Source organism: Helianthus annuus, chromosome 1 (assembly GCF_002127325.2).
Source record: "Helianthus annuus cultivar XRQ/B chromosome 1, HanXRQr2.0-SUNRISE, whole genome shotgun sequence".
In the NCBI taxonomy this organism is placed as follows: domain Eukaryota; kingdom Viridiplantae; phylum Streptophyta; class Magnoliopsida; order Asterales; family Asteraceae; genus Helianthus; species Helianthus annuus.
This window is the reverse complement of record NC_035433.2, coordinates 5,052,581-5,196,759: the sequence shown is the minus strand read 5'-3', so window position 1 is coordinate 5,196,759 and position 144,179 is coordinate 5,052,581. Positions and strand designations below refer to the sequence as shown.

Sequence of the window (144,179 nt, the reverse complement as noted above, 5' to 3'; positions counted from 1 at the left end):
TTGTTTTGTTTAACATGTGTTATTAGGTTTAAATTTGCTTAATTATTGGCATCTTTTTGTTTAGAAACCTCGAAAAACAAAATTTTTAATATTTTATTTTTTTTATTTTTTAAGACTTATAGAGAGGACATGTCGTCTCTATAGCTAAAAACAATATTTGACATTTTTCAAAGAAAATTTTATAGAGACGACATGTTGTCTCTATAAGAGAAAATTTTAAATTATTTTATTTAAAAGTATATCCTATAGAAACGAAAAGTCGTTTCTATATATGAAAATGATTAAATTGTTTTATTTAAAAGGAAATACTATAGTGACCACAAGTCGTTTCTATTGGTGAAAAAGGTGAAATTATTTTATCTGCACTAAATTCTATAGAGAAAACAAGTCTTCGCTATAAGTACGAAAAGTTGATTTTTTTATCATAAATATAATCCTATAGAGACGATATATTGTTTCTAAAAGTTTTTTTAAGGCGATAATCCTTTAGAGAGGACATGTCGTTTCTAAAAGTTCAAAAAACTTTTTTTTATTTTTTCGTAAAAAAGGCTATAGCAACGACTTGTCGTTTCTAAAGGTTCAAAAAGTTTTTTTTATTTTATTTTATTTTTTTTTTGTAAAAAAGGCTATAGCAACGACTTGTCGTTTCTATTAGGAAAAACTATTTTAATAAATGTTTTTTTTTTGTTTTAGTAAATATTAGTTTTATTTTTCATTTAAATTTTAACACGAACTTTTAGAGATGACATGTCGTCTCTACAAGTTGTTTAATAGGGACGATTTTTGTAGTCCATAGGGACAAGGATATAGAAACAAATTTAATAGACACGACATGTTGTTTTTATAGGGTAAAACGACTTATAAAGATAACATGTTGTCCTATAGGCCTGAATTATGTCCTCTCTAAAATTTGTTTTTGTTGTAGTGAGTTAGAAGTTGAAAAGTGCACGTATGGATTCTTTTTTATTACCGAATATTGACTATTATGCTCTATGATCAAATACAACTGTTCAAAGATTTCTTATGGTTCCTAACCATATTTTATGCTCAAGAGATCAATATTTTTCTTTTTTATTTCTCACATTCTACCTTAACACTAGCTTGCTTTTCTTAAAAACATCACCTAGACGGATGAATGTTGCACCATCATGACGAACACCCTACAACGGTGGTGTGCCAACGACAAGGAGATGGTTTTGTCGGCCCACACGGCCACATACGGATGAAGAGGAATTAAATAAAAAATATCTAACTTATAATGAACGATTCCAATAATGTCACATGTCACCCTCTAATTCACTCTCATAATTTTTTACTTATATTTATTGGGTAAATTACATTTTTCGTCATTTATGTTTGTACCGAATTGCAATGGATACCCTTTAGATTCAGTAATTAAAATCACAATTCTTTATTTGAAAAACTCAGTACACCTGATTCTTCTCCCTTATAAATCTCCTTTCTCTCACCACACTTTTCGTCCTTTATAATAAAGGACTAAAAGTACGGTGAAAGAAAGAAGAATTATAAGGGGGAAGAATCAGGTGTACTGAGTTATTATTATTATTATTATTATTATTATTATTATTATTATTATTATTATTATTATTATTATTATTATTATTATTATTATTATTATTTATTTTAAAGTCTTTTGATTTTAATTTTATATTATATATATGTGTGTGTACACGCGCATGCATTATATATGTATCTTCTTCTAACTTTAATGTTAATATCATATACTGTTTGGTTTGTGTGCAAGGAATAGTAAAGTTCAAATTCTTTATAAAATTACCAAAAAATAGGAATGATGGATTTTAATAATCCAAACTATTAGCGGTTGGTCGGCAACGGTCTCAACTTTAAAAATAACCAGTGGTGGTCCCACCTTTTCACATATTGTAAACTAATGGACTTTTATTAAAGAAAACTTTAATTTCTTTTTATCTCCTTATCCTTTTCGGTTTAGTAAAGGTCCATTGGTTTAGAATATAAGAAAATTGATATTTAATAAACCAACCTTTGCCCAGTTGGTAAATAATAATCCAACCTACAGAATTGGTATATAATAATCCTACCTATCAATATGTTGGTACTCAATGAACCTCCGTTAGTTTTTTTTAACTGAAGTTAGTTTTTAAGTTTTATTTATTACACAAACAGTCCCTGTAGTTATAAGTAACTAGTTTTAAGTTTTATTTATTACATAAACAGTCCCTGTAGTTATTAAAAAAATCATAAAAATCATAAAAATTCTAAAAAAAATCTTATAAAATCAAAAAAATTCTAAAAAATCAAAAAAAATTCTAAAAAATCAAAAAAATTCTAAAAAATCAAAAAAAATCATAAAAATTCTAAAAAATCAAAAAATCGATTTATAAAATTAACGTGTTTCGCTTTACGGAAATTTTATGAAAAACGGGCAGAGTTTCCTCTGTTTTTGGACGACCCCGACAACACAAGTTGTCGATATAATATTCAAAACTCAACAATCAATGAAGCATTAAATATCTATACGATTTATATACGATTTATACAAAACTAAAATGAAACTTAAAGCCACCATCACAAACAGATCTGCCGCGATTCAAAGCCACCATCACAAACAGATCTGCCGCCAATTGCCGACTACGTGACCAAACTGACCCCGCCACCACCATTTCTCCCTCTTCTAATCGGCAACCACCACCATCCAGTCGCCACTTGCCTGACATCACCACCATCTCGCCATCTCTCTCCCATTCAAAGCCACCATCACTAATACCACCAAGCCGCCGCCACCACCATCACCCGCCTAAAAACCTGCAAATCGAACCATGGAATCGATTGAAAAACGATTCAATATGTGAGATCCCTTAGAGCAGTTTCGTGCAGATCTGATTATCTGATTTCAGATCTGATTTTTGAAAGAGATGTTGGGTTAGAAGAGGGTGTTGGCAGGCAGCGATGTGGGTGGTGGTGAGGGTTGGGGATGGTCGGCTGGTGGTGAGGGTTGGGGATGGTTACCAATTTTGTGTAAATAATGATCATATGTATTTATATATATTATTTATATTGAATATCAATAAAAAATAGATTTAAGGAATTAATTATGGATTTTTTTGATTTTTTAGAATTTTTATGATTTTTTTGATTTTTTAGAATTTTTTTGATTTTTTAGAATTTTTTTGATTTTTTATAATTTTTTTATTTTATAAGATTTTTTGATTTTTTTAGAATTTTTATGATTTTTTATGATTTTTTTATAACTACAGGGACTGTTTGTGTAATAAATAAAACTTAAAACTAGTAACTTATAACTACAGACTGTTTGTGTAATAAATAAAATTTAAAAACTAACTTCAGTTAAAAAAAACTAACGGAGGTTGATTGAGTATCAACATATTGATAGGTAGGATTATTATATACCAATTCTGTAGGTTGGATTATTATTTACCAACTGGGCAAAGGTTGGTTTATTAAATACCAATTTTCCTAGAATATATGAAAAGGTGGGACCAACACTAGTTATTTTTTAAGTTGGGACCGTTGCCGGCCAACGACTAATAGTTAGGATTATTAAAATCCATTATTCCAAAAAAAAAAATTGTGATATTTTACGAATTTATTTCTTTGATTTTTTTTTCTTTTGATTGCTATACTGAGTATTGGTATATGTAACCTCTAATCCATTATATATAAAGTTTTAGAAAAAATGCGGATAATTAGCTCCTAATTTTTTTAAGCATGTCTGGGTTGACTGACAACCCAGACGATCCAACATAATGGACTATTACACATGGTTTACAGTTTAGAATAATAGAGTTTTAAACTCGAAAGCTTTATCATGCATGATCATGCTCTATTCTTCACATGAACGTCTCGATGAAGATAGCGGTTTAATGGCGTTCGGTTCTTCGCATGATTGGTCATCCGTCCGACGATTTCTTTAGATTTTACCTATCATAAACACCCACAAAATGGTTAGTGTTATGTTAATAAGTGGGAAAATCGACAAGAAAACAAGTTCAGTTCGTCCGAGCAAAATGCCTGGCTTGCTAAGCATTGTGTTTGTCTCTTTAGTTATGTCTGACTCACTAGGCATAATGTCTGACTATTTAGTTATGCCTGACTAACTAGGCATAATTCTTGGCTCACTATATATGCCGGGCTCATTAGGCATAACGCCTACTACGCATAATTCTTGGCTCACTAGATATAATGTTTTATCAATAGTCCAAAAACCTCATTACATCATAATTCATATATATTGCCTTCAATACGATTTCCAGAAACCTGTCACACCCCGATTTCCACGTGTCACCGGTGGGCCCGGTGTGGGGTACAGTGACGTAGTTGGCATCGTCATAGACAATCAACACAATATAATAATGCACAGCGGAAGCAGAATAGATACATTTCAACTTTTAATTAAAATGACATAATAACATCATAAGTAGTTGAAACGGATCCACAGGCAGATCAATTAAAAATAAGATAAAATTGTTCAACAGTTATTTGCCATCCGAGCTTGCGAGACTATAGTGGACGCTCTTAGGAAACAGCCAGCCTAGTTCGTATAGTACCTGCACTTAACCTTTTGGGAAAAATACGTCAGTTTACACTGGTAAATACAAATCGACTGACTCATTTTGAAAATGATTGAAAATTGATTTAAATGCACAAGGCATAAATATTTTTATTAACTTGGGATAATTATGCAATATAAACTTGTGAACGATTTACATGCACTCGTATCTTTGGTGGCCCGGGATCTGTTGTCCGGGCTAAAGATTAAATGACACACCACATTAAAGAGTTATACACGCCGAGTGTACGCCTACACCCCGTGCTCTGGTCGTGGCCATCTCGTAAGATAATGCCAAGGATATCCGGGACACGGTCAATAACCCCCCAAAGCCTAAAGTAAGACAAGACTGTTTAAACGAGTCGCACAAGCTATTCAAGACTGTACACCCATAAGGTGCAGGACTTGTGCGCCCGATCAAGCGGTATTTTAAATACCGTACCCCAAGCCCGTATAGGGAAAATAAGTCAAAATGTATTTACCTGAGCAAGTATGAATCACAAACAGTAAGTGTAGGTAGCTTTTACTGGGCCTCCTAATCTGGAACAAAGGTTTATAATAACCTATTAGATTTTTAACGGGTCTTTTATTTAAGCCTAAGCTTTGACCGGTTAGTTTTAAGGACGATACAGTACAAGCGCACGATTAAGCGAAAGACCGGATAGAATGTGATTTAGACCCGACAAGTTTGAATACTTGTATAATATGGTATACTAAATACATTCTGGATTTTGAGACAAAAATGATAACGTTTGACCCGTTTCGGTCAATTTACGCAAACTAGTTACGTAAACCGAACCGAACGCTAGAAGGGCGTTACGGGTTGCCAAAAGAGTCAAATGCAAGTTCCCTGAGATAATATGCTTAAATTATGATATAATATCAGTAAGTTATGTTCTATAATGCCCGGAATAAGTTTAAACTCAATTTATGCCTTAGAAGGGCATTTTGGTCATTTAAAAGATTATAAAAGAGTCAAATTAGAAATTTGAGTTTCGGGTCTGGTTTATACAGTAAATATACTTAATTTAACATGTTATAACAGTAGGGTATGACCCATATACCAAACTTAACATTTAAAATCAAACTATGCACCGTAGGGGTATTTTAGTAATTTCACAAGGGCTAAAAACGCCAAAACTGGAAATCTGAGTTCATATACTTATACTTACTGTTATTATATGAAAATATGCTAATTACATCAGTAGGTATAAGTCTTATAGGTTTAAAATGGATATAACGCTTACTATGCGTTAAAAACGCTAAAAATGCGATTTAAAGGCGTTTCCGGGTTTTCAAAGGAAAGCTGAGATTTTTTATATTTCCAGAATACTTAAAATAATTTATTTAACATACGAAATTAGTAGAAAAAGGTTTCGGGTCAAAAGAATGCATAAAACTCATTTTATGGCCTAAACGGTCAAAACCGACATAAACCGAAATAACTAAGCGATCTAAGATATGACCAGCCAAAAATTAAATAAAAATCATCAAAAATCCCAAAATATTATATAACATCAGTGGGTAAAAAGTTTTGTATCAAAACGTGGCCAGAAATGGGTTATATGCGAAAAGGGCCGTTTATGTAACTTAAGAACATAGTTTTACGCTAATGGCCATAACTCAAAATCTGGACCACCAACTGATCCGAAATTTTCGGTGCAAGTTTATATATTAGGAATAAAGATTTCTACTCTTTCACTTTTCCAAAAATCACGTTTTATATCAAAAAGGGCAAAAAATAGTCAACTTTTGAGCATAATCGGAAACATGCAAATGAATCGGCTAAGTATAGACTCAAGCAACAAAAATTCCAGAGAGTTTTACCAAAATAAAAGTGGTCAAAAATACTCTCAAATACAGATCTCAAACATGCATGTACGAATCCGAATCGATAGTCTACGAAATAGTCGTTTTACAAGACTTTCGGTTCCGATTCGTATTTATACTAAAGATTGTCGAGTTGATCGTGGTAAAACACATTCTTATATTCATTATAAAGCTATCTATGATGATCAAACAGATTGCATGTCATTTACATTACCATTTAAGCTATTTTTCACAAAAACAACTTCTGTTGACTTTTTAGAAACAAGTTTGACTCGACAATTAGCATGCATGTAGTGGGAATCAGAGAGTACCCTTTTGAGGGTTTGTTTCCCACATAAATACCAACATATATCTGGTTTCAATTTGAGAAATGACTGAGTGAAACTCGTTTAATCAGAAAGTCAAAGTATATGAACAATCAGTTTGACTTTTCCTAATAATCGATGCAAGAACGAATTAGAGACTGAATTAGAAGCTTACCAAGGTCCTATTGATGCTTAGTTAACACTAGAAGTCGGCCTTGATGTTCAGATTTGCTCCAGAAGTTGCTTGTGAAGTTCTTGAAAGTTGAGAGCTTCTTGGTTACTATGAAAATGCCCAAGAATTGGTCTTTTGATCTGATTTAAAGCTGGATTCAGAGGTTACTGTTGTCCTAGCCATGCAAGCAATTTTATTGGAGCAATTGGTGGTGAAAACAGCTGGTTAGCACTCAAATTCGGACCCAAATCGCTGCTGTTCGCGAGAACCGGAGCTGGGCGCTGGGTCGCGGCCCGCGTAGGGCCTCAGGCGGGCGCCTGGGGTCTGCAGTTCCAAAGTTTGCCCATTTGTTGCAGTTTTGGTCCCTGTACTTTGGTTGCGATGATTTGGCCATGAATCTTGACTCGTAAACCCTCGAATCTGGTTTTTAAGAATCTTGGGACATTTACCATCATGATAATGTCCTCGGATAACTTTGCGCTCAACCGAAAAGCCATGAAATTCGACGTTGACGCTTTTAGTCCTTCAAGTACGGTTTTGGCCATAACTTTCTCATACGTTATCGAAACTTCACGAAATTTTAACCACATATTCTAGTGAGTATATTTTAGCATTCAAAAGCTTCGGGTCTGCCAAAAGTTCACTCAGAGGTATAAATTCAACATGTTGACACTTTTGGCCCCTATAGTTTGTAATTCCTCACTTTTGTGCAATTTCCGCGTCGTATGATCCATGAACCATCCGTTTAAGGTTATGAACATTATGTAGGGTTATCATAGAGTCTATTTATCCATTGTTGACACTTTGGACCCTTACGTTCCATAGTTTTCACTGTTTGTCACTTTTAGTCCCTCTAAAGTTTGTTTTCACATACCGGAACCTTATGACACGTGTCAAGACATTATTGGACGAAATTTTTCGAGGTGTTACATCCTCACCCCCTTAAAAGAAATCTCGACCCCGAGATTTACTGAAACAAATGAGGGTATTTCTCTTGCATTGTGGATTCCACTTCCCACGTGTATTCGGGACCTCTACGGGCATCCCATTTGACCTTAACAATAGGCACGTGCTTCCTTCGAAGCTTCTTCACCTGTCGATCCTCAATCGACAAAGGTTTTTCCACAAACTTCAGACTCTCGTCTATGTGTATATCTGTATGCGGTATAACCAGTGATTCGTCAGCGAAACACTTCTTCAAATTACAGATGTGGAACACGTTGTGAATAGCGCTAAGTTCTTCAGGCAAGTTTAACTTGTAAGCAACTGCCCCGACACGTTCGATTATCTCGAAAGGTCCTATATATCTCGGGCTCAGCTTGCCTTTCTTTCCAAATCGCATCACACCCTTCCAGGGCGATACTTTAAGCAATACTTTATCACCTACATCGAAGTGAAAGTCTTTGCGCTTAGGATCCGCATAACTTTTCTGCCTATCCCTGGCAGCTTTCAAACGATCGCGGATCTGAACGATCTTGTCTGTCGTCTCAAAGACGATATCTGGTCCTGACAGTTGGACTTCTCCAACTTCTGCCCAACAAATGGGCGATCTACACTTTCTACCGTATAGGGCCTCAAAAGGCGCAGCCTTTATGCTGGAATGGTAGCTATTGTTGTAGGAAAATTCAATCAGTGGTAGGTTCTTATCCCAACTACCACCCAAGTCGATCGCACATGCACGAAGCATGTCTTCCAAAGTTTGAATAGTACGCTCACTCTGACCATCGGTCTGAGGATGATAAGCCGTACTAAAATTCAAACGAGTGCCCAACGATTGTTGGAAACTCTTCCAAAAATGCGACGTATATCTAGTATCTCTATCGGAGATAATAGATATAGGTATACCATGTAGCGCTACAATCTTATCGACGTATAATTGAGCTAGCATATCTGAGCTATACGTCTCCTTGATGGGTAGAAAATGAGCTGACTTAGTCAGTCTATCTACTATGACCCATATGGTATCATTTCCCTTTTTCGTCTTCGCAACTTGGTGATAAAATCCATTGTCACCATTTCCCATTTCCACTTGGGAATTTCAGGTTGTTGAAGCAAACCTGACGGCTTCTGATGCTCAGCCTTGACTTGCGCACAAGTCAAACATTTAGCTACATGCTCAGCTACTGACTTTTTCAAACCAATCCACCAGTAGTTTGCTTTCAAATCCTGGTACATCTTATCAGCTCCAGGATGAACGGAATATTTAGAGCTGTGGGCTTCCTGGAGGATAACATCCCGAAGTCCTCCATAAACTGGAACCCATATCCGTCCGTTTAGTCGTAGCATTCCATCTTTGTCGTAGGACAACTGCTCCTCAGTTACTCCTAACTTTTCTGCAGGATAGTTAGCTTCCAACACAGCTTCCTTCTGTGCAGCTAACACCCTTTCGTTCGAATTATTTCTTATTTCAATGCGCTTGGCATTGCTTCTGATTGGTTTCACCCTTTCCTTTCTGCTTAAGGCGTCGGCAACTACATTTGCCTTGCCTGGATGGTATCTTATCTCACAGTCATAGTCATTGAGAGTTTCCATCCATCGCCTTTGACGCATGTTCAATTCTTTCTGATTGAACAAGTGCTGAAGACTCTTGTGATCCGAATAAATTATACACTTGGTTCCATACAAGTAATGTCTCCATAGCTTCAAAGCAAATACAACCGCACCCAATTCTAAATCGTGGGTGGTGTAGTTCTTCTCGTGTACCTTTAGCTGGCGAGAAGCGTAGGCAATGACTTTGCCTTTCTGCATGAGTACGCAACCTATGCCAGTATGTGATGCGTCACAATACACCACAAATTCCTCTATTCCATCAGGCAATGTCAACACTGGCGCATTGCTCAGCTTCTTCTTCAGAATATCGAAGGATTCCTGCTGCTTAGGGCCCCAATCAAACTTAATCTTCTTACGAGTCAACGAAGTTAGGGGCGCAGCAATCCTCGAAAAGTTCTCGATAAATCGCCTATAGTATCCTGCCAATCCGAGGAAACTGCGAATCTCTGTAGGAGTCTTCGGCTCCTGCCAGTTCATGACTGCTTCTACTTTAGCGGGATCTACTTGGATACCACGCTCGCTTACTACATGTCCAAGGAATTGGACTTCTCGAAGCCAAAATTCACACTTCGAAAATTTGGCATAAAGCTTCTCTTGATGCAGAAGCTTGAGAATACAACGAAGGTGTTTCTCATGGTCAGCTTGGCTCTTCGAGTAGATAAGGATGTCATCAATAAAGACGATGACGAACTTATCTAAATAAGGTTTGCAGACGCGATTCATGAGATCCATGAATGCGGCTGGTGCGTTGGTGAGCCCAAACGGCATCACTAGGAACTCGTAATGTCCATAACGAGTCCTAAACGCGGTCTTGTGTACGTCTTCATCTTTGACCTTTAACTGATGGTAACCTGACCTCAGGTCAATCTTGGAGAAATAGCTTGCTCCTTGCAACTGATCGAACAGATCGTCGATCCTGGGTAACGGATACCGATTCTTGATAGTGACCTTATTAAGCTCACGATAATCGATGCACAGACGCATCGAACCATCCTTCTTTTTAACGAATAAGATTGGCGCTCCCCAAGGAGACGAGCTAGGTCTAATAAAACCTTTAGCTAACAAATCATCCAACTGCGTCCTCAACTCCTTCATCTCCGTTGGTGCCAATCTATATGGTGCTCTTGCTACAGGCGCAGCGCCTGGAATGATGTCTATCCGAAACTCCACTTGCCTATCTGGTGGCAAACCGGGTAGTTCTTCAGGGAATACCTCAGGATATTCCGAAATAACAGGGATATCCTCAATCTTCGGCTTCGGCTCATCAATGGTAACTTGTGCCATGTAAATGACACATCCCTTCTGCATGCATCTGGATGCCTTGAGCATGGACACTTGCTCAGGCAATCCATGCTGAGTATCTCCTTGGATAGTAAGTGACTCACCAGACGGAGTCTTCACTATTACTTGCTTTCTATTGCACAGAATCTGGGCTTGGTTACTCGATAACCAATCCATGCCTATCACTATATCAAATCCAGCTAGCTTAAAGGGAAGCAAGGATAACGGGAAAGAATGATTCCTAATGGATATAACACATCCATCTAGAACAGTCGAGGCGGTTTCTATGGTTCCATCGGCTAATTCCACCTCATATTTCACACTTAAGGTTTTAACAGGGAGGTTCAACAATTTACAAAACTTATCATCTACAAACGACTTATCAGCTCCTGAATCAAACAAGACTCTAGCAAAAACATCATTTACAAGAAACGTACCTGTAATGACGTTGTCGTCTAGAACTGCCTCCTTGGCGTCCATTCTGAAGACTCTCGCATTAGTCTTCTTCCCATCATCAGCTTTCTTCGCATTCTTTGGGCAGTTTGGCTGAATGTGCCCTTTCTCGTTGCAACCAAAACAAGTTGCATCCTTCATTTTCTTGCAATCCACAGCTTTATGATCTGTGGACTTGCAGATTCCACAACGTTTCTCGGAAGACTGTGATTTTGCTTCCAAACGACACTTCCCAAAGTGGTGTCTCTTGCAGTTCTTGCATCTGGGTTTTTCACCCGACTGATCTCCTTTCTTGAACCCCGACCCTTTCTTATGGTCGTTGTTCCCTCTGTGTCGTTTCTCAGATCTACGTGAGGTGTCATCCTCACGTTTCCTCTTGTTCTCCTCTGAGCTCTTCATAGCTCTCAGTCTGACTACATCTTGAGTGAGGGAGAGGGATAGATCAGCTACGGATCTAAATGTCGTAGGCCTTGAAGCCTTGACGCTTGCCTTTATCTCCGGTGCCAGACCCCCAATAAATCGAGCAATCCTTCGCGGCTCCGGGGTCACCAGATAAGGCACTAACCGAGATAAAGTGTTGAACGTAGTAAGATACGCTTGACAATCGAGGTTCTTCATAACCAGAGATACAAAATCCGATTCAATTCTTTCAACCTCATGCTGCGGACAGAAATTCTCCTTGATCAGTGCTACAAACTGATCCCAGGTCATGCTATACAGAGCGGCCTTACCGGCAGCTTGTAGAAGTGACTTCCACCATGCTAACGCATCTCCCTTGAACGACTGGGACACGTACTTCACGACGTCCCTATCAGCACACCCGCTGATATCAACCACAGTATCCATCTCATCAATCCACGTCATGCAATCCACGGCTCCTTTTTCCCAAGTAAAATCCCTGGGTTTGCAAGATACGAAATACTTGTACGTACAGGACTTGCTGTGCGTATCCTGCTTCAGCTTGATCTCTTGCTTAGGAATACTGATGTGGTTGGAGGAGTGATTATCATCCTCATCTTTCTTCGGCTCACTCTTTTTAGAAGGTGGCTTACTATGAGCCTCAGAATGAGTCTTGGGTTTTACGTGCGTTACTGTTCGGGTCCTACTCCGAGTACCGCTAGATTCCCTGAATTGCCTATCCATAGCTTTGGTAACAGCGTTATCTATCAGTGCTTGCAATTCTTCACCAGTGACGTGAATCCTGGTATTATCTGGGTACTCCCCAGAATGACTGTTGGTTTCCTCCGATTTGGCCATTGTAGCTTTAAGCTACAATAAAGGACAAGGTCTATTTAGAAACCTAGCAGCATTATCGTCCTAGACGATTTATTAACCATGGTATTAATAACCATAATAGTTAATTTAATTAATTTCATTCAAGGCTTTTATTAGCAACTATATTATGGAATGAAATATATATATATTGGCACAATAGGCCTAGTCACTTCGGACAACTTACTAAATTATAAATTTAGATTTTTATAGGATTATAAATTGTATAATTAAACAAATAATCCTTTCCTAGGCAGGGAGTCATAAACCACAACTGCCACTATATGACATAGTCATAACCCGTAGGTATCAAGTCATAAACAGACTTGTGTACAGATATAATCTGTAGATAATTTATTAAAAAGGGTGGCTTGTGTGATTTTACAGATCACACTTGGCCGGGAGGTTAACATGTTTTCAGATGTTAACAGAGATTTGAATCTTTTCAACCAGGTTTTACCATATTGGCTAGGCCTGTAAATAAGGCATTCAAGCTAGGTTCTACCTTACTAAGATTCTTATTAAAATGGCAAATCAAATAAAAATTGATATTTTCCATTTATTTTAATATTATATTCATGCACATAAATACAATGAGAAATTCAAATTAACCATTTCAAATTTTAAATAAAGTAACTAGTACATCTTTGCCCTAAACGGGACTTTAATTCAAATAACATGAATAACATGCCCGCGCAGGGGCTAAACAAATAACAACAACAACAACAAATAAAATAAAACAAACCCACGCAGGGGTTAACAGAACAACATACCCACGCAGGGGTAGAATAAGGGAAATATACCCACGCAGGGGTAGAATACAGGAATAGATGTCCACGCAGGGACATGAGTAAAAGAGCTAACAACAAAGGATTCAACGATCCTTCTTACTCTTACCCTTGAGCAAATCAAACATCTTCTTGAACATGCCATCGTTGCGTCGGCGATCAGCTCGCATCTCATGTTGCAAATCACGTCGTACATTGTTTATTCCTTGCAGGATTTCCTGAACCTGCGGCGGCGACATCATAGGTGCCGGCGGTGGTGGCTGGTACTATTGTGGCTGCGATGGCTGCTGGTAGCCCTGCGGTGGGAAACCAAAAGCTGATGGTCCCGTAGCCCAGGGACCTCCAAATGTACTCTCCTGGTTGAGAGGGTTGTAGCCTAAGGCTAACCAATAGGGATCTCCCGTATAATCATAACCGGGAGGGAAAGTCGGCTCAAACGGGTAGAACTGCGCTGCGCTGGCGTAAGCCGGAATCGGCTCTCCGAAGTTCTACGGCGGCAGAGGCGGAATCGGCGCAGAAGTGACCTCCGAAACGGGATGCGGAGACTCCCCCATCTCGGACTCCTCATGAAGAGGTGAGTAGCGGCTGCTACCAATGTGCGGAGGGGTACCAATGCGAATCCCTCCTCGCGTAGACATACGCGCATTCCTCCGTGGCCTCTGAGGCGGAGGAGGCAAAACTGGTGGTGGCGGTGGCGACGGAGTGATCACGTCGCGCCAGAGGGCCTCAGATAGGTCCTGCTGCAAGGGCGGCTGCTGAAGCTGCTGCTGCTGAGAGTGGTGCTGCGAGTGCACCGGCGAACCATGGCGAGACTGGAGCATCGGAGAGTTGTGGTGGCTGGGGGTGTAATACCAATCGTGCTGCCTGAACTTCTCCTCAAAGCTATCAACACCATTGTAGGGTGATCCCCTAAATGGTGACCCATCCGATATCTCGATGGGATGGTTGGGCGTACCTGGCGGTGGCAGTGAAGGGTCAGTGTCCTCGTCAACTTCCATCTCGTGACCACCAGAGAAGTGGTCTTCCGGTCCTAGTGGGTTATGACCCACCGGCTCATCCAAGAAAGCGTCAGGGTTGTATAGGCCCTGATAAGCTGGTGCTGGGTAGTGGTGAGGTGACTGATGAAGAGGTATATAAGATCCATGGGAACCATGGGGCCCATTTTCCGAGTGGGGCCTAAATGATTGGGGTAGTGATGGCGAAGTGCTCGCAGATACCGAGTGCCTGGCTGGCTCGGCGAATGATCTCCAAAGATCGTTGGCTGCGGTGTTGTGCGAAGCTGATGGAGCTCGCCTGTGTGAGGGTCCTGCCTCATGATCGTGCGATGTGGCGAATCCTCCTCGTCCTCGCATACGTGGCGGCATGATGAACCTGTCAAAATTAAACAAGTTGCACAACAAAATATATAAGACAAAGCTAAAAAAAATAAAGATAAAATAAACGAAATGTCGAACATTTCCTAAGTTCTTTGTCTAGACTCGAAAATCGAGGATTGTGCAATTGTGTAACTGAGATTAAACACAAAAGACTAGTGTTTAATTCACTCAGCGTTGGCTCTGATACCAACCTGTCACACCCCGATTTCCACGTGTCACCGGTGGGCCCGGTGTGGGGTACAGTGACGTAGTTGGCATCGTCATAGACAATCAACACAATATAATAATGCACAGCGGAAGCAGAATAGATACATTTCAACTTTTAATTAAAATGACATAATAACATCATAAGTAGTTGAAACGGATCCACAGGCAGATCAATTAAAAATAAGATAAACTTGTTCAACAGTTATTTGTCGTCCGAGCTTGCGAGACTATAGTGGACGCTCTTAGGAAACAGCCAGCCTAGTTCGTATAGTACCTGCACTTAACCTTTTGGGAAAAATACGTCAGTTTACACTGGTAAATACAAATCGACTGACTCATTTTGAAAATGATTGAAAATTGATTTAAATGCACAAGGCATAAATATTTTTATTAACTTGGGATAATTATGCAATATAAACTTGTGAACGATTTACATGCACTCGTATCTTTGGTGGCCCGGGATCTGCTGTCTGGGCTAAAGATTAAATGACACACCACATTAAAGAGTTATACACGCCGAGTGTACGCCTACACCCCGTGCTCTGGTCGTGGCCATCTCGTAAGATAATGCCAAGGATATCCGGGACACGGTCAATAACCCCCCAAAGCCTAAAGTAAGACAAGACTGTTTAAACGAGTCGCACAAGCTATTCAAGACTGTACACCCATAAGGTGCAGGACTTGTGCGCCCGATCAAGCGGTATTTTAAATACCGTACCCCAAGCCCGTATAGGGAAAATAAGTCAAAATGTATTTACCTGAGCAAGTATGAATCACAAACAGTAAGTGTAGGTAGCTTTTACTGGGCCTCCTAATCTGGAACAAAGGTTTATAATAACATATTAGATTTTTAACGGGTCTTTTATTTAAGCCTAAGCTTTGACCGGTTAGTTTTAAGGACGATACGGTACAAGCGCACGATTAAGCGAAAGACCGGATAGAATGTGATTTAGACCCGAAAAGTTTGAATACTTGTATAATATGGGTATACTAAATACATTCTGGATTTTGAGACAAAAATGATAACGTTTGACCCGTTTCGGTCAATTTACGCAAACTAGTTACGTAAACCGAACCGAACGCTAGAAGGGCGTTACGGGTAGCCAAAAGAGTCAAATGCAAGTTCCCTGAGATAATATGCTTAAATTATGATATAATATCAGTAAGTTATGTTCTATAATGCCCGGAATAAGTTTAAACTCAATTTATGCCTTAGAAGGGCATTTTGGTCATTTAAAAGATTATAAAAGAGTCAAATTAGAAATCTGAGTTTCGGGTCTGGTTTATACAGTAAATATACTTAATTTAACATGTTATAACAGTAGGGTATGACCCATATACCAAATGTAACATTTAAAATCAAACTATGCACCGTAGGGGTATTTTAGTAATTTCACAAGGGCTAAAACGCCAAAACTGGAAATCTGAGTTCATATACTTATACTTACTGTTATTATATGAAAATATGCTAATTACATCAGTAGGTATAAGTCTTATAGGTTTAAAATGGATATAACGCTTACTATGCGTTAAAAACGCTAAAAATGCGATTTAAAGGCGTTTCCGGGTTTTCAAAGGAAAGCTGAGATTTTTTATATTTCCAGAATACTTAAAATAATTTATTTAACATACGAAATCAGTAGAAAAAGGTTTCGGGTCAAAAGAATGCATAAAACTCATTTTATGGCCTAAACGGTCAAAACCGACATAAACCGAAATAACTAAGCGATCTAAGATACGACCAGCCAAAAATTAAATAAAAATCATCAAAAATCCCAAAATATTTTATAACATCAGTGGGTAAAAAGTTTTGTATCAAAACGTGGCCAGAAATGGGTTATATGCGGAAAGGGCCGTTTATGTAACTTAAGAACATAGTTTTACGCTAATGGCCATAACTCAAAATCTGGACCACCAACTGATCCGAAATTTTCGGTGCAAGTTTATATATTAGGAATAAAGATTTCTACTCTTTCACTTTTCCAAAAATCACGTTTTATATCACAAAGGGCAAAATAGTCAACTTTTGAGCATAATCGGAAACATGCAAATGAATCGGCTAAGTATAGACTCAAGCAACAAAAATTCCAGAGAGTTTTACCAAAATAAAAGTGGTCAAAAATACTCTCAAATACAGATCTCAAACATGCATGTACGAATCCGAATCGATAGTCTACGAAATAGTCGTTTTACAAGACTTTCGGTTCCGATTCGTATTTATACTAAAGATTGTCGAGTTGATCGTGGTAAAACACATTCTTATATTCATTATAAAGCTATCTATGATGATCAAACAGATTGCATGTCATTTACATTACCATTTAAGCTATTTTTCACAAAAACAACTTCTGTTGACTTTTTAGAAACAAGTTTGACTCGACAATTAGCATGCATGTAGTGGGAATCAGAGAGTACCCTTTTGAGGGTTTGTTTCCCACATAAATACCAACATATATCTGGTTTCAATTTGAGAAATGACTGAGTGAAACTCGTTTAATCAGAAAGTCAAAGTATATGAACAATCAGTTTGACTTTTCCTAATAATCGATGCAAGAACGAATTAGAGACTGAATTAGAAGCTTACCAAGGTCCTATTGATGCTTAGTTAACACTAGAAGTCGGCCTTGATGTTCAGATTTGCTCCAGAAGTTGCTTGTGAAGTTCTTGAAAGTTGAGAGCTTCTTGGTTACTATGAAAATGCCCAAGAATTGGTCTTTTGATCTGATTTAAAGCTGGATTCAGAGGTTACTGTTGTCCTAGCCATGCAAGCAATTTTATTGGAGCAATTGGAGGTGAAAAACAGCTGGTTAGCACTCAAATTCGGACCCAAATCACTGCTGTTCGCGAGAACCAGAGCTGGGCGCTGGGTCGCGGCCCGCGTAGGGCCTCAGGCGGGCGCCTGGGGTCTGCAGTTCCAAAGTTTGCCCATTTGTTGCAGTTTTGGTCCCTGTACTTTGGTTGCGATGATTTGGCCATGAATCTTGACTCGTAAACCCTCGAATCTGGTTTTTAAGAATCTTGGGACATTTACCATCATGGTAATGTCCTCGGATAACTTTGCGCTCAACCGAAAAGCCATGAAATTCGACGTTGACGCTTTTAGTCCTTCAAGTACGGTTTTGGCCATAACTTTCTCATACGTTATCGAAACTTCACGAAATTTTAACCACATATTCTAGTGAGTATATTTTAGCATTCAAAAGCTTCGGTCTGCCAAAAGTTCACTCAGAGGTATAAATTCAACATGTTGACACTTTTGGCCCCTATAGTTTGTAATTCCTCACTTTTGTGCAATTTCCGCGTCGTATGATCCATGAACCATCCGTTTAAGGTTATGAACATTATGTAGGGTTATCATAGAGTCTATTTATCCATTGTTGACACTTTGGACCCTTACGTTCCACAGTTTTCACTGTTTGTCACTTTTAGTCCCTCTAAAGTTTGTTTTCACATACCGGAACCTTATGACACATGTCAAGACATTATTGGACGAAATTTTTCGAGGTGTTACACCAATTAAGACCCGAACTTGATTAGGCTGCAATAAAGCATTCGTTGGGCGTTGAAGCTCGTTTTGGGTCAATGCGACCCGTTATGTGACTTGAGCATGCTAACTCTAGTCTTCAATAATCTTTTTTTATCAATTACGTTACCTGACCCCTAAGAAGGCATTATGCATTCGAGTTCATGCTTCCTATTTTCTTATATTGCCAAAATAATCAATTCTATCAAAGAACTCATTTTTAAATCTACCTTGGAGGTAGTTTGCCTGATTCATCACCATAAACATTTTAGTCAGTTTAGTCATATTTTCACATAACGGACATGTCCTTGGCTCGATTGGTTGTTTTACCCAAAATGCTAAATGCACTTCACTTGGGTTAATCTAATACCCAAATTTGACCAATCCCTCTATCGTCAGGCCATAAGCCCCTACCGAAAGCATGACGTTTTATACATACCAGGCACGAGTCAAAACCATGACCCGTTGTCAATACCTAACAATTCTAATTACCATGAATGACATTTCATGTCCATACATCATGCTTACCTGTAAGTATGAAACTTAACAAACAAGCATCAAATATCATATTCAAATGGTGATAACTTCACCATTCGACCCGTTTGACCCGCTTGTCCATTTGATCTGTTCTTGGCTTACCCTTTTTGTATTTCAACTGATCTTTATATTGTTTATCACCATGATGTGATTCAACACGAATTTTAACCCATTTAACCCGTTATGACTTATGCCATTGGGACTCCTTTTCAAATTTCTTTGTCTAATCGCTAACATGTGATTTACTTGCCATTTACTTATTTGACTCGTTATGGTTTACACCATAGGATCTCTTTTTGTATAATTCGTTGGTTTACTACCAAAAACTCAATTTTTCTCGTTTGACCCGTTTTGGTTCGCGTCAGCAATTGTTTTCACCAAAAACTCATTTTTACTTGTTTGGTCCGTTTTGGTTCGCGTCAGCAACTGTTTACACCAAAAACTCAATTTTACTTGTTTGGCCGGTTTTGGTTTACACCTTAGGGTCTAAATTCTAAAATTCTTTATTTGATCACCAAAGTGTGATCTAACATAATCTTACCCATTTTGACCCATTTGTTCTACACCATGGGTCTCGACTTTAACAAGTCATTGTTTATTTCCAACTACTTCACATTTCTTATATAGTGATTCTATTATAAGATGTGTAAGTTTTAATTACATTACTCCCAATCATGCATTCTCGCATCTTTGACCTGCTTAACTCATTTCTTTCCAAGCTCTCACCTAGCTTGTCAAGAGTCAAACTATCACATAACATCCGTAGGATGGTTAGATTAGCCATCCTATATCATGACCATCACTCCTTATGGACTTTTATACCATCTTTCTTATTCGATCTTATTATAAATCAAACTACCATTTGACATATATAAATGCACTAACAAGTTCATGGAACTCATTTAGGCATTTTATCATATACTTGGTGGGCATCATCTTTTTAGGCTATCATATTAAACTATTTTATCAATACTTGCTAAAAACCATTCATAGGATTCTTTACCAAAGCTTTTCATGTAATGTTAGCATCTAGATTTCACTTAGACATTTTACCAAACACCTTATGTGCATAATTTTTAAGGTTTTCTTATTAGCTCAATTTGTCATTATTCTACTATCACATTACAAGTTAACCATTTCATACCTCAAGTAACAATCAATTAACATGTAATTTCAGTTATTATAAGCAAATACACAATTTGACCATTATAATCATGGGTTCAAATCTTATTTCAAAACCCACTTCTAATCACTTATGAACACTTAACAAAATTCTTAATTTATTCAAGTAGTTCATACATACAAGTTAGTATGACGTTTATAAACACCAATACAACATCAATCTACATTATCTGGCTACAATTTCCACTAGACCTTCTATTTCATGGATTCTCTAAACTAGAAAATCCATCGTAAGTGAAATTGTAACATGACTTAGGCTTAGTAGATGTTAGATGGACTAAATTCTTTAACATGGAACTTGATTTCACCTTCGATTCTTGTTGAATTTGTACACTTGATCAAAAAGAGAACCCTTGTTCTCTTTCTCTCATCTCCTACCACACAAACACACACCCTAAGTGTGTGTTTTAGTTTTATTTAAACTTTTAATCTTTTAACTTTTCATTTGTCCAACTTTAGCCCTTTAGGTTTAGGTTAGTGTTTTGGTTTGTTCATAACTCACTTATTCTTCACTAATAAACAACGATATTAACTAAGTTAATATTTCCTAGTTATACATTTCATGTCAATTATCAATTAAACATATTAATTTTAATTCAATTTACCAAGTCTGGGAATGTTACTACCCGACTTAGATTAAGTCCCAATAACCCGAGCCTTTTACGAACTTTATTTTCTAAAGACATTTACTCGCCTTTTATTTAACATTAGATTTACTTATTTAAATCCTAATGTTTATGGGTTAACCTTTTACCACTTATGGTATTTTACCCACTCATCCTTAATTAATTTGGTTTAATTACCAAATTTGTTTTTGGGATGTTAGAGTATCATAACGATCCAAACCTATAACAATCGAAACTGAATTCCCGTCGTATCATGCGGGAGATTTCAGTAGTTATTAGTTTGCATACAAGGAAATATATAGAAGTCAAACATAAAAAATTGCGTTGATATATTGAACAAATAAATAATTAAAAAGAAAAACTTATTGGATTATATTATGTTTTTGTTAAATAACAAAAGATAATGCAATATTTTTATATATTGCGTATTTATCCATTGTTATGTATTAATAAATTGGATGTTAATATAATATATTAATAATACTAATAGTAATAGTAATAATAATAATAATAATAATAATAATAATAATAATAATAATAATAATAATAATAATAATAATAATAATAATAATAAGAGTAAATTGCCATTTTAGTCCATGAGGTTTGTCCAAATTTGCCATTTTAGTCCAAATAGTTTTTTTTTTCGCCTCTGGTCCCTGACTTTTCCCTTTTGTTGCCATTTTGATCACATACCCTAACTCCATCCAAAAACCTCATTTTTAACCAGGGGCATTTTGGGGATTTTCATTTTAAATCTTTTCAATTGCCATTTTGATCCAATTCTAAAAATCATAAAAATTCTAAAAAATCCAAAAAATTCTAAAAAATCCAAAAAAATCTAAAAACTCAAAAAAAAATCTAAAAATAAAAAAAATTCTAAAAATCATAAAAATTCTAAAAAATCAAAAAAAATTGTAAAAAACTAAAAAATCATAAAATTTCTAAAAAATCAAAAAAAAAATTCTAAAAAATCATAAAAATTCTAAAAAAATCAAAAAAATGAAAAAAAAAATCTAAAAACTCAAACAAACATATTTTAAAGTTTCAAATTCAAAAAATAACGATATATTCTTCGTCCAGATGAATATATTTTCAAGTTTTATCTATTTTGTTGAGTGAATGAGTGGTCATAATGAGATAGAACCACTAACTAACGAACATACATGTTATGTTTTAGTTTATAAAATTTATATTTCATGATATTTATATTTAGTAAATTATATTCGCTGATACTAAACTAAAGATGAAAATATTATTGTAATAAATAGTTTTGCTATTAAAACATATATAAAAAGGCCAAAATGGTGATAATTAATGTGGAAATGTAAGAATGTTTGTGAAAGATGTGAACTTAAAATGAGATTTGTTTTTTTAAATGGATAAATGGTTCTATCTCATCATGACCACTCATTCACTCAACAAAATAGATAAAACTTGGGAAAATTGGTATTTAATAAACTAACCTTTGGCCAGTTGGTAAATAATAATCCAAACTACAGAATTGGTATATAATAATCCTACCTATCAATATGTTGGTACTCAATGAACCTCCGTTAGTTTTTTCTAACTGAAGTTAGTTTTTAAGTTTTGTTTATTACACAAGCAGTCCCTGTAGTTGTAATTTACTTGTTTTAACTATGAGTTAATAGCCAAAATTGTCCCTGAGGTTAATAGCCACAGCACCGCCACCGCCACCACCACCACCACCGCCATCACCACCACCACCACCGCCACAGCACCGCCACCACCACCATCACCACCACCAACACCACCGCCACTACCACCACCACCGCACCGCCACCACCACCACCACCATCGCCACCACCACCACCGCCACCACCATCGCCACAGCATCGTCACAGCACCGCCACCACCACCACCGCACCGCCACCACCACCATCTCTGTCTTTGATCATCGACGCCTAAGGGGTTTGAATTCAGATGCAGCAACAGAAGATGACTGGCCAAAAACATCACAGATGCAACAGCTCTAGCGACGGTGGTGGTGGTGGTGGCGGTGGTGGTGGTGGTGGCGGTGCTGTGGCTATTAACCTCAGGGACCATTTTGGCTATTAACTCATAGTTAAAACTAGTAAATTACAACTACAGGGACTGTTTGTGTAATAAATAAAACTTAAAAACTAACTTCAGTTAAAAAAAACTAACGGAGGTTCATTGAGAACCAACATATTGATAGGTAGGATTATTATATACCAATTCTGTAGGTTGGATTATTATTTACCAACTGGCCAAAGGTTGGTTTATTAAATACCAATTTTCCTAAAACTTGAAGATATATTTGTCTGGACGAGGAATATATCATCATTTTTTGACGTGTGAAACTTTAAAATAAGTTTTTTTTGAATTTTTAGATTTTTTTTATTTTTTTGATTTTTTATTTTTTTGATTTTTTTTATTTTTTAGATTTTTTATGATTTTTTAGAATTGTTTGATTTTTTAGAATTTTTTTTTATTTTTTTGATTTTTTAGAATTTTTATGATTTTTAGAATTGTTTTTATTTTTATGATTTTTTTATTTTTTATATTTGTTTAGAATTTTTATGATTTTTTTATTTTTTAGAATTTTTTGATTTTTTGAAATTTTTATGATTTTTTAGAATTTTTATGATTTTTTTGATTTTTTAGAATTTTTATGATTTTTCGATTTTTTTTTATTTTTACGAGTTTTTTTTTATTTTTTAGAATTTTTTTTATTTTTTAGATTTTTTTTGGATTTTTTAGAATTTTTTTGATTTTTTAGAATTTGATCAAAATGGCAATTGAAAAGATTTAAAATGAAAATCCCCAAAATGCCCCTGGTTAAAAATGAGGTTTTTGGATGGAGTTAGGGTCTGTGATCAAAATGGCAACAAAAGGGAAAAGTCAGGGACCCAGATGCGAAAAAAAAAACTATTTGAACTAAAATGGCAAATTTGGACAAACCTTAGGGACTAAAATGGCAATTTACTCTAATAATAATATTAAATTAAAGGAGAGTGTGGCACGTGTTATTAACTAACTGAAGTTTATGATTTACTTTTTTTACATTCAACCTGTATAATACATTAATTTTTTACACCTATAAATAAAAAAAAGTAGTCAATTTTTTTATATTTAACCGTATAACATACACGTGTGATAATTCATGGATAATGAATGTGTATGATTATAATATTATCACATTATTTATTGTGTGATAAGGATTATATAAAAGTTTATGATTTACATTGATTCAACATTCAACCCATGTAATACACGGGTTTTTAACACCTATAAATTAAAATAATAGTCGATCTATTTTCTTTATATATATTTAACCTGTGTAATACACGGGTTTGTAGTAGTTAGTAGCAGTAGCAACAGCAGCAGCAGTGTTGTGTGGGATTGTCCAAATCACTCGCTCGATGCTTGCTACAAAAATACTCGAAAATCGCTTGTTCGATTTTTTGCTCGGTTGTAAACGAGCTGATTTGCTCGGCCCGGTTGTAGACGAGCTGATTCGCTCGACTTGGTTGTAAACGGGTTGATCGACTCGGCTCGGTTTGTAAATGAGAAAAGCACAAGCAAAGGTTAGGTCGGCTCGGTTCATCTCGAATTATTTTTTTTATTTTTTTTTATATATACAAACACAAATATAAACATATATTTATTGTTTTCTACATACCACTCTTTTATATTTGACCTACTGTATGAAAATATATAAATATATTTATAAATAGTAGAATCAGCCTAATAAAAAATTTAACACTAAATAAATATAAAAGTAAACGCCTAAGTCGTTAAGCGAAATTTTTTTACTTCTTGCTCTCATTATTCGTCGATCGTCAATCGTCACCCTGTTATCACCCTAAGCCATTCGACAATTGTTTAATGCACTCTACTCATCATCTCATCGGCCTCAACCTGCACCTCATCCTCGGACTGTCGAGCCAATTGTGACCTGACGGTGGAAACATCCTATATTTATGGCTTCCAAATCACTCGTTGCACGCTCGACGCTCGCTCGGAAAAAGTTTGCACTCGGAAAATGCTCGCTCGGTTTTCAGCTCGATCGTAAACGAGTCGATCGGCTCAGTTCGGTTTTTAAATGAGCCAAGCACGAGTAAATGTGTAGAAGATTATGTGTAGTGGTTTAACTAAAATGTGTAGAAGTTCATGCCACATAGGCAATGAGACTTTAGCTAAACTACACCATCGTGAGTGTGTACTGCTTTAACTAACAAAGGAGTGTGAATCGTTATGGCATGTTTGGCTAAAAAATGCACCGCCCGTTAAGGCTTAACGCCAGCAGCCCTTTAATGCCTTTCCCTTGTATGTTGAATTGGTTTCATGGGTGCCATTTGTCGAGGTGTAGTGGGGCACTAATCCGCTACACAAAGTCTAACAAAGAAATGTTTATTTTTGTCCTACGCGTATGTTTTTGTATCCTATAACATTATTTGGATATGAATTGGTAGCATAAAGTTATGAGTTAGGCCCTGTTTGGTGGATCAGAGCCTCTGACCGAATAAGAGGCTCCACTCCTCTGAATGGTTTAGCGACTCCTGGTTAAGAGCTTGAAATCCCCATTCAGATGTCATTTAGATGTCGAACCAAACACCAAAACCTCTGACGGAATCATAGCCAACCTCTGATTGATTCCATTCAGATGCCATTCGGATGCAAACAAACAGGGCCTTAGTGTTATGATCTAGTATGGAATTAGTTTGGTTCTAAAATTGCATTGTCTAAGGTTGAACTACTCCATTGATATTTTTTTTTAAGTTCTACTAAAGTTTTATAGTGTTATACACCTCTAAATTATTATATTATACACTTATTTAGAGTTCAAGTTTAGGGACAATAACTATGTCTTATTGGTGTTTGTGTTAGGTAACGCGCAATTATTTGGTCACAATTATTTTTCTTCTGTTTTTTCATCATGGGTAGAGGCAAGAAAAGAGACGCGGGTCTTTTCAACCCAATGGACCACGGAGAGCGAGAGCGAGGATGGGAGAGAGAAAGAGGTCCCAGCAACACGTAGTCATTGATCGTCATGCTTGACCCCAAAATACTCACGAAACCGTTGCATGTCATATATCTACAACCATACAACAAATCGGGACATGTAAGCCATCACCGCCACTTTGTGCCAGCTATTAGGTTAGCTGGTAGAATTGGTTTCACCATTAACTACCGCCGGCATTACTAACACTGCAAAACCGACGTCATCAGTCTCTTCCATCACCGAGCGGCCCTATAATTGACCTTAGCCGTCGATGTTGTGGTCTCAAATCAAAAGGGAATGAAAAGGAAGGTGACTAAGGATGAGAAAACAAATTTCCGGGAACGTTGATAATCTAATTATTAGACCAAAAAAGTTTATTGTAAAACACACAAGTGTTAAAAGGGAGACAAAATATTCATTGATTCAATATTATAGAAAGAAGCCTCTTACGAAAACCCTTAGCTATTCATGTTATTAATCATGATTTTATGAAGATAGAATGACTAAGAAAAGAGAGCATTAACTTTTTAAAATTTTAATTCTTCAAAGAAACCTCTTAGAGTACTATGAAACCTTCACTTGAGTTTCTAGCTAGTGGTGACCTTAATGAATATTTCATGTGGTTATCAATTAGGAAACAATATCAAGTATGTGTTTACCTAACTCTACAACAATAACTAAAGTCCTATAAATTTTTAGCCCGACATAGGATAAGTACACTTAAATAGTCTAAACCCTTACCAAAATATTAAAACAAACATAAAATATAAATCATTCTCTATTTCATTATACAAAACAAAATGTACATGTCGAAAGCTATAGGTGAATATAGACCATCGTTATCATTTATCATCTGAAATCTTGACATTAGCTACCAGACATGGAGGTCCTATTAACTTAAGATGTAGCTCACATGGACTCGTTTCCAATTACTTATATCAAGAGGTGGTTGCTTCTTAAGCCCGTATAGTGTTGGTCCATCATAGTTTTTGGATGGTTGCTTGTTAAGCCCGTATATTGTTGGTCCATCCTTGTCTTTGGATAGTTGCTCCAACTACACCTGATATAATATAACAATAACAATGATCAGTAACAAAATACGACTAAAAATAAGTGATGGAAGTTGAATATTTACGCTAATCATCTCCACAAAGAACAAAGAACTGGTTTGGTTGAAGACCCATGCCAAATTCAATGGTTCCAATTTGTAAACTTAAGCAATGCAACATATTTATTTTTTTTAGTATAAGCATTCTACATGAAATTAATGTTCTAGTCCATATATTCTTCAAGAATCAAGAAAATACATGAAAGTGAAAATAATAATACATTCAAACATTTGATGTTTGAATCTAGGGTTCTAAGTGCAATAATTATTTTAAAGGTGGTCCAAATATAACCAATTTTATCAAAAAGCCAAATCATCTATAGAACAAAAAGTTTCTGTTGTTATCCAGAAGAAAAATCATACTCCAAATGTTATATGAAAATAAATTAAAACAATTGCATATATAAATATGTGTTATTCTACTTATATAAATACATGAAATCTCTAAATGAGGGTCCCAAAAATTTGGGGGTCCAAACCTAGGGTTTACTTTTTTTATTAAGTAAGCAACCCTGTATTTGAGGATTATGTAGTTATCAAACTAGGAAACCGTAACAAATGTGTATTTACCTGACACAACAACGATGGCGGGCGGGCGTCCTTGAGTTGGCTAAGAGTTGCTAGCATGACATAAGGCAAGCACACTTAGATATTAATGCTATAAAAATGAAATCATAGAAACGGGTGTGGTTGTTAATTTTTTGAATGAACCAAGTGAGGTCGTTAATTTTAAGACTTAAACAAATGTGGTTTTTAATTTTAAAACAATTATGCTTGCAGTCGTTAGACAATCACTATCTTTGTGGCCACAATACTCAGGCTCAAATACCCCGGCCATTCGGTAGTAGTCTCCAGGATTGCCTTACCCTACTACCTACACTTGATATTGGAAAAAAAATTGGGCAAAAAATTAGGGTTCAAGGACTCAATCCCACACTTATTTTGTCATTAGGCCTTCTTTCACTACAAGTTTTCTTTCTATTTCTCTTTTGACATTTTCACTTTTTCTTAACTGAAAATCACATCTTGATATTATAATTGAGTTTTAATCTATATAATATTTTATAAAAAAAATATATATTTAATTTTTTATTTTACGACAAGGCTTGACTATCCCAATTATTATTTTTTTTTTCAATTACTACTTTCTCAAGTACTTTGAATAGCTTTGGATTTTACCTTTCTCAATTAGGAGCCTTGAAACGCTATGAACGATCAACATGCTATAGTCTTTTCCAAAAGGATTACCCAAATCCATCTCTGATATGAGATATGTGAATAACACCAAAGCTACCATTTAAAACCAGCAAAAAAAACATTAAATCCTCAAAACTACACATCAAATAAGGAACAAAAAAATCTATTACAAATTCTTCTTCATTTGTCTAAAGATCTACGCTAGAACATGCTTGTAGAAAATCAAAAACTCTAAAAATGTATTTGGTAACGGATTTGTTCATTGTCCAAACCAATCTGAGTTAGTACGCGTATATATTACGTCAACACCAACAAAATCAAAGCATATATGTCCATAAAATAAAATGGTTAAACCAGAAATTCCCAAAATGTATTTGGTAACGAATTTCTTCGTTTTTCAAACCGATCTGAGTTAGTACGCGTATATGTTACATTAACACCAACAAAATCAAAGCATATATATATATATATATATATATATATATATGTATAGTTAAAAAAAATTCCCAAATTGACACTTTTGAAAACAAGCAATGATTTTAAAAATTGTACGTAAAGAAAGATTGTCAAGCAAATCAATTACATGAAAAACATAAAAGCTCTTACATCGGCACTGAATAAGTGATGCCGTCTTTAGGGTTGGGATGTTGATGGTTGAGAGAAGAAAGGGTGCGGCGGCGGTGATTACATTGGAAATGATTAGGTTCATTTAAATAGAAATTGTGGGGTTACCCGTCCGAATTTTACTATAACCACCCTCGCATTTTAAGAGCTTTCAAAATAATACCCGACTATTATAAAAAAATATCATTTTGATCCATCATCATGCAAATAAAGTTATTCTTTTACTAGTAAATTAGAGTTCTTGGCATTTAGGTATATTATAAATTCACTTTTCGTCCTCCAAATAATGAAATAATAGAGTTGCTCCTTTATGTTCATGTGTTGTGATAGTTTACGTCTTTTCATTTAACAGGCGTTAATTTTGCATGATAGGTCACGTGCATTGCACATTAGGGAAAATTGGATTTATTTACCCTTTTGATGAAAAGAGTAAACTACGTTTTTGGTCCCATGTGGTTAAATCACTTTAACCCCATCGGCTCAAAAAAGGAACATTTTGACATTGCAACCCCCAACGTCATTTTTCTAACCTTTTTTACCCCTGACACTAACTCCATCCATGTTATTCGTTAAAATCCAATTGTGTGCACATCACGTGAGGAGCATTTTAGTTAAATCATGTATATATAATTGAATTGAAGGGCCGTGATGTAACGTCTCGCTTTTCGCAACTTTCCATTTTTAGTAAGATTGTATCGTAATTCTATTTTCGGAAACTCTTTCCTTTGTAATCGTATCTCATCTTGAATCGTTGTAAATCCGAGACTTAGATCGTAATGAAATTGATTTTTATGTGGAATATACATTACTTATACATGTTTATACATCGATTCATACACACGTTTATTAACATAGTTCGTATCATAAATTAACTCGTAAACAATTCTCGTGTGATCATAATTCTTAAAGCATTTCATTCATACAAGATACTTGGTTATTCAATCGCGAAAATTCTAACCATTCGACGCTTCATTATAAATTTCACCCTTGTTATCTACTTTGAGACATTAAACTTTTATAAACTTGTTCTTTATACCAAGTAAACACTAGCATATGATGTCCATACTTTAATAATACCATACCACACCTTAATATATGTTAATTATATAATAAATGGCATCAAATAAACAAATATATATCAATTAACTAACAAAAATAAAATAAAATAAAAAGTGGACAGCCCCCCTTGGTCTGGGTTTAGTGGCTTGTTTTAAGGTTAATGACCCACTAATCTTGTCCAAAGCCCAGCCCATTGAAACCCTAATCCCTTCCCTATATAATGAACACTTCCCCATCCTTTATCCCACTTTTACAAACCTTCTAAACACTCTAAAATCACTCTTTAATCACTCTAAAAATTCTCAACTTTGAGCAGAAAGTTTAAGTCATTCAAAGTGAGTTCTAGCTCACTTCTTCAACTCTTTTCTTCTTGTTTCTTCTTCTAAAACACTTGGGTAACCTCTAGGAAGGTTTCCACAAGTTTTCTTGGGCAAACTAAGGTGAAACCCCACCATTTTTAAGGTCCAAAGTGCACCTATAATTCTGCTCATTTTTATCTTTTTAATTCTTCATGGTTAGAAGAAAACTCATGTTTTAACCATACATTCATGTGTCCTTATGCCATTAATCAAGACTATGATTATGTGTGCTTATCCAAAATCAAACGCGCTTATCCAAAATCAAACGTGGGAACTTGTACCATCAAATTCTCACACACCAATCGGTTGCAAATGGGTCTTCCGAACAAAGCGCAATTCCGATGGTTCTATTGATAAATATAAAGCCTGTCTCGTGGCGAAGGGTTTTCTCCAACAACACGGGAAGGATTACTTTGAGACATTCAGCCCCGTCACTCAACCTATCACCATTCGCACTATTCTCTTGATTGCTCTCTCAAAAAATTGGTCGTTACAACAACTCGATTTCAACAACGCCTTTCTTCGTGGTGCTCTTCATGAGGATGTCTTTATGACACAACCATCGGGCTATGTCGACCCTCAATTTCCTCGTCACATTTGTAAGCTCAAAAAGTCCCTATACGGTTTAAAATAAGCCCCACACGCTTGGTACATTGAGCTTACGAACTTTCTTCTTCGCTTTGGATTTCGCAAGTCCTTAGCTGATGCTTCCTTGTTCATTTACCAAAAACAAAAGTTACTTGCTACTTCATGGTCTATGTAGATGATATTGTTCTCACCGACAACGACACATAGTTTCTTGACCACTTTGTTGAAGCCTTAAGTATCAAAATCTCTATTAAGGACCTTGGAATGCTTCACCACTTCCTAGGCATTGAAGTTATCCCAATGCCCACAGGCCTCTTCCAATCTCAACACCGCTATATCCAATATATTCTTCACTAATTTCAAATGGATGGCGCAAAAGATGTAACAACACCTCTTAGTGCCACTGAACCTCTATCCTCTACTGACTCGTCTCCTCTGGTCGATGTCACACCTTATAGGAAACTTGTTGGATCTCTCCAATATCTAGCCTTCACTCGTCCGGATATTTCTTTCGCCACCAACAAGCTTTCTCAATTCATGCATAATTCATGCCAAACTCACTGGCAAGCTCTCAAAAGGGTCCTTCGATACTTAAAAAGAACACTTCATCATGGTCTCTTTCTAAAGCGAAATTCCTCCCTTACTCTCTCAGCTTTCTCATATTCTGATTGGGGGGTGTAAATGATGTCAGACGGTCAACAACAGCCTACATCTTGTATCTTGGCATCAACATTGTCTCATGGAAATCTACGCGCCAAAAGTCGTTCTCTCGATCTTCTACGAAAGCCGAATACAAAGCATTAGCTAATGTTGCAGCCGAACTTACATGGCTTAGAAGTCTACGTACAGAACTGGGTATCGTTTCTTCTTCTATGCCTACGTTATTTTGTGACAACACAGGTGCAACTTATCTATGTGCAAATTCCGGTCTACCACTCTCGTATGAAACACGTTGCCCTTGACTATCACTTAGTTAGAGAACAAGTCACGGCTGGCCGTTTACGTGTCCTTCACATCAGTTCTCAAGACCAACTTGCTGACATGCTCACCAAACCATTGTCACGCACACCGTTTCTACGTAACCGATCCAAGATTGGTGTATCCGACGGATCCTCCATCTTGCGGGGGCGTATAAGGCATAATGTAATTCAAGGAACATAATATGGAATGTATGATTAGAATATTGTATTCTAACCTACTGGTCTACATACCTAACTTAGGAGCATGTGTCACTCCTCCTGTAAAGATGCACTTTCTCTATTATATTTTGCCTATATATGGCACTTGTATTATGTACTGTATGTATCATCAAATAACATTCATTCAATCTTTATAGAGCGGTGGATGGTGGAATGATGAGCGGTGGCCCGGTGGTTGTGGGCGGCGGAGTAGTGGCAGTGGATGGTGGAATGATGGTGGTTGGGGAAATGACATGTAAAAACATGTTGGGTTTTTGGAGATGAAGATTTGTATTAGAATAAATTATGGTGGACCAAAGTGTCTCTCCCCTTGTATTTTTTTACTTAGCGAGATGTAAGGACAAATTACATTTTACTCTTCCTAGCAAGATTAAACTTCTTATTTAATCATTTGCCTATTTTTTTATATATGACATACCTACTATTTAACATTGGCAAGCCGGGCTCTAGTCAAACTTTTACTCATATAAGCTATTCAAGCGGCTCGAGCCAAGCATCTAACTCGCTTAAAATTGTTCTCAAATTACCTCGAACCGAACCAAACTGAACTCGAGCTCTTAGGTTTTTACTTTCGATGCGAGCTCGATCTCAAAATAGTAGGTTCAAATCGAGCCAAGCTCGAGCTCGAGCTTGAGCTTCATAAAAGGATGACGAACCGAGCTCGAGCCTAGTCGGGCTCGGCTTGACTTATTTAGACTGATTATATGATTGTATTTTGTATTCTTGATTGTATTTTGTATTCTTAAGTCAAACGTATATAAAAAGGGAGGATTTGATCGGTAAAAACTAAAAGTCTAAGGATTTGGCTATTTACATTTTTTATGTATGTTTTATTAAAGTATGCGGACTTAAATCAATTGCAATAAAGTCATGAGTTGAATAACTTACTTTATGAATTCTTAGTTGGTGTAGGGCATATGTTATCACTTTTTCTACTTTAAAATTGCTAACAATCTAAGGATACACTTTAGTTCCCATGGAGTTGATCACATGACCCAAAAACCTCCATGAAACAAAAATTCACATTTGGAAAATTTTGAATATAGCTTATGCCTCATTACATCTCGAACACGTTCTGTAAACGCCGGTTGTGACCATATATGCTTCTCAACTATACCCGAATGCCTTCTATGAAAACAATCATCGAACGATCAACATAGGCCAACTTAGTTGATTCATAAGATTTATAAAAGGTCGCCGGTGCATTCGTTAGTTAATCAAAAAGCCATAAAAAAAAGTTTCATATCAAACGTAAGTAATATATCTCTTGCTTTGGGTAGTTATACCGGATAAAATAAAAAAATTTAAAAACCCGAATTGTATGACATGTTAAACATCCTTTTCTTGAAAAAAGAAAAAGTTATAATTGCTTTCGTGTCTAGTTTATAAAATAAGTTATAAGATACATTTTTCAACAAATTTATTTGTCGGATTTGATACTGTTAGATAACAACCCAGAAATTGACCCAGAGAATTGAACCAACGATTAACGATTGAATCAGAAATTGAATTACAAGAAAGAAAATTACAAAGAAATTGAATCTAAGAAGTACCTACAACTATTACAAACCATCTATTTATACTAAAATCCCCAACTTCAGTTACAACAGACCATTGTAAGAATTTTCACAAACACCCCCTGTTCTTACAAGAATGTAAGAATTTTCACAAACATCTCCTGTTCTTACAAGAATGTAAGAATCAGTCCTTGAAGCCCAACTACTGTCCTCACCTTACCAACTGATTTACAGCCTCTGACATACCCTAACCACTGCTTACTATCCACTACTTATCACAACAACAGTTGTCTTACAGTTGTTCATCATCAGTGATTACCATCAGCTGTTTGATCTATATCAGTGGTTTAACACAAACAGTGTTTATAAGGACTTCATCAGTTGTTTGCCTCTTTAGTATACAAATAGAGGTTTGCCTTATTCATTTAACACTCATCAGTGTTTATAGTTAAACTAAAATGTTACTTCCTTTCAACAGTCTCCACCTAAGTAACAATTTAGTTTAACCTAAACTTAATGAGTTAAAGCAAAAAAATAAACTTTGCACCTGGCAAAGCCTTGGTCATCACATCTGCTGGATTAACATCAGTTCCAACCCACTTGACCAACACTTCCTTTGAAGTCACCACATCTCTGATACAAAACATCTTCACATTGATGTGTTTGGTTCTTTCATGAAATACACTGTTCTTTGACAACTGAACAGCCCCTTGATTATCACAGTTGACCTCCACACCATCCAATCTGATCCCCAGATCAGCAACTAAACCCTTTAACCATAAGGACTCTTTTACCCCTTCAGTTAAAGCAATGAACTCTACCTCAGTTGTGGATAGTGCCACCACATGCTGCAACTGAGACTTCCAGCTCACCACATTCCCCAAAACTGAGAACACATAACCTGTTATTGATCTCCCATTATCTTTGTCTTTAGCAAAATCAGCATCAACATACCCACAGATCATGTTCCCCTTCTTTTCAGCATGGTCTCCAAACTTTAAACCAAGTTTCTTTGTGCCAGCCAAATACCTGAGAATCCACTTCACCGCTGCCCAATGATTTTTACCAGGATTAGCCATATACCTGCTCACCACACTAATAGCATATGCAATATCAGGTCTTGTGCAGACCATGATATACATCAGACTTCCAACAGTGTTTGCATATGGGACCTTGCTCATATATATTTTATCCTCATCTGTTTGAGGACAATCTTTCTTTGACAAAGCGAAATGAGCTGCAAGAGGAGTTGTAACAGGCTTACACTCTCCCATTCCATAATTCTTTAACACTTTCTCAATATAAGAAGATTGAGACAGTGTTAACAATCTTTTAGCCCTATCCCTGTGGATTTCCATACCAAGTATCTTCCTAGCTTCTCCCAAATCCTTCATTTCAAACTCTTTCATCAGCAGTTGTTTGGTTTCGCCTTTGCTTTCACAGGCTATCAACATATCATCAACATACAAGAGTAAATAGACAAATTTACCCCTGTCATACTCCCTGTGATACACACAACTATCATAAGGACTCCTGCTGAAACCACTGCCTACTATGTATTCATCAAATCTTTTGTACCACTGTCTGGGAGACTGCTTTAGTCCATACAAGGACCTCTTCAGTAAACATGCCTTATCTTCTTGGCCTTTTATCTCATACCCTTTGGTTATGCCATATAGATCTGCTCCTCCAAATTACCATGCAAAAATGCAGTTTTCACATCCATTTGTTCCAATTCCAGATCTAATGATGCAACCAAGGACAAGATAACTCTAATTGAGACATGTTTGACTACAGGAGAAAAGATCTCATTGTAATCAACACCTGCCTTTTGAGTAAATCCTTTTGCCACCAATCTCGCTTTATATCTCGGATCTTCTCCTGGTTTAACACCTTCCTTAATCTTGTAGATCCACTTGCAAGACACCAACTTATGGTCTTTAGGCTTGTTTACTAACTCCCATGTACCATTCTTGTACAGAGAATCCATCTCCTCATCCATTGCTTGACACCACTTTTGATTATCTTCTGAATTAACAGCTTCTTCAAAAGTTAGTGGTTCATAAATGCTTTCATTCTCTGCCGCTACAAAGGCAACTGCAGAAATATCTTCTTGATCTCTGTATCTCAGTGGTTTCACAACTCTCCTTTTTGACCTGTCTCTCACCAAAATGTAATCCTCCAAATTTGGTACACTTTGACTTGTCTCATCCTGACTTGAACCAGGACCACTTTGACTTGTTTCACCCTGAGTTGCTCCAGACCTTTCAACATTCACCTTTGGTCTGTTTAACACTGGCTCCACCTCAAACTGAAGATCATCTTTCTTGGATACACTTTTGTTCATTGACTCCATAATATCTTTGTATAAGACATTCTCCCTGCACTGAACATTTTTGCTCACCATCACCTTTGGATTTTGTAACCTCCAAAGCCTGTATCCCTTTACACCTTCAGTATATCCCAGCATTACACACTTTTGAGATCTTGGATCCAACTTATCATCACTCACATGAGAATACACCAAAGACCCAAAAACTTTCAAATCTTCATACTCAGGTTTAGTACCAGACCACATCTCCATAGGTGACTTCATCTAAATTGCTGATGAAGGACATCTATTGATCAAATAAGCTGTAGTGGATACAGCTTCACCCCACAACTTCTTTGGCATTCCTGAAGTTGCTAACATACACCTCACCCTTTCTAACAAAGTTATGTTCATTCTTTCAGCCAAACCATTCTGTTGTGGAGTACCAGGAATGGTTAAATGTCTGGCTATACCATTTTCTTTGCAAAATTGATCAAACTCATGATTACAAAACTCCAGCCCATTATCTGTTCTGAGTTTCTTCACTTTCTTCTCAGTTTGATTCTCCACCAATACTTTCCATTCTTGAAACTTCTTGAAAGTATCACTCTTGTGTTTAAGCACATAAACCCACACTCTTCTTGAATAATCATCTATGATGGACAAGAAGTATCTTCCACCCCCCAAAGTTTCAGTTCTCGCTGGCCCCCACAGATCAGAGTGAACATAATCTAAGACTCCCTTAGAAATATGCTTTCCTTTACTGAACTTTACTCTTTTCTGTTTGCCCAAAACCCAGCTTTCACAAAAACTTATATCACAGTTCTTTAAATCACCAAGAACTTGTTGTTTGGACAACTCAATCAGGCCTTGTTGACTTATATGACCGAGTCTCTTATGCCACTTCAGAGCTTCATCATCACCTTCTTCACTTGCCACAGCAGCCACTCCATCAACAACTTTACAATCCAACATGTAAATGTTGTTCTTGATTCTAGTACCACTGAGCACCACCATAGACCCTTTTATGACCCTGGCCTTTCCTTCTCTAAGACTAACATGATATCCCATTTTCTCTAAAGTACCAAGAGATAATAAACTTCTCTTAAGATCAGGGATGTACCTCACATCTTTGAGATCAAATGTGATGCCAGATTCTGTCTTCATTGTGACTGTACCAATGCCAGAATCTGACAAGGCCTGTCATCTCCAAGCTTTACAGACCCCATGTCCACCATCTTCAATTCTTTGAAGGCTTCCTTCAGAGGTGTCATATGGAATGAACACCCTGAATCCATTACCCACTTTTCTTGATTACATTCACTTGTGACCACAAGAACATCAGCACTGTCATAACCTCCTTCTGACTGATCATCAGAATCTACATGACTACTCTGCCCCTTTGAGTAATTACTACTTTGCCCTCTTGAATAACTGCCTTCACCTTTTCTTTTCTTGAATTCTGGACAGTCTTTCTTGAAGTGTTTCTCTGAATTACAAACAAAACATCTCCTCTTGAATCTTGACTTGGATTTTGACCTGGAATTTCTGCTGCCACTGCTGTAATTCCTTTGATCTGACCTTCCTCTCACAAACAAACCATCTCCACCTTCTTCTTTAGAATCTGACCTCTTCTTCAATTCTTTTGAATTCAAGGCAGACAATACATCTTCCATAGATAGAGAATCTCTACCATACATCAATGTATCCACAAAGTGTCCATATGATGATGGTAAAGAAGTGAGAAATATTATGGCCTGGTCTTCATCATCCAACACCACCTCTATATTTTCAAGATCCAAGATTAACTTGTTGAATTCATCTGTATGATCTTCAAGACTCTTTCCAGATGACATGTGAAATGTATACAACCTCTTCTTCAAATACATTGGCCAAAGATTTAGTCATATACAACGACTCCAACTTTGCCTAAATCCCTGCAGCAGACGTCTCCTTTGATACTTCACAAAGAACTCGATCACCAAGACTTAATATGATTGCACTATGAGCCTTCTCGAGCATATCCTTCTTCTCTTTATCAGTTAAGCCTTCAGGAAGTTTATCTTCTCCTTTCAGCGCATCTACCACACCATTATGAACCAGAAGAGCCCTCATCTTCACACGCCATAGACTGAAATCATTCCTTCCATCAAATTTCTCCAATTCAAACTTCGTTGACACCATCTTTGATCTCTGATTGCGGAATTGAACGTCAATTTCTTTTAATCAAGCCACCAATGGCTCTGATACCAATTGTTAGATAACAACCCAGAAATTGACCCAGAGAATTGAACCAACGATTAACGATTGAATCTTATTGAATCAGAAATTGAATTACAAGAAAGAAAATTACAAAGAAATTGAAATCTAAGAAGTACCTACAACTATTACAAACCATCTATTTATACTAAAATCCCCAACTTCAGTTACAACAGACCGTTGTAAGGATTTTCACAAACACCCCCTGTTCTTACAAGAATGTAAGAATCAGTCCTTGAAGCCCAACTATTGTCCTCACCTTACCAACTGATTTACAGCCTCTAACATACCCTAACCACTGCTTACTATCCACTGCTTATCACAATAACAGTTGTCTTACAGTTGTTCATCATCAGTGATTACCATCAGCTGTTTGATCTATATCAGTGGTTTAACACAAACAGTGTTTATAAGGACTTCATCAGTTGTTTGCCTCTTTAGTATACAAACAGAGGTTTGCCTTATTCATTTAACACTCATCAGTGTTTATAGTTAAACTAAAATGTTACTTCCTTTCAACAGATACATATAAAATAATTTCAGTAGTTTATACTTTTATACATATAACATATATGGGGATAGACACACCCATTACATATAATCTAATAGATAATCTAATGTGTTCAAGTTTAGAACGTAGACGAGAATGAAAAAAAGTCTATATCTTGATTTGAAAGCCATAACACTTTATTGACTTTTCGAAGCAGTCAAATCAAAAATATTGGCCTGTAGCTATTGAGTCGGATATTGAGCTTAAGGATCAAGGAAGTGGTGGATATTCTTGGAGTTGAGTTAGAAAATCAGAGTCGAATATTGAGCTTAAGTAATGGCAGGAATGTCAGGAGGTTATCAGCACAGTGAGATTCTCCAATGCTAAGGATACGTGGATATGGAACGACGACAGTCATGAATTTTTCTCGGTGAACTCAGTTAAAAAGGCGTTAATCAAGGATAGGGGAAATAGCCATCTTCCTAACTTTGAATGGTGCAAATGAATGCCTTTGAAATGTAACATAATGGCTTGGAGAGGTAACTTGGATAGGCTGGCTACTAGAGTTAATCTGAAAAGAAGAAACGTGGATATTCCATCGGTCTTGTGTCCTTTCTGCGAAGAGTATGAGGAAACGGTGGATCATTTATTCACTACTTGTTCGGTGACTATTAGGGTGTGGGCGGACGTCAGTGCGCGGTGTAACATTCCCCCGATATTTGCTTTCGAGTTCAAAGACTTAATGGATATTCATAACTCTATTCAGGCTGGAAAGAAAGCGAAAAAGATTATCTTGGGGCTAGCTATATTCTCGTGTTGGTGTATTTGGAAAGGTAGGAACGAGTTGGTTTTCAACCAGATCAGGAGAAGTCCGCAAGATATTATGTTGGAGATTAAGTCGAGAGGTTTTGGGTGGGTTAAAAATAGATCATCGTGTAAAAATATTAGTTGGAAGGAGTGGTGTAATAGTTTTGTCCCTTTGCCCGTTTAGGTCGGGGGGTTGTGTTGTGTTTGGCGTTTTGCCCGTTTGGGTCGGAGGTTGTTTTTATGAAGTTCATTTTTCAAAAAAAAAAAAGCTATTGAGGAAAACACAACACTCAAAAAAAAAAAGTGAACAAATGGATTTTTTTTATTGAAGTCCAAAGGTAAACAAAACATACAAAATGTTGACTATTATGCTCTATGACTATTATCAAATACAACTGCTCAAAGATTTCTTATGGTTCCTAGCCATATTTTATGCTCAAAAGATCTCACATTCTACCTTAACACTAGCTTGCTTTTGTTAAAAACCTAGACGGTTGAATGTTGTACCATCAATACGAACACCCTTCTACGCGGTGTGCCAACGACAAGGAGATGATGGTTTTGTCCACCCACATGGCCACACGGATTAGGACGAATTAAACAAAAAATATATATTTGTATAAAAAGAGTTTGTAATTAAATAAAAAGAATACAATTGAAAAGTTAAGTGTTATGATATTGGTTGATTTATACATATTTTGTTACTTAAATTTACAAAACATAGAAATTGTTTATAAAGGTTTACCAAGTATATTGCACTTAAATTTACAAAAAAAAAAAAAAAAAAAAAAAAAAAAAAAAAAAAGAATCTGGTGGCCTTGCACTTTGCCTCCATGAGGATAGCACTCCAATCAAGTAAGCATACATGTCTAATAATTTGTATCATGCCAACATTACATTGAGCATGTTTATGTTCACATGTTCACGTCTTTTGCTAAGTTAAGAACGTCTACACGTTCTCACCTTAATGTTTTAGCGATCAGTTTTGACAATATAGCCCAACAACATCGATATCCTACAATCCTTGCTTATAACAAGAAAAAAGACCAAAAATAATCACTTTAGCGTGATTCTTTTACGCCGTCAAGATAGGCAGGTGCAAACACTTAAGTGCTTAGTTAGAGTGACCTTCTTTGTCACCTATTTGTTTATGTAAAACATTCGATACATTCAAACCACGTGTTACAAATTTTATGTTATGTTGTTAAAACCGATTGCTAGATTATTGATTTGAGAACATGTAGATGTTTAACTTATATTTGACCGTCAACAACGTGTTCAACATATAATGTTGTTGATGTTTGCCTAAAAAGATAGTATTAGTTGTATATTGCTTGAAGAATAAACCAACAACAACAAACAATAGCTAGAACAAAAACATCATTAAATTGTAACTAATATGAAGTACATACCCAAGTTGTGGCCACATATCACACATAGCTTCGTTTTGTTGACGATACACAAGATGCATTTAAGTCGGTATTTATGGGAAGAAACCATGGTACAGAGCAAAAGAGGACATAAATTGTTTAGTTATAGCATCTTGCACAGGCTAATTTTCTAATATTATTCGACTTTGCCATTCTGAAAAAAGCAAAAGAGGACATGCGACCAAGAAGTCATGTATCTCGCCGTTATAGATGTTAAATGGTTCGGATATGGCTACAAAAGCGTAACAACATGGGAAATGGCTACCTTTGTGATTGGGCAAGACAGGACAATGTTGTGGAATGTGGACAAAATTCTGTTCATAGTTGTGCACCTAGGTGCTTCGGGGACACAAGACGACGAGCTTAGAAAGGCGCAGGTTTTCAACCATAATTAAGCAATCTAAGCGAATACGCATATAACCTAACCAGCCATAATATTATGATGATTATCTCAGAGCCAGTTATATAGATTTATAGATATGCAGTATATGCCTTCACACAGGTAAAGTCAACATACAAGCAGATAGTGGTCAAGCTATATTCTTTTTTTTTTTTTTTGAACGGCAAATTTGGATCACTGACGGACCACTGGAGTATCATCGTGCCACCAGCGGAACCGCCCGATCATATCCATCTCCACTAGGCATAAGGTCAAGCTATATTCTACAAACAATACTATAACATGTACATACAATATTTGAATACAAGATTAATCAAAGTTTATTATAATATATATATTTGTAAAAGACTACACTATAGAAAATGCTCTAGAAAGAAGAATAAATAAATTAATTAAAAGTCGATGACTATACGAGTTCAATCCAATGTTGCACAATTACAATCAACTAAGTGTTACAAGTGTCAGGGGTTTGGATCCGCTACGCGTGGGATGGAATAGGGGCAGTATAGTCATTTACTTCCCCGAAGCCACCCCATAGTAGCTTTGATTCTATAAAGATATACGTGTTTAAACTTTAGATTGTGGTAAGACTCGTTATCAAATCATTGAGGTTGGTTTTGTTTGTTGTCTCTTTTGAGTTGAACCTTGAGTTTTTTACCTCCTATTTGGTATCCATTCATCGTATTTATCGCGGATTCTGCAGCAGCTGATGTGTTGTAACTGACAAAGCCTGCAAACATGAATCGAATTAAAAGTCGTAAATTTTATGCGCTTAACACTAAACTGAAATGAAGATAATTAGAAAAGTGGAATCCATAGTTACCAAAGCATTTGCTAACACCAGTTGCTTTGTCGACGAAAACTTTAGCACTCAAGACTCTTCCAAATTCCTTAAAGGTGTTTGCAAGTTCCGCATCGTCAAATTCTTGTGGAATATGATAAATAAAGAGATTGGCACCGGGTGGACCTGTATAAGTTACCGAGTATTTAAAAATTAAAACTGCAAGAGTAATAATAAAATAGGGTAAATTCCATATATACCCCCTAAAAACTTAGGGGTTGTTTGTTTACCTCTTAATGAGACTCTTAATGGTTCAGACCTTTTACTGGTTCAGACTGTTTGTTTCGTGAGCAGATGTCTGAATGGTTCAGACATTTGCCTCTGAATGGTTAAGTATTATACAGAGTCTAAATGGTCAAGACCTATAATCTGAAATGGTCAGACATTTGCCTCTGAAGGGTTAAGCATTATACTGCCTCTTAATGGTTCAGACCTCTTACTGGTTCAGCACTTATTGGTTCAGACCTCTTATTAGTTCAGCACTTAACCATTCAGAAGTTGCCAAACAGCCCCTTACATATCATATTTCCCTAAGCAAAACACTTAAAATTTCATATTTAGTAATTTACCCATTTCATCAAATACAAATTATAATACGACCGTTATACTCTTTTTTCTCTTTACAATTAAAACTCTCATAAACTACATCTTTACCTGCGGGGAGGATATTTATGTCATCAAAAAGAAAAAGGAAAATTGGATTTTAATAATTTGGCATATTGGCCGGTAACAGTCCCAACTAAGAATTGTTTTGTGACAGTCCCAACTTTCAACCTATTTTTCATCGGTGATCCCATACTAACTATAAGTTAACCCACTTAGTTATTGCTGACGTGGACTGCTTATGTGGCAAAAAGTCAGTTTTGCTGACGTTGACTGCTTATGTGGCAAAAAAGTCAAAGTTTTGCTTGTGGACTACTTATGTGGCAAATAAGTCAAAGTTTTGATGATATGGACTACTAATGTGGCAAAGTTTTGATGACGTTCAGCAAAAACTAACTGGGTTAACTTTTAGTTAGTATGAGATTACCGAGGGAAAATAGGTTAAAAGTTGGGACTGTCACAAAACATTTTCTTAGTTGGGATTGTTGCCTGCCAATATGTCAAAGTTAGGATTTTTAAAATCCAATTTTTTTGGGTATATATGATATTGTTTAAGGTTTTGAGGGTATATAATGATAGATGCAATTAACCTTAATATATATATATAAGAATATTTGAACTGTAACACACACACACACGCACACGCACACGCACACAAAATGCACAAAGATCTTTAACCTTCAACATGGTCACCACCAGGACTAGCACCACCACCTGAAGACGTTGCGGGGAGATTGTTCAAAACTGATTGTGGTACAGGACTAGGTGGCCCGCTCATCATGCCCCCAGGATAAGCCATTGGATAAGCATGCACTGGATAATTTCTTGGAGTCCCACCTCTCACATGTGGAGTCCCATCAGGGAACGAAGGTTGATTCTGGCCCGGTGAAAGCGGATACTGCATGAGCCCATAATTTCCAGGAGCCTACGTGCAAAAGCAACTTTTACAACAAAAAAAAGATACACCGGAAACTAAGGGGGTGTTGGTTTGATTGTAGGCCTGTAAACGAACCGAGCGAACACGAACAGAGGCATGATTGTGTTTGTTCATTTACCTTTAACCGAACACGAACATATAATCGAACAATTTTTTTTTGTTCATGTTAGTTCGTTAAGAAAATGAGCATGGTCGTGTTCGTTTAACCTAAATGAATTGTTCACGAACAAAAACAAACTTAAACGAGCATTATTTTGAAAACATAAAACAACACAAATGAACATAACTAACCAAACATAAACGAACATAAAGTAGTTGTTTTTATATAAAATTATAAATAAGTGATTAATTACAATAAATTCCATTGGAAAGCGGATTTTCATTACTAGAAAGCCCAATTACTAATTAGTAATATTTATATAAGTAGTTAGAAAGCCACTTTTATGTTTATATATATACATAAATATAACTACTTATGTATTTATTGAATTTAAACGAGCATAAAAGAACAACATAAACAAATGTAAATAAACGAACGTTCATGAACACAGATGAACGAACAAAACGTTTGTTCATGTTCATTCGTTTAAATAAATGAACAAAAAAATGGTTCATGTACGTTCGTTTATTAATAAATCAACATAAACGAACTTCCCACCGAACAAGTTCACGAACAGTTCATGAACGTTCGGTTCGTTTATAGGCCTTGAGGGTATCAGAGTATGGGTTATGTTGGTTTAAAGGTAACTTTTTTATACCCATATAATCAAGAATCCTCCATGTAATCTATACATGTAAATCGTTATCAGGCCTATTCCCATACGATCTGTTATCAAACCCATACCCATAGTAATTCCTAACTACACACAAAACGCCACCTAAAATATGTTTGGCTGTATTTAACCAACAGACCTGATATCCATAGTTATTATATGGTGAAATGTAACCCATCGGCAGAGCTCCAAATAAAGACGGATGTGTCGTCATGTCAGCGTTTGCAAAATTGGAAGCCGCCCATATTGTTGCTTTTTGAGCTTTTCTAGCTAGCCTTTCCCTTTCAGTATCTGCCCATTTGACCACCAAAGGGACAGTGGAACCCTATTTGCAACAACAAATTAACTTGCACAATTAGCATATAGCATACAATTGTTTACAACAAAAGAGAAAATTGGTACACTAATAAACAACAAAACAAATTTTAACACATTTAATAAAAACTAGGGTTGTAGTCACCCGCGCGTTACGCCGGGACGCGATGGGAATTCGCTACGTATCGCACACCATGATAACCGATGAATAAATTCATAAAATCAAACAAAATGATATCTAAATGTGTTAATACTATTTGTGTCGTAGCAAACGAAAAGATAAAAAAAAAGAGTTAATTACTGTTTTCGTCCCTGTGGTTTGTCAAAAATCACTATTTCAGTCCATTAGTTTAAAAATTGCGATTTCAGTCCCTGTGGTTTCACTTTCGTAACCATTTCAGTCCACCTCGTAACCATTTCAGTCCCTGTACTTAACAGAATAATGGATTGAAATGGTTACGAAAGTGAAACCACAGGGACTGAAATGGTTACGAAAGTGAAACCACAGGGACTGAAATCACAATTTTTAAACTAATGGACTGAAATAGTGATTTTTGACAAACCACGGGGACAAAAACAGTAATTAACTCTAAAAAAATAAGGTGAATAACAAAGGTAAACGTAAACGAAAACGATAGGAACTCGGTCGGTTTCGGTGCACTCGTTATAGCAAACGAAAAAATAAGTTAAAAAAATGCGTTCAAAAGGGTATCCGCGCGTGTTCAGTTCGTTAAAAAAATTCGAAAGTTAAAAGCAGTTTTCCGTACCACTGTCGGTTTTGTTTGTCAAAAAAAACTAAACTAAAAAAATAGCTCAAGTTAGCAAAGTCTCCCCCTAAACTCAAAAAAAGGCTCAAGTTAGCAAAGCCTCGAAGGCTCATGTTGGCATCTTCGCACTATTCAACTTCTCTTATTTTATATAGAGATAATTAATTTATCAATTAACTATAAATAACCTCCATCTTGTGCTTCCCATTAAGGCCATCTATAGCTGCAAGTGCTTGCTCTTTAGTCTCATACTTCACAAAAGCACAACCTGCCACCATGGTGAACAAAACATCAAAAAAAAAAAAAAAAAAACCTTTACATGTGAGTTATTATTATTACATCAGCACTTGCTAGATCGAACCACATTGCGTAATAAATATTAGAGTAAAATGCACGGATAGTCCCTGTGGTTTGGTGAAATTTCTCCTTTAGTCCCCAACTTTTCAAAATTACACTCTTAGTCCCTGTGGTTTGATAAGTTGTTACTCGGATGGTCCCCAAAGAGGATGGAGGTTAGTTTTTCTGGTTAAGTGAGTGTGAAATGACAAGGACTATCCGCGTAACAACTGGTCAAACCACAGGGACTATCCGAGTAACAACTTGTCAAACCACAGGGACTAAGAGTGTAATTTTGAAAAGTTGGGGACTAAAGGTGAAATTTCACCAAACCACAGGGACTATCCGTGCATTTTACTGTAAATATTATATACTGCACCTTTGCTTGTCTGTTGAGAACCTCTCAAGATTAGTTGGTCTTTTATTGTTCCATATTGAGAAAACAAATCTGAAACTTCACTCTCGGAAACATTCTTCGGAAGCATGCCGACGAAAAGTTTATGCTCTTGAACAAACCAAAAGGGAACCATAATGCTAATCAGATATATTAAGTAAAACCTTGTATCGGATAATGGTGAAATAAGTAGACATGAAACAGAAAATAGTGATCTGAAATACGATAAAATAGCTAATAGCATGTCACACCTAGTCTTTCCACTTCACCGTCTGCATATTTCACTTGCATCGGACAAGTTGCCTGATACACAACAGAAGACATATATTGTGTAATTCCACCAAAGAAAAACCATTATCAAAAATCACTATATGAGATGCTGAGCAATTTGCACTAAATGTAGATCAACATAAATGTTAGAATGTTTTTTGAATGCCTAAAAGTATCCCTATTAGTTTTACAAAGCACGTGGCGATCCGATCCGTTTGATCCCAAAAGCTAATGCATGATGCGCAATGCGAGAAGCGCGTGCATTAGGTATGCGAGGTGAGTCATTAAAAAATATTTATAAATAACATTTTAACTCGTTAACTTTTAAACACTAAAATATAGGATATTCTCAGCATATCTAGTTAGATTTGTTCAACCGAAAGTCTAATTTGCTCAAATTCCCAAACCCATTGCAATCATGGTCCAAAGTCGGGATGAGCAATCGGTACTAGCCTACTAGGTACCAAACAATACCGGTACCGAACCGTACCGTACTGTACCGTACCGATCGAAATTCCATACCCATTTTTGTGTCTTTCAAGATCGATACCGGTTCGGTACAGTATGGTATTTTACCTTCGAATACCATACTGTACCGAGCACTTTTCGTACCTTTACCAGTACCCATTTTTGGAGATTTTCAAGGTCGGTACTTACTACTTTCGTTACCGGTACGGTTCCGTGCTCGTCCTAGTCCAATTTGTTCAAATACCGGTCAACTACACCAGGCACCACATTAGACCACATCATATAATGTGCGCATTATGCACGCATTTCAAAACCAATTATTTCTTCCCCCATCATCAAAAATCAAGTGAACTTGCTTGTTCTACACTAAGAGGGTGTTTGGAGTTGAGTTTTGAAAATAGATTATGTGTTTTGAATAATCAGAATCAGATAATTAACTGTAACAAAACGTAATGTTGAAAGATAGTGTTTGGATTTGATTATGTTGCCTGATATCACAATAATCAGATAATCAACTATTTGAGTGTTTGGCAAATATATATTTAAAAAAAATAAACAAGTGAAAATCCTTTTTTCTAAACGCAAATAATCAATTTTTGGAAAACTGCGTTTTGTTGCAGTAGGGGGGAGCAGCTTTTGGAAAACTGCGTTTTGTAACTTTCTAAACCCAAATAATCATTTTTTTAATTCTTTTTTACCCAAACACTCAAAACTGATTATTTACGATTTCAAAACTCAATAATCTAAAAAGAGTTAATTACTGTTTTCGTCCCTGTGGTTTGTCAAAAATCACTATTTCAGTCCATTAGTTTAAAAATTGCGATTTCAGTCCCTGTGGTTTCACTTTCATAACCATTTCAATCCATTATCCTGTTAAGTACAGGGACTGAAATGGTTACGAGGTGGACTGAAATGGTTACGAAAGTGAAACCATAGGGACTGAAATTGCAATTTTAAAACTAATGGACTGAAATGGTGATTTTTGACAAACCACAGGGACGAAAACAGTAATTAACTCATCTAAAAATCTCCTTCAAAACTCAACCACAAACACCCTCTAACTATTGGATACTAAAATAAACAAATAATGAAAAAAAAAAAATCAATTTCAACTCAAAACTAAACTCTAGCATAGTTCTTAACGAGGCATCCATGATCCAACAATAACCAAATCTTCACAACACACAACATATAATAACAATTCTAATATTATAAAAACTAACTAAAAATAACAATAAGTTAAAGATCTGTAACAATAATCAGTTAATACTCACCCCAGGCAAAGTTTTCTTATTGTGACACGCATCCACCGCTTTGTCTGCTTCCTCTCTAGACGGACATATAACAAAACAACAACCTGATAACACAACAGCAACCAAATTAGGGCACACACATTCAAAACAAACACGATAACATCATTTTATCTATCAATTGGATATAATAGACAACGAATTGAGTATAGATTATGGAAACGAAGTGACATTGAGTGGATTTGTGATGAATTGGAGAAGAATGTGAGGAAATTGACCTCGAGAGGCTCGTGTAGCTTTGTCTTTGATGATGTTGACTTGTTCTACGAGTGCGAATTCTTTGAACATTGCTGTGAGTTGTTGTTCGGTCATGTGTTTTGGAACTTGACCTACGAAGAGTTTTACGCTCTCGTCGCTGTGGTGGTGGTGTTGTTGGTGTGGTTTTGGAGGTTCCGCCATTAATGCCGTTAGTTTCTCTCTCTAGTTTCTCTCTCTACTCTCTCTCCTCGCTGGTTCAGAGTGATGTCTCTTTGACTCTCTCTCATGTGTGTGTGTATATATATGTGTATAGTTTCTCTCTCTAGAATTGAGTTGGATTGGATTCCTGTTTGAGAAAAAAGAGGGAGGTTGCTAATAAAATATTATCATATATGACCCCTCTTTTTTAGAAAAAAGTGGTAGGAATCAAGTTTAGAACTAGGTCTCTCGACACGTAATTAGTTTGAGACTAAATTGGATCGGGTTTTAATGTAGTGGGTTATTGGGTGGGTGAGTTTTCGTGAAACTGGTGGCTTGATGGTTTGGTTATGCATCTAACTCTGACTGTTATGGAGGAGAGAATGCATTTGTTCGATTGAAGGCATCACAGGATGTTTATCTAGTGATTTAGTTGGTCGTTCAAAAAAAAGTATAATAGTTTTTTTTTTTTTTCAAAACAATTTTTTTAGTAATTTGTAAGCCAACAATTAAACATTCAAAGTAGATGAATGTTTTGTATTTGTGTAGTGTTTTCGGTTTGTCACCCCGTTTGGTGAGTTGGTGTTTTTTCTATCGAAGTTTACTTTAAAGAAACAATTAAACATTCAAACTAGATGTTGATTAGTTCGAATCTTCAGTTAACGGGTTGTTTGATAGCCTTTTAATGATCTATTAAGAGCAAACCTCTCAATCAGTCACCATTAAGCGTATTTGATTCAATGACATGATACCTCTGAATCAATCAAGAAGCCTCTTAACTTTTAAGTTTCAAAATAATGTTTTATGCAAATTTTACTCATTTATCTATTCATTGGTGTTCATAATCCTCAGTCGACCATTCACGCACCACCTCCTCGACCCACCTCCAACCAATCAAGTTGAGCCAAGTTAGTCCTCTTACTGGTTCAAGGTCTCTTACTCAATCAGACCTCTTAATAATGCAGAGGTTGCCAAACAGCAACTAAGTTTTGGTTGGTCTTCATGTGTCTAGTCTATTAGCTAGTAGCGGATTTATTTTAGATATTATTAGCCATGAATTTTGGTTTGATTGGCTGAACAAATCAGTTCGATCTCAAACTTAAATGTCACTTTTTTTATCGGTGACCTCCTGATAGTCTAGTAATATGTCCTTTGTTCTTATTAACGCGGTGTAGGTTAAAATCTTTATAAGTGAAAGGTTAGATGGTATTTAAGTGAAAAAAATATTGTCTAAAAAAATATAAAGTCTTTTATTAAGTATTGAAATTATTATAGATCTAAACATACGGTAATTTTTATGATCGTTAATGGACAAAGAAATAGACGTAGACAATAAATGAATATTTCAAAAAGTTGAATGAAATTGGTGAATGTTTTTGTCTACTGAAATTCCACGTGCTATGCGGCGGGAAATTCGAACGTTATCGATTCGTTTTGTTTTGTAACGGGATGAGCATGATATATGTTTGGTACCGGTAAACGGGAAAAGGTGGTACCGGTATCGAATACACCGGTTCGGTACCGGTACCAATACGGTATAGGTAATTACTGGTGTTTTACCCGTAAATACACGTGCCGTACCGGTACCGAAAAACGGGGAAAACGGGAACCGGTACCGGTACCCGATACCAAATGCCCATTCCTAATCTACGCTACACTGTAGTAAGAAGAAGGTATGTTAAAAAGGTTTTCTTTCCCATGAAGGGATTCGAATTCGAGACACTCACTATATTTGAATGTTCATATAATCAACTGAATTGCGAAAGTTTTTCTTAATAGTTTCGTGCAATAATAACTATAATATATATACATAAAGCGGAAAAGAGCAAAAAAAAAAAAAAAAGAAACAGCAAAGCAAAGAAGAACGATGGCAAAAACGTAAATTTAAATTGAGGTCAAAAGCGTAATTTGGCTGGGAGGAAAAAAACAAAACTAATTGCAAAATTAAAAGGGGTAAAAATCGTAATTTTTAACCGAGGGCAAAATTGTAATTTTGAGTTGTGAGCAAAAGCATAATTTTATTTTGAATTGGGGGTAAAAACGTAATTTTAAACTGATGGCAAAATCGTAATTTTAAAGTGGGGATAAAATTGTAAATTAGTTGGGTCAATGGGGGAGTTCTTGGCAGCTGCCTGGCACTATTCCCCCATCTTGTGTCTGTAGTTATTCACTGGGGCAAAATCGTAATTTGACTGGGAAAGCAAACAAAAATGATGACAAAAATGTAAATTTAAATTGAGGGTGAAATCGTAATTTACCTATGAGAAAGAAAACAAACTAATGGCGAAACTGTAAATTTAAAGGAGGAAATTTATGAGAAAGAAAACAAACTAATGGCGAAACTGTAAATTTAAAGGGGGAAATTGTAATTTTAAACCGAGAGCAAAATTGTAATTTTTCACTGGGGGCAAAAGCATAATTTTAGTTTGAACTAAAGGTAAAACGTAATTTTAAACTAATGACAAAATTATAATTTTAAAACCGGACAAAATCGTAAATTGATTTGAACAAAATTTCACAACAAAGAGCATACTTGTAATTGCAATCTTTAAAATATTATATATTTACACATCAAAGTTACAAAATGTAATAGATATAATATAATTATTGGGTTATGATATCATATATTACTTTACATTTTTTATTATAGCTTTTGATAATTTCTTGGTTATGATATTATTTACATTTTTTATTATAGCTTTAGTATATAAATATATTTTTTATATTTATATTGGATGGATATTGGATTAGATAACTTTGACTTTCATCAATTGGTGGATAGTACTCTAAACTTTTCATTTGTACCACATTACTTTCAACTTATTTTCTTTTGGTACTTTCAACTAATTGAATCTTATCCTAATTAGTGATTTTGAATCGGTACGTAATTATGTAACAGTAGTTGATTGTTTATCATTACATTACATGATTAGGTGATTTTGAATATTCATTACGTGATTATATTATAGTATTTATGTGACAATCCACTAGTTGATCACGTATTAACCATAATTGTATAAAAATAAATAAAACTTATAATACATAATATTTCATGAAATGCCAAATTGTAGTAAAAATAAATAAAACTTATAATACATAATATTTCACGAAATGCCTAATATTTTAGGTCTATTCGTGAATTAAGCATAAATATAATATAATACAAAGGATTAACCAATCAACCTACAATAATTATGTAATGTCGTATATTACATTACAGATTTAATCACGTAATAAAATATAAACAATTAAGTTCTCCTTCAAGAATGTGTAATCACGTAATAATCATAATTGTAATAACATTAATCATAACAAATCATATTGAATGTGCAATCACGTAATGATTTATATTGAATGTGTAATCACGTATCTTGTAAAAAAAATTAAGAAAAGTATAGCAATAGCCTACTCAAATTAAGAGAATTGAATGCTCGTTATCATGTTTATAGCCGTTTGAAAATCCTTGGGGAAATAGGTTAATTATTATCGAGCCGGTGGTCTCACTAGAAGCAACCTCTCTATTTTTACGGGGTAAAGGTAAGGCTGTCAATACTGTTGGATCTTCCTAAAATACATTTGTCTTTAAATGTTTCCTACGTGCCAGATTGCTTCTAAGGGGGTCCGGGGCACCAGCGGTGTAACACCTCGAATTTTTGTGTCCAATGATGTGTTAACACGTGTCATTTGTTTACACGTGGCATTGATATTAAATAAAGGAGCAATAATGACAAACCTTGAAAGTATATAAATTCGAGGGTTATAAATATCAAACAAAGGGTAAATATACTGTATAGTAACCCTAAGTGGTGCTTGTACCTTCAAACGAATAAATCATGGATCGTACGGAAGCGAAACGCGGAAGAAAGTGAGAGATTACAAGCTACAGGGGTTAACTGTGTCAACATGTTTAATTATACCTCTGAGTGACCCTTTAACGCTCCCGAAGCTTTGTAACAGTATTATACGCTCACTAGAATATACTGTATAAATTCCGCGAAGTTCCGTTTTAAAACAAGAAAGTTATGATCAAATTAGTGTGAGAAGGGTTAAAAGCGTCAACAATGAAAGTTAAGGCTTTCAGAATAATTAATAAACTAACCGGGGACTTAACAATGCGGGTAAGTAACATGAGGTCCTTAGTTGTAATTAACCGAGGGCCAAACCGCAAAGTTACCCCTTCAAACCCGAAAGGTCAGGTTAATAATTACGAAAGATTTCGTTATTAATTACCAGATTCTCGTCATCATTACAAAAGATTTTAAAAACCTGAAAAACTAACCTCTCGCGACCCGCGTTAGGTTTTGGAGTAAGTGAAGGCGGGCCGCGAGCCCCCTAAGATACGCGCCTGATTTTTAAACATCAGGCGGCCCGCGTACAAAGTGCATGATTCCTCCATGCGGGCCGCGTGGGACGCCCAGATGCAGAAACTTTGGATTTTTATGCCTTTTGAGCTTGTGAACGATCAAATCTCCAATAAATGAGGCATGGGCTCCCCCTACTCGACCCATAACACTCTAGGCCACCTGCCCATCATCCATGGTCACTTGTAGACCAATGTGTGATGATCTTGGAGCTTGGTTTGTACTATAAATAGGCATACTTGTTCACAACTTAGAACACACCTCAAAACTCAACTACTGATCATTCTTGGAGCTCTCAAGCTTTCCTCTGTGTTCTTAAGTCTTGCCTTAAGCTTCTGTAAGTGGTCTAACCCTTTGTGGTTTCATATTTCTATAGATTTAGCTTAAAAGTCAATCCGTCGTAACCAACGGTTGACTTTGCAATAACTCACAAATAGTTCAGTAGATTGTCGAATCAAAAGTAGTTATGAGATGGTATTTGTGTGGGTAATAAACCTCTGAAAGGGGTCCCCATGATCACCACTCTAACTATGTCAAATATCGAGTCAAACGCTTGCTTAAAAAGTCAACAGAAGGCTATGTTTGCGAATCTTGCATAATCTGTAATGTATATACTATGAAACCTGTTTTGATGATCATAAAACATAATATAAAGTTTATAAACTTGTTTACGCTCGTTTGATTCGGTCATTTGCTATATTGAACCGGTTCGGAGCCGAATGTCGCAAAAGTTTGACTTTTGCTTTGACTTCAGTTCTGACCCGTTTTAGTGAGGTATAGATATGCCTTAGGACTCTCTTAGGACCAGGTTACATGATGGTATAACCCTCTGTGACCGGTTCATTGTTTGTCCGAGTCTTTTACGCATTTCCGTTAATCGCCTAAAAGTTGACCGTAACGCCCTTTTTAAAATAAAACGAGTATTTCGGACGCGTGAACGGACCATAACCTTGCTTACTAAATTATAAGCATGTCCTTAAAGTTTCACGACAATCCGAGGTTTAGAATGAGAGTTATGCTAAAAAGCGCAATTAAAGTAAACTTTTGTAATAAACGGCGCAATTAGCATAACGCCTATCTAAACCAAGATTTCATCACCAAAACTTTTACCCACTGTTGTAAAATAATATTTTTGGAATTTTAAAGATTTTTAATAATTTTTACCCTGCCCATAACCTGCGGTTATGGCTACAGTTCGGTAAATACCGAATATGCCCTTTTCGGCCAAAACTTGAGTTCTACAAGGTCTTTTGACCCGATTCCAGTTGCTACTGATTTTAAATAATAAATAAAGTATTTTAAACTTTATAAACTGTTCGGGAAACTCAGATTTCCTGTAGAACTCGAAAAGCTCTTTAAAAGTCTTTAAAATGACCGGAAAACCCCTACGGGGCATAATATTAACTTAAACTCGTTACGGGCATCACGGAAGGTATCCTACTGATACCACAACCTCTTTAAGGCATATTGACTTAGGAAATAAGCGTAGGACTCTCATGGTTAACCGTTGCGCCTATTGCGCGCACGATTCGGCTTATGAAACTAGTTTTCATAAATTAGCCGATATGGGTCAAGCCATATTATTTTGACCCCGAAATCCAGAGTGTGAACCTTAAACCCATATAAAACAAGTCTCTGAACTTGTTGGGTCAGAATCACACTCCATTCTCGGTTTTCGCCTTTTCGCGCGATTAAACCATGTTTATATTTCGGAACCAACCGGTCTAGGCTACGGCCAATATAAAGACCCGTTAGGATTCTAATAGGTTAATTAAAACCTTCGTTCCAGAATAGGAGCCCCAGTAAAAGCTATCTGTGACGTAATCCATTAAGGAATATACTTGCAAAGGTAAATACTTTAACTTATTTTGTAACACCCCGAAAATATAAAACCTTATGTTAAAATTATAAATTATAAATAAACGGAAATTTACTAACTAGAAACTTCTAACCTAGTTAGTTGATAAACTAGAAATAGCTCATGAAGGGGTTAAAGCCTACTAAACAATGTGTAGAACAAAGTAGAGGGGCCTGAATTGACAAAAACTAAAACTTAAGTCACAATTAGTAACAAAACAAAACAAAACACCCAAAAACTTGGTGTTTGGTCGATCAAGAGAGAAGGGGACGACCAGGGGATATCTTCAAAACCCTAACTTGTCACAAAAAGCTCAAATTGAAAGCCCAAATCAAGTCCAAATCGAAATCTAAACATAGATTAGTGATCCTCATCACAAGAGGATTCCAAGGTATGTAAAAATTCGTGTTAATTCTTCGTTTGAAATTCTCATGATTTTAGAAAATCAGAGAATTTATGTTGCATGTGTGTTATTAGGTTTGATTAGAAGTGATGAGGTGTTTAGAAGTGAAACCTAACTGATTTCATGCTAAACATGACCAAATTAAGGAAAATTCCATGAACACCTTGAAGGTGGGTTGTGGGTTTTACATGATGATGATGAACTCTAGGATTTTGAGTGGTTATTTTAGTGTAAATTGACCTTGGAAGATAGCTCCAGAAAGATATGATGTTTACATGATATATGATAGCTTAATTTAAGTTAAGTTAACTAATTAGCAATCCATATACATGAATACGAATGATATAGAAATTCTGCCCTCATGATGTTTGTTGAAATGCCTCAAAGAAGGCTTGAAAACTGAATTGTTAAGTTTTAAACGCATAAATACGAAGTATGACGAATGTGCGTTATGTGTGTAAAACATGGAGTTCTAAACATAAAGTGCTTGAACTCTTTAGGGAAGGAAGCCGGGGCATCTAGCGGACAAACCGGTGTGGATGCACGTTGAAAGGTTTACTTTAAAGGTATGTAACATGACCCGTTACATTAAGTGAAATTAGATCATTGTAGTTGAATATCAAATTACTAGTTGTTATGAATTAAAGCGATGGTATTGTTATATTGAATACTCGGTTGAATGATGAATTAAACTCGTTGGTAGTTGTCATAAAGGAAGGAATTCCATAGACAAGCCAAACGGGTCAAATAATCAAGTAAAACATGATTTACACTCCGGAATATGATAGATTGTTGAATGTAGTTGGTTATAACATGATGTGCTAGAAATATCAGACTTTTATTACATTGATACTGCAGAATACTGAAATCCGACGGTTGGGATTTTGGACGGAATGCTTAAACCAAACAAAAACATGAATTTCCAGGTGCTACCGTAAATTACGGTGTCCCCGTAATTTACGGTAGAGATTAAGAATTTACGGTAGATTTCTACTGATTTACGGTGGATCCAAGGATTTCCAGCACTCACCGTAACTTACGGTGGCACCGTAAGTTACGGTGGAGCCTGGAAAACTTTTATACTTCTCTTATTTTCAATGTGATGTTAAACCTTGAAATCCTATTATTTATTAACGTCAAAGCTAATGATTTGATGGTTGATCATAGGTATTTAGGTGGGTCTCATGGATGGCGATCAAGTGATTTAATGAAGAACCGAACACTCCATTTTGAAGCTTCCGCTATGTTTTGAACTTGTTAATTAGTTGTTCTGGGGTTGTAAACAAATTCTTAAACGACTTAGTACGTTCTACCTTAGTCATTAGTTGACTAAGGCGTATAATATTTTTGAAACTTATGTTAAGTTATCATCTTTTGGTATAAATTAGCAATTAATTCGAGTATAAATTTAAGGGTGTTACATATTTTCCCTTATACGGGCTTGGGATACGGTATATTAATACCGCTTGATTGAGCATCATATCTTCCATCGCTTAGGTGGTTAATTGAATAATGTGATCGGCTCATTTAAACAGTCTTGTTACTTAAAAGCCTTTGGGGGGTTAATGACCGTTGTCCCGGATATTCTTGGCATCATTTTACGAAATGGCCACGACCTCGACATCCCGGTGTAGGCGTACACCCGGTATATTATGTCGACATTATTATTAAAAGACGTAGCCGTTGGTTTTTACACTACGGTTTTACGCAATGTAGTGTGTCTATTAATCTTTAACTCGGACAGGATCCGGGCTACTGAACACATAAAAGGACATGTAATTCGTTCACAAGATTTTAATAATTTTCCCAAGTTATAAAAGAGTTTGTGCCTCGTGCATTCAAATCAATTTTAATAAACATTTTCAAATGTGTCAGTTGAACGTATTTACCAGTGTAAACTGACTTATTTTCCCCAAAAGATTAAGTGCAGGTACTACACGAAATTTGGCTGGTAATAGCTCCCTAGCATCACGAATAGTCTCGCAAACTTGATGCTATATCTGATTGAACAATACTTTATTTTATTTATGATCCCCTGTGGATACAATTCGACTTCTGTAATACACTTGATATTACATTCAAAAGGTTGAATTATATTTATCTTTATGCTTCCGCTGTGCATTCATATAATTGTGTGGTTTGACTATATTGTTGCCAACTACGTCACGGTAATCCCCCACCGGGCCCATCGGTGATACACGTGGAAATCGGGGTGTGACAAGCGGGGAGGCATTTCGGTGACCCTATTCCCCGAGCGGGAACACCGCCGCCATCCCTGCGGTGACCCAATTCGGTGAGTGGCAGCGGGGAGAAGTCACCGATGAAGGAGATGGGGAGATGGTGGGCCAGCCTGATTTTCAACCAATCAAAACCTTTTCCTTTTTTTTTGAATAAAAAAACAAGGGGAGTTAAGAGGGGAGTGGCGCCATCAAATTGAGGGTGTGAGGGGAGTTTAAGAGGGGAGTTGACGTGGCACACGAGGATTGGTTATGCGTAAGAGAGGGGACTCCCCTCTTAGGGGAGTGCCCCTCTCACCCTAATGTTTCCTACACTTGGTAATAAATTGCTCTGTTGAGCATTCACATCCATTCCACTAAATTGTGTGAGTGGGGTTTTTATAATATGAAGAGTATAAAAAGTGGTTGTGAGTGGAGGAGAGAGAAAATGTTATTGTTCATCTGTATATTTGAAAATACACTGTTCACCCCCTATAATTTTTTAATATATTTTGAAAGTGGTTGTGAGTGAAAGAGAGAGAAAAGATAATGATAAAGGTATAAAAATATATTATTTAATTGAAAAGGAGAGAGAAAATGTAGTGTATTTTAGTGTAATTTAGGTGAAAAAATGATTGAATGGATGTCAATGCTTAAGAGACCCAAAATTATCCTTTTTTTTTTCTGTCTATTGGGTGTGAATACATTGAGAGACCCAAAAGCTCTTATGCATGTTAGCATATGATAAGCTCAGTCAGGTAATGCACAAGCTTATTTTATTTTATTCATGTTAGCATATGATAAGCTCAGTCAGGTAATGCGAAGTTTATTTTACTTTATTTGGTTTATTTGTTTTCTTTATATTGTACTATGGTAGATTACTAAGTTGAAACAGACAAAGGTAATTTACATGCTTGATCTCATATCAAACCAAGGGAAGTCGGCCAGATTGAGATCCAAACGGTTCGGAATCGATGGTTTGCCGGTTTAACGGTTCTTCCTGTTTAAATTTCGGAACAGGTTGTTTTAACTTGTATTAATTATAAGCATGAACCATTTTTATAATTTAAAATTGACAATAAAAAAATCCATTTACACCTCAAAACAAAACCATTCAAGTTGAACCACCAAACCAATAAAGGTTTAGATATTAGACTTTAACATTGATGATTAATAGCTGCCTAGAGAAATACAAAATATTCAAATGAGTAGTGTCATTTTAGGCCATAAGGTTTGACCATTTTTGGGACTTTCCTCTATGAGATGTCATTTTCATCTAAAAAGTTTGAAATCTTGTCATTTTCATCCATAAGGGCCATTTTTTGAGGGACGAAAATCGCAATAAATTGTCAACATTAAGGATGAAAACGTTAAAAAATAAAGGCGAAGGACTACAATGCACACAAAAAGTCATTTTGAATGAAACAGACAAAGATGCCCAAACCTCATGGACGATTTTGACAATTTACTTTACTCAAGTATTAGTTATAAATAGTGCTTGGCTAAAGAAACACCCTAACACACTATTGACATGTCATATGGATCATATGATATCATGTGGGTCTTATGACAAGCAAGATTAACCAAATCAGTCGTATGAGGGTATGAGTTGGTGTTCGCCAACCAGTTTTGCCCCATTTGGCCGACTTCCTCGTGAAGATCAAACAAGTCCCTTATGTGGAATGCAAAGATCAGACTTATCCGGGACCACGAGCTAATATGAGGCCAAACCACCGAAGTAATGTAACACGAAGTAAACAAATGCTTTGCCGTTTCTGTGGTCGACTCACAAAGAACACAAACCTGATTTCCAAATACAATATTCCTCCTACTTAGGGCCTGATCGGAGTGTCGCGCTCCGGTCAAATATAAGATTTATATGCCCAAATACCCTTAACAAGTAGTTAGTGGTAGTAAGGGGTTAAACCACGAAGAGTATGTAGTTTGCGAATGGACTTGATTGATTTTATAGGTGTGTCACTATTATGAAGCTTACTAGATTATTTTTATAGTTTTTTGTTTGTTTTAAAAAGATGTTGAAATGAAATAACAAGTTTGTTGATTGATTTGATTGATTGCAAGGAAACTGTGATTAACGATTATAAAACAAGATAGACAAACAAGGTTAACACCCCGTTCAACAAATGCAAGACCTAGGGTTACTACACGTTGTAATTTGGTTTAATCCAATTAGTTCATTAACGGGTTAGAAATCACAAAGCTTAGATGCCAATCGCTATCAACGTTATAGACAACGGACCACGATGCACTTTGTTGCCTTGGACTTGTAAATCCTATCAAAAGACAAGGCATAAATACGTGTATTCGTTTCATAAAGTCAAATTTAATCGTTCATTCGACAATTCATAAATTCAATACAAACGTAGGACAATTGTCTAAGATTCAAATGCAATTCAATTTGTCACAAACCAAACATCAAACACATAATAAAACCTAAATCTTACAAAAGTCTACACCGGGGTGAAACCTCCGAGAAATTAGTCGCGCATGATCGATAGAACTTGATCACCGGATATTGGAAGCTTGGAAGTGAACATCTTGAATCTTGTAATTAGTTGAAGGATGATGATTAGGGTTTGAATGAGGTGATGGTGATGAATGGATTGATGGATGGATGGATGAACTAGGGTTTTGAAGGAAAGAGATGATGATGAATTGGATGGTGGTATGGAATGAATCGGATGATAGTTCGTGTGTTATGGATGGATTAGATTTCAAGTATATCTGAATTATGGCTCCAAGAACTCAATTCAAACTCTCTAAGAAGTGTAACCCCCGTAATGATGGTGAATCTTCCCTTTTAATTCGTCAAAAACATCAAACAACAAGTAAATTCGCGCATCAGAAACGACGGGCCGTTGCCGACGGCCTGATGCCCCGTCGGCGACGCCCTGCAGAACTCTGAAATCCGTCCGACGATCTAATGCACTGGATACGCATGTTTTATGACGACGAGGTTAACTAGATGGCGTCGCCAACGGCCCAGGAGGGCGTCGGCGACGGTGCCCACATGTCTACTTCTCCGTTTTCCTCAAATCTTGATCCCGGTTGACCCGTTTGATGTTCCGGTGGTCCGTTTTTCGTCCCGGTGGTCCATAAAGCTCCCAAAAAGCACCTTAAACTTCATTAAACCTGCAAAACACAATTTTAATAAAAAGTAGGCTATTCGAAATTAAAACCCATGTAAAAACAGCAAGTTACGCAAATACGAACACTGTTATTCGACCACGTATCAGGGCCGCAAGTGAGGGATCCGATCCAACTTCATGCGCCACACCAAAATATTGCATTTTTGGGATCTACCTACACCTTTTAAAGACTTGTCGACTGTTGTAGTGCATTTCTTTGGATAATAAAGCTTTCGATAACAAATAAGCCATCATGAGTGTCGCCAAGCCATTCCCTTCTATCCCTTTGGTCTAAGATCTGCACCTGGCCGAGCCAACCTAAGCACGGTTCAACTATGCCACATCGATCACTTTTTTTTCCAAAGATTGTTCGGCTCATTTTTACATCTCCACATCGACTTCCAAAGGAGGGCGAAATTTGTGTCTTTAAGGTTACTTAGGCCGAGAACCCCCATCTTTATATCTCCACATCCAATCTACATACTTCCTTAAAACGATCTACAAACTGTTCAATTTAGAATGCTCGTGCTTGGATATTTTCCCCGCCTCAGCCTTCCGCGTCGCTTGCCCTGAAACAAAACCACTGCCCCTGGAACCGGCAAGAGGCGACACCCCCGTGAGATAATCAACATGCCTTCCTTCCTTTCGCGTTCGATACCTTTGGTTGTCTGGCCCTGTGGCGTCCGGTTTCTTGAAGCGGGTTCAAAAGGCAGCACTTGCGCATGCGACAGTGTCTGTAGGCCATAGTTATGTGTTTAGCCGAGTAGGATTTGCAATTCAAAAGGGGGTGGCGGCGCAGCTTGTTGCCCGTCTACCAACCCATGATTTGTAATTTGCTCTAACCTTCCGTTTGAAACTGATTTCTTTGATTTAGAATGTGACACCCCAGGAAAACCAGTGAACGTTATAACTTACCTAGCTTCCTCAGTGAGTGCATACCAAATTTCGGGACGAAATTTCTTTTTAGTTGGGGATAATGTGACAACTCGAACTTTAGACTTACTTTGATGTAACGTTACGTGTCTATATGATACCTCGATTAATGAACGTTATGATGTATGTGCACGATATGTGATAATATGAACTTGAGCGATTAATTGAAAGTATGATTGTTATGCTTTGTGTATGTAATGTATGTATGCATGGTTATGACCGGGTCGCACAACTACACACCCACACTCGACCGCACAAGCCTTTGGGCTACACATTGTTTACGGACTATAGGGCAGCCCATGTTAGGGTTCGGCCCACACACACATCACACGCATAACCCTTAGGGAGTAGTAACCATCTCTTATTTTCTTAACAAAACATAATACACACAACAACCCTATTTGCTCTCTCTCTCGTTTGCTTGGAACCCGACGGCACAAGATCTTCATACGGATCACTCTCTTCTCCTTCTCTAATTCGGTTAGTGTTAATATTATTTCTATTGCTTATGTTGGTTGTTTGTTGTGGCCATGATTGATCATAGGATTGATAAACTGCATGAACTAATTGTTAACTAAACCGGATATATATGATCTCGGCTGTGATGAATTGATGTTGGGTTGAATTAGATTTGATGGTTAGTACCGAATAGATGCTAATCGGCTGATATGCTTCTGTCTTTTGAATCGGATATGATGTTTGATTGTTGTTGATGTTCATAAATCGGCTTCATGTTGTTAAGTCCGCATGTTTATTCAAGATATGTTGTTCATGAGTGTGATTATTAGGGTTCATATGAATTGAGATGAAATTGCCATGTTTGATCGATATTTGGGTTAACTGATTTGTGGGTTTGTGTTAATTGGTAATTGTTAAACATGGAAACCGATTAATTGGGATTGATTGTGTTGAAGTTGGAGACTGTTAAGATTGTAACCGATTGACCTGAATTCCGGAATTTGTTTACTGATCGCACAAGATGCCCACACGTACAAGCAGATCCGTCGCACAACTGATCTGGTCGCACAAGCTTATCTGATCACACAAGGTTAGACGCACAAGATGTCATGCCTGATCGCACAACACCTTGTGGATCGCACAAGCTGGTGTGGATCGCACAAGGTGTTGGGCCACACACATATGTAGATATTGTTAAGGCTGTTGGGCCGGACAGCCCAAATGTTCAGTTGCACAGACCAAAACCACATCGCACAACCCAGTTATCGCACAACATGTCTGAATCGCACAAGGGTCCTCAACCGTACAAGCCCAATCGGATCGCACAAGTATATTATCCATTGGGCTGTGTATGATAATGAACTACTGTTGGGCCTCAAGCCCAAAGACCGATCGCACAACCCAACCGGATCGTACAAGATCAGTTGGATCGCACAAGTTCAACTGGATCGCACAATGTCACTTACGTATATTATTTGGGCCGTATTCTGATGGGTTTGATTATTGGGCCGGGTATGTTTGGGAAACATATGGTGGATCGCACAAGACGATTGGACTTGTGCGAGCCCAACCTTGAATATGATATAACTGTTGAACATGAGGTTGCGTATTTGCCATGATCCGTGTGTGTTTCCTATATGCTATCTTATGTGATAATTGTGTGCAATACTTGAGCCAAAACCTGACTTGTGTGGTAACCCTGTTAGGACGTGGTTGACCACTTTAGTTCAAGAACCTTTATATTGTGTATCTGCCGAGCAAACCAAGGTGAGTTCACACTCTTACCAAGGCACGGGATTCCCGGGGTGTTGGGAATGGGATTGAAAGGATAAGGTTGAATAGATTCATACGGATACCATTACTAGACTACCATACCATCGTCCTCGGTTGTGCAGGACACGTACGTAAAACCTATGTACACTTATGCTACTCGCTATCCTCGGTTGTGAAGGATACTCACGTAAAACCTGCGTGAACGGAAACTCACTACTGCATCGGTTGTGTCAGGCACTTACGTAAAACCTACGTAAACCCCCACGTACCCTATCCTCGGTTGTGAAGGATACTTACGTAAATCCTGCGTAAACTTGTACGTATTACTGTTCTCGGTTGTGAAGAACACTTATGGTTACGCATAGTCTAGTGGATTAATATTTGGGAAGCCCCCACCAATAGAAACCTATATTGGCCCAGTAGAGCCACTTGATACTCATGAACTTACTGTACGCATTTACTTTCTGTGAACTCGCTCAACTAGTTGTTGATTGTTTGTTGCATGCCTTGCAGGACCTTAGGTACTTATGGAGCTTGCACAATGAGGAGCAGGTCGTTGTGGGCAAAGGATCGTGAATGCTATTTGAACACTTATGATATTTCACACATTAATACTTATGTTTGGGTTTTACATAAATGCTTCCGCTACACTTAATTATGTTGGTTTGATAAACACCTTTCGTATTGATGGATAATTATTACTATTTATTACATGTTCAATATGATTGGTGGCTTGATCCTGGTCAGTCACGCTCCCAAGCGGTGATACTCCGCAGGTGGATTTTGGGGGTGTGACATAGAATCTCGATAGACGAATTTAATATTAGAAAGGGTTGTGAAATCGTACATAAACCCCTCGTAATTATTTTTGGTCGGTCCATTAATCAGGCAAAGTTCGTGACTAAATCAAATCACTAACTACGATATACTTGTACTCTACAGGTATAAAGGTGTTTCTTAATGTGTTAATTGTTAAGTGGTTGAGGGTTTCAATCCTATAGTGGACACCTAAAGTTAATTTGCTATCCAACCTAGCTATGAAACTAACTTATATTAACAACTCACAAAATTTAGAACGAAATGAAGAACTTGGGAAAGATAAAAAGTATGGTGGACCAAAATTGAAAATAAAAAAGAGTTGAGACTAAATTGCAAAAGATGAAAAACTTTGGGTTAAAAGTAAAAAAAACAAAGGGTCTAAATTGCAAAATTGAAGTTATTTATTAATTTTAGCTAAAGATAAGGATAAAAATAAATGATATCTATATATTGGTTATTAATTAATATTAATACTAGGTTAGTTCCCCGTGTGTTACACGGGTTGAACAATTTAAACTATATAGTATAGATATTTCCTGTAAATGCAAAACAAAGACACAGGCATTTACATACCATATTATCAGTTAATATAAATGTAATCCATCAACTCGTACATATTAATTAATGTCGTAGAGTTCGATAAGACGACTCTAATGTCGGTTGAATGAGGTCAATCAGAGTCTATTTGATACCCTTTGTACGACTTCTTATTTTTTGAATCTTTGTATTTGATTCTAAACCTATTATTAATATTATTGATAATAATTTTAGTTATATATATAAATAATATATTTTATATATATATCAATAATATATTTAGTCTAACATATTAATATTATTATGAATTTCGAAACTTGTTAGCTAGGATTTAAGATTCTATTGAAGTTTTAGTTTAACAATAGGTTATTGAATTAATAATAAGATTTTGTATTAGATTAGATTAAATATTATTATTATTTGTATTAGATTAGATTATATTAAATATTATTATATAGTATAGATAAGGGGACAAAACATTGCTACGTACACTTTTCCAAATTTTAAAAAAACAAATGAGGGGATATTGATAGTATTGAATACGTACCGTTTTATTTATTTATTTTTACTTGAGTTTTGATTTTAAATTTGTTGCAGTTAATAATTTTAATCAATTAAATGAGAGAATGACAAGTGTCCCAAAACAGGTTTCTTTTATTATATAGTATAGATTAATATTAAAAGAAATTTATTAAACAAATATAAATAAAATTTATGAGATTGAAGGAGAGGATGACATGTGTCATTATTTGGAGTCTTTTAATTGTACGTTAATTAATATTAGATTAGATTAGATTATCTATATCAAAACTTATAGTATCATAATCATGGTTTATGTATTTTAGGGTGGATGTATGTCTAAAAAAATTAGTTAAAGAAAAAGCAGTTAATATTGGCTAGAAATTAGGACACAACCAAAACGAAACACACATCTATCCTATCTAATAAATGAAGAATTTGAGTTGCCACGTGGTACCCTTCACAATCCAGAATTTTGGAGGGAATTTTTTTTACAATTTAGAGATTTATTAAAAATATTAGTTAGTTATAACTAATTAATTAAGTTAACAAAATAACAATTATATCTGCAATTGGCGTTCCTGTTTGACGCTCTCAATCGAAAACCTGAAGGTCAAACTAAATCCCTATAATCATTAATTTTCCATTCCTTTTATATTTATAACATTAGATTTCTTTTGAATATGACGTTCCTTTTCAATTCATTCTAATTGCATATCCAACCCCATTCATCAAACATCTTACTGATCCTGATTTTATATCGTTTTGGTTAGTAATATTCAAATCCACTCTATTTGTTATTGTTTTCTTTCAATCCCGCCTAATTAAGCTATATATAAGTGATCGGTGTTATCATTAAACTCTCTTTCTTTCTTATAATCTATGAGATTTTATAATATGGGTAGCCGTACCCGGCGATGGTAGACTTGTGATTCTCAGCGATTCTTGAAGGTTACCCATTTATCATCTCTTTCTCATAATTTCTGTTTGTATTTGGAATATGGTTGCTACCTTTTATCAATTCTCACGGTTTGATATGCAGTATTCGCAAGGGTTAGTATGTTTTTCACTGGGATCACTAGATTGATAGTTTGATTCATGAATCTTAATCTTTGATAACTGTGAACTACCTTCTATCAAGGTTTAGTTTTTTGTGTTTTTGTTAAGTGACTAACAAAGATACATCTGCCAAACCAGCGTAGGCCTTAGTGAGAGTGTGTTTGTTTAAGGTATTATGTTAATGTGGTTACATGTGTTTAGTAGTTACTTAGTGGACAATATGGTCCATATTTAAAAAAAATGATTGGGAATGTTAGTTTGTTACCAATTGTTCTAAAGATATCGTATGTGCGTTAAGTGTTGGGTGAGTTGTACCATTTATTTATTTTTTTATTATGTTAAGCAATTATCTTACCAAAGAACTTAAAAGCAAAGACTTGTGTTTGGTCTGAAATAACCAATTAATCCTCTAAATCTTGTGTGTTCTACCTTGCAGTCATCTATTTTCCTTACAAATGTTTTTAAACCTTTTTTAAAGCTTGCTCCTTTGACTCTTTTTCAAGACTCTCCTTGTGATCTAAAAAACTCTACAAAATCAACAATCTGAAACTAAACCTATTAAGACCACCTGTTAGTAGAACTCTAAATGCAACCTAGAATCAAAATATTCAATTTTCTACCACTTACGATTAGAATTAATACGTTATTCCAGTTGTTCATGTTGACGTTTTTGCTAAATTATATGAGTTAGGGTGAAAGGAGTGACAGTTTTGAACCTTGATAATGCAATATAGTATCATCTTTAAAAAGGGGGATAGAGTCGTGGATAGTTTATCACGATATCCAGATTTAATTAGGGCCTCTTTGAATTTAAAATTTTATATGTACCACTTATCAAATCCAACAATAGTTTATCACAAGATGTCACTCAAGTATTTCATGGATTTATTAAAGTTAATCAAAATATTCAGTCCGTGTAACACACGGGTATGTACACTAGTAATCTATAAATAATAAATAATAAAAAGGAAACTGAATGAATAGTGAAAGTGATTTATTATTAAATTAGAATTAGAATTAGAATTATTTAAAATTAATTTAAAATTTAAAATTTAAAATTAGAATGGAATGAATAGTAACATTATTAAGAGATAAGCAAATGGTATCGGGTATAGGTGCCGGTCTCAAATTTACCAAACCGGTGTATTTACCGGTTCTGCACAAGTATTCACCGGTTTTCACCCTTAAATACCGGTGCCGTACCAGTACCTACCGGTTCGACACCGGTCTAGCACCATACCTGTATTTATTGATTTTTACCTTCAAATATCATACCGTATTGTACCGAGCATTTTCGGTGCCGGTACCTAATTTTGATGATTTTTCGGATTGGTACTTTCGCTGCCGTTACCGGTACCGAGCTCATCCATATTTTAACGTTTTAGCACCGTAATAACTGAACTGAAAACAACCGAATTTCCAACGTGTAGGACGTGTGGGTCCTATTATTATATATTAGGTTATTTAAAATCTTTTTTTTATGACGGAGTGACTATCCTTACCACGTCATTTTATTTATGTTTTGATATTCGGTATATGTTTGCCGTTGCTGACACGCCTTTTGTAGTTATTGGGTCCCGCCGCAACGCGCGGGTGAAAAATAACTAGTTAGGAAAAGAAACATGAGTTGATATGGTTTATTTATCTTAGGTGCATGTACTTTTAAAATTTAAATTGAAAATAAACGATTAATTAATAATTTGATCTTCTATAAAAAGGATACATAGTTCTCTTTTGTGTCTTCTAATTTACTTTTTCACAATTTCTACATCATCAGTTCATTCGTATTCTAAACAGAAATCACAGGCTCTTTGAATATGTCACAGCACAGAGATGATGGCCTACTGGTTAGGTCATTTGACAAGGCAGATATGTAGAAGGCGAGAATAAGATTACCGCGCAGCTTCTAGCCCACAAACGCAGGGTCCATCTTCTCGGGCGCAGTAGGCTGAGTGGATTCGGTAATCTTATTCTGGCCTTGCCTTTTCCCTACATATACACTCCGCCAAATGATCTGTTCAGTAAGCCTTCGTCTCAATGCTTTGACATAATCAATGGAGCCTTAGAGACCCGAATGCCTCTTTGCGGTCAACAATGATCTACCAAAAAAATTCAGGGGTATCCCAAATATTTTTTTTGGAACACTATGTAGACGGAGTTGAGACGTATTTTTCACTACGAGCAAGGGTTGCAACCCCTGCTTGTACACTACCTCCGCTCATACAACAATCACTAACCCGGACCAGGATCCACACATAACGCCGCTAAGCCATCTACTTCTGACCAGAGTTAGGATCCGGATGATGCTTGTATATGGTTGTGCAATTGTATTGGTTAGATTATGATTTAATCCATTACACTACATTTGAATTTTGAAAGAACCAACATTGAATTTAATCAGAGAAGGATAACACATTTGTTGGATATCAAGAACACAAATCGAAGATTTAATCATGAATATACAAGGACCTGAATGAACACATATTATATTAATTTTGTTGTATTTGAAAATTATAACTAAAAATAACGATAAAAAATAATTACAAGTGTACAAAAATAATTGATTGACTTGTGTCAAAGCGGAGTTCGAGATTGAAAAACTACTCAGAAGCCGAGCTTGCAATTTAGAATAATAGCTCGAAATGCGCCAATATTAATTTATTTAATTTGATACATGATTGTTTGCATCATCTTTATTTCTTTGGCTCATTTGCCATTACACCAAATTTGAGAGTGTATTGTTATTATGAATTTAGGTTTTAGAGCAAAAAATGTTCGCATATCTTTTCCTCCAAGTAAATTTGTTTCACAATCCATAATACATCATGAAATGAAATGAAGAAAAAGAGCAACACTAATATTGTGTTTAATTGAGAAAAAAAATGTTGATGCCATTGTTGTGTGCAAGAGGTGATCACTACCTAGATTAGTGAGATGTTTGAGAGGTGATCATTACTTAGATTAGTGTAAATGGTATTAGTGAGATGTACGGGAGATGATCATTACATAGACCAGTGATATATTCAAGAGGATATCATCGTCAAGATTAAATGGTATTAGTGAGATGTACAAGAGATGATCACTGCATATATTAATCAAGAGGATATCGTCGTCAAGATTAATTAGTGAGACAAAAAGAAGTGACCACTATCTCTAAGTAAGACTTTGTATTAATGATACTTTCCAAGTTGCCCATATAAAAGTAGTATATGTTCTCTCTACGATCTAAGTAATACGATTTAATATTGATCTTTACCTATTTAAAATAGATTTGAAAACCCATATCGAGATTCTTCTTCTTCTCAACAAATGATGTGTAGGAAATAGGTTCACCTTTTGTAAAATATAATTACAAAATATATCGTAACGAGACTCTCGTTATTCTTAGGAAATATCATGGTACAATACTGGTTGCAATAACTAAATAAAAGAATATAAATATAATTATATATACCAATCTTAATTCAAGCGGCATCTCTGGTGGGTCCTTCACGCGCACTTGATAGCATCCTAGACTCGAGTATTCATCATCTTGAGTCTTGAAAAATACTACTTGACTGCAACAAAGAGCACACTAAAACGTTGACGAATTGGTTGAGGCACGTGTTCAACACGCTTCCCTTAAAACAGATTGCGCGCCTCTACTAAAGATGACGCGTCTGTCTCCCAGGGTACAACAGCCGAAGCAGTCTGTACTGCCGGAGATGGCTCACGGGCCCAAGGTTACACCCGGTAATTGTAGTGTTAGAACTTGTGGAAAATTATGATACAAAGGTGATGAAATCGTATAGAGAAAACATATTTCTCTAAGTACCCATCACATGGGTCTCCAAGTATTTCTTCTTTCCAAGAACTCTCCATATATTCATGTATATTTCTTGTATCCCTTCTCTTGTATTTTTCTAGCATTTTTCTCTATCTCAAAATGAGGCACAAAGCCTACTATTTTTTTACAAGAGATGTGGGTTATGAAAAGTTTCTCTTAAATGGTGATTTTATTAGAGACATAAAACTCTAGTAAAGTTTCACTTAATTAGGTATTTAATTAGAGAAATAAAAACTCTAATAAAAGCTAATCAAGTGACATAAAAACTCTGCTCAAGAGTTTGTCACCATGAAGAGTCCCATAAATTATCACTAAATTAATTTCCATTCACATTATTCTAATTTTCCAACAATCCCCCACATGAATGGAGATTAATCAAAACACACAAAAATCCAATGGAACCTCGACAGTTGAGTTTTGCATACGATAGGTAGGTGTTACCCTTTGAACCTTCGCTCATGAAATGCACTTAGCCCACTAGCTCTGAGTAGATCTCGATGTCTTTGAACTCGTCTGCCGTTTGTGTAGACGACAATACACTTCACACAAGACTCTCCCTAGCCGGGTCATCTCCTCATAGTCGTGTCCAATAATGGTCGTGGAACACTTTCCTGGTTCTGCGAGAGCTCTAGGAATTGTGCCCTCAATTCCATTCGAAGCGACCCCACTTCTCTCTAACATAGGTGATTCTCCTTAGATCATTAAAAGCATTGTGGTTACCGTGATCTATCCAAATCATTTACCACATATTATGCTTAGCCTCACACTTGTCACTTTTAGGAATGGACTAGGAAGTTTATTAATCTTTATAATAAACTACCTTATTAAATGCGTAGGGTTATTCCCCCACAGTGACCTCGCTTATTCATACAATTAGGTTTTCCTATTGAACTCAATTCTTGGGATCTCCAGTCTACTGAGTTAGGTTTCCATCATATGAACTTCATTTTTTTAAGGGCTTCAGTCCCATTCCACAACTTGATCTCTAATAAACCCTCAGGTTGTTGGATCCATAACATTAGCAAATAACTTTGCGTATTTGAGATCAGTTGTCATGATGTGTTCTTAACTCATAAGTTAATTTTGCCTATTGTCAACTTCTAAGACTATAACCTCAGTGGCCATCTGAATTTGGTTATAACATATGTCTTCGTAAGATACGTGTATCATTTAAGGCAAACACATCTCCATTATACACTACGACCTTTGTGTCCTCCACTTAGTCGTCTATTTGCAATGTTAGATTGGATTACAAAATCCTTATTGCTAAAAACAAATGCAAGACACCCCCCACATTTAAGTGTTATTGGATAACATTTAGATGTGTTAATGAGAACCATTTCTACATACCCTTATAGGGTTGTTTCTTAAATGGTTCCTCCCCCACATTTCTTGCCATTTGATAAACATTTCCGTAACACCACTTATGGCGACATTTATACACATATGATTGAACAAGACCAACCTTATTGTATCAGTGAATTCAACTCATATTGCATTAGCTTACACAAGCTTCCGAGCTGACCAAAGCAACACATGCCATTGTCATAAGTTTGTCACCAACTTAGAATAATTCTAATTTAACATCTAGAATAAGCTTAGACAATGAGTTCTCCTCATTAGCTTTTTCGAACAAACTTTTAAAAGTTACATGTCATTTCCTTATAATGAATGAAAATTCTCTCTCAACTTTGTCCATACACAAATTCTTTTTGTGTTCATACACATTTGAATGTTTAGAGTTAATTAGTCTCCGTCAAGACCCATAATTAACCAAGTACTAGTCTAGCATGCTTTAGACTACAATACTTTAGCATGTGAACAGAAGATGCATCATTCTGATTCTTCACAGCCCTAAGGATATCATAATATCACTTTGCAACATTCATCCCTTGTTAAGACAAAATAATGAGACTTATTTATAATCCTAAAACATCAATATTTAGGAAGGTCTCACAAATTATTGTATATAGCACAAAGCTAAATTTCATCATTCATTTAAGGAACATAACTTGATTACCTTTGATCTCCAACAATCTACCATTGACTCGTAAGTACTTAAACATAAGTCTTAATCCAAGTCACTTGTTGAACACATTCATCACCAACAAGATGAATGTTTCTTGTCTACAATCACTATTATGTGTGAGATAGAGTTAACTAGATCGACACTCAACAACATGGCATTCATAATTTTGCCATAAGTGATTTGCACACATCTATTGTTATTCATTAGGAGATATGTATATTTAGGATGCTCTCCTAATGAATGTAAAATCTCCATATAGATCTAACAATAATCAAGTGGTAGACGCATCTACTTATAAATCTCGCAAGATTTATTAAAGGTATACAATAACATATAGTACTTTTACTTTCATATGTTAGAATTCACACTTGTGAATTTTTCAATGACTTCTAATGAAGTATGCGACATGAATGTTGTTAGTGTATTTCATCTCAATACACTCACTACGTTCTTTCATTACTCATTCATGATGTGGTTATACATTTGATGTTTCATCTTTGACTTTTAGTCAATGTAACAACTCTCAAGTTGTTTATGTCCAAGTATTTTTCATCTGCTATCCGTTTAAAATCATATTCTTTTAAACAATGTATAACCGACGATATAATTATTTTCCACAAAAATAATTTATACGTCACAACCATTAGTGATTTATTTCTTTGTAAAAAATTGCATGTGTTATCCGAAGATATTGAACACAAAACAATAAAATTAATACATTGGAAACTAAATCATAAGTGGCAATCACTTTTGAAATTTAAACGGAAGCATAGACAATATGTAGACATCAAATAGCAAAGTGCTTTTATCTTCAACACTTTATAATCTGACCGAAATCTTCTCAACAATATTGTCCCATGGCGTGTCTTGAGGTACTCCCTCAATAAGACTCCATGCATTTGTAAGTACAAGTTTTCCATTTCATCTTGAAACTTTAAACTTGGACATTTATGCTTAAAACAACACCAAGTTGTTACAAATACTACATTTAAGTAGTAAACTTGAACAATTAAATTTGTTCACAACAACACCAAATTGTTTTCACCAAATAACATTTTTTTAACACACATGTTAAAAAAAATGTTATAACAAGCACATTATAGAATCGAACGTTTACATAAAACGTTTTCCAAAGATATAGTTTATAAAATAAACTGTTTCTCATCAGTTTTAATGCACACATAGGCAATTAAATGTTTACATAAAACATTTATGTCCATTATGAACAATCTCTAACCTCGTATTCGTGATACAAATTTTCTAACACACATGTTAGAAAACTTTAAGTCATTATATATATAACATGACCAAATTAAAGCATCAAATTTCACAACTAAAACTCTACTCAAGAGTTTCACCATATGAAGAGTTAAGAGTCTCAATAATTATAGACTTAAACTCTAATAAAACTCATCAAATGTTATCATTAAAACTCTACTCAAGAGTTTCACATATATGAAGAGTTAAGAGTCTCAATAATTATATATTTAAACTCTAATAAAACTCATCAAATGTCACCATTAAAACTCTACTCAAGAGTTTCACATATGAAGAGTTAGGAGTCTCAATAATTATATATTTAAACTCTAATAAAACTCATCAAATGTCACCATTAAAACTCTACTCAAGAGTTTCACATATGAAGAGTTAAGAGTCTCAATAATTATATATTTAAACTCTAATAAAACTTATCAAATGTCATCATTAAAACTCTAGTAAAAGTCTCACTTTATTAGAGAAATAAACTCTAATAAAAACTAATAAATTGACTTGAAACTCTCCTTAAGAGTTTATCTTCCATATGAAGAGTCTAGTAAATGATTTTAATTTCATTAAATTCATATAACTACCACACCATCACTTTATGGTGATTTAATTCCTTGAAGCCAATCAACCATTAACTTCAATGAATGACATTTTATTTCTAAATCATACAAAGCATTAAAACAATGCTATAACAAATTGCTTATATAAAATGTCAACATAAAACATTTCAAAGCATTTGTATTTTAACCATTTTCAACAATCATGTTAAAATGAAAGAAATTCTAACGCGCACGTTAGAAATATTAACATTTCCACAAAATGTTAATTCGACTTGCTAAAACACATATATGGTTCAAATAAATAAGTCATTTCTAATACACCGTTAGAAACTAAACAATTAAAAAATTGCTTCAAACTAACGCGTTTCATGAACGTTTCTAACACACATGTTAGAAGACAAATGATTACAAAAATCATTATAAGACTTATTTGTTCATATCAATCCATGGGTGGATGAATAGTCTACTTTAAATAGAGACTTAATTAGAGACATAAAACTCTAATCAACTAACATAAAACTCTTATTTAAAGTAATAAAAAAAACTCTATTTATGAGAGTTTAACGTTTACAAAAAACATATGGTTTACACCAATAATTCCGGTCTAACACACATGTTAGAGAATTTAACGTTTACAAAAAACGTATGGTTTACACTAATAAACCCGATCTAACACAAAAGTTAGAAAAATTAGCGATTCCCAAAATCGTTTAAAAACCTAACGGTTGAACCAAAACCATTCGTTTTGTACCGCGGTATAGGATTTAAGATTGTATCTCAATCTCAAGAAATCCAAACACAACAAGTTGTACCACATACATATTTCCCAAAAGCAAATATTTACAAGATCATAATCTTTAAAATATATATATATTTTTTTATTATTATAAATCCTTTTGTGAACCCAAAAATCCTTATAAATAAGGTTTTAAGATTGTAGCAACAATCTCATGAAATCTGTTTTAAGTTTGTAGGAAATAGGTTCACCTTTTGTAAAATATAATTACAAAATATATCGTAACGAGACTCTCGTTATTCTTAGGAAATATCATGGTACAATACTGGTTGCAATAACTAAATAAAAGAATATAAATATAATTATATATACCAATCTTAATTCAAGCGGCATCTCTGGTGGGTCCTTCACGCGCACTTGATAGCATCCTAGACTCGAGTATTCATCATCTTGAGTCTTGAAAAATACTACTTGACTGCAACAAAGAGCACACTAAAACGTTGACGAATTGGTTGAGGCACGTGTTCAACACGCTTCCCTTAAAACAGATTGCGCGCCTCTACTAAAGATGACGCGTCTGTCTCCCAGGGTACAACAGCCGAAGCAGTCTGTACTGCCGGAGATGGCTCACGGGCCCAAGGTTACACCCGGTAATTGTAGTGTTAGAACTTGTGGAAAATTATGATACAAAGGTGATGAAATCGTATAGAGAAAACATATTTCTCTAAGTACCCATCACATGGGTCTCCAAGTATTTCTTCTTTCCAAGAACTCTCCATATATTCATGTATATTTCTTGTATCCCTTCTCTTGTATTTTTCTAGCATTTTTCTCTATCTCAAAATGAGGCACAAAGCCTACTATTTTTTTACAAGAGATGTGGGTTATGAAAAGTTTCTCTTAAATGGTGATTTTATTAGAGACATAAAACTCTAGTAAAGTTTCACTTAATTAGGTATTTAATTAGAGAAATAAAAACTCTAATAAAAGCTAATCAAGTGACATAAAAACTCTACTCAAGAGTTTGTCACCATGAAGAGTCCCATAAATTATCACTAAATTAATTTCCATTCACATTATTCTAATTTTCCAACATGATGGTGGCCATGGAGTCACGGAAGTGAAATCGAGATGGTTTCACTTGCTATCAAACCAAATCCTCATTCATTGTCGTAGCACAAGCATCAACCAAACCTTTGTCACCCTCTCCCTAAGCCGATTTTTTTGAGATCGATATCCTGACAATACCACCGTTCAAAGTTTGTGTCTGTGTGTGTGGGAGGGGGGGGGTATGTATTTTGTTGCTTTTTAAATTCAGCTAAAAAAGTAATCTACCAAAACATAACATAACGTAACATAATTTTAATCCAATAAAAACGATAAAAAAACATTACAACCAAATGTATAGTTGAGATAAAAAAATGTAACTTCTAACACTAAAAAGGTTAGACCTAGTCGAACTCAGACATATAAATACCAAGGTTGTAAAAAGCGCAAGGCTGGTGAAGTACCTACTATCGTTTAATTGGGATTAATCGGATTGAGATTTTTTTATGTAATTTTCAATTTTATCTATACATACACACATTTATATTTTTTATAGGTAAGTATTTTAAGTAGACAAATTTTAACTTTTTCTCAACTCATTTTCTAAGTATACAAGATTAATTGTTGGAATTCACATGGTTTGGCTGGAAAGTGGCCGGAGTTTACAGGTTTTTTACCAGAGAATCTGGCCAGAATCGTCGATTTTTGGCCGGCTGACTAGCGATTAATCACCGACTAGTTGCGATTTTTATAACACTGATAAATAACACGACCCGACCTGTCTCGAACGTGCTCAACTCGAGTATAATAAAAGAGTAAATTACAAAACTCGTCCTTTATGTTGATATCAGATTGCAAAATGTGTCATTTGTCTTAAAAAAGTACAAAAAACGTATTCGATATTTGCAAACCCTTGCACGTTATGTTATTTAGCCCTAACTCAGATATTTTTCATGGTTAAATCTGACCAAGTAGACCTCACATAAGGGTATTTTGGTCGTTTTACTCTAAATATAATAATTATGTCAAAAAAGTATCACACACACACACACACACAGAGATAACACACTTAGCCACTACCACTCCCTTTACTACCACCATCATTCCCACCTCAACCACCATCCACCGCCACCCTTAGCCACCACCACTCCCACCTCAACCATAAACCGCCTTCGGTGAAGTAACCGCCGGAAAGAACACCGCTTAAAGCAAATCATCAGAAGACGGATATGAGCACGACGACTGCTAGATCTGGATATTAATATAAACTAGTACCAAGCACAACGACTTCTGGATCTGGATTTATGGAACGAATAACAGCAGCGGAGCTGTAGAATGAACGACGACAGTGGCGGATCTGGACTTAGGGTTTCGACGACGACAACTTTTATGGTACCATGGCAGTAGTGGTGCGATGACGGAGGAGCTTTGCGCGGTGGTGATGTGATGGCGGTGCTATAGCCGGTGGTGGCCCCTAATTGTATAGAGGGAGATGGAGTTGACGGAAGGAAATGAGTTTTGAGAGGGAGGGAGAGATGGCTTTTGATTATTTATTTATGTTTTAGGGTAAAATGACCAAAATATCCTTATGTGGGCTCCACTTGGTCAGATTTAACCATGAATATAACATAGTTAGTGCTAAAGGACATAATGTGTAAGGTGATGACGGGCCAGTTGGGAGCCCAACATGACCCGTCTTGGGCTCTAACCGTCTGGGCCCAATCACTAAAGCCCAAAGTCAATACTTCTTTCTGATAAGGGTCTTGTATATACGAGATGAGCGGGAAACTAAAGAGAAGAATCCAAGAATACTGCAAAGCATTAAATGCTTGATAGATGAAGAGAAAAAGGTTGCCGGAAACCTAGTACAATCAAGCTGGCCTCATTAATTGAAGCCTTTGATCCGACCGTTGGGGCTCATACAATCAACATGACACGTGTCTGAGTCCCCCAAAAACGGCAGAATGCCGTTAGATCATCCAGACGCCATTTACCAAGGGAGATAAGCCATTTCCTTTATATAAGGAAGGTAAGCAGCGATCCTTAAGGGCCAATGTAACTCTCACTTAATGCAATATGCTCTCTTTTATTCCGACTAACATACACTCTCATTAAATTCCAACACAATAATTAGTTTATTAGTATCCACACTACAAAGAAATATTCCGGCGATCATATTCGTCGGAATAGACTTCTCATTTTATCTCCGACAAGTTTACTTACTCTCACGCTGGAGTTTGGTCACGGATCCCCCGTCTGGGGCCCTTTGTGACAAGACTAACGGTTTTCTTTATTGTAGAAGATGAATACGTTTTTATACTTTTTGAAGATTACATGCAATCTGATATCATTAAGGACGAGTTTTGTAATTTACTCATAATAAAGTGAAAGATCTCTTTCATCATCGTCCTCTCCCGCGCAAGCTAGGGTTTTAGCGTACCATCTCTGATCTGCACAGATCACCAACAATCCTCGTAAATTTTAGGTATTACTTTCAAATTACACGAATTCTAATCAGTTTCTTTCAAATCTTAATTTCAATTTTCAATTCATCGCAACTTCTAGGTCAAAATAACCCAATTTAGTAGCAACAAACATATATTTAGCGTTAATTAATCTAATCTAATCAAATCGATCACATATAAATGTTTGCTAATCGTGTAATTTCCTTTTTTTGTTTGTTGAAATTGTGTACAGATTATAGTCATACACACGGATATTATACGCCATCATGCCTCGGTGAGATTTTTATTATTATTATTATTATTATTATTAATATTACTATTATTATTATTGTTACTATTATTATATATATATTTTTTAATTTTTGTTTTGAATTTTGTAAGTGATGTTTATGATGAGTGAATTGACCTGAAATCCCCAATTTTTGTTGAATTTGTAGGTATTATTGTGATTACTGCGATACTTACTTGACGCATGATTCTGTAAGTCATTCGTTATCCGCCTTTTATCCTTTTGTTTGGATACTGTTAGTGGTTTTATTGCAATTTGTGAATATACATTTATGTGGTATTTATTATGGAGTACTAATATTCTTTTGACTACTATGGTTTTGCAACTGGGTGGGGTTTTGAATTATATATGTCAAGGATAAGGGTTGAGATCGATGATGAGCGTGTGCGTTTTTTTTTATTCAACCATCCAATCTTGACATTCTCGATTGACATTAAAAATAGTCACAGTTCAATGCATTTCTAGATGTCACAGTTCAGTTTTTAGTTCTTTTTTTATATATATGAAAGAGTAAACTTCCATTTTGCTCCCTGTGGTTTGGTCACTTTAACGATTTTGCCCCAAACTTTTAAAAATAGTCATTTTCCTCCAATAGTTTGCTATGGTTTTTCCATTTTGCTCCCCACCTCTAACTCCATCCAAATTGTCTGTTTTTCCATTTTGCTCCCCAATCATAGGAAACTATTGGAGGAAAATGGCTATTTTTAAAGGTTTGGGGCAAAACCGTTAAAGTGACCAAACCACAGGGAGCAAAACGGAAGTTTACTCTATATGAAATTAATAGTTCAAAAGTTCACTCTTTTAAGAGAGATGAGAGAAACTAAGGTAAGAACAAGGTTTAAAAGTACGGAATTGTGCCTGAGGCGGAATTAAAAATAAAATGTAAAAAATTATAATCCGTATAAAAAATAAAATGCTAACTAATTTCATCATCAAATTCATCAAAAACATACAAAACACACATAAAAAAGCCATGAAATGTTTGAAATTAATAGAAAAAGTCAAAAACATAAAAAACAAACATCAAAACCCCCTGACGCACAGCTTTTCTAAGTGCCTCAGCCCTATGAGGTGCACACACAAAAAATCCTCCCGAGGCGCCTCAGACTCTTTTTTTGGGCGCCTCGCCTTGAGGCACGCCTAGAGGCGAACACCTCAACCGTTTTTTTTTTTTAAATGGGTAAGAAAGGGCCAGACATCTAATTATCCACCTGAAAAGAAAGTGGAAGAAGATTAAAGGAATAACTTTTATAAAAACAGAGATCAAAAGCACAAGTATAACGTACCTTGCAAGTTATTGTAACAAATTTAAAAATTTTAGATAGATTGTTTATTTTTTAACATTAATAATAAATAATTCAACATGCTTTTAGTGCATAGACTTCAACTTTCTGCAGCCTGATGTTTCATTTTTGTCATACTCAAAAACTCAATGCTTTCTTAGAGATAACAAACAGACCATCTCTTCTCATTGATTTGAGATAGAAATTTCTTTATAGTTCAATGAACAGCCGAGCTTAAACGAGCTCGGCTCGAAAAAAAAGCTCGAACGAGCCGAGCTTAAACGAGCTCGAGCCCGAGCCTAAAAAACAAGCTCGTTTAGTAAACAACCCGGAGCCCGAGCTTTGCTTATCGAGCTCGAGCCGGCTCGCGAGCCTAAACGAGCTTTCTGTTTATATATTTTTTATTAATATATTAAACATATATTTATATAATAGTAATTACCATTTATATAAATATAAAAAAATAACTTAATTATATGTATAATAATTAATATAAATTAATTAATAAATACTAAACGAGTCGAGCCCGAGCTTGAAAAATTACCTTCGAGCCGAGCTCGAGCTCGAGCCTGGTCGAGCTCGGGCTTGGCTCGGCTCGTTTGCACCCCTATAGTTCATTATATTCGATAATTAAACATTACATCTCAAGCGAACGCTACAAGGAGTGTATTTATCATCTTGCATGTGCTTATGTGATTAATAATTCGATCTTTCTTTCTGCAGCCTTCTGTAAGGAAGCAGCACAATGCAGGATATAAACACAAGGTACTCGCCTATGTTCGTTGAAACAAAACATGCAACTAACTTAACTTCTAAGGTTTCTAACTTGCGTATATAATCTACAGGCAAATGTTCGAATCTACTATCAACAATACGAGGCACAACAAAATCAATATCTGATTGACCAGAAAGTCAAAGAGCATCTTGGACAAGCTGCTGCATATCAGCAAGTTGGTGCTGCTTACAACCAACTCAGACCTCGTCTTCCTGTTCTACCTACTCCAATGATGCCGATTCCTGGGAATCCAATGATGCAAATGCCCGGAATGCGGCCACTCGCCCCGTTGCCAAGACCTATTACCGGTACTCTACCTAATTATGCATTGAGTTAACTGCCATTTTCGTCTTTGTGGTTTGTCCACTTATGCCAGTCTAGGCCGAATTTCAAATTTGTACCATTTCCGTCCCTGCCATTTTGAAACATGCTAGTTCCGTCCAAAAAATATAACGTCTGTAAAACCTGCCGTTTAATACAGGGTAAGAACGTCATTTTCCTTTTTTACACCATTTTCTCTTTTTTTTTTAATTTTCCGTTTAACAGGATTTAACAAAGGGAAAATTATTAAAGAAAATGACGTTTTATCCTTCATTAAACGGCAGGTTTTAACAAACGTTTAGTCGAGTGATAGATGATACATCATATGCAATTGAAAAAAAAAACCGTATGCGTCAAATAGGTGGATCAGGCTAGTCGAGTGATATGTCAAGACGGGTTAAGGCTAAAATGGATGAGAATTCGCTACGGGTCAAAACAGTGTGGGTTGATAAAACAACCTTTTGGCTACTTTTCAAATTTCATAACTAGTTATTATATTAATATGTTCACAAAACTGTTATCAAAATAATGGTCCAATTCTTTAATAAAATTTAGGAATTTGTGAATGCCAGAGTATACTTTTGTTGACTTGTAATTTGTAAACCATTCAGCCTGTTCGACTCTTTTTCACCAACTATTTAAGTTTTACCCATGTGACCCATTGTCAATAAAATACAACCAAACTGGTCCATTTTGGGTGACACGTCAAGATGAACCCAACATAACTCTTTATTTTATTAAGAGTAAACTGCCAAAATGGTCCCCGAGGTTCGGTCACTTTTGCCACTTTAGTCCAAAACTCAAACCTTTTGAATCTGGATCCCTGTGGTTTCAGTTTTGTTGCCATTTTCATCCAAAAGCAAATTCTGGTCAGATTATCCAGTTTTTTTTTTCCTTTTCTTTTTCTTTTTCTTTTTCCTCCCTTTTAATGAAAGGCAAAATGGTCAGTTTTTTTTAATTTGTTATAATAAAACGTTAAAATATCATTTTGCCCTTCATTAAAAGGGAGGAAAGAGACAAAAAGCTGGATGTTAACTAAAAAATCTGACCAGATTTTGATTTTGGATGAAAATTGCAACAAAATTGAAACCACAGGGACCCAAATTCAAAAGGTTTGAGTTTTGGACTAAAGTGACAAAAGTAACCAAACCTCAGGGACCATTTTGGCAGTTTACTCTTTTATTAATGAGTAAAATGCCATAATCATCCCTTAGGTTTGGGCTGATTTGCCTGTTACATCCAAAATAACTTTTTTTTTTTGTATTTGGACACTGACGTTTTGATTTTGTTGTCATTTTCATCCAAATCACAAATCCGGTTAAAATATATCGTTAACTCAGGGACGATTTTAGCAATTTACCCATATATTTCCTGTTTTTTAATTTTATTTTTACCTTTAAATAAAAATAATTATAATATATATACATATATACACACACTTATTTTTTTTAAATACTTTTACCTTTAAATAAAAAAATATTAATATATACACATATACACACACATTTATATGTATACACAGTTACACACCATACGTCCATACACACATTATCAGACCAAACCTCAGGGACAAATTTGGCATTTTACTCTTTTATTAATTTATGATTCACAACTGTTATCAAACCGTGTTTAACCTTTTTTTTTTGCTCTACCAGGATATCCCGGCATGCCTCCAATGTTGGCACCACCTGGCGCTCCTTCCATGCCCGGTCAGGTCAACCCATCCATGCCTGGTCAGGTCAACCCATCCTTACCCGGTCAGGTCAACAACGGTGTGCCAAGGCCTATAACCATTAGCGCCCCAATGATGGCGCCAGCCGCTCCAGGGAGCTCAGGAACCCTTACTTCAGGTGCACCACCGCCAATGTATACACCAGGCATGTATCAAGCCAGCCCCACAGCACCAGCACCGACGTCTGGAGGTTTTGAAAGTCCGAATGGTAGTGCCCAACCTCAGGAAGCTAACCATTAATATGTGTGAAAACACTGGTTTATGTTTCTTGGTCTACAACTGGGCTTGTATGAAATTTATCACACACACACTATCGATTCTATTTTTCCCTCCATATATTAGGATTGATTTTGTATGTAGGGTCAAGTTATTATTCTACAAAGGCTTCTAATTGTAAGAAGCGTAAGAAGGATTTATAGAGTGACAAGTGTCCAATAAGCTAAAACTAAACCCACTACATCACCACCAAAAACCTAAACCCCCACCCCCACCCCACCCCACCACCACCCAAAAACCTAACCCCCCAACCCCCCACCCAAAAACCTAAACCCCCCCCCCCCCCCCCCCCCCAACCCCAACCCCCAAAAACCTAAAAAAAAATCTAAAAAAAATTAAACACCCACCCCCACCCAAAAACCTAAACCCCCACCCCCACCACCTCGGCAAAATTTTTTTTTTTTTTTTTTTGGGTGGGTGATGTGTGTGTGTGTGTGGGGGGGGGGGGGTTAGGTTTTTGGTGGTGGTGGATGTTTAAGGTTTTTTTTTTTTTTTTTTTTTTTTTTTTTTTTTGTAGTGAGGTTTTTTTGTGTAGTGAGTTTTTTTAGGTTATTGGACATTTGTCACTCTATAAATCTTTCTTACACTTCTTACAATTAGGATCCTTTGTATTTGATCCTAATCCTTTGTATGAGATGTCTCCTTGAATCTATAATTTCTGTTTTAATGTATTTTATAATGTGGAACAAAGATTATCAAGTAGCTTTGTAGATAATTTGTTTGTTGAAAAGGTGGAGGTTATTTAGGTAACGGGTCAAAATCGATCAGATAAAATTTTTATTCATCATTGACTAAAAAAGGCATGCTTGGCAAAGCGGGCCGGTTGGGTCGGGCCAGAGTGGTATCGCTTTGGTAAAATACATATGGTTCAAGTCTATGCATGACAACACACGTTGGTCGGGTTGAATGTCAGGTCAAAGTGAGCTTGAGTGAAAATGAGTTTGGGTCAACACGTGCCTATTCAAAAAAGGTATCAATTTGGTTCGGTCCGTAATTCCCCAAACTAAAATGACCGTGGATTAAAATACGTCGTTTTATAATTATAAATGGTATATCAAAATAGGTTCATTTTTCATGTTTTTTAGCTTTTAGTGGCAACATGTATTGGGCAAGATGGCGGGTCAAACCCTAGGAGAGGAGGTAGAAATGATGTTATGGAGCTGGGGCGATATGGTGGTGACCAAAGCGGTGGTGTTGGCAGTGGTGCCGGAGAAGGCATCGACAATGACGGTGGTGGTTGCGGTGGCGGAGCTGGGTCGCTAGCGGAGGTGGTTGGAGCCGTGGTGGTGGTTTCGGCGAAGACTGGCTGACTGGCTGTGGTGGTGGCGGCAGGCAAAGTAAGGAGGTAGAGGCGATGGCCAATGGGTGGGGCGGCAAACAATGGTCGTTGGTGTTGTGCGTCCATCTGGATCTTAACTCTTAAGTGCGACCCTGACCCACTGTTTAGTTTTAATCGACCCATTTTAACCGGTTGTTGAGTACTTGAGTTGATCCTTATGAATCTGAGTGCACATTTTATTCTACCCAAATCAACCTATAGATTGATTAGCGGGTCATGATTGTCGGGCATAGGCATAGGTCATTTGATACGTTCCTTATCTTCTAATCGATATAACTAAACGAACTTATGATACATGATAAACTCGATGTGTATAAGTTTGTGGAGATTGTCAAATTTCTAAAAATAAAAGTAGCATGTGTACTGCTTAAGTTACATGACTTTAATAGCATACTCGAAGTCGTTTTTATGGAAAAGATCAAATAGGAAGTTTATTTTGGCTAGGAAGTGTAGGAAGCAATAGGATTAGGACATGCGACAACATTTAAAATAAAGAAAAAGGGTATTTTAGTCAATCCAACCCTTTCTTCTTCCTTTTCAAAACCCAGTAACTTCAAAACCCACCATCTTCAACCATTTCTTCACTTTCTATCTCAATAATCACTACATTATAGTGCGATTTTCATCACAAATCAATGATTCAAACACCCGATCAACGTGTTCTTCAGCTTTTTTTTTTTAGGGAAACCCAGTTTAATTTCACAAAAAATCTCGTTTTTCCGGTGATTTTGGAGATAATCACTCGATTCGTTCGATTTGAGCGCTGATAAGTGTTTCAATCATTCAAACTTCGTCAGTTGTTGAAGAAATCACTTCGAATTATGTAAGAAATTCTTTAATTTCATTTTACGATCTAGGTTTTTTATTTAGTCATTGCGTTTTACGATCTTGGCGGGGGTCCGGGGGCAGCGCCCCTGGTAGCGGGGTCCCAGGGGCGGCAGCCCTTGGCGGGGTCCAAGGGGCAGAGCCTCTGGAAAACTGCATTCGTAGACAGTGTTTCTGGTTCTGTAAACAACAGGTTCTGGTCATTGCGTTTTAGTTAGATTCTGGTTCTGTGAACAACCGTTTCTGGTTCTATGAACAACAGTTTCTGGTCATTGCGTTTTAGACAGTTTCTGGTTCTGTGAACAACAGTTTCTGGTCATTGCGTTTTAGAAATAAAACATTTTTGAAGTGTTTTTACTCATTGCGTTTTAGGTAAACACATTTTTATGTGTATTCAGTTAATTGTGTTTTAGAGAGAACAGTTTCTTTTGTGTTTTTAGGCCATTGCGTTTTAGAAATAAGACATTTTTAAGTGTTTTCTGGCCATTGCGTTTTAGAAATAAGACATTTTTAAGTGTTTTCTGGCCATTGCGTTTTAGAAATAAGACATTTTTAAGTGTTTTCTGGCCATTGCGTTTTAGGTAAAACACATTCAGTCCATTGCGTTTTATAAAGTACACTTTCTTTTGTGTTTTAGAAATAAGACATTTATTTGTGTTTTCTGGTCATTGCGTTTTAGAAATAAGAAATTTCTTTGTGTTTTTGGTGCGTTGTGTTTTAGAAAAAGTCATTTTTTTACGTTTTTTTTTTCATTGCGTTTTACGCAACTGGGTTTTCTCCGTTGCGTTTTACGCAACTGGGTTTTCAAAAATTTTTTTCGAAAATATAGCAATAGTATACTCGTTTTAAAGATAAAAAAACGCTCGTTTTTTTGGTGCAATTTTTATAAAAAAATAGTGTCGTATGAAAAAGTTATTAACGTTTAAAAAAATGGGGGGAATTGGAGGAGAGAGAAACTATTGTGCTGGATTGACTAGAATGCCCCTAACAAACCCACGCGCCTCTTTTTTTTTTTGCTTCAATTTCATTCATTTAATCTTAGCCCTTGATTAACTAAATGGATGGTCAAAATCACTTTCTAGCCTTCATAGCCAAATAAACTTCCTATTGTATCTCCATCCTTTTAGAAATTTATTATATAATTTAATAAAAGAAAAATAGAAATTTATTATATAATTTAATTTGGTTTAATTGTCGGTCACCACGTTATGCCCTTTAGACAAAAGGGTGATTCATTTGTTAGGGTGATCCTGGATGTCTAAGTCTTTGATGTTAAAAAAAGTGGGATAGAACAAGTAAAAAAAAAAGAACACCACCCTTTAAATAATCTTAAAATACGGAGAGAATGAGATAATTTGTTAATTGTGTGTCACCACGTTATGTCCTTTAGACGAAAGGATGATTCATTTGTCAGGGTGATCCTGAATGTCTAAGTCTTTGATGTTAAAAAAATGGGATAGAACAAGTAAAAAAAAGAACACCATCCTTTAAATAACCTTAAAATACAGAGAGAATGAGATAATTTTTTTTTTCATAATTTAGTGATCAAGTTATATTTCTAAGTTATCATAGATTGGTAACTCCACTCTTATTTGTAAATTGATATATATAGGAACAATGAGGCATTCTATAATGAACTACATAAAGTTGAAAGTTAACATTTCAAACTAGAATACTTGGTGCTAATTTAAGTATTTAACGTTAAAATCACAATTCAGTCCATATATCTATTCCCTACTTTAGGGAATCAAATGAAGTGCAAAAATTGATGAAAACGTTAAACTTTCCTTTAAATTATATGGTTTGTAATGGTATACGGATTCCAATATGAATGCTCTTAGACAGTCATTTTTTTATCGTTATTTATATTTTCTCTAAATTTTACGTATAAAGTGTGAGATAAAGACTCGAACGTAACCAGAGTTGTAAAAATCGCGACTAGTCAGTGATGAATCGCTAGTCAGGCCTAGTTGGACCTAATCAGCCCTAGTCGGCCGGCCAATAACCTGTACATTCCGGCCAAAACATGCAAATTTCGGCCAATTTCCAACCAATCCATGTGAATTCTAGCAATCAATCTTGTTTACCTAAAAAATAAGTATTAGAAGGGTGAAAATCTGTCTATTTAAAATATTTACCTATAAAAATGTGTATATGACTACGTAAAACTGAAAACTACATCTAAAATCCAAATCCGATTAATCCTGATTAATTCCGATTAATCGCTAATCAGTACCTCACTAGCCGACTAACCCTTGGCACCTTTTACAACTTGCTTTCAGGCAACGAAAAGTAAAAACATACAAACACCTTTGAACTAAATTTGCAACAAAATATAACTAAAGGAGTTAAATGCCATTTTAGTCCCTGTGGTTTGGGCAATTTTTCCAGTTTAGTTCAAAGGTTTCATTTTTCGTCTGTAGGTCCAAAAATGTTTCACCGTTGCCATTTTAGTCCACTGAGTTAACTTCATCCATTTTTATATGAACAAGAAAGGCAATTCAGTCATTTTATTTGGCGGAATTGCCCTTCTAGTTAACAGAATTACATATAAAATGACCGAATTGCCCTTCTTATTAGCAAAAAAAAGGATGAAGTTAACCCAGTGGACTAAAATGGCAATGGTGAAACCTTTTTGGACCCACAGACGAAAAATGAAACTTTTAAACTAAATTGACAAAATGGCCCAAACCACAGGGACTAAAATGGCATTTAACTCTAACTAAAGGGACTACTTGAGCTAACAATTGCAACAAAACATAACTAAAGGGACTATTTGAGCCAACAATCTAAAATCTACTGAGAACAGAGCGGATAAGGCATCTCAATTTATATCTCCCAAAAGTTATGCATACAGAGACACTGTCTCTATCTGCACTCTTACCTCAACCACCTAGGGCTGCCGGAAAAAATGGCGATCGCCGTCGCATCTTGCTGGATTAATGCGTTCGCCTCCGCCGGAGCTTCTCGCTCTTCACTCTCCTCTCAACGTCTCTTCTCCTCGCCGCCAATTTCAGCTACTCGTTTAGTCATTCCGAAAGCTACGAGTAAGCGTCAAAATCCGAAGAGAAATCAGAAGGAGAGTGCTCGTAAATCATCACCGGAGGTATATTCAGTAGTTAATAATCATGTTTCGTGAATTTGTTTAGTTAGTTCCAGTAATGTGCGAGTGAGAGAGCTTTTGAAGTTTAGTGTGATTTGTTTGTGTTAGGTTAGGTGTTATTTAGTTAAATATACGATTTCATTAGGTTTGGAGATGACTAAACCTAGTTTCAGGTTAGTGAGAGAATTTTGAGTTTTAGTGTGATTTGTTTAAGTTATGCCAGTTGTGATGTTAGTTAGGTGGCTTGTTTGCTAGTTGAAATTTGAATTTCATTAGGTTTGGAGATGATTAAACCTAGTTTCAGCAATGTGTTAGTGAGAGTGTGCTGAATTATAGTGTGATTTGTTAGTATTGGTTTAGTTGTTATGTTAGTTAGGGCTTGTTTGCTAGTTGAATATTGAATTTCATTTGGTTTGGAGATGATTAAACCTACTTTCAGCAATGTATTAGTGAAAGAACGTTGAATTTTAGTGTGATTTCTTTGTGTTAGTTTAGTTGTTATGTTCTTGAGGTTGCTTGTTTGCTAGTTGAAATTTGATAAAACCTAGTTTCAGCAATGTATTAGCCAAGGTTTAAAAGAACGGAAACGAGTTTCGAGGCGTTTTCCCTTCGCCTCACGAGGCGTAAGCCTCGAGGCGAAAAATAAATAAATATAAAAATTATACATATTATAAAAATAATAATACTAACTAATTTCATCATCAGATTCATCAAAATCATCAAAAGCACTTAAAAAAGACATGAAATGCTTGAAATTGACACAAAAAGTCAAAAACATCAAAAACAGCTATCAAAATGCCCTGAGGCGCAGCTTTCTTAGCGCCTCAGCCCCTCTGAGGCGCATATACATTAAAAACGCCATGAGGCGTGCCTCAGACTCGTTTTTTGGCCGTTTCGCCTCGAGGCGTGCCTTGAGGCGCATGCCTCAAACGTTTTTTAAAACCATGGTATTAGCAAGAGAATTTTGAAATTTTGTGTGATTTGTTTGTGTTAGGTCAGTTGTGGTGTTAGTTAGGTTACTTGTTTGCTAGTTGAATATTGAATTTCATTAGGTTTGGAGATGATTAAACCTAGTTTTAGGCTTCAGCAGTGTATGAGTGACAGGATTTTGATTTTAGTGTGATTTGTTTGTGTTAGGTCAGTTGTGATGTTAGTTAGGTTGCTTGTTTGCTAGTTGAACAATATCGATTTTCATTAGGTTTGGAGATGATTAAACGACCTATGTTCATTATCTGATTTATGCGTATGTTGCTCTGTGAGTGTTTAGAGGAAATGCGATGCTAAATTTAGCTCTATCCTATGGCTCACTGTGTTCCATTAAGTTAACTAATGGAACACATTCATAATTGTATTGTAATGCAACTGAAAACTTAAAGTGTCTGGTTCTGTAAATTGTCAACGGGATATTCTAGCTTCTAGATCTTACATTCATGAACTTGTTTACTTACTTTCAGCAACATATGAGTGATAGAATTTTGAACTTTAGTGTGATTTGTTTGTGTTAGTCAGGTGGCTTGTTTGCTAGCTGAATTTTGAATTTCATTAGTTTTGGAGATGATTAAACCTATGTTCGTCATTAAATTTGTGCATATGTTGCTCTGTGAGTGTCCAGAAAGAAGCTAATATTCAAAAGCTTTCAAGAAGATCAAGAGATGAAAAGTATTCAAATGCTGATGATTACAGTGATACAAAAAGTGCAGAACAACAACCTCAGTCAACCGCCTTCAAGTCGTTTGGTACACAGAGAAAAAACGCCAAAGGCTTTATGGGTAACTTGAAGGACCAACAGGTATTGAGAGATCATTTGAATTCATGATTTGATTCTTTTCTCTTTTTACGCTGAGACATGTAGATGGATTTATGGCAAAATATTGCAAATTGATTTCTCGATGTCATTTAAGTAAACACATTTATATGATTAGCCTGTGTTTTTTGAACATTTTATTTAAGTTGCATCATCGAGGTTCATTTGCTTGACCTCAATACCTGTAAAAGTGATCCTTAATTTACTGCAAGCTTAACCACCTTCTCTTTTACAGGGCGAGACTACTAAAATTCAAGATGCTTCTTTTCTTAATGCTGTTGTGAAGGTAAATATAATATAACAATCTACTTGAAGGTTTCAAACTGCACCTTTCATTAATAGTAAAACCACATCAATGATGATAAATTCTTGTATTATGCTCTCTGTTTCAAAAAAAAGTATATTAGCTTTTAACATTATTGTTGTTTATTTATTTTCTTTAGGTTTATTGTACTCATACTGCACCTGATTATTCCCTCCCTTGGCAAAAGCAAAGACAATATACAAGTACAGGAAGGTATGTATGTCTATTTCTTTCCATGCATGCGAAAATTGTAATAATATGCTATGCCGATAGTCAAACAGTTGTTTCTCATTGTTGATGCAGTGCTTTCATGATTGGTGATGGAAAGCTTTTGACAAATGCTCATTGTGTTGAACATAACACACAAGTAGGTTATTTCACTGTTCTTTATTGATACAATGATTTTAATGTAATTCAAAACCAGGTTATGTTAAATTAGATAACTTAATAAAAGATTTTCTTCTTATAAAAAACCCATGAATTAGTTATCTTTAATTATACTATCTTTGTCTTTACGAATTACGATTTACATGGCAAACTTGTAATGCCAGTAGCCTTTTTTTTCTTTTGAGCATATAATTGGTTTCTGTGCCTATTACAATATTATATAATTTTGAGCCCTAGTAGTTGATTCCATAAAAGTGGCATATGTTCATATTGTTGAGTACTCGTATATCTATTGATTTCAGGTTAAAGTCAAGAGAAGGGGAGATGATACCAAGTATGTGGCTAAGGTATTCTTACTATTAGGATAGAGTAGTAAATTCATTCTTAAGTCTTATCATGCTAATGTAAATATAATCTCAAAAGTTATTGCGACTTATTATCACACTAATAATTTCATTATTTGTATCTGGGATGCATTAGATATTTTGTCGGTAAATAAATCGTAGTTATCGCTTCTCATGTTATAATCAACAATTCACTTACAGGTTTTAGCTAAAGGCATGGAATGTGACATAGCTTTGCTCTCAGTGGAAAATGAGAAATTCTGGAAAGGAGCCGAGCCACTTCAGTTCGGCCATTTGCCTCGTCTTCAGGTTAATTTCCCTCCCTAAAAACCGAAGATAAAAATTAATGGAGTTTAATATCAAGGTCTATACAATTTTAGAATTTAACTTGAAGTTATTGACTGAACCTGTGAACCAAAAGTAAAAAAGTTATATGATCTGTGTTTGTAACTACAAACTTTTCATCTACAGGATCCAGTTACTGTTGTAGGGTATCCACTTGGAGGGGACACCATTTCAGTGACCAAAGGAGTTGTATCTCGAATAGAGGTTAGTTCTACAATATGGGTTTTCATGGTTGTAACTTGGAATTTCTAGGAATTTATCATTAAAAAATAGTCTGTCTATGCAGTTAATATCGGTGATATATCAGTGATATATTCGTTATTGGTCCCCATGTAAAATGTCGGTGTCAAATATTGGTCAGAATACGGTACGATATTATTGGCGATATTGACCGATATCTGACTGACATATCACCGATTTTTCCGGTACCTTTCTTCTTAGTTCTACCATTCGCCTTTCTTCTTATTGCTGCAATTATTGTTTTAAGCCTTAATTGTTAATAGTTAGTGTTAAATGTTAGTGTTGCAAGTCTTAATCAGTTCCTACTTATTACAATTGTAAGTGTTTTGCAAATTGTAAAATGTTAATTTGTTAATGGTAGGAGAGTATAGTGAATTGTTAGTGTTAAATTGCTTTATGTATAAATTCTGCATGATATCAAAATTACTGATATTCCACCGCATCGTCCGATTTTTACCGCATTAACTGCATAGCTGACTGTAAAAATATGCTGCTTATTTAAGCAGTAATTTAGCTTTATATCGAAAAATAGGTTGCAGTTTTATATAAGGATTTGAATACGAAGATGTCTAATGAGAAAACAGAATGATAATGCCCGTAGTATCTTGTGGTAAAAATAAAAAAGTTTATCTATATCACGGTCACACATGTTTTCATGGAAATTGGATTTCAATGGCAGGTCACCTCCTATGCTCATGGATCAGCTGAACTGTTGGGCATTCAGATTGATGCAGCAATTAATCCTGGTAAAGTCTAAGTTTCTCGTTAATTTGTAAGATTAATAAATAATAGTTTTTCCTTTTGGTTTACTAGTGTCATGACGCTTTATGTTTCTTCCTGCTGTAACCACTGCTTATACCAGCTATTTTGTAGGTAATAGTGGTGGCCCTGCTTTCAATGATCAGGGAGAATGCATCGGTGTCGCATTTCAGGTAAAATAGGGTCTAATATGCTCCATATGTTATCAGAAGACAATCTTATGTCGATTAGAAGGGTAAATTGCAATATTGCATAAACACAACCAAGCTTCTTTCAGGCTGAAAACAAAAACCACCGAAGCTCAAGTTTTTTACTTCTTTTTATTTAAAATAATCTTTTAAGGTAACTGGATTTTAGGTGTCGCATCAGGAAAAGCCTCAACCGGGTCAAAGTTACCTATGTGGATTACCATAAATATATATTGTTAAAAGTTTAGTGTATTTTTTGCCAAAAAAGTTGGTTACTTTTATGTTAAATAAAAAATTGGACGAAAGTTGGTTACTTTTTTTTATTCAATTTACCCTATAAATAAAATATGTTTAATTTAAAAACTGTTAAACCACAATGGAGTGTTGTAAGTCAAAAAATCAAAATTCATACTCTTTTTTTCTAAGTAGAGTGAATACATTAACTAACTAAATTTTACATGGGATATAGTTTTTCTATATGGAGAAACAAAGTTCATGTACACATCTGATGCTCCTGCAGTTTTGACCATGGTTTGTACAGCAGCAGTTACTTGTTTCTAGTGAACATAAAAGAATCAGTCCTGAACAATATATCATCAGATTTCTTATTAGTCTGGCTTGCTTTTGTCACCAGAAAACACTTCTTTCTTGCATGTGTTATTTACACCTATTTATGTTTTTAGGTGTACAGGTCAGATGATACTGAAAACATTGGGTATGTAATTCCAACAACTGTCGTGTCTCATTTCCTAGATGATTATGAGAGAAACGAGAAGTACACAGGTGAGAGAATATTTCCTTTACTGATTACACCTATTTTTGTTTTTTGTTTAATTCAACAAGTAATAGTATTCTTTTTAATCATAATCAGTATATTCATTTTTAGTATTATTATTTTTAGTTGGGCTAATCAAGACTTATGCAAGCCAACCTTATAAACCCCCCCCCCCCCCCCCCCAAACCCCCCCCACCAACCCCCCACAACACACACACACACCCCTCTTTCACTTATGTTGCCACTAATATCGGTGATATATCACCGATATGTCGGTTATTATCCCCATGTAAAATATCGGTCAGAATATCGACCAAATATATAACTGATATATCACCTATTTTCCCGATATCAGTACCTTTCGTCTTAGTTCTACCATTCGTCTTTCTTCTTATTGCTGCTATTAGTGTTTTAAGTCTTAACTGTTATTTGTTAGTGTTTTAAGCCTTAATCAATTCCTACTTGCTACAATTGTTAATGTTTTGCAAGTTGCAAAAGGTTAATTTGTTTATGGTAGGAGAGTATACTGAATTGTTAGTGTTAACTTGCTATATATATAAATTCTACATGATATTAAAATTACCAATATCCCACCGTGATAACCTATATCTCAAATATTTACTGCCCTAACTACTTAGCTATATCGACATATCTCATACAACAAAGATATTTAAATTCAGGTTTCCCTTCCCTTGGAATATTATTGCAAAAGTTAGAGAATCCAGCTTTACGTGCCTGCTTAAAAGTGCCATCTAACGAGGGTGTACTTGTCCGTCGTGTGGAGCCCACTTCTGGTGCCAGTAATGTCTTGAAGGAGGTGCACTGCTAATTTAAACTTTAACATATTCATATTCATATTTGTGGTTTACTACCAAGTTTTAGGAAAATTAATATACAAGTAAAATTACAATTTTCTTATTTTTTCCACAGGGGGATGTAATTGTAAGCTTCGATGGTGTAGAAGTCGGATCAGAAGGGACAGTCCCATTTCGATCAACCGAACGCATTGCATTCCGCTACCTCATTAGTCAAAAGTAAAGTCTCTGATTATGCTATTTAATTTGTCATAGCAACTCTTATGAGTTCATTTTCCATTTAAATTTGCTTTTTTTATCATTATAGTAGTAGCACTATGCTACTAAATGATATGCAAATTAAGTAAAACTAGTAATTTTATCCCGTGCGTTGCACCAGGAGTCGGGTTGGTTTGTCACGTTAGCAAGAAAAAAAACACTAAAAGGTGAAATACCAACAGGAATAAAAGTAGAGGGACTAAAGTCTAAACATGTATATAAATATAGTTATAGTTAACTAATAAGAAGAAAACTTTATTGAAGTAGAGGTACTAAATATGTATATTAGCAAAGTTCAAGGACTTAAAAGTAAAATACAAAAAAAACGTAAAAAAAGAAAAAAATAAAGGTTGCCACATGGCACACTCTAGTTGGCTAAAATGAATAGTGAGAACAACCAAGTTGCTTTTTAATATATATATAGTTTGAACAGAATTTATGTTAAAATTATAAAATAACTGCTTTGAGCTTCTGGTAGAGGTGGCAAAATGGGTGGGGCCGGACTCGTTGGGTAATGAGTTTGGGCCGGAACAATTGATTGAGTAGCTGTAAACTTGTAATAAAGGGTCGGGCCAACCACACTGTCTAACGATGAATGTTATGCTTTACAGATTTACAGGGGATATAGCAGAAGTTGGTATCATCAGATCAGGGGCTTTCATGAAAGTTCACACTGCTATGAATCCACGTGTTCATTTGGTAGGCAACTACCTCCGTTTTTTCTCTGTTTGTTAACCCTCGTAATCACTAAATTACTTACCAATATGGAAATATGTGGTGTAACTATAGGTACCGTATCATATTGAAGGGGGTCAGCCATCATACTTGATAGTAGCTGGCTTAGTTTTTACCCCTCTGTCAGAACCACTAATAGAGTATGCATTCTCTTTAAGTAATTCATTTACAGATGTGTTTTAAATATATTGATGACAGTAGTTATTAATGCTTTTTTTCTTTATTTTGCATATTTTCTACTCGACAGTGAGGAATGTGAAGACAGCATAGGGGTAAGTGATATTTTTTGTTGATGCAGTCATATATATTGGAATTCATTGGTTTAGAACTAGGGATGTAAACGAGCCGGGCCGAGCCCGAGCTCGACCAGGCTCGAGCTCGGCTCGTTTGTTTTTTATTAAGCTCGACCAGGCTCGAGCTCGGGTCGATTCGAGCCTATTTCTTTGAGCTCGAGCTCGGCTCGCGAGTAAAACCCAAAGCTCGAGCTCGACTCGACTCGGCTCGAACTATTTTGAGAACAACCTTAAACGACCTAAAAGCTCGGCTCGAGCTCACTTCAACATCGCTTAAACGAGCCAAAGCTCGGCTCGAGCTCGGCTCATCGATGTTATCATCATTATTAATATATTATATATAAAAAAATTAAAATTTTGTATGGGCTCGTTTAGGCTCGCGAGCCTAAACAAGCTTTGTATTTCAGGCTCGAGCTCGGGCTCGATAACAAAACGAGCTCTATTTCAAGCTCGAGCTCGGGCTCGGGCTCGTTAAGGCTCGGCTCGTTCGAGCTTTTAACCGAGCCGATCACGAGTAGCTCTCGAGGCTCTGGGCTTGTTTACACCCTTATTTAGAACTTAGAAATTCATTTGGTTATTGTTTCTTTTTTTTTTTCAGTTAAAATTATTGACAAAGGCACGGTATTCCATGGCGAGGTTCAAAGGAGAACAAATTGTGATTTTATCACAGGTTAGCATTCTTGAATCTTGATGTTAGATATAAATGGGTCAAGGTAAACTATTTAACTAAAAGATAAACACGGGTCAAACAAGTCATTTGGTTAATAAAACTTTATTAAAGAGTTTGCATCAAATAAAGCTAGATATTAAGTTTTACTTATTTTTGCATTTAACTTGCAGGTATTGGCAAATGAAGTTAACATCGGGTATGAGGATATGAGCAATGAGCAGGCAAGTATTCTTTCCTTTAACCCAAAATTTATTGTTTTCTTATTATTATTATTGTTGTTGTTGTTTCATATTTTTTTTTTGAGTTAATTACTGTTTTCGTCCCTGTGGTTTGTCAAAAATCACCATTTCAGTCCATTAGTTTAAAAATTGCGATTTCAGTCCCTGTGGTTTCACTTTCGTAACTATTTCAGTCCACCTTGTAACCATTTCAGTCCCTGTACTTAACAGAATAATGGACTGAAATGGTTACAAAAGTGAAACCACAGGACTGAAATGGTTACGAAAGTGAAACCACAGGGACTGAAATCACAATTTTTAAACTAATGGACTGAAATAGTGATTTTTGACAAACCACAGGGATGAAAACAGTAATTAACTCTTTTTTTTTGTCATTCCATGGTTATTTTACTCAGGAGTTAATTACTGTTTTCGTCCTTGTGGTTTGTCAAAAATCACTATTTCAGTCCATTAGTTTAAAATTTGCGATTTCAGTCCCTGTGGTTTCACTTTCATAACCATTTCAGTCCCTGTGGTTTCACTTTCGTAACCATTTCAATCCATTTATTCTGTAAGTACAGGGACTGAAATGGTTACGAGGTGGACTGAAATGGTTATGAAAGTGAAACCACAGGGACTGAAATCGCAATTTTTAAACTAATGGACTGAAATAGTGATTTTTGACAAAACACGGGGACGAAAACAGTAATTAACTCTTTACTCAGAGATACTAACCTTATTATGTAAAATAATTCGACAGGTTCTGAAGTTCAATGGAACTCGAATAAAGAACATTCATCATCTTGCTCATCTTGTTGATTGTGAGTACATGGTCTGCTTATATTACTTTGTACAAAATCTACAAATAGCAGAATGGACCATATGGGTCACGGGTTAAAATGAATCCGGACTAAATGGGCCATTTTGTTACCAGCTGACATGGGTCTGGGCCAACAAATTCTGTTTTTGCATTTTCTTTTAATTTCACATTAAACAATACATAAAATGCAATTCAAATATCATTATTTGTTGCTATAAATTAAAAAAAGAGTAAATTACGATTTTGGCCCCTATGGTTATATCACTTTTACCATTTTAGCCCAAAAAGGAATCTTTTAACATCTGAGCCCCCAACGTTTTTTTTTCCAACCCTTTTGGCCCCTAAAAGTAAATGGATGAGGTTAGTATTAGGGGTCAAAAAAGTTAGAAAAAAAAGACGTTGGGGGCTCAGATGTTAAAAGATTCCTTTTTGGGCTAAAAGGGTAAAAGTGATATAACCGCAGGGGCCAAAATCGTAATTTACTCATTAAAGAATATAACACTTGAAATCATTTAATTACTTACAAGGTACACCGACTTTGTACTTATTCCATATAAAGAGATAAATAGATTATTATTTGAATAGTTGAGTTTTTGCAACTATATTTAATGCTTTAACTATCTAGACAATTCAAATAAAATAAACATGCCAAAAAAGTATTTGCTGAACAGTAACGTATCCAACCTGTAAACTCTTTAGCACTTTTTCAGTTTTATCCCACGTGGACCCGTTTAGTTTAACAATATTCTACCAAACAAACCCAAAAGTTTAACCAAAAGTCCAAATTGACCCTGTATGTGCCAAAACTGTGTTTCTGACATTTATGGTGTTCTTCCCAACAGCCTGCACAGACAAATACTTGGTTTTCGAATTTGAGGACAATTATCTTGCTGTGTTAGATCGAGAGGCTTCATCGGCCGCCTCACCCTGCATTCTTAAAGATTACGGCATCCCGTCAGAGAGGTCTTCTGATCTTCTAGAACCATACGTGGACCCCGTTGGTGAAAACCAAGTAATCGAACATCACGATCTTGGTGACAGTCCTGTCACAAATTCAGATTTCGGGTCTGATGGACTTCAATGGGCTTGATTTCTCTTCCTGACCCAAATGTAAGTCTCGATCCACACAAGTCATCTGCAGCCATATTTTTTAGGCTCGAGTGCCGCTGCAAATCGATGAAATTTCATCACTTTCGTAAACGGGCTGTTGGAGAAATGAAGACGTTGCAGCTTTGGCATGAAAGCGTCACTGCAGCGTGTGACACCGGTAAGCTAGCGAATTGTTGTATTTGTATACTTAGTTATTTATGATTTTTGATTTTTTTAACCATTTATAGGAGAACACCCATAATTCATTTAGCTCAATTAGCTTATAATCCCCATTCTCGCATGGGTTTATGGTTGGAAAACTGAAATTCCAACCCTCTTTTTGTGCCATTTTTGGATTTCATTTTGGAAGTTATTTTGTGATATGAAATAATTTTAATCAAATTCGCATGTCAGCAAAGCCGGTTAGTGTGATAGTGTTTCGACGTGGGTGTTTGGAAACTTTTAGTTAGCGAGGATGAATGGTCATAAATATTTGTTTATTTATGTGTCAGGGTTGAGATCCTGTACAAACAGTGCTGATTATAAGAACCGTAAGAACAGATCTGAACCATTGTTAATTTAAATCAAGGGTTGATATTGATTATAAATAAAACTCTTATAATTAAAAATTACTACTAACAAATTAGGGGTAATTTTGTAAAATTGCTAGTCATTTGACCATTTTCTATTAAATACAAATTCCACCAAGGTTTTTTAAACTAAAATAACTTTTATATACTTCATTATTTTTTTTAAAAATATATACCATAAAATCAAATATTTTTTTATCTTTAATATGAGTACCATATTGCTATACCTTTTTGTATTTATAAAAGTGTTTTTTAAAAAAAGTTAACAAAAGGTGTTTTATATTTGTGCTAATAAGGTGCTGATTATGTGTTAATTACAAAATAATACAAACAAACACCAAAAGTAGATATAATCAGCACATCTGGTGTGCTGATAATGGAGAACGATTGAAGATGTTGTGCTAATGTCGTTTATGTTGATAATGGAGAACGATTCGAGGACGATGTGCTGATAATGAAGAACGATTAATGATGTTGTGCTAATTATATAGTGTTGTGCTGATTATATTTTTTGTAATTATTTTTAATTAGTTATAAATAAATATGGTCAAAAAGTCTAAATTACCCCTAAACTAATTTTTTATTGATGGACACTTGTCAATTATGTATTGGTTCTTATGGTTCTTACAAACTTAAGTGTTTGTATTTGATTCCATTCCTTATGTGTCATACAGTGAGAAATACAACAAAGAATATAATGAGAACTAAGAAGGAAACATAAAAACCTGACTATTACATGATGACATCTTTTAATGTTTAAGCTCATCTTGGTGGTTCCTCACTCTCCTACCTTCGGTCAATAAGCACTATCAAGGGGTCTTGATTTATAGGTTTCACTCACTGGAACAAGAGATGAGTCCATGTAGAGTATTAGTATTCTCTCTCAATAGAGGTTCTTGTACACACTTGTAGGCATGGCCGGCCTTTAGGGTGGGTGGCGACATGTTATTTTTAAAAAAATCCGATATCTAAATGTAAAAATAAATAAATTAATATGGTATACTAATACAAACACCAACATTGACTCATTTACAAAACTAATTTTATGGTTTAGATTAGTTATTAGCCCATTGCCATTAGGTTTAAACCTTTAATGAGCCTAATACCCAATTTTGTTAAGGCCTAAGAGCATGTTTTTTCGAGCTCGAACAGGTTACATGAATTCTCGGGGCCGGCTCTACTTTACTTGCAATTTTACTTGTTCAGACGGTCAGAAAGAATTCTTGGATGAAGATTACTGTTATCACACTTAAATGAACATGAAAAGCTAGCGTCTCTTGGAGATCATAACTTGCTCAGCGTGGATACATATAAAAGGGTTTCATTGGTTACATGGGTGTAAATTTTTGACACGATACAAATCTAACACGGAATTTGCGGGTTTAGGTTTAGTCTAAACGGGTTCGGGTCAGTTTCAGGTTGAACCCGCGAACCCGTTTAGCTAAAGAGATCGAGTTCGGGTCAACCCATTTATGTTATACTACATAATTTTACATATGTTTTATGTCATAAATTAAATTTGGTGAGTATTTTATGCCAAAACTATAACTTAAAAAGAGAAATTGACACAAAATTTTATAATTTAAATGTAATTGTATTATATATATTTGTGTTTTTTAATAAATCATAATTTTAATATATTAATTTGTGAAAAAAATTTAAAATAAAAAATTTCGATTTCGGGTTGAACTAGTCGTGTTTGAGTTCATATGTATGACACAATTTTCGGGTGAGAGTTGGTCTAAAATTTTTGGGTTTGGGTCGGGTTGAACCCATCAACCCACAAACACCACCCGTTTAACACCCCTAATTGGTTCATCGTCATCCTCATCACCAACACAACACAATTTTCAAATGTTATTTTCTTGAAACGTCAATTATAGGAAATTACCAAAATGTTGTTTGACCAACATGATTTACTAAAACGTTAATTATGTCAGCTATTGCGTCCGTTAAGGTGGTGCTGACAGGTGTCAAAGACAAAAAGGTGGTTGATGCGTCGGCCTGACTCCTCCTAGTGCCTTGGCTGATTCCTCGTTTTGGCTTGATTGACTCCTCGTTTTGGCTCCGCTGACCCCTCGTTTTGGCTCGCTGACCCCTCGTTTTGGCTAGGCTGACTCCTCAAATTTCATTTTCTTTTCCACATTTCTTTTTAATTTTATTTAATTTAGATTTCTTACTATTTTGTCGAGTCTATAAATACGCAACCTTGTTGTTTGGTTCTTAAAAAACGGTTTTCCAATGGTGGCTTAAAATGCATCAGATTATTTTTATTAATTTTTTTAAACCTAATCACAAAATTAAAAAGTCTAAGACTATCCGCATCAGTGAAAGACTATCTTTTCTACAAACAGCCTAATCAGCATGTCAGCTTTTCACTTATTCTTCTCACAAACACTTTTTACCCACAACAATAACATATATATCTTTCCCACAAACAACCTTATTATAATGATTTTATTAAATTTAAACTAAATAAAAAAAAGAAAGGACCCACCATTCCCCCATTCTTCACCATTCTTCCCCAAGAATCCTTAAGAATGAACACCCTCCATGTCATCCTCTACAACACCCACTAATCCATCCCTCTCACAAATGCCCTCCACATAGGCCAAGAATCACCTACAAACATCCTTGATGTGGATAGTCTTATGCTAGTTATGTTTAAAAATACTACATACAACTTTTTAAAAGAAGGTGTATCTAGTTTATATATCTAGAAGTCAAAATTACTTTGAAATCCTATACAAACCATAACAAATCTTGGAAGTCAAAATCAAAATTTTAGTAGAAGGAATGTAGGTTTGAGAGTCGGGAAAATCGCCTATGGTTGTTTGTCATAATGTACAACATGTTACGACCTTCCGTTCACATCCTACATGCTCTACCACTCCAAACGAATATAAATTTATGTATTTTTAAGTTTGACTTAGAAAAAATATTTTTACAGTTATGCAGGCATTGCATATAAAATTCTATTATTCCTTAGGAGCCTTGGATGCTATAATTCAAATATTCATTAAACGTACAAGTGTACAACATAAGAATATTCAAGTATTATACAAGCTGGTTGAATTTGGAAAGGACATATTTGGTACATTATATATTTCTCAAGTATTATAAATTATATTTTTCTCATTTTTTCACAATTTATATGGGATTTATAAATATAGTGTAAAGATCAAATACAAAAAGGACATACAAAATGACTTTAACGTGAGAAGTGAAGTAAATTATTTTATTTTTTCTCGTCTACTTAAGAATGATGTTTAATTGTAGAATGTAAAAAAAATCGTTATTTTACGGTAGTAGAGTAATTATTGTAGAGTAATTATAATTACTCTATAATTACTTTACTAGTGTAAAATCACGATTTTTAATTTTTTTTTTCAGATATCCTGGGACTAAAATATGTGATTAATAAGATGGGAAAAAATTTCAAAAATAAAATAAAATATCTCCTTCACTTCTCATATTAAAATATTTTGTATGTTAAAACCATTTGTAAAATAACTTAATCCTATAAACTTTTTTTCACATCTAGACTCACATATATATATATATATATATATATATATATATATATATATATATAGAGAGAGAGAGAGAGAGAGAGAGAGAGAGAAGATCATCCGAGAACCACCTCTTATTGTGAGAACCGCGAGAACCAATGTGAACACACCAAAAATGCCTAAAAATAGCTAAAAATCACACAAAAATTTTTTTTTGAATTTTTTAATATTTTTTATAAAAAATCGCTACTTTTCGAAGCCAAAAAAAATTTTTTTTTTTGGCTTCTAAAAGTAGCGATTTTAACATAAAAAATATTAAAAAATTCAAAAAAAAATTTTTAGATTTTTTTTAGATTTTTTTAGGTTTTTTGGGGGTTTAGTTTTTAGCATTTTAGCTTGGGGGGGGGGGGGTGGGTTGTTTTTTTTAGGTTTTTTTTAGCATTTAGCTTGGGGGTTTAGGTTTTTTTTTTTTTTTTTTGGGGGGGGGGGGTGGGGGGGGGTTAGGTTTTTTAGGTTTTTTTAGCTATTTTAGGTTGTGTTCACATTGGTTCTCAAGGTTCTCACAATAAGAGTGGTTCTCGCATGAGCCCCTCCCTATATATATATATATATATATATATATATATAGGGGAAGGTTCATTTGAAAAAAAATTTAATGTGAGAAGAAAAAGAAGAAAGGGCATATTAGTAAAATACTATTTCATTTATAACTCTTTAATTAACTAGAAAATTGACCCGCGCGCGTTGCGGCGCGGGCCAAGAGGGTAGAAACATCATGGACGTGCATTCTATCAGATTTCAAGTTATTCCGTATGAAATTTCTTCATAATAAGGGCAGTACCTACCTGGTTATACATATACCTTGTTTTAAACACATTAGTTTTTAAACTTAGGAAACACAAAAAGCAGACTTAATACTAATTAACTAATACTCTTCACCATGGCCTTCCTCGTTATCAGCAGACTCAAGCCCAAACTATTCATAATCCTTCTCAAGAGTAGCCAAATCCTCTCTCAAAAATTGGTATGAAACTCATTCACATCGACATTCAACGCCCCTTCGAATCGAAGCGATGTAGTCAAAGAAGAGAAAACCTGTAACAACAAAAGCCATCAATTTCACAATTACTTGCAAAAACACAAATCCAAACAGATACAAATTCATTCAGCAATTTCATTTAATCAACTGAAACTTAAACAATAGCTCATATAAAATTATCCACTAATGTTCTAGATGTTTTAGGTCATATGTTGGGGATTATGATAATTGATACCAATTAAGAGCATCCTAAACAAATATATTTCATCCGCAAGAAGCTATCAACAAAATAAAGTGATCAACACAATGAAGTTTTGGATGAGTTACCGAAGCCTTCACATACAGAACAATGACAGATTTATTCAATTATTTGATAAAATATAGTGGCATGTAAATATGTGTGATGACACATAGTAAACCTCAAGTTGATCTAGACCTGTGCTGTCCATGACTTCTGTCTCATCTTCAATGAAGTAACCTTATGCGTTGTCTTTTGTCTATCAGAATATTCTAGATAAATTCAGCTCCCATGGCTTCCAATATCAAACTGAGTGTCGTTGAACATCCTGTATACATCCAAACGAAAAATGACAAAACAGAGTCAGATCTGGAAACAGTCACAAATAGCAATTTTACTAAAATCCAAAATTACTAACAAAAAAAGAACCATAGTGAAAAGCTAAGACACACCTCGTTTCTTAATCGGCTCAATTGGAGTTTGAGCTGATATGGCTAGAAAACGTCCGTAGTCAGTACCCGTGGATTCTCGTTTGCTGCTAAGTTTTCGAAGTAAAACGGCTCGCAAACCGGACCCGACTTGGCATTGCGGCTGTTGCTGAGAAGCCGGCCAGGGCGAGAACGGCAGTGTTTTTTTGCTAACATTCCTGCCGCCACAGAGTTTGGCCGTCAATAAGGGCCATAGAGAGGATATGTTGGGAAGATGGATGGGAAGTGGCTACGCTTAGATGATGACGCGTGGAATGCATTAAAAAACACCTTAGTGTGAGCGCGTTCAATTATGCAAATGAAGCAATTCGAAACCCTTGATTAAAAACTGAAGATTCATATTCTTTAATTCACTGTTCATTTCATTCTTTTAAAATAAAGAAAAGTTTCTTCAAGATACCATATCCATCATAATAACCCAAACAATACCAATATTTTAATTTCAAACTATGCTACAAATTTGCTGTTTAAAATTTCTAAGTTTGCTGGTTATTGTGATTTATGACAATGCCAAATAAAAAAAAATAGGGAACTAAATTTATCATTCATTACCTGTAATAAGTTAAGCCCTCCAGCATACTTGTGATTTTTATTCATAAACTTTTCTTCGGCATTCTAGACAGCCTTTGTAGTCCAACGGTTGCCCTCTCCTAACTGTACATACAATAGGAAAAATTAAAAAAAATGGAGTGAACTTTACAATTTACATAAAATTCAAAAGACCAGTAAAAGAATTTGAAATATGAACCAACCATAAGCTATGAAAAGTCTAGCATTGGAGAAAGACGTCTAATATGTACCTGAGGTGATGCAAACTATACCTACTCCATGACAATTTGAAGTGTAGTTGAATGAAAGAGGTCATGGAGATGGCATTTAAGCATACTGGAAGTTAATATTTTTCTTACATTCTGTTCATACAAAATCACAATGGAATAACCTGTTCAAATGATGAATCATTTCAAACAAATGGTAAAGTAAAAAGATTGAGCATTATTATATTATTGGTTCACAAAGGTTAAGGTCTCAATAAGGCAAACCTTCAGTTCTTTTTGAACCCCAACCCACAGGTGACGTTCGAATCCCGAAACCCCCAAAATGCAAGCCCCAAATGAGAATCAACAAAACCTTAAGGGGGCGTTTGTTTCATGGAATGGAATGGAATGGAATTAGGAAGTTTTTCTTTGTAAAATTGATCTTGGTTGAGGGAGGGAGGAATTTGAAATCCTTCACTCTAATGAAATTTGTGACTATTTCAACATTCCTTAGAAATCCTTCACTCTAATGAAGGAATGAAATGGAATGTTGAAATAGTCACAAATTTCATTAGAGTGAAGGATTTCAAATTCCTCCCTCCCCCAACCAAGATCAATTTTACAAAGAAAAACTTCCTAATTCCAATTCCTACACATTCCACGAACCAAACGCCCCCTAAAGATTCACATGCAACATAAGAAACGCACGAAACAACCAAAGGAAATCCGACTATTGGCAAAATCACACAAAGAAACAGAGAAGTGCATACCGTATCCTCAAGCGAAATCGATAGCGTCGACTTTAAATCACCGCTAAGAATAACCGATTTTACAATTTCGGTACTTCAGGGCTGGGTTGTTTACAGCGGCTATCGGAGATGACAAAGATGGTGGTAGTTTCACAGAGGGAAGAGACAAGAGAGGAGAGGGGAATGGTGGTGGTGACGGACCGACGGGGATGGATGGTAGTGGTGAAGTTAAGATCGGAAGGAACGCCGATATTGATCAACTGGATGTGAGTCTCTTTTTTAGGGTTTTACAGGTCGAATGAAGCGGTGGTGGTGAGGAAACCAATAGACACCATGATGTACAACAACACAAAGCAAGCCTTGTACAACAATAATAAGCACAAAATATCAATATAGCTTAGAGTACAACACTATATTGCCAAAACATGTTACAAATTAGAGTATATATAAATTAGTTAACTAATCATTAATTATCCTACATATAATCTACAAAACCTACACATATCAAAATTTTACTACATGTACCCTACACATTATAGAATTTTATCCTACACAGTCAAAATTTATCCTACACACCTCGAAACATACCCTACACAACTCGTAATTTATCCTACACAACTAGTAATTTATTCTACACTTTAAATTAAGTTGTTTTTTTTTAATTTGGTAAAAGTATATATTTTGAAAAGGAGTTACAAATTTAATTTAGTTAGTTATTAAAGGGGAAGAATACAAATTAATGATTTTTGTAAGTTTACCAATATACCCTTATATTAAAAATAAATGCAAACATTAAATAAAGTAAAATGAAGCATTATTATTGGTTGAAACTTCTTCTTTTTTCTTCTTACAAAAAAAATTCTTCTCATTTGAACCCTCCACTATATATATATATATATAAATAAGATGGATTTGGGCCATGTGACATGTGATTTTGGAGCTTTTTGCTGATGTGGCATGTTATGGTGGAGGTAGAGGGTGGTTTTAGGAGGGAATTTATTCTAAATTTCTAACCTACACAAATTTGGACGCGGGATCCGTTTGAGTTTGGGTCATCCATTACCATGAATTCGGATCCACATAAAAGTCAACTTTTTCACCTTTTTTCTTTGTCAGCCCACAAAACTTCGGGTCGTGTTCGGGTTCATATGCATGATACGATTTTCAGGTTCGGGTCGGGTTTGGGTTCGTGTAAAATTTCTGGGTTCGAATCGGGTTGAACCCGTCAACCCACGAACACGACCCGTTTAGCACTGTTCGTTATTCCATTTTAATTGATTAAACAGAACTGATTTTGGTATATATTTTTAACTACTCTTTTTCTAACTATATATCTTATTACATGTTTCGTTTAATGAATAGGGCAAAAAGGATGATAAAAAGCTTACCTTAGTGTCAAAGTGGGTGAGTATAGATCAAGAGTAAATCCATTCACACCAGATCGGAGATCCAGTGCTTAACACAAGCTGAAAAAGAATAGCATATCAAAGTAGGCCCTTTTGGTTTCTTGTGATGTGCATTTACAGTTTGTTAGCCCTACTATAAAACGACAAATGTGAAATGTGGTACATAAATAAATCTTATTGTGATTTTTTCGTATTCTTTTTTTCAGTTCAATGTAATTTAATATTTACGTAAGTAATGGATCGTTTTTTTATTTCAAAGTTTACGTCAACAATGTTAAATAATATAATTTACTTTAATATTTGTGATTTTCATGGACTCATTTATCTATAAAGAATAGAAACAACATTAATAAAGTTCTAATAACCTATTATAATAAATAGAAGTTTTTTTTTTGTGTCGTGGGTTATTCAGTGAGGCAAGTTTCTGCCCCCGGTTCTTGCCCAAAGTTTCTGACCCTACTCGCAACCCTAATGACTACAACTTTCAATTCAAAACAATTATAAAACAAGTTTGTTCGCAACCCTAATGACTACAACTTTCAATTCAAAACAATTATAAAACAAGTTTCTGACATAGTTCGATTAATATAAACTAAATTTTTCTACCCGCGAAGTTCGCGGGTGATAACCTAGTAACTTACAAACTAATACAAGTGTCCCATCCTAATAATTGAGTTTATTCACGTGTTCATCTTAAGTAATTAAATATCTTAAAGATTGGATCTTATTTTCACAAGTTCAATAATTGAGTTTATCAAAGTGTTCATCTTAACTAATTATTGTTTTAAAAAATGACTGGATCATATTTTATAAGTTATATGATTTAAAAATAATACATTATATAAAACAAAATAACTGTAAAAGTAGTTTTATTAGATTTAAATACTTTTATATATTTGAAAAATTCTGTTTGGAGTAAGAAGACAAGAGTCCACCACATGATACACCAGGCCAATCTTGTCCTTTACCTAAACCACTTGCTATTTGACACCCTGTTTTCACATAACCTAACCCAACCAACTCGTGACACTTTTTATCCTCACCAAAACTTACTAGTAGTTGAATAGAACTCACACACAACCCTTTTCTATATATGTGTATGTATTTGGTGGGTTATGATTATGATTTTTATACAATAATTGATCCTTTTGAAACTCATCTAAATATATAAAAAAGTTATTTGGTTTACTTACACCACACAGCGTGGAGAGGATTGAAACTTAGGCGTTATTCAACATGTGAAGGCCACGTCAGCATGCGTCAAAAAAGTTGTGTGATGGAAAAAAAGGAGGTGTGGAAAGGTGGCATTATCCCGACACATGACACACACTTTTTCTTGTTTTTTTTATTAGCCGTTGGGTAAAACGGCTACTTCCACGGCCCAATGAAAAGATGACACATATGCACACTTATTAACTCAACGCCGGTGGAATTCTCCAAGCCCATAACTCAACGCCGTGGACAACGCCGGGTGCGGCGTGGAAAGGCATAAACGCCGCTGATCCACGCCCACACCGTGTGGTCTTAGAAATTTCTTATCGGGTTCAACGACCCCATACTTTTTCGTAACTTGTATGTTACATATACTGCTAAAAGCCCATGGCATTATAGCCTAGTGACATTTTGTGGGTGAGATAAGACTTAGGGATTATGAGGTACTGGGTTCGATTATCATAAGGGGGTTTTTCGCAGATTAGGTTTTCTCATGAATTAGTGTATAGGCATTATAGCTTAATAGAGATGAATATGATCGAATGCTTTCACTGATGACACGATGATACTACAACAGATTCTCTTATTCAACAAAATAATTGTCCATTTACAATTTATTATTTACAAAAAACTTCTATCAATACATACTTTTTAATCCAAATAATACTTACAACAACTTATGCACTTAATTGTCACATAAAAATGTTACTAAATATATCTACTAGTACTTGTATGCTTGCTTTGATCATTTTAAACGGTAATCAAATATCCTGATATGTTATCAGTATCTTGTTGTTGTAAATCATTAAACTTGTAAAAAAATTACGTACATTGTATTAATAAACAAGAAATAAATAAAAATACTATAAATGGTTCTTAATTGTATGACTTCGGAGGTTATTAATATAAGTATCTACTTTGAAAGCTTAGGTAAATGTTTTTAAAAATGAGCTGGTTAAAAATTATTTGTAGTAAGAAAAATGAAATTTTTAGTTTTTTCTTAGATCGTAACTGATCATTTACTTAATATTTATATAAAAACCTACTTAATTTTAGCATCTATGAGCCCAAATTTAGATGTGTTTTCGGATAAACTGTAATATATTAGACTTGTTTGTTTGTGTTCACTAATGTTAAATTGTGTTTGTTTATATTTGTTCAATCACGTTCATTTGTGTTCGTTTATGTTTATCCAATCATGTTAATGTATGTTTGTTTATGTTCGTTTGTGTTCATTTATGTTCGTGAACTGTTCGTTTAGGCTTTAAACGAACGAACATAAACGAACATAAACGAACACGAACATGCCTGCTTTCTTAATAAACAAACACAAACAAAAAAATGTGTTCGATTACATGTTCGTGTTCGTGTTCGGTTAAAGTTAAATGAACGAACACGAACATGCCTATGTTCGTGTTCGTTCGGTTCGTTTACAGGCCTAATTCTAACATATAAATTTTTTGAACGACCAACGGAATAAAAGTCCGGTTATCTGGGGTAACCCAATCGTAAAAGACGACTTCATAAGCCCGTGATCGTAGATAGCGTTGGGTAGCCCAAACTCACCATCACTAGTTCCAGGGAAAATCCGCTGCCCAAAGGCGCATTGCAGTAAAACCCGATTGAAATCGGATTCGAACTTGAGACCTCTGATCTCAAACCTAAATCTTCACTTCCCCTCCAAGTAACATATAAATTTTAATCCTTTTTAAATAATTTTCTTTAATAATTTCTAAAATCTAAATACATAGCTTTATTAAAAAAAAAAAAGCTTGCTACAAACCTATAAAATGTATTAATTTGCACTTTTTGGTATCCAACTTATAATAAAACACTCTAAATAATGTCATATGCCATTATATCCGTCAACCTCATAAATTTTATTTATAATTATTTAATTAATAAAATTCTTTTAATATTAATATTAATAACTAATATATCGATATCATTTATTTTTATCCTTATCTTTATCTAAGATTAATAAATAACTTCAATTTTGCAATTTAAACACTTTGTTTCTTTTACTTTTAACCCAAAGTTTTTCATCTTTTGCAATTTAATCCCAACTCTTTTTTATTTTCAATTTTGGTCCACCATACTTGTCATCTTTCCCAAGATTTTTGTTTCGTTCTAAATTTTGTGAGTTAATGCACCGCAACGTGCGTGTGAGGTTCAACATTTTTTTCGTATATTTTTTCCCGTTTGACTGGCCCATTGCAGCACATCTATTTTTCTCCGTTTAACAAGTTCGACCAACGCGCGAGTCCTGGATTGACTTGGTTATTTTTTTTCTATGTTTTACGTTTGGGTTTAATTTCTCTTTAATGAGCGTTCGTGATTCAAAGATTTCACGTCTGCTTTTCACTCGGCGTTATTTTTTTTTGTTTTTATTTAATTTTTTTTTACTAGCTTTTCCGGTGCTGGTGGTCGCTGCCAGTGGTATAGCATTGGTACTACTTGACAGTTTTACAACAACCCCTGCAACGCAGAGGCTTAATACTAGTTGATATAATATTATATATTATTTTGGATACAAATTAGTTTTTAACAAAATTTATATCGAAAAAAAAGAAAAAAAAACACTACATGTTAAGTTTTTGTTAGATGTAGGGCTGTAAATGAACCGAGTTCGTGTTCGTTCGTTAAGGAAATAAATGTGTTAACGAACGGTTCATGAACACTTACCGAACGAGATTTTATGTTCGTGTTCGTTCATTAAGGAAATGGGCGTGTTCACGAACAGTTCACGAACACAAACAAATTATACGAATGCGACGAAGGATAAGGGTGGATGGCCCAGAGAGTAGCACTAGAGCTTGAATTCCTTATTGTTGAACGGAGGTCGACCGTATTCGTCGATGTAAATAATAAGAAATGTAAGGGAAATGGTGCATAAACAAGGTGAAAGAGGGTTTTCTAGTTTAATTCTTAGGGTAATAAAATAAATATAAGTTTAATAATCTAAAAGTATAGATAAAATATATGAAAGTACAAAAATCTTTCACTAAAACACAAACATGCGAACATAAACAAACACAAATGAACGAATACTCACGAACAAGTTCACGAACACCCTACCGAACTTCCCGCCGAACGGTTCACGAACTGTTCGCTGAACGTTCGGTTCGTTTACAACCCTAGTTAGATGCTATACATTATAAATTATTAATGAATAACTAGGTTAAAACCTCGTGTATCACACGGGTTGCATAAATAATTTATATATTAAATAATAAGAAAATATATGTTTAAATAATAAATAATAAGAAAGATATATCTTTAAAAAAAACTCATGTATTGCACGTGTTGTATAAAATTTAATGTCATGTGTTAAGACATACATTCATTAAGATTTATCTTTTAAAAATGAACTTTGATGTACAATTTATTTATTATAACATATTACTTCGCTTTTTTTATTTATTATTAGGTTAAAACACATGTATTACATATTTACATGGGGTTGAATCTCGTTTTTATGATACATTCAAATTATGAGATACAATTATTTTAGTTACTTTTATGCACCTTTATGTTTATTTGTTTATTTTATTCATAAAACACTCGTCTTAAATTTGTATTCAAGAAAGTTTACGGTACAAAAAAGGTGGAGATCAATCCCCACTTTTTTATATATTTCATCATTTTTATGAATTATATCGTAAAATCGAGAAATAAATTCTCTTTAAATGAAGTGTAGAATTGTTATATTTAAAAATGGTGTTCTTTATATATGTTGATGCAATGTGCGACAAATCATGGGTTTGAAGTTTACAATTATAGTGATGTTCTTTATATCTAAAAATGATGGGTTTAAAGTTTACAATTTAGAAGCATATGCCTACCATTATAGCGATGCGTCTAAAAACACTTACAGTTTGATAGAAACATATACCCGACCTAGAATAATAATTTAATTACAGTGAAAAAAAATAATACAATTATTAAGTATATATCAGACGGGAACATTTGATTCCTAATTTACCATAATTTCAATCACCGAACTCCAAAGTATATATATCTTCTCATAATAAAAACAAACGCTTATGCTTATCTAAATTTTGTTTATAATTATTTATAGAAAAACAAACATTTATTCTTAATTAATTTTTTTGTTTAATATTATTGTTATTATTATTTACTATGATCGTAATAAAAATAAACGTTTATATTCTTATTTAACTTTTTTGTTTAAAATTATTATTATTATTATTATTATTATTTAATATGCTCATAATAAAATCAAACGTTTATCCTTATCTAAATATTTATTCTTATCTAGTATTTTTTTAAATTATTATTATTATTTAATATGAGAGATAAATAGGAAAATAAGATGAGAAAGTATAAGAGAGTGACACGTGTCCAAAAAAGATTTTTGTTTATTAATACAGAAAGATTTGTTTATTAATATAGAAAGATTATATTATATGTTAGATGAAAAAAATGTTAGAATATGTGGGTTGACAAGTACACCACTCTTACTAAAAATATGAGATCTTAACCTTTTGGTTCGTCTTTTCATTTTCATGCATTGTCAAGTTTAAATGGGTCTCTTTCCTTATTATAAAGTTATTCAAGAAATTTTGCTAGAATTACATGAAAAACTCTTTTGGGTGAGTGAGCCCTGCTAATCATATTGAGATGTTCATACACTTGGTTTTACACAGATAAATCATGAAGGTAATGGCATTCCAAATAAGATATAATCAACTATTATATTGACTAAACGTATAGAACTACAAGGAATTTGTCGACACAACCTATTAAGTATATTCAACCATATGTATATAGTGTTTTCCAATGGCGGAGCTAGCCCTTTAATTCAGAGGTATCCTTTTTTTATACCATGCAATCATATTATAATAAAAAACGATAATAAATATCACTAGTAAAAAACTAATCTTTTTGGGCGATTGGTGAACGTATTTTGGGCTGTCCTTCCTATAAAACCGCCCAAAATCTTTAACGATAATACCTAATAGATTTGCCCCCTTCTTTTTTTCATAGCTTGAAATCGTTCGATCACATCGTCGTTTTTTACTTTATCAAAAGTTTCTGTTCTCTATGTTTGCTTCTTCGTGCGAGACTGCAAAAATGTGAATGAGGATTGACAATTCTGTTGTGCGACGTTTGGGTTTCAGACTTTCAGAACTTCCAATTGCTGCCCAGACATGCCCATAATCAATGGATTATTTAATTCATTTGGGCTTAATTATCATGAAACTTATTATTTGAGCTTAATTATTTAATAACTTTTGGGCTTACTGAATAATTTCAAGTTTCATATTTTTCTTTTAAGGGTATCCTCATATATGTTTACTAGTATCCTAATGTATAAAACCGAAAAAATACACTGCGAGTATGTGGTTGAGCCGTAGCCCGTGTTACGGCTAGTTCTTCATTAGTTCCGCCCCTGATGGTCTCACATATGGCGACAAATGTTGCAACAAAGGATATATTGTATATAAAGGTCCAACACTAGACCTACGATCAAGAAGAGCTCTATTATCCTCGCTATGAGGGATAGTCTCATGATTAAGCTTTAGCACGAGAGTAACTCAACGTGATATCTAGATATCTAGAGGAAGAAAGTAATATAGTATAAATACACGAAAGTACATTGAGAGAGAATGAAACACATGTTTCTCCAAGAAGGGTATTTAATAGTAAGGGCGAGGAGTTCCGCTCTGCCTCGACACTACTCTGATGCACTATAGCAACAAAACGTGCATCGTCGCACACCATGCTGTAACGTATGTCAAAAAGTTAAATGTATGTTTTATGGATGATTGATACCATAGTTGTCAAAGGTGTAAGGTGCACTCAAGGCGCAAAGAGTGAGCCTTGGGCCTTAATGCAAGGCGCTTAAAAAGCGAGATTTTTTAGGTGAGTCGTTTAGGTATTTTAGACATGTTTTAGGCTTTTTAGGGCTAGTTTTAGACTGTTTCCAGGCTTGTTTAGGGTTCTTATAATTGTTTCAAACATGTTTAACATGTTCAAACAATTTTTTATTGCAATTTCGTTGGAATTTGGCCCGAAAATGCATCTGAGGGTCTGAAAATGAGGCTTTTGAAGCGAAGCGAGAATACTGGGATGGACCTGAAAAGTGGGCTTAGACGCGGGTCTGGGTGACCCTTGACAACAGAGATTTATACATTGTGATCTAGGACACAATAGACACAATATCACTTATTTCTTGACAGATTTTAACTCGGAGCTCTCGTTGGCTCTAAGGTATTTTAGTCAGTGGCGGAGCTTGACCAAAAGTTTCGAGGGTGCGTAAAGTGACGGGACCCAAATTTTTTTTCCTGTCGTTACGTTTCAGGTCGGGTCGGGTCGGCTAACGATTCGAGTCAAGTCAAATAATATTAGTTCCAAATAAAACTAAAAAATTTCATTCATTCAAAGGACCCGTTCTTAGACATAAAAATTTGTGATTAAGTTTATTGTGTGGTGGATAACCTAGGGTTAAACAAATAAGAGTTAAAATATATTTACAAAACTACACATCACTTATATACAAAGTGGTAACAAACTTTACTTTAATTTATATATTGTATAAATAATTGGGGGGAGACGATCCTATATAATTTTTAAAATTTCCGGACAAAAAATCGAAACCTATACACTTCTAATCGAAATATTGGGGTGGGCGGGTGCACCTCCGGGCACCAACAAACCTTCGCCCCTGATTTTAGTTATTTTTGAGTTTTAATTTAATAAGAACCAAAAGCGTAAATAATAATCTTTCACACATAATTTTTCCAAGACGATTCATGCAATTGACTCCTTTTTAACCTAGCAATAATATATGAATGAACAATAATGAAACTTTTGTTTCTAAAAGGTGGGATTGAATTATATAAAATACATAATGAACCACAATGGGGTTTTTTCGTAAATAAAAGGTGAGTGGTTTGATGGTAAAGATGGTTATTACTAAAGTATCTTTTATACCTTAATAATCCTAAACAATAACAAACTAAATAAAGTACCTTTCTTAACCAAAAGTATGTTTGGTGACTCTAGTGTATATTTCTTTAACCTTTTTCTAGAAGGGAATATATTTAATGCTCCCACATCCTAAAATGTTTCCTCTAATTTGTTATATTTTGCTTATAATATTTTGATTAAGAACTATAACATAAATTAAAATACTGATAAAGTTTCATACTATTGCAAGGAAAATATATGTAAAGACTACTCAACTATTTTTAATTTGTTATTTAAGATTATTTAGATATTTATACTAGTTACTCTAGTATGCTTTTTGTATTATTATTATTATTATTATTATTATTATTATTATTATTATTATTATTATTAACAAAAACATTGTAGTAAACTTGAAAAGTATAAAAATAAATAAATCTAATGAAATGTCAACATATTTTATGTTAAGTTAATAACTTCAAGTATGTTTTTGGGGTGGTATGTAATGCTTTACAATATACTAGTGATTTTATTATGAAAAGTTAAATATTTAGTGACCCCATATACATTATTTTGTTCTTTTAAATGCGTATTGAAATAGAGAAAAAATATTCAAACAAAATTTATAGAGAAAAAAAAAAAAATACACAAGACATGTTACTTTGTTGGACATACCCCCACCCCACCCCTACCCCCACCCCCAGCCCCCACATTCCAATCCCATATGATGATATGATCAATCATTCTAACATTCATTACATCTTCATAACCTCTCTCTCATCACCCTTCACTCTCTACATTCTTTCTTTCTCTACACAAAAGCACATTGACATTGATTACACTTTCTTGAACACTTTCTTGATTTACTCATCATTTAATGGCACAATCAACCCTTCTCATACTTATGGCTTTATGCCTTTTATCTTCTTCTCAATTATCATTTGCACAAATGGAAGCAAATGCTATCTCTGCAGCACCTGCATTACTACCATCATCACCTTCATCTTCATCTTCATCACCACCTTTGTCTTCTCCTTCTCCTGCTTTATCTCCTGACATTACTCCTTTGTTTCCTTCACCTAGTGGAGGTGAACTTTCACCTACTGAATCCTCACTTCCCACCATTCCTTCTAGCCCAAGCCCACCTAACCCAGATGACATATCATCTTTTGGGCCCAACACCATGGCCATTTCACCATCTGGCTCACTCCCTATGTCCTCATCAGTTTCTTGGAATTCTGCTACTTCAATGAAGATGGTTGTTTCTTTAGGGGCATTTTGGTCATTTCACTTACTTATTTGAGGGTGCTTTGTATGTTACTTTGTTATCTAAGGTGGTAGTGGTGGTGTTCATTGGTTTGAGGGTATTTCAGACATTTCAAAGAAGATATGAGGGTGGTTTAAGGTACTTCTTTTGTTTGGTTGTGAATGGAGTGAGAATCATTGGTGGAGTGGTAACAAAATAATTGTCTTTTTATTCTATTTTTGTTGTAATTCCAATTTCCAATCACTATTTGTAGATTTTCATTTTCCCTTGTTTTTACAAGGAGTACATAATATTTTACTGTAATAATATTTGTATGAATCTTGTGATCATGTTGCTTTTCTGGTTCATGTGATAAGCTTTGTCTTTTTTTAAAGTAGAGTAAAAAGTAGTTTTTTCTAAAGGAACTAAAAAGTAAATAAAAGGCATGCTTTTTAGTAGTCTTTCTCATTTCTTTAATCCATAGAGGACTTAGTTAAGCAAAGCATGATTAATTCTTAATCAGGGGGGGGGGGGTGTTAGACAACCACTACTTTTTAGCACTAGAAGTTCAAAGCCATGATCAAGTGATCATTGGTCTTGTGGATATCCACTTATTACTCCATGCCCTACAACTTTTGGGTTTAAAAATATGAGTAGTGGTTTTAGTTCATAAGTTATACAAATCGTTCGAATGGTTTAAACCGAAGAAATCAGTTAGTCTAGTCAGTTTGAGATTTATTCGGTTTTGTTTACTGTTTATGGTTTGAAAAAATAGGTTTAATTATTCGGTTTACAGTTTAAAACATGTAACATGTTTTTTGTCATTATTTTTTAACTTCTTTTAAGAATGTGTAATTATGCATGTTTGATTTGGAATATATTCATGCATCATCTTTTTAAACTTTTAAATACAATCTAACAATTTTGATTTTTTTAAAACCTAGTTCAAACCCCCAATCCGATTAATCGAACTGTTTTGGCCGGTTTGGCCGACCTAACTGACTCGGCCAGTTTAGTTTGTTATTTTTCTAGATCGTAGTTCACAGTTTGGCGCAAAAATTCCATCAAAACCGGTCGAACAAGATAGTACCAACTCTAATCCATTTCATTGCCATTTCAAACTATGATTAATAAGTTGTAATGTAGCAACTAATCAACTACATTTGCCTTTTTGAAAATATATAGGGAAACACAAACAAGTTAAGATATTTTAGGGTTTATAAAGAAAATGTGATTGTGATTAATTATGCATTCTAGGATACATAGTTTTAGATTAGAGTTTAAGTCTCATAACAAAAAATTGTGCTGTAATTTTTTTATGTTTTATTTTTTATTTATTTATTTTTGTCTATTTTCTTAGTCATTTGAAATCATAGTTAACTATATTTTTTTTTATCTTTTTGGGGCTCGGAATCTCTAAAGTCTAGGAGAGAATCAAGACAGGTAGATGTGACAAATCAAGGCCTGCAATCCAAAACCAAAAACTTAGGCCCAAAAATCTCAATTCAAAAATAACTTACACACTGGAGTAAAAGTGGGAAAAAAGAAACCGGTGGTGAACCGAACCCGGTTCTAAATCAGAACCCAAACCGGGTTGGAACCGGTTTTGAAACAACTTAATATATGTGGTTTTTGTATAGAAATTTTTGGTTATATACTTTTTCGGCCCCCTGGTTTTATAGAAATTTTTGGGTATATAAATTTTCAACCCCCGTCGGAAATCTCAAGGTTCGCCACTGTCCGTATGAATAGATTCTCAAATCGGTTTCACACTTAACTTTCACTTAAACTGTTTACAAAGCGGTTCATAGAAAAAAAAAAAAAAAGAATGGCCAAACTTTGGGTTCCAATCAGGTCCAAAAGTAGTTTTTTAGAGAAATTTTAAAAAGTAAAAAAAAAAAAAAAGGCATGCCTTTTGGCAGTCTCCCTCATTTCTTTAATCCATAGAGGACAGAGTTAAGCAAAGCATTATTAGTTGTTAATTATTGGGGGGATTAGACAACCATTAGGTAGTGTTTGGTATGAAGGAATGAGAGGTGGAATGAAATGAGTGATTACGAGGGAATAAAGAAAAGAGTGTTTGGTTGGTCAAGGGAATGGAATCACCCATTCCAAAAGGCATTCCATTCCCTCAAAATCATTCCTTCCACCCCCCATGTTTTTTTTCCATTCCATCCCCTCTTGCACCATTCAACAACAACACCACAACCCACGACCTTCGCCACAACCCACCACCGCCGCCACCCGCCACCACCTGACCCCGATAGCCACTGCCACCGCCGCCACCCGCCACCACCTCACCCCGACAGCCACCGCCACCGCCACCGCCGCTGCCGCCACCCACTCACCACCGTTATCACCCACAGCTGAGACCAACCGCCAATGCCACTCGCTGCCGCCACCCACCACCATCGTCGACGCCACCACCAACCGCCACTGCTGCCACCAACCGCCACCTTTGCTGCCACCCACCACCAACGACCACCTTGTCGCCACCACCACTGTCGTCACCGCCGCACCGCCACTCACCGCCACCACCACCCATCGCCGTCGCCGACACCCACCACCGCCACCTATAACCACCCACAATCACTACCACCGACCACTACCACCACTCATCGCTAATTTTATTACCCAGTTTTCTCTTGCCTACCGAACAATACACAATAATAATTCATTCCATTCACATGGTAATCAAACAAGACATGGAATGGTAATGATCCATTGCATTCCCTCGTCCATTCCATTACTTCGTCCATTCCATTCCTTCGTCCATTCCATTACCCCATACCAAACAGACCCTTAGTTTTTGGCACTAGAAGTTCAAAGCCATGATCAAGTGATCATTGGTCTAGTGGATATGCACTTATTACTCAATGCCCTACAACTTTTCGGTTTTTTTTTTGAAAGGAGAACTTCATTAAAAACACCAAACCCGAAGACCGGGACGGACCAACAAGAGAACTACATATTCACAAATTTACACCAATCCCCCCAATCACAATTTCCTTTCTTAACTATACAACTTTTCGGTTTAATAAACCATACACATCATTCAAACTGCTTAAACCGAAGTTATTGGTTAGTCTATTCAGTTTGAGATTTATTCGGTTTTGTTATTTTTTTTTGGTTTGAAGTATTAAATTAACTGTTCGGTTTAGTTTGTTATTTTTCTAAATCGTAGTTTATGGTTGGCTCGGAAATTTTGTCAAAACTGGTCCAACCCGATATTAAACACCTCTAATTGGTTTCATAACTCATTGCCATTTCAACCATGGTTAATATAGCAACTAATCAACTATGTTTGCCTTTTTGAGCCAATCTTTTCATGATTTAAGGAAACAGAAACAAGTTAAGATAGTTTAGGGTTTATAAAGAAGATGTATTTTTGATTAATTACGCATTCGCTAGCTATGTCCTGGTCATAGGTGTATGTATCGATAGGTCAATAGTATCCTAGGCGAGTCAATCGGTGTTATTGATACTTTGTTGGCCAGCTTCTCGCCGCCTCTATTTTCTTGTTTTTATATAGTTTATTTTGCCATTCAAAAAAAAAAAAAAAAAAAAAAAACTAATTACTCATTCTAGGATACACACTTGATCAAGTGATATTCATTAGAAGTAGTGGTGCACAAATCGGGTTTTCTGAATACCCGGTTCCGGGTATGGAACCGGGTTCGGGTACGATCGGGCTCTACAAAATCGGGTGTTGACAATACCCGGATAGGGTCCGGGTCCGGGTTTCATATAAAAAATGTATACCCTATATACCCGGGTTCGGGTCGGGTTTTCTAATACTCGAGTATTATAATACCCTATTTTCGGGTTCGGGTAGGGTCGGGTATGGATCGGGTTGGGTTCGGGTTTGGTTCGGGTATGCCTCGGGTATTCATTTTTTTTTGGATAAATCAGAGAAATATAAAATGTAAAACCTTTTTATTTCATAAAACATAGAAATACATGACACCTAAATAATCATTGAACCGGATCGAATAAGATGATAAACATAGATAGCTTCGAATAACTTGATCGTCTTCGTTTATTGTTCGTCATCAAAGACCCCTTTTATAGGGTATAGAGATACAATATAAACCAAACAAATGATCATAATACACTTTCTAACGGCTATATAGCTGCTACCAAGGTACAAAACTCGAAAAAACACAAAAAAACAAAAAAACCTGAACAGGGTATTGGGAAACCCGGACCAGGTATTGAAAAAACCCGGTTCCGGGTTCGGGTTGAAACCGGGTACTCGTAAAACCCGGGTTGAAAACGGGTATAAAAAAACCCGGTTCCGGGTTCGGGTTTTATAACAGAAATGCATACCCAACCCCTACCCTATGAGTAGGGTCAGGTTCGGGTATAAAAACCCGGGTTTTATAATACCCGGTTCCGAGTTTTATTTTCGGGTTCGGGTCCGGGTCCGGGTTCGAGTTTTTTGTGCACCACTAATTAGAAGTGGAGTGTAACTATTGGGCCTCAGATCTCTAAAGTCCAGGAAAGAATCAAGAACCTAGATGTGACAAAACGTGGGTGTATCACTTGAATTTAGGCCCAATAATCTCAATTCAGAAGCCCAAGTTACACACTCGAGCTCGACTACTCGAGTAGAGGTGGGTAAAAAAATCGATCTTGAACCGAATGAACTGGTTTGGAACCGGTTTTCTATATGTTTAAAAAACTAGCCATTGGGTAACTTCTATGTAGTCGTCTTAGACCACCCGTAGTGGGGCGGTATTTTTAAAAAAAATTGAAAAAAAAGGCCCCAAAACGCCCCCACCCTATTACACCCGGCGTTGTCCGGCGTTTTTTTTTTGAAAAATTTGTTGTTGGCGTTATAATTAAAACGCTGAATTGGTTTGTGGAATTGTTGACCCACCAATCACTTACCCACATGTCTCTGACAACTTTTGAAAATGGTTGTATTTCGTGTGCTTTTTTTTTCATTAAAAATAATATGGGCATTATTGGAATAATGCCCCACTACACCATTTTTGCAATAATGCCCCATGCTGACTGGGATGACACGTGTCGAATAATGCCCCATGGTGGAGGCATTATTTTGTTCCACCACTACACATGGTCTTAGAGCTATTTGATTAAACCAACACTTATATCAACACATGAGGGCAAACGGGTAAAAAAGGGAAAAAATGGTCACAAATGGATATATAGCTGCTACCCAATGACTAGTTTTTTTTAAACATCAAAAACCAGTTCCAAAGCGGCTAAACCAAGTTGCCTCATTACCAGTTTGGATTTGGGTTTAAACCTGGCTTTGTTCACGAACCAGTTTTTTTCCCACCTCTACTCGACTACTCGAATGTGTTGGTTTTATTACCCACTTTTTCCTTTACTTTTAAAAAGTTTATAAGCATGGTTCGGGTTTAAAATTAATAACATATTTTAATAATAATATAAGTATTTGAATAAAGTGTACCATCAGGTTTCATTTGTTTTTGCCAGCATCTTTAGTCTCATATATTGAAAAATGAGATATTTTTTTCTCACTAAAGGTAAGAAAGACCTTGAGTAAGACAAGAAAAAAATCTCACTAAGTGACTATTTACTGTCTTTTCTCACGTCTCTATATCAGAAAACTGTAAAAGTCGTTAGAATATACTTATGGTGGCTGGATTGGTGTATTATCAGTTTGCATTCGTAGTGACAGTATTTTAAGACAAGGTTTCTACTCTGTATCAAAGTCGTGCATACTCTCAATGGGAAGTTGCGAAAGGCATTAAGTGGGTAAATTTACCAAATCAACCCTATATGCTCGCCTTAAGATGAAAATGATGCATTTCCAAATTCAATAAGACGAAAAAGAACTCGACCCTTTGTAAAGGAGCACAAGACTAGATGCATTTCCAAATCCCACACTTTTCTTGTCTGGTTTCATAACTAGTCGTGCTATGTCCTTTTGATAAGTTGATAACGTCACGTGATACATGGTGTAAATCTCTCTCTCTCTCTCTCTCTCTCTCTCCCTCTCCCTCTCCCTCTCCCTCTCCCTCTCCCTCTCTCTCTCTCGATCTCGATCTCGATCTCGAGATGAATAACCAGATGCATGAAAATTCTGAGTACATAGTTAGATTCGCATATTGCTTGAATCTAAAGGCGACTTGCGAGAAAACAAAGGCATTTGATGGGAATTTTAAAGGCGTTTGATGGAATAAAGAAGATACACGGCCATGAAGTTGCGTAATGCATTACTATACGTGTACATTAGAAGTTGCGTAATGCATTACTATACGCGTAGTGGAAATTTTGAGGATGATTAAGAAGTTGCGTGGTGGTGAAATCGATTATTGTAACTTGCTTTTTTCTTGGACCGGATTTTTGAGATACAGAAAAGAAAGAATCAAGACAATTGTGGTCGAAATATAAAGATTCAAAGAAATATCAATTCATAAAATTATACGATACAACACTACTAGAACGAACAAAGAATGACCCGTTAGAATTGAACACAAATACATCTACTACCCTCATTACTCTAAAACACATCCTCTAGACAATTTTCAATAGATTTCAACAAAAAAAAAAAAAAAGAAGCCATAAAGAGACTGCACCCATTCATCAAAGAAAGGATCAAACTTCACATTTTTTAAACAAACAAAATGAATCTTTACTCAAATCTTTTAGAAAACTACTGGTAACATATAAAATTATGAATATAAAAATAATTTTAAATAAAACTTGTGAAGTGAACTTTCCTTTGGGACAAAATGGGCATATTATTTCAAAAGAATGTCAAGAATAAGACACAAAAGAATACCTGGATTGTGAGAATGAATGTGTATGGTTTTATAGAGGGACAGCAGCACCATTAAAAAACTTTCCCCAAAATACCCCTTTAAGTTTGGTGAACTCAAATGGGCTGCTGCTATTGGTTTGCTTCTTGAAAGAATCTTTAGCAATTCTTGATTTCAAATTCAAATTTTCTTGCTTTAGAAAATCAACACAAAAACTGAGTTGTCTTATTGCCTCTTTCTTCTCTTCATCCTTTTGAATCAACTGTTCTTTCTGAATCTTGTTTTCGTCTCTCAGTTTAACAATTTGTTCCCTCAAATTCGCCATTTCTTCATCAAGATTCTTTGTTTGTTTCGCTTGTTCATCGAATTCGGTACTTTCTTCTTCTTCGTTTTGTTGTTGTTGTAGTTGTTGTTCAAAGTCATCAATGACCACAGAATCATCAATCACTACAGAATCATCGATCACTACAGAATCATCGGAATCATAATAATCGTGATCAAAGTCACAAGACTCGGAATAACTGTCGTATGATTTCTCTGATTCTTTTACTAATAAGGAAGTTCTGAACTTGGACAAGGGCGAAGGGCATGATGTCCATGGAGTCAAGTGGCGGTTGCCGCTTTCGAACTTGACTTGATCATATTTTTCTGCTAATGAGCGGTGGGCTCGGTAGAGATCCTCGACGATGGTGATAAGCTCGGGTCGTTTCTTGTAATACATTTCTGCACGTTTCGCGAATGAATCTGCGTCTTCTTCGATTAGCTTGAGCATTGCCTCTGTCTTCTCATCCAGTTCTGTCATCGAATTATATGATTTAAGTTTTGGGCTTTTTATTCTTGCACATTGAGAAAACCAGCATATAAAAAGGCAACTATTAGGGCTGCAAACGAACCAGACGTTCGGCGAATAGTTTGTGAACAGTTTGGCAGGAAGTTCGTTTGTGTTCTTTCGTTTATTAAACAAACGAACACGAACAAGAATATTCGTTCGTTTAGTTAAATAAATGAACTGAACAGAGGTCGTGTTCGTTCATTTACGTTCGTGAACGTTCGGTAACGTGTTCGTTTGTGTTCGATTATGTTCGATAGTTCATTAGTGTTTTTAGATTTTATATTTTATTTAAATACTTCAAAATTCCGACAAATAAAATATTCGCTTGTCTGTGTTCGTTTGTTTCCATTTGTGTTCATGATCATTAGTTTGTGCTCATTTGTGTTCATCAACGTTTGTTTTCGTCTGTTGCCTAAAATTAACAAACACAAACGAACACGAACATAAAATCTCATTCGAGTGTTCATGAACATTTCGTGAACAAACATATTTCTTAACAAACGAACACGAAAATAAAATCTCATTCGAGTGTTCATGAACATTTCATGAACAAACATATTTCTTATTAACAAACGATCACGAACAAGGTCATGTTTGTGTTCGTTCGGTTCGTTTGCAGCCCTAGCAAATATGAATCCTAATATAACCAAATTTAACATATCTATTATCTACAAACCCTAATTGCAAAGAATAATTCGATTAAATTAGATACAAGCATAGTATACCTGCAAGAGTGGAGTGTAGCCATGGGGATTTCCTGGGGATGCTGTTGGTCTGACTGTCAAACCACCACCACTGTGCTGATAACTTGCTCTTCATCACCTCCATTTCTTCTTCACCTTCATCATCCCAAAACTTTCAAAATCAGTAACTTCGAATACAGAACAGTTATTTCCTTAATATTTCTAATCTAAAACAAAACCGTGCAATTTCATCAAGTAAAAACTCTGATCATGCACTAGAATCTTACATGATCTCACTTCTACCTACATTTTCTACTGCAATTGTAGATTTGTAGATACAGTTGCACCAAAACCTAACATATTTTAACTTAATTTACAGCTTAATACAAACTAATAACATAAAACTGCTCAAAACAGACTGAATTAGGTTTCAATTTCAGTGCAATTAACTCCGATCATGCACCAGAATGCTACATAATTTCACTTCTAACTACATTTATAAGCAGTTGTAGATACAGTTGCAACATAACCTAACATAATTTCACTTATTTTTTACAGCTTAATACAGATCAACTACATACAATTGCACAAAACCTAACTGTTTTCACTTCATGTACAGCTTAATACAAACTACTAACATAACCTAACATAATTTCACTTCTAACTACATTTATAAGCAGTTGTAGATACAGTTGCAACATAACCTAACATAATTTCACTTATTTTTTACAGCTTAATACAGATCAACTACATACAATTGCACAAAACCTAACTGTTTTCACTTCATGTACAGCTTAATACAAACTACTAACATACAATTGCACAAAACCTAACATGATTTAACTTATTTTACAGCTTAAATGCTGAATACAAATCAACTGCATACAATTTCACAAAATCTAACATGATTTCACTTCGTATACAGCTTAAAACAACTCAATTACACACAATTGCACAAAACCTAACATGATTTCACTTATTTTACAAGCTTATACAAACTAATTGCATACAATCGCACTAACTGACTAAATTACGTGGTAAAACACGTTGAAATTTAGTGAAATTAGCCCTAACTAGTTATGTATAACTTCAAAACTACCAGAATTGAGCGTATGTAACAAAACCTAGCATAATTTCACTTAATTTACAGCTTAACACAAACTAATTACATACAATTGCACAAAACCGACTGAATTACGTAGTGAAATACGTCGAAATATAGTAAGTTTAGCCCTAATTAGTAATGAATAACTTCAAAACTACCAGAATTGTGCGTATGTAACAAAATCGGATATTAACTGCATTGAACGGAAGCGTACCTTACCTGACGAACACTCTCTCTCTCTCTCTTGTTTCTCTCTCTAAGACGATGAAGAAGATGATTGATAACAGTGATGATATATATATATATATATATATATATATATATATATATATATGATTCACATATCACAGTTCACACACAACGGTAGCAAGAGGAGCGTATATCATGAGAAAAAAAAAAAGACAGAAAAAAAGAAAGAAAAATAATAAAAGGAAGATAACATGTCACTCTCACTGCATAACGGTCGAAAAACGTCGGCCCAATAATCATGAGCCCAACGGCTATTAACAGAATCACATTTTTTTTCTATTTTTACTAGAAAACGTTTTTTAATTTTATTTTTGGTGATTTATTTAATAAATGAATTGATGTATGTAACATATTATTTCTTTTTCTTGTACAAAGTCCCAACTATAAAAATCAGTACTATTAACATATTAATATTCAATGGACCCTGACTAACGGAATTCTAATGTCGTTAGTCGCTAGTAGCCGGAAAACGTTTTTGTCCGGAAAAAAAAGGTTCTTAAAGGTCCATCTAATGTCACAAAGTGGTTTGCAACGAAAATGTTGAGTTTTTTGGCAAAAAAGGAGTGTTCCAGAAAAAAAAAAAAACCGTTTTTCCGACGACTTTAATAATTGAGACTTTTACTAGAAAAAAGGTTCCTAAAGGTCTAATCTAAGGTTACAAAGAGGTTTAGGACGAAAGGTTGAGTTTTCAGGTCAAAATCGTTTTTCCGACGACTAACGACATTGAGGTTCTGTTAGCCAGGGTCCTTTGAATGCCAGTATGTTAATAGCTGAGACTGTTAATGGTGGATTTTGTAGTTAGGACCAGTGAAGACCATTTAACAATAGTTGAGAATATTTAAATATACATTTTATTAATGTGTTATAACAATAGTTGAGATTGTTTAAATATACATTTTATTGATGTTAAATATACATTTTATTGATGTGTTATAGAAGTTGAAGTTTTTGTGGAAATTTAGTGAATAAGTCGAGATACTTGCAAAAATACATCGCTATTAATTTATTTGGTAAGGGAGCATAGCGGAAATTTATTTTAGTTTTTAGATTTTCATAGCGGATTGCTTTGTTACAAATGGTTCACTTTTTTTTGGTTTTAGGGAAGTTAATATCAACTTTAGTTAAGTTGAAAAAAATAGTAAGTACTATAATCAAGAATAAGATGACGCAAGTGATAATTATTTATAGACGTTATTTAAAAGGGAGTTGCGACGCATCTTGTTGCTAGTTTATCTGTTATTCTTATGTAATTTTTGTACCATTAATATGAGTTCAAACCATACTTTTATATGTAAAAACAAATATAAAACTGGATTTACTGGTAGTTCAGTTAGGTAACATAAAAATGAAACCGGGTTTCTCAATATTATAATTATTAGGAATAATGGATTTTAATAATCTCAACTATTGTCCGTTTGCCGGCAACGGTCTCAACTTTAAAAATTCCCACTGGCGGTCCCATATTTTCACATATTGACCTTCGATGGACCTTGATTAACAGAACCTAACGTCGTTAGTCTCCGGTTGTCGGAAAAATGTTTTTGGTCGGAAAAAGGTTCCCAAAGGTCCGATCTATGGTTACAAACAGGTTTGGGATGAAAACTTTGAGTTTTCCGGCTAAAAAGTTGAGTTTCCCGGCCAAAAATAAGTTTTCTGGCGAAAAATGAGTTTTTACGGCGACCTTAATAATTTGGGCTTTTTACTAGAAAAGGTTCCTAAAGGTGCATAATAAGGTTACAAAGAGTTTTGAGACGAAAAGGTTGAGTTTTCCGGTCAAAATGGATTTTTCCGTGCAAAAACGTTTTCCCGACGACCGGAGACTAACGGCGTTAGCGTTCTGTTAGTCAGGGTCTATTGAAGGCCAATATGTAAAAAGATGGGGCCACCAATGAAAATTTTTGAAGTTAGGACTGTTGTCGACCAATGGGCAATAATTGGGATTATTAAAATCCATTATTCCTAATTATTATGGTCAACAGTTTTTGCAGCATTATGACTATAACAATGGGTTCAGGTTCTAAATTGGGCTAGTGTCCCCATTTTTTATATTGTTTTACTTAGTTTAAATTGGGCTTGTTGGGCTGAATGAGTTAGCAAGAGATATGGACTGATGGAGAGTGGCCCACTAGCCCGTGAGACATGAAATAATGAAATGTCGACCAAACTAGCAAAATTATGTGTTATTAACTTATTATATTATGTTAAATGCGGCTGGCAATAGGTAACTTTTATAAGACACATTAGACTTGTTTATTGAAAAGTATATCATGTAATTTTTTTTCTTTAAAAAAATAATAATTAAAATTCGAATGTTAGGATTCATCACTTCTCCTTTTTAGTACATAAAACATACAACTATGTTATAGACATTGGATATAAAGTGGTTAAGGAGTCGTATTCATGTTTAGAACTTGTGTTGTTTGCATCGTCAGATACCTGTTAAGACACGATTTACCAGTCCTTTATACTATGAAGATTGTGTAATGGCGTTGAATATGAACTCCTACTCCATCTCCTGAGTGTGGGTTGGATATACTGTTTTTTTCTTGATTAGTAACTTTATGCTATAACAATGTGTATCTAATGACTTTGACCAAATGACTTACAAGTAATGACTCTTTATGCTATAACAATGTGTATCTAATAACTTTAAACAAAGGTTAAATAATAATTTATGTGTGATCTTGAGTTATAACTAACTTTTTTATAGCTACTTACCTCATATTTCACACTCTAACTTACCCCTATCTATAACAGTCAAATAACTGTTGACTGACGACAGGGGGTAAAATTGCGGCAGAACATCAACGTTGGAGGGTAAAATTGCAATTATTTCGTTAGAGGGGGTCAGAGTGCCAATTGGCCTAAACCCCAGGGGGTAAAATTGTAGTTTACTCTAAATTAAATAAGTAATGAAATCAACATATCATTTCATTGAACAATCACGATTAGTTACAACGATGTGTTTACGAACACGTGTACGTTCATACAGATTCAGTAGAAAGCCGTGTTGCTCCGCAACGATTGAAAGGTTTTGATTGTCTATATAAACAGCCCCACTTCATTACTTTTTACATTCCAGATTTTTCACACACAAAATACTCTTCGAAATTCTCTCTTTTATACAAGAAATTATATATATATATATATATATATATATATATATATAGAATTGCGCTAAAATGAGAACCACCCCGAGTTGTAAGAACCGCGAGAACCACACCATCCGGGTCGTCGTTTACCACGATTTTTTTTACAACTAGATGTGTGTATTATAAACACATCCGTAAAAAAAAAATTTTAAACGCCGCGCCCGAGGGGGTAGTTTTTTACACCACAAGTTTGGTGTAAAAAAAAGAAAAAAGAAAAAAAAAATAAAAACACCAAACTTGTGGTGTAAAAAACTACCCCCTCGGGCGCGGCGTTTAATTTTTTTTTTTACGGATGTGTTTATAATACACACATCTAGTTGTAAAAAAAAATCGTGGTAAACGGCGACTCGGATGGTGTGATTCTCGCGGTTCTTACAACTCGGGGTGGTTCTCATTCTAGCGGTCCCCTATATATATATATATATATATATGGAACCCATTAAGTCTAACCATCATTCAAGTCAATATTCACCATTGGATCTTACTGAGATTAAATCTCAGCCCTTTAAACTCCTTAAAAAAACTGCTATTGTAGCAGTTTAGGGTGGTTCTTTTCAGTTTCCTTCATTGGTGGTTACCTCCCCCATTATCTCCACAATTCCTCACGTAGCCTGTTACTCCCCTCCTCAGATCTATTAAGTATGCGATCAATTCCATCCTCACTCTTATTTCTTATTTCTTGCGATCAATTCCATCTTCACATACCACTATCTCGCTTTTGGATTGAGAAAGACACAAGCTCCCCTGACACGCACCGGAAGAGAATGTAAGTCCTCTTTCCCGATCCCTACATCAGATATACTAAACCTATAAGTAATCCATCACATTTAATCTCTCCCGGCAGTTTTTAGCAGTTTATTTTGGTGATTGTGGGATTCACACTTCTTGCAGCGTCCTCATTTCTCCCAAACTTGAATGTTGGCATGCCTTCCTTCTCTCTAACTCAACCTTTTAACAGGTAATGCCCGGTACTAATGTGAAATTAGGATTTTAGGGTTCATATTTGGTTTATTATCGCAATTGCAATTTGTATTCGAGACAGAGATGGAGCAATGTCCAAGCCAAAGTAAAGTTGTTAATGTAAGCATTCTTGCAAATGTTATTCCTTTATTGCTGTTTGTTTTTTTTTTTTTTGTATTTTTGCATATTGTTTCGTTGTCCTTCATGTATTTTTTCTTACTGTTTAGTTGTTCTTCAAGTATTTTTTGCTTACTGTTTTGTTATTCTTCATGTTTTTTTCTCTTCTTAAATTTTGTATTGATCACAATGAACTCAAGTAATCACATGAGAATGAGTACTCTTTAACATAGATATATTTATTAATTCATATCCTATTGTTGAAATTTGTATTACAGGAACAACTGTCAGTTGCAATTGAAGGTTCTCCCCCCTAGAAGGTAATTTGTGTGTGTGCAATCAAGGGTTTTGGATACACTGTCTATAGTCTATGATCATCCTTCACTTCGCTACTGTTTGACAATTTGAGACTACCGATTACAGTTTGAGTTTCAGTTGAGTTCAGTTGTTCATCTGTTCGACTCAGGAAGAAGAACTTAGGGCTCCGATTCATGACCTTCAAATTCAACAGATTCACTGATAATTTAGATCAACTGATTTATAGAGGTTCGCTAATTCGATTGCTGAAAGATAACTACGAAAGTGTGTGAATTTTTTCAAAAGTGTTGAAATTACTGCAAACTTATGAACTTCATCAAATATGGCACATCTTCAAACTCACCCGGTTTGGCAATCTGTACAAAAATTGAAATTCAAATTATTTGATACTCAGTTGAGCATCAGGTTTGTGTAGCTTATGTTCAAATTGATTCTTTGTGTTACAAAAGTCAGTCATCGACTACTGCATTCTGATTGTTACATTGAATCATTGCTCATGTATTGATTTTCTTTGTTCAAACATTAAATTTTATGAACTGGTATTTCATTTCATTCAAATATTGTGATAATGCTTGAATTCAAGAAGTGATGTTCCAATTGATTAAAACTGGCGCTACAAATCAGATAAGCTTTCGAATTGCAACGTATTGAGCGTCACATGTTTTTTTTACACATCACAAGCCACATGATGACTTGCTAAGAAAAGTTGAATCACATAATATTAGAATTATGAATTGCAACCACCACAAATGGTGTCATTCAGCAATGAACTAACCTTCAAGCTTCATGTTTTTGAACCATCAAGGTATGCTCTCTAACGTGCTTTGCATTTTATACGATCTCTGTTTAGTTTTTGGATTTAATTTATTCGATAATTTCTTGAAATTTTACAGGAATATCTCATATCTGTAGTGAAGTAAACCTCTGATGCATATTGAGGATTCAATGATGTTGGTTAATTACTTTAAACGTAGTTTTGTTCAAACAAAGATCATGTTTAAATTTGATATTTTAAATAGTGTATCTTGTGCAGGACCGAGATTTAAGCCCAGTTACTAATAAGCTGTGGAACAACTTGTATATGGTGTAGTTCGGGTCCAAGTGTGCCAGTGTTGTAGTTGAAAAGATGAAAGAAAAGAAAGTTTTCTTTGTATGGAGACAATTGTATGAGGTATTCATTTTTTTTCCTTCGAATATTTTTTTTCTCATGGCTCCTTTCCTATTATATTTGTGTATCATAATATGTGAAATGGCTAAAATATCATTTACATATTGTTAGACAATGACAACTTTGTTAGATTTTTAGAAGATTAAAATTAGGGATGATAACATGGAATTGTACATTTAATAATGAGTAAACTGCCATTTTGGTCCCTGTGGTTTGGCCAGTTTTGCCACTTTAGTCCAAATCTCAAACTTATTACATCTGGGTCCCTGTGGTTTGCATTTTGTTGCCATTTTAGTCCAAAATCCAAAAACCCCCATTTTTGACTGTTGAAAGCTGTCTATTTTGTCCTTTAGTACAGGGGCATTTTGGTCATTTTTAAATTGAAAACTGATTATTTTTTTAGCACTCCCTCTCTCTCTCTCTTATTAAAGATTATCAGCTCTCTCTCTCTTATTACCCAGATCAATGAAATATGCTCTCTCTCTCTCTCTCTCTCTATAGCACCACCACCACCGCCACGGCGCCACCTCCTCCCTCTCTCTCTCTCTAGAAAGAAACTCAATAGCACACTGATTTGCGGAAGGAACTCCGATGACGGATCTGAGATTTGGGGAAGAAAGACGGTGGTGGCGTACAGTCGCTTACCGGAGACGGCGGCGGATGGTGGAGCCGATGGCGGTGGTGGATCTTAATGGTTGTGGCGGTGTTAAGCAGCAGGGGGCGACGAGGCTGATGTGGTGGTTACGGCGGTAGTGGTGGCCTGCCCGGTGGTGGAGGTGTCCATTGGTGGTGGTGGGTTTCGTGTGTTGGTGGGTGTTTTTCTATGATTTTGTGATGGATGATGATCTGTGAACCCAGTCCTTTTATTCACCACGAGGTTGTGATGATTTCACCTAATCCGAGTCAAAATTGGGTCAACATTTGAGATTTTCCGCAGCTTGGCGTGGCAGAATCGGAGGAGGGCAAGTGCGCTTGCAACCTCTGTTTGCAGCCATGGCGGTTTTGATTTGTTGTTGGAGCCTCGTTTCTTTTTACAAATCAGTTTTTGTTTTGATTTGTTGTTGTCTGTATTTTAATTCTTGTGATGGTTTCTGGTTTTGTTCTGGGTTCTTGATTTTCTTAAAGATGATGTTCTTGATTTTCTGGATTTTCTGGGTTTTGATGATGATGTTCTTGAAGATACAGTCCGAGCCTCGTTTCTTTTTACAAATCGGTTTTTGTTTTGATTTGTTGTTGGAGCCTCGTTTCTTTTTACAAATCGGTTTTTGTTTTGATTTGTTGTTGTCTGTATTTTGATTTTTGTGATGGTTTCTAGTTTTGTTCTGGGTTCTTGATTTTCTTGAAGATGATGTTCTTGATTTTCTGGGTTTTGATGATGAAGTTTGATGATGTTCTTGAAGATGATGTTATTAATTATTGAAATGTTATAATAAATTAACATGGACCAAAATGCCCCTGCACTAAAGGACAAAATAGACAGCTTTCAACAGTAAAAAAGGGGGGGTTTTGGATTTTGGACTAAAATGGCAACAAAATGCAAACCACAGGGACCCAGATGTAATAAGTTTGGGATTTGGACTAAAGTGGCAAAACTGGCCAAACCACAGGGACCAAAATGGCAGTTTACTCTTTAATAATCATATACTGGGATCCTGTAGAATCAAATTTAGAATTACTGTTTTCACCACTTAAATTACACGATCTACCTAATGGACTTATATAAATTTCATCAGTCTTTAACTGTTCTGGAGTTTCAGTTTCATGGGATTACCAGTTCATTCGGGCTGAAACATCTCTTTATTTCGCCTCTTTGTATGCCAATGACCTCTAGCTCAAGTGGTAGGAGGATTTGACTTCTTATTTGAAGACTTAAGTTCAATTCCCATTTGGTGCAAAAAAAGGAGTGAGGCACTGGTGGGCAGTGATAGGAGACCTAGGGAAACCTGGGTTCGATCCTTGAGCCAAACGGGTTTTACCGGTAATTTACCGTCGTGCCTAAGTGCGGGTGGGTTACCGGGTTTTCCCCGGAATTGGTGGAGGACTACTCGGGTTACTCTCGGAGTACTACGTTTGTCCAGTGGGTGCTTCGAGAGTGCTCGGGATTGATTTATTGGCCGTTCGAAAAAAAATTGCACGATCTAGAAGGTAATATACATTTAAGCACTTTTTTCTTCTTTTTTTTCCTTCCAGGATAGGAGCATTACTAAAATTGATAATGGTTTAGGTGCATGTGGAGAATTGCATTACCCGTCTTACCATGCAAAATATGGTTGGGAATTGGTATTGGTGAATTCCGGGTACCTTTGTCTAAATAAATCAATATGAGAATATATAACCACTAGATAGCATGATATTGACATGATTATGAATGCTCATTTGTTTATGAATTGGTGGATAGTGCTATGTCAAATCTCAAATGGGTCAAACCTTTGAAGCTGAAAACAAGATAGCTTTAAAGGAAACGGGTCAAACACGTCAAAAGTCACTAATCGGTTGGAGTGATCATGAGATAAATCAAACTGATCAGGTTGGAATGATCATGAGTTTTCAGCATTGGACTCCATCTTCTTCACCGCTTGATTGTAATTTGTAAGTAATATCATATATATTTGTAGTATGATTGTGTTTATACATGAATCTCACTTGATTATAGTTGAGTTGATTTAGCTTCATTTAACAATCTAATACTTGGGCATAACTTTCGTTTTGGTACAAAACATATGGATTCTCTTTTTCGATGAATGGTTATTTTATTTTTTAAAGATGGTGTCCTTTTCTTTTTAATTTCGAGTTTTCAACAAGAGCATGCTATAATCTTTTGAAGTTAACTTGGTTTTAACTTGTGTTGGTTTTATTTTCAAATTGTTAGGGCCATATTCTAGCACAAGATGAATCTGGCTTGTAGAACGAACAAAATATCACCATCTCTATTACAATCTATTTTTTTATTGTCATATTGGTTGTGGTAACCATTGTTCTTGACTATAATGTATTTGGTAACCAACAAAAGCAATGTTCTTTTTTTTTCTATTTAAAAAAGCAACTTATTTCACAAACATTGCTGACTTTGTAATTAGAGATGCGGGTTTCAGTTCGGTCTAAATAGGTTTCGCTAAATCTTGGGTTCGGGTTAACTTGGTGGGTTGACCCATTTATTTTTATTTTTTAAAATTATGTTTTTATGTTATAAATTAAAATGATTAGGTACATTATGGCAAATTTAAATATTAAAATAGAAATATACATTGTATTTTGCTATTAAACATGGTTGTTTTACAATATTTCTATTTTATATCTAAATTTATAATTTTAAAGTATAAAAATATAAAAAGAAAAAAAAGTGATATTTGTCTTGATGACCAACCCACACATATTTATTGGATCTTTGGTTCAAAATAATTGTTAAATGCTTGATGTGTTTGTAGCAACTGAACTTTAGGAATTCTTCTCAATGTTGGTTGTACTCAAACATATGTTACATTAATACCCCTAAAAAGAACGGTTAGTAAATATCGTTTAACCATAGTTCAATTCGCTTATCATGATAAGTAGATATGAAAAATAGACCGGTTAGGTATCAGGTTAAACAAGCCATTTTAGGACGTGTTTATTTTGGTCAAGTACAAACAAGAAAATGGTCAGGTTGGGTAACGGGTCAAATGGGTGACTTTCAATGTGTGTTATATTGGTCAAGTACCGATAGGAAAATGGACAGGTTTTTTATGCAATAAACTCTGAAAAGAGGTTTCTATTTTTTTTATAAAACCAAAACTATTGGATCAAAATAGGGACGGCTCACGATAGGTCAAAATAAAAATATTATATATATATATATATATATATATATATATATATGTGTGTGTGTGTGTGTGTGTGTATATATATATTGTCATTATTCCATTAACATACCCGTCTACCGGACATGTATACAAATGGACACGAGGCATCAAGTCAGCATGTCGAAAAGAGGCCCCCTTTGAGGTCAAAGAGGACGATCCAAAAGCCTAAAAAATTGAGGCGGTAAACCATGTTTGAATGTTACTACACTCTCCGCCCATGTTGTTGTACGTTACCATGCATATGTTTTGCCTACCGTTTACTTTTGCATTAAACTGCCACCATGTCATGTTTTACTACCCTATTAGTTTCATTTTCTATCGTTTTGTGGTTGTAAACTGTTGACGTTCGTTTTCCTTTTATAGATTAAAGAATGGTGCTTTTGTTTTTAATATTGTTTAAAATTGTGTACACTTAATATAGATTAGCTTTATTTGTTACGTTGTTCAACGTAACCAGTCCACCGGACGGGTATTAAACTAGTTACTATCGGTTTGTTGCAATGGAAACAAATATTTGTAAATAAGAAAACCTTGTCGTACTCACTAGTTTGTCCGGGTTGTCTTTGTCTGAAAGAAGAGAACAAGTGAAGAATATTAGGAGGATTTCTAGCCCAGTCACAGCTGTTTTACAGCCAAGACTACAGCTCAGCCATTAATGTCTTTCCTTTTATTCTTGTTGTCAGTATATTATAAATTGGGCATATGTATGTGTATTCAAGCATGAACTTAGTAATCAAAAACATCTTTTTTATCTCCATACCTTATGTTATGGTATCAAAGCAGTGTTTCTAATTCTTGAACATTTCGCTCATCATTTACAATGTATCCCAGCCAATCCAACCTCAAACCAGAAAAAAACCCGAAATCAAAACCAAAACCAATCAACTTCAAAATCTAACCTGATTCAACCGCCGCTGCAAGAAACCCTAGCCGCCGTCGTTCATCAGTTCCGGCGATTCGGTCCGCCGCTTCTCAACCCCGTAAACCACAGGCCTCCATCTTCCGGTGATTCGGTCCGTCGTTCATATGTCTGAGTGTCGTTCATCAGTTCCGGCGATTCGGTCCGTCGTTCATACGCTCTCTCTCCTCTCTCTCTCTCGCTCTAAAATGTGCAGAAGTGTTGTGTAAAGAAGAAAGTCTTTGGGGAGTTTTTTGGTTCTGTGTTTGAGTGGGAATTTTTTCTTTGTGTGGCTACCAAGAATAACACAAACAGTGGAAAGAAGAAAGAGGAAAGAAAAAGTAAAAGGTGTGGTTGGGGTGAGAGAGCACGTGAAGGAAGGAACAAAAAAGGGGATTGTAACCTTTTTTTGTTTAAACCTAAAGTTTTTTTTAAGACAACATTTAAAAATTTTTGCAAATGATTAATCACATGAACTATGAGTTGCTGAAAGATTATCCGTCAACAAGTGGGGAAGCCTATTTAACAACACAGAAAAGCGGTGAACAAGTCAGTTCTTGGATTTTTGATTCTGGAGCCACTGATACGATGACGTACGAGCCGTCGGACTTCGTGTCTACAAAGAAACCAAACAGAACCCACATCAAGACTGCAAATGGCGAAAATGCTTTAGCAAAGAGAGGAGGAACTGTCGAAATATCTCCAAATCTGAGATTGTCAAATTGTTTATATGTTCCTTCGTTAACACACAAATTGTTATCAATAAGTCATGTTACAAAGGAACTCAATTGCACAGTTCTAATGTATCCTCATTTTTGTATCTTACAGGACATCAGAACTGGAAAGATAATTGGGCGTGGCACTGAACGACAGAGCTTATACTATGTGGATGAGGTGACTCAATCAGGGACTGCGATGCTTGCTCACGGAATAAAGAGTAGAGAAGCATGGCTTTAGCATCGGAGATTAGGGCACCCTTCTGCCGGGTATCTACATCTTTTACTCCCTAAACTCTTCCCATCCAACAGTACATTAGACTGTGAAACATGTGCCTTAACCAACAACCATAAAAAACCTTTCAAACCAAGTAACACTAGGGTCAGTGAACCCTTTTCACTAGTACATTCCTATGTTTGGGGGAGGTCAAAATCTTCGTCTCTTCCTATTATTTGTTGATGACTGTACCCGGATGACATGGGTATATTTTTTAAAACACGAATCTGAAGTCTTTGACAAATTTAGACTGTTTTACACCATGGTCCAAACTCAATTCAAAACCAACATTCAGATCTTACGATCTGATAATGGAGGGGAGTACGTTAATACCTCCATGAAACAATTTATTCAAGAGAAGGGAATGATTCACCAAACCACTTGCCCAAAACACCCATAGCAGAATGGTGTAGTTGAGCGAAAAAATGGCATTTTGGTAGAAATGGGCCGAGCCCTTATGCTTGAATCCAAAGTCCCTAAATCCTTTTGGCCCGAAGCTATAAACACAGCTGTGTATCTCCTTAATCGTTTACCAACCAAAACCCTTGACTTAAAGACTCCCCTAGATACCTTATCCACATTCACCAAACTACCCCCACCTCTTACCTTACCACCTCGTGTCTTTGGGTGTACCATTTTTCCCCATATACCCAAAAGCGAACGATCCAAACCTGATCCATGTGCCGAAAAATGTGTCTTTGTTGGTTATGGGGTGAATCAGAAAGGATACCGACGTTGTAACCCATCACGACGTCGTGTGATTACCACTTTCCACTGCGACTTTCTTGAAACAGAATATTACTATCAGTCCCATCTCAGTGGTCAGGGGGAGATAGAACTTGAAGACTCACTGAGCTGGTTGAAGTGGATACCATCTGCAAGCGAAGATGAGTCATCTCATACATCTACACATACTAAGCCTGTCGAAAGTCTCACTCAAGAATCATCCTAACTAGTGTTCGAGGTAAGTAACTCTCCAAACCTTGGAAACGTGCCTGAATCTGATCTAGATACCACTAACAATCAGGAAAGTCCCGAGACAATGGAACAGGTGGAGATTGCTGAGCAAAACAACGCAGTCCAAGGAGAAGTCGAATCTAATGAACAACATGATGGAGGCTCTGGAACAACACTGGGAACATATGTTTTACCTCCTAGAGCCAATAGAGGGGTTCCTCCAAAACGGCACTCCCCAGAAAGGGAAACCAGAAATTCAAGGTAGCCAATATGGTTGACAGGAACTTATCTAACAGTGCGAAAACATTTGTTACCTCACTATACTCCGAACAAATACCGACTTCCGTAAAGGAAGCCCAAGGTAAGAAGAACTGGAAGGAAGCAATGGAAATGGAGATGCGTGCTTTTATGAAAAACAACACATGGGAGAAGTGCGTTCTTCCTAAAGGAAAGAAAATTGTTGGATGTCGGTGGGTGTAGTCAATCAAATACAAACCAGATGGTTCCATTGGAAGATACAAAGCTCGGCTCATAGCCAAGGGTTACACTCAGACGTATGGGTGATGACTGTCGTTAGTGTCATGCAAAAACCTAATTAACCTAGGTAGCTAGGGTAAGCAGGGTATCAATCCAGGGGAGTATGTGGTCAGTTAAGTTTTCTATTTGATTAACTAAAAAAAACTAAAATAAACTGAAAGTAAAAACTGATCGTTTTAAATGATTATAGAAAAAAAACGAGACTAAACGGCTGAAACAATAATAAAACAAAGCAACTCCCTCCAGATTTCAGGTTCTAGATTTGACACGTTCTGAATTAATTAATTTAATAGAACCACATAGACATAGCTCTATTAACGGTTATTTACCAATTGTGATAATTAAGGACCATTTTCCCAGACTGCTGAACAGCGTGGGGTTATCTCAAAACTACAAACAATACGTTACCAACCCACCTACCTCTCTAATATAAGTCAATTACTAGAACTCTCGGCCACTGAAAGATAAAGCAAGTGAATATAAAATAACGCAAGTCTTTTACCACTGGTTCATAAATTAGTTAACTAGCAATTAATTATATCAAGTCTACCCTCTTTATGTCACACCCAACCCGCTCAAAGTTTTGTCATCAACCGAACACGTAAAGAAGGAACTCAAAATATAAACAAATCACATGTCAACCGAATCAATCAAGTTAAATATCTGTCACATAAATAATATAGACTGAAAGTATAACAAACTCAGACATGAAAAACCTACAAAACCGTTCACCGGGAGCAAGCCGCGAAGAGCCTAGCGGCTCATGTGCATCATCTGGTTCAAAGTCGACTCCCCTCCAACTGCCGTCTGCCGTCCAACTCCCCCTCTATCCTCCCAAAAACTCCTCTTTATGTTCCTAGACTAGAAGTCTACGCATGGGCTGCATCCAGTTCTTCTCACATGTGCGGCCCACTATGGCTGCTTTTATGTTCCTCTAAGTCCAAGTGTGTGTTGATGTAATATTGGGCCCCTATCTCTCCATCCAAGAAGTCAAAAAGCCTGCACACCTCTCTTTGTCTAACTGTATGCGTGTATTTGTGTATGCTCTCAATTGTGTTTTTTTTTTTTTCAATCACTTAATGGTGGGCCCCCAATATTAGTTATCCTCCTTCAAGTCCACGTGACTTTGTGATGATGTAATTGATGTTGATGAAAATTAAATAGAATCCTATGTGCACATCCCTTTTAAAAAAATCGAAGTCTGCGTGATGTATATGTTTGATGTCGGCTGCCAATCCCTTGTATCTATTGATGAGTTGTGATGTTGCTTTCTATTATGTGGCGGCCCAATCCAAAGAAATTCCCCAAAGTCTCTTACATGATGATGATATGATAGCCCAGTTGAAACCCAAAACCTTGCTGCCAATTAATTCATGATGATGATGTTATATCTAAAACCCAAAAGCCACGTGATGTCAATTGTGTTCCAAACTTCACCGTTTTACGTGTTTAACCTGAGAAACCATAAAAACCCGTAGTCATCATATTCGAGGCATGTAATCGATTAAAACACAATAAGACACATATTTTAACACACTTAAATCTCGTGTTTTGCACTCTCCATCAATGGGATCGATTACTCTGAGACATTCTCTCCGGTTGCAAAAATGGACACCTTCAGAGTTCTCTTCCCTGTGGCGGCCAATAAGGAGTGGCCTCTCCACCAGTTTGATGTTACAAACGCATTTCTCCATGGAGATCTAACGGAAGAGGTCTACATGGAAGCACCTCCAGGTTTTTCAGGGAGTTTTAAAGAAAGGGAAGTATTTCGGTTGAAAAAGTCATTATACGGGCTAAAACAATCTCCTCGGGCATGGTTTGGAAAGTTCACTTTGGCCATGAAAGAATACGGGTATCACCAAAGTAATGCTGATCATACTCTGTTCCTCAAGAGAAGAAACGGCCTTGTAACTTGCTTGATCATATATGTAGACGACATGATTATTACCGGAAATGATGTAGAAATAGCACAACTGAAAGAGAATCTGTTTTCAAAATCTGAAATGAAAGATCTAGGGAATCTCAAGTATTTCCTCGGGATTGAAGTCCTCAGGTCTAAACGGGGGATCTTCATTTGTCAAAGAAAGTATGTCCTTGATCTTCTGGCAGAAACCGGGTTGATTGATTGTAAACCCGTAGATACTCCAATGGTGGTGAACCACAACCTTCACATGGAACTTAACGGGGAGCTTGCGAACAAAGAAAGGTATCAACGGCTCGTTGGCAAGCTAATTTATCTCTCTCTCACACTCGTCCTGATATAGCATATGCGGTTGGAGTAGTAAGTCAGTTCATGCACCAACCACAAGTTGCCCACATGGAAGCTGCTCAGAGAATTTTAAGTTATCTCAAGGGGACCATAGGCCATGGAGCGTTGTTCAAAACAAATGGACATCTGAATGTTGAGCTCTACACTGATGCAGACTGGGCAGGAGATAAGGGAAATCGAAGGTCAACATCAGGGTACTTCTCCTTGGTCGGTGGAAATCTTGTTACCTGGAGAAGTAAGAAACAGAAGGTGGTTGCTCTATCAAGTGCAGAAGCAGAATTTAGAGGTATAGATCGAGGGTTAAGCGAAGTTCTTTGGATCAGGAAGCTACTAAAAGACATTGGCTTTTTAGAAAAGGAACCCAGTAAAGTTATGTGTGACAATACGGCTGCAATACAAATCTCAGAAAACCCAGTACAACATGATCGAATAAAACACGTGGAGGTAGACCGACATTTCATCAAAGAGAAACTAGAGGAAAGAATCATAGAGCTCCCATATGTATCGTCAAAAGATCAACTCGCAGATATTCTTACAAAGGCTGTCAACGGAAACGCTTTTAGTAGCCGCTTGAGCAAGTTAAGTATTGGTGACCTCACTACTCAACTTGAGGGGGAGTGTCGGAAAGAAGAGAACAAGTGAAGAATATTAGGAGGATTTCCAGCCCAGTCACAGCTTTTTTACAGCCAAGACTCCAGCTCAGCCATTATTGTCTTTCCTTTTATTCTTGTTGTCAGATTATTATAAATTGGGCATATGTATGTGTATTCAAGCATGAACTTAGTAATCAAAAACATCTTTTTTTATCTCCATACCATATGTTAGTCTTCTCTCTGAGAGTCGTTCAACAATATCTACATGCGTTGTTTCATTGTATCTTGGGCGATAATTTGCTGACAACAGAGCACACAAGTCGATAAGACCGAAGGTGCCGAAATTGCTTTAAGGATAGAGATTGCTCGCCTTGAAGTAACAAGTAGTAGAACACACATATCGGAAACCGGAAACAAAATTTATGCAATGTGCCCCCAAAAGTCAATAAAGTTCCACTCTTGGTTTAGGATATTAATACTTTCACTTACTATATTTGTCTCATCAGCAAACCAAAGTTGTCAGCATTCTAGTTGTATCCATTCTAGTGACAAGAGCATAAACCTCTATTCCATGTTCTTGATAGCAGCCTTGGCTACCAAACACGTTTTGTCTTTCAACATCTCAACACTAACTCAACTTCTTCTTTTTTTTTTTTTGTAATTCCATTTTACATTGATGCATTTGGTGTTCTATGATTGTACAAATAGTTTCGATGTGGGGTCGATAACTCGAGTGACCGACTCTTTCGTGAATCGGTGAGAATGTGGGAGAAGGGTGAAGCACGAACCATAACTCATAAAATAATCATCATAAAACATCTTTAATTTTTGTTTATATATTTTGGGTTTTACAATTTATTTAACCTAAGTCTAGTGTCTTGGTAATGTTGCTAGTCAATATTCGGTTACTTTGACCGAACTTAATGCCTACAAATAAAAGCTCACTTGTAGTGTTCATGAGAAATTTGGACTTATGATAATAAAATTTCTCTGATTTGGGTTTTCTCTAAATGTTTTCTAGGATATATCTATTCATTTTATCCCTTTCATTTGCCAGATGCTATCAAAGCTCGTTAGTACCCTAATGGCATGTTGCGTTGGGGTTGATGGTTTGTGGCGTGCGTTGGATGATCTTTATAGTAAGGTTGACAAACTTGACACAATGATTAAAAAACTACATGCCATGATCGTATGTGGAGAGAAAGCGTCCATAAAAATTGAGGATGGTTACTATAGTGTCACTCGTAATCCCATTATGAGCAAGGGAGCCGTTGGCAACAATACTCATAGCTATCAACATCTTGTCAACATGAAGAAGTCCATCCCTCATTTTGAGGATGGTTCTAATGTTGAAACCAAAGAATCTCACAAGATGATGTTCCACATGAAGATATAGAGGTTTACAACAAGCACAAAAAACTTCAACCATAATGTTGGAGGTAACAAAAGATGTTAGCATGGTGGATAGTCAAGAAATCAAGGAAACAAAAGATGTTAACGGGTCACGTCCGAGTCAACAGGGGCTTGACCCATTACAGATAGTCTTAAATTATTTAGTGTGAAAGTGAGATTTTGATCCTGAAATGGTGGTTGTCTTTGAAATTCACGTACTATATTTCGTTCCACGTCCTTGAATTAGTGCTGAAAACTATATAGATACCGGAATTTTCAATCTATTGTATCTGGTCTTGGGTGCCTGCATCCATGATTTCCTTTAAAAATTCTTAAAGATCTTAAACGCTTCTGATTTCTAAAAGAGCAAATAAATCCGATCTTTTCGACTATAATCATTTATGAACATAAAATGTACCTCTTTCCACTAATTGAAGTTGGGGAGATGGGTCCACATGACCACATATATCAAGTTGAATTAATTCTAAAATCTCCTTTGCTCTCCATAAGCTTTGGAATGGGTTTTCTGTTTTGCTTGCCAACGAGACAATCATCAGTACATAAGTACATATGTCATTTTTAAAAATGAACTTAGGCATGCCTCATACTATCTCCTTCATTTGGAACATCTCTTGTTGGATATCAATCAATTACAGTTTTGATTGCGCGTGAGAATAATGAACAAGAATCGGATCTAATGAAAATAAATATCGATAGAACTTGATGAATTATACCACATTCAATCGTTTACATGTATACTACATAAGATGACAGTTATTTAACCGTTAAGCGAGCGGTTAGGATTTACCGTCTAAATGCCATTGACCTTAACAGACTTATCCAAACTACATAATAATTACAATTATCATAGGATCTTAGTTACAATAATAAAAAGTAATAATAGTTAAGTTTGCTTCAACTAATATATCCATTCTTGCCTTGCTTAAATGTCCATAATGATCATGCCAGTAAAACCATGTAATTGGAATAGGCAATGATTGTATTGTTATTGATTGAATAACAACGTACACTAATAGCTATATATATAGAGCTGAATATTACAATGGACTACCCTTTACAATTGTAAATATAAAATACATAATCTAATATGTCTAACAATCCCCCATAAGTTGAGGGCAGGGACCTGCAACTTGGATCGTATAATCAAAAATCTTTGAGAAGATAAAGGTTTTGTGAAGACATTAGCAATATGGTCATTTGTAGAGACCAACTTGATGTTTGGTTTGCCTTGAGCCAGTTGTTCACGAAC

At 35.6% G+C, this 144,179-nt stretch overlaps 6 protein-coding genes and 2 long non-coding RNA genes across 27 annotated transcripts; 4 read left to right on the top strand and 4 right to left on the bottom strand.

The window, feature by feature from the left end:
- The first annotated feature begins 38,896 nt into the window (after positions 1-38,896).
- Positions 38,897-39,361, top strand: LOC110927850. The gene has a single exon (XM_022171234.1). It carries the CDS (start codon positions 38,897-38,899, stop codon positions 39,359-39,361), a length of 465 nt encoding a protein of 154 aa, XP_022026926.1.
- Positions 39,362-41,370: 2,009 nt separating this feature from the next.
- LOC110943610 (RNA-binding protein BRN1) lies at positions 41,371-48,521 on the bottom strand. Of its 2 annotated transcripts, XM_022185350.2 has the most exons (9): positions 48,240-48,521; positions 47,986-48,068; positions 46,225-46,276; positions 45,959-46,084; positions 45,432-45,511; positions 44,301-44,486; positions 43,130-43,376; positions 41,831-41,974; positions 41,371-41,737 (listed from the first exon to the last, which is right to left on the bottom strand). In XM_022185350.2, the coding sequence occupies exons 1-9, from the start codon at positions 48,418-48,420 to the stop codon at positions 41,610-41,612; spliced, it is 1,227 nt and encodes a 408-aa protein (XP_022041042.1). In that variant the 5' UTR covers positions 48,421-48,521; the 3' UTR covers positions 41,371-41,609. The 2 variants fall into 2 exon arrangements, with proteins under 2 accessions (XP_022041042.1, XP_035833866.1); XM_035977973.1 differs by lacking the exon at positions 45,959-46,084.
- Positions 48,522-77,798: 29,277 nt separating this feature from the next.
- On the top strand, positions 77,799-82,690 carry LOC110943598 (U1 small nuclear ribonucleoprotein C). Of its 2 annotated transcripts, none has more exons than XM_022185337.2 (6): positions 77,799-77,951; positions 78,164-78,205; positions 78,369-78,411; positions 80,227-80,268; positions 80,349-80,586; positions 82,255-82,690. In XM_022185337.2, the coding sequence occupies exons 2-6, from the start codon at positions 78,198-78,200 to the stop codon at positions 82,569-82,571; spliced, it is 648 nt and encodes a 215-aa protein (XP_022041029.1). In that variant the 5' UTR covers positions 77,799-77,951; positions 78,164-78,197; the 3' UTR covers positions 82,572-82,690. The 2 variants fall into 2 exon arrangements, with proteins under 2 accessions (XP_022041029.1, XP_022041033.1); XM_022185341.1 differs by having other exon boundaries at positions 77,825-77,951; positions 78,157-78,205.
- Positions 82,691-87,569: 4,879 nt separating this feature from the next.
- Positions 87,570-98,320, top strand: LOC110943592 (protease Do-like 2, chloroplastic). Its single transcript, XM_022185331.2, has 20 exons — positions 87,570-87,877; positions 89,487-89,663; positions 89,914-89,964; positions 90,122-90,195; positions 90,286-90,349; positions 90,672-90,716; positions 90,915-91,022; positions 91,185-91,262; positions 91,978-92,044; positions 92,172-92,230; positions 92,929-93,028; positions 93,701-93,837; positions 93,951-94,054; positions 94,705-94,792; positions 94,883-94,968; positions 95,076-95,100; positions 95,720-95,791; positions 95,962-96,012; positions 96,770-96,830; positions 97,672-98,320. The coding sequence occupies exons 1-20, from the start codon at positions 87,683-87,685 to the stop codon at positions 97,917-97,919; spliced, it is 1,890 nt and encodes a 629-aa protein (XP_022041023.1). The 5' UTR covers positions 87,570-87,682; the 3' UTR covers positions 97,920-98,320.
- A 4,503-nt stretch (positions 98,321-102,823) lies between these two features.
- On the bottom strand, positions 102,824-105,713 carry LOC110943581. Of its 6 annotated transcripts, none has more exons than XR_002594925.2 (7): positions 105,311-105,713; positions 104,826-104,913; positions 104,538-104,725; positions 104,338-104,439; positions 103,750-104,014; positions 103,496-103,625; positions 102,824-103,115 (listed from the first exon to the last, which is right to left on the bottom strand). It is a non-coding gene; the product is annotated as an uncharacterized LOC110943581 (long non-coding RNA). The 6 variants fall into 6 exon arrangements; XR_002594929.2 differs by having other exon boundaries at positions 103,750-103,943; positions 105,311-105,711; XR_002594927.2 differs by having other exon boundaries at positions 104,586-104,725; positions 105,311-105,710.
- Positions 105,714-115,606: 9,893 nt separating this feature from the next.
- On the bottom strand, positions 115,607-116,459 carry LOC110943573. Its single transcript, XM_022185316.2, has one exon. The coding sequence runs from the start codon at positions 116,032-116,034 to the stop codon at positions 115,774-115,776; it is 261 nt and encodes an 86-aa protein (XP_022041008.1). The 5' UTR covers positions 116,035-116,459; the 3' UTR covers positions 115,607-115,773.
- Positions 116,460-122,476: 6,017 nt separating this feature from the next.
- On the bottom strand, positions 122,477-125,760 carry LOC110943561 (protein NETWORKED 3A). 2 transcript variants are annotated; one of them, XM_022185305.2, is made up of 3 exons: positions 125,682-125,760; positions 124,405-124,518; positions 122,477-123,642 (listed from the first exon to the last, which is right to left on the bottom strand). In XM_022185305.2, the coding sequence occupies exons 2-3, from the start codon at positions 124,505-124,507 to the stop codon at positions 122,900-122,902; spliced, it is 846 nt and encodes a 281-aa protein (XP_022040997.1). In that variant the 5' UTR covers positions 124,508-124,518; positions 125,682-125,760; the 3' UTR covers positions 122,477-122,899. The 2 variants fall into 2 exon arrangements, with proteins under 2 accessions (XP_022040997.1, XP_022041001.1); XM_022185309.2 differs by having other exon boundaries at positions 125,687-125,746.
- A 3,728-nt stretch (positions 125,761-129,488) lies between these two features.
- LOC110943557 lies at positions 129,489-134,501 on the top strand. Of its 12 annotated transcripts, none has more exons than XR_004868136.1 (8): positions 129,495-129,634; positions 129,713-129,948; positions 130,224-131,213; positions 131,297-131,434; positions 133,189-133,576; positions 133,656-133,717; positions 133,830-134,020; positions 134,301-134,501. It is a non-coding gene; the product is annotated as an uncharacterized LOC110943557 (long non-coding RNA). The 12 variants fall into 12 exon arrangements; XR_002594923.2 differs by having other exon boundaries at positions 133,656-133,728; positions 134,301-134,500; XR_004868123.1 differs by having other exon boundaries at positions 133,263-133,576; positions 133,656-133,728; positions 134,301-134,499.
- The last annotated feature ends 9,678 nt before the right edge of the window (positions 134,502-144,179 follow it).

Excerpts from the sequence above, each read along its gene's own strand:
- LOC110943610 (XM_022185350.2), bottom strand. The coding sequence starts at position 48,420 with ATGGCGGAACCTCCAAAACCACACCAACAACACCACCACCACAGCGAC. Across the intron at positions 41,975-43,129 it reads TGGTGGTGACCATGTTGAAG|GTCCACCCGGTGCCAATCTC; the intron begins GTTAAAGATCTT and ends TAACTTATACAG. Across the intron at positions 41,738-41,830 it reads TGGTGTTAGCAAATGCTTTG|GCTTTGTCAGTTACAACACA; the intron begins GTAACTATGGAT and ends TCATGTTTGCAG.
- LOC110943598 (XM_022185337.2), top strand. Across the intron at positions 78,412-80,226 it reads CTTACTTGACGCATGATTCT|CCTTCTGTAAGGAAGCAGCA; the intron begins GTAAGTCATTCG and ends TTCTTTCTGCAG. Across the intron at positions 80,587-82,254 it reads GTTGCCAAGACCTATTACCG|GATATCCCGGCATGCCTCCA; the intron begins GTACTCTACCTA and ends TTGCTCTACCAG.
- LOC110943561 (XM_022185305.2), bottom strand. The coding sequence starts at position 124,507 with ATGGAGGTGATGAAGAGCAAGTTATCAGCACAGTGGTGGTGGTTTGAC. Across the intron at positions 123,643-124,404 it reads GCTACACTCCACTCTTGCAG|AACTGGATGAGAAGACAGAG; the intron begins GTATACTATGCT and ends ATTCGATGACAG.
- LOC110927850 (XM_022171234.1), top strand. The coding sequence starts at position 38,897 with ATGGCTTGGAGAGGTAACTTGGATAGGCTGGCTACTAGAGTTAATCTG.
- LOC110943592 (XM_022185331.2), top strand. The coding sequence starts at position 87,683 with ATGGCGATCGCCGTCGCATCTTGCTGGATTAATGCGTTCGCCTCCGCC. Across the intron at positions 93,029-93,700 it reads GAGAAACGAGAAGTACACAG|GTTTCCCTTCCCTTGGAATA; the intron begins GTGAGAGAATAT and ends ATTTAAATTCAG. Across the intron at positions 94,055-94,704 it reads CGCTACCTCATTAGTCAAAA|ATTTACAGGGGATATAGCAG; the intron begins GTAAAGTCTCTG and ends TATGCTTTACAG.
- LOC110943573 (XM_022185316.2), bottom strand. The coding sequence starts at position 116,034 with ATGGCCATGGTGTTGGGCCCAAAAGATGATATGTCATCTGGGTTAGGT.